Source organism: Marmota marmota, unplaced genomic scaffold, assembly GCF_001458135.2.
Source record: "Marmota marmota marmota unplaced genomic scaffold, marMar, whole genome shotgun sequence".
NCBI lineage: Eukaryota > Metazoa > Chordata > Mammalia > Rodentia > Sciuridae > Marmota > Marmota marmota.
The window spans coordinates 8,736,618-8,870,794 of NW_025999842.1; the positions used below are offsets into that span (position 1 = coordinate 8,736,618).

Genomic DNA, 134,177 nt, shown 5'->3' on the forward strand with positions numbered 1-134,177 from the left:
TCCCAGCGCGCGCTGCAGACTCTAGCCGCAGGGCGATTTGCTGAATAAGCAGTGTTACCCTCCGTGCGACAAACCTCTCGCGTTTGAGTCCCCGTAGCCGATCCTCGTGCGATGGAAATCCTTCCTCCAGGTTCCGGAGCACCCCACTATTGCTGGAAATTCCTAACAAGATATCCTTTAGCCGTCCTGACTTGTCATACTCCCACACAGTGAAGCAGCACACGGGGGCAATGCACTCCCCTAGCAGCCATCTTCCTTCTCCCTCTGCTTAAACTTTTAATAAAGGAATAAAATAATGAAAGAATTTAACAAAAAAAAGTGGGTGTCAAAAAAATGTTTCAAAATAAAGTTGAAAAAAGGAAAGAGTTGGAAGGTTCTGGAAATTAATTAATCAAGATGAACAAAACAGAGGATGCGCAGTCTCTGAAGATACCAGATACAGAATAGGGTAGAGTTGAGGGACAAGAATGAAACACAGTATAAGCTCCAAATTAATATGTTGAAACATTCATTTCCCCCATTGCCTTCCACACTCCAGATATAAAATCCTGGGCACTTCTTTTTATTCTTGAAAAGGTGAAGGAAAAAGATGATCTCTAAGACCATAGAATCTTCAAAGATAGTCAAGAAATATGGCATCCATAAAACAAGAATTAGGTGTTCATTATCCTAGCTAAAAGGAGTTCTGGAGGTAAAAAGAAGAACTGGAAGATGCAAATTTTCTGTGAAACAACACTATAGAAATTCCCAAAGATAATAAGCACAAGTCTCTAGAATTAAAAAAAAATCCCATGAGTGTCCAACATAATGAATAAAAATTTTTATATCTAAAGTGCTTAATTAAATATTTTGTAATTCCAAATTTGAATATGACGAATGATAAAATACAGGTTATCTACCAAAGAATAAGAATAACATAGGGATTCTTACCAACAAACCTGGATCATATTAGAGGACAGTAGACCACAGCCTTAAAAAATATATGGAAAAATAATTTTCAAGAAAATATTCTCTACTTTAGATAATTATCAGTCAAATGTGAGATAAGGATTCTTTGCAAATACATAAATTCTCCTCAGGTGCATCTTTTCTAAGGATTCTCCCTGAAAATATGCTCCAACAAAATAGAACTAATCAAGAAAAAAAGGATAAGGAAAACTGAAGTGGTTCAGTCTAAAAACAAAACAAAACAAAACTGATTAAGAAAATTCACAAAATGACAATTATATAAAAAGTCTGGAAAATAATCAGATCAACAATCAAGAGCAAAATGAAACATGACTCCAAATTCACTCCAAGGCCTTCAGATGTGTGGATGAAACTGGGCAAAACAGAAAATAATTCTTGGAAACACAAGAAAAATTTTTTGAACTGTATAATAAATACATATATATATATATATATATATATATATATATATATATATATATACCATATAATATCGTTTTGGAGTACTAAGGAATAAAGAAAAGATTCATGGATTCAAAAAGCCTTGGGTTAATTCCAGCTTATTTTCTTATCCATATTTTTCCTTTCATTTACTTTTAATCAATAGACATTCGTTTTGACCATCTCTCTGGTTTCAGGTACCATTCCAGGAGCTGAGGAATAGCAGTGATCAAAATCGAATTTCTTGTTTCATGGTGCTCATTCTGCTCTAAGGGGAACAGACATTATAACAACAAAATAGAGAAGAAGTCAGGGGGTGATAAGTTCTTAGGATGCAAAAGCATGGAGGTAAACCTAATTGTTTCATAATAAATGCTGAATTAATTAAGCATTTTTTGTAGTTTCCTACTTCTACCAACCTATTAGGATTTCCCAAACCTTAGAGTACAGCTAGTCTCACAGTTATTTTAAAATTAAAAGAATAAATCAATAATCATTTATATATTCTTCACTTAAAATCATTGATTCTTAATAATTTGATGCATTTGCTTCCTCTTACTCTCAGATAGACCTATAGATACATATATAAATACATAGATGTACACAGTAGATACCATCTACTGTGTATTTACAATGTAAAGTGTTTAACTTTTTACTGATCCATTTGAAAATAAGTTGTAAGCTTCATAACTTCATTTGTCTTCAGTATGTATCTCCTAAGAATAAAAATACACTCTTACCTAACCACTATCCTATTATTTCACCTAACAAAAAAAATGAGGTGTGTTGTTGGAGTATAATTGCTTCTGTGGCATTTTAGTGAAGAGAACAAGATATATAACACACATATATGTAGGTGTTAATATATATGAACACAAATATATATATATATATATATACACACACACACACACACACACACACATATATATAAGTAACTAGTTTATACCAATATCTACCATTAATTAAGTCCAATATCCCAAGATCTTCCTTAAATACTCTATTCCATATTTGTATCCAATTTCTCTTACAGTAAAAGTTTTTATATCCACCCGCCAAAAATTTATATATTCACTCATTTGATCTACTATACAAAATATTTTGAGAATTACAAGACCAATGTCATTAATAACAAACCTAATCAAAAGAGTTCAAAAGTGCTTTGGAGAAACAATAAAGAAAGTGAACAGAGCCTACAGAATGATAGAAAATCTTTACCACTAGCACTTCATATACAACATTAATATTAAGATATATGAAGAACTCAAAAAATTAAAACAAAAAAATAAACCAATCAATAAATGGGCTAAGGAACTGAAGAGGAACTTCACAGAAGAAGAAATATGAATGGTCAGAAAATATATGAAAAAAATGTTCAACATCTCTAGCAATTAAAGAAATGCAAATCAAAAGTACACTGAGGTTCCATCTCACCCCAATCAGAATGACAATTGTCAAGAATAGAAGTAACAATAAATGTGGGTGAGGATATGGGGAGAAAGGTTCACTTATACATTGCTGGTGGGACTTCAAATTTGTGCAACCACTCAAAAGTAGAATGGAGATTCCTTAGAAAACTTCTACTTACAGGAATCACACATCAACAAGACATAACAATTGTAAATATCTATGCTCCAAATAATGAGGCATCTTATATCAAATAAACCCTTCTCAACTTCAAGAATCAAATAGACCACAACACAACAATACTGGGTGACTTTAACACACTTCTCTTACCACTGGATAGATCTTCCAAACAAAAACTAAACAAAGAAACTATAGAATTCAATAAAACAATCAACAATTAGACTAACAGACATATATAGAACATTCCATCCATCAACGAGCAAATACACCTTTTTCTCAGCAACACATGGATCCTTCTTCAAAATAGAGCATATTACGTCACAAAGCTAGTCTTAGCAAATACAAAAAAATAGAGATACTACCCTGTGTTCTATCTGACCATATAAGAATGAAATTAGAAATCAATGATAAAATTAAAAATAGAAGCTACTCCAACACGTGAAGACAAAATAGTACGCTACTGAATGATGCATGGATAACAGAAGACATCAGGAAGAACATAAAAAAAATTTTTAAAGTAAATGAGAACTCCAATAGAACATATCAAAATCTCTGGGACACTATGAAGGCAGTGCTAAGAGGAAAGTTCATAGCATTTAGCTCATTCATTAAAAGAAGAAAAAGTCAACAAATAAACAACCTGACATTACATTTCAAAGCCCTAGAAAAAGAGGAAATAATTAAAGTTAGGGGAAAAATCAATGAAATTGAGACAAAAGAAACAATTTAAAAAAATTGACAAAACAAAAACTGGTTCTTTGAAAAATTAAATAAAATTGACAAACTCTTAGCCACCCTAACGAAAAGGAGAGAAAAAACTCAAATTAATAAAATTGTGATGAAAAAGGAAATATCATGACAGACACTATTGAAATACAGAAGACATTAGAAACTATTTTGAAAATTTATACTCCAGTAAAATAGAAAATCTCAAAGACACTGACAAATTTCTAAAGGCATATGATCTACACAAACTGAACTAGAAGAACATACACAACAATCACATCAATTTCAAGCAAGGAAATAGAAGACACCTTCAAAAACCTGCCAACCAAGAAATGCCCAGGACCAGACAGATTCTCAGCCAAGTTTAACAAGACCTACAAAGATCAATTAATACCAATACTCCTCAAATTCCATGAACTAGAAAAGGAGGGAATACTTTCAAACTCATTCTATGAGGCTAGTAACATCCTGATACCAAAACCAGACATAGAGACACAACAAAGAAAGAAACTTTCACACCAATTTCCCTGATGAACATAGATGCAAAAATTCTCAATAAAATTTTGGTAAATATCAACTTCAAGAATCAAATAGACCACATATTTTAAAAACTGTACCATGTTCAAGTGGGGTTCATTTCAGGGATGCAAGGTTGGTTCAACATACAGAAATCAATAAATGTAATTCATCACATCAATAGACTTAAAGATAAGAATCATATGATCATATCAATTGATGAAGATAAAGCATTTGATAAAATTCAGCACCCTTTCATGTTCAAAACACTAGAAAAACTAGAGATAGTAGAAACGTACCTCAACATTGTAAAAGTTATCTATGCTAAACCCAAGGCAAATATTCTAAATGGAGAAAATCTGAAGCATTCCCTCTAAAAAACTGAACAAGACAGAAATGCCCTCTTTCACTATTTCTATTCAACATAGTCTTTGAAACTCTAGCCACAACAATTAGACAGACAAAGTAAATTAAAGGGATACAAATAGGAAAAGAAGAACTCAAACTATTATTATTGACTGACAACATGATTCTATACTTAGAGGATTCAAAAAATTCAACCAGAAAACTTCTAGAATTAATAAATGAAGCAGCAAAGTAGCAGTTACAAAACCAATACCCATAAATCAAATGCATTTCTATGCATCAGTGATGTATCCTCTGAAAGAGAAATAGCCTCAAAAAAAATAAAATAAAATGCTTGGGAATCAATTTAACAAAAGAGGTGTGAGACCTCTATAAAGAAAGTTACAGAACACTAAAGAAAGAAATTGCAGAAGACCTTAGAAGATGGAAAGATCTCTCATGCACTTGGATAGGCACAGTTAATATTGTCAAAATGAAGATACTACCAAAACTGTTACACAGATTTAGTGCAATTCCTATTAAAATCCCAATGACATTCTTCACAGAAATAGAAAAAGCAATCATGAAATTCATTTGGAAAAATAAGAGACCCAGATTAACCAAAGTAATCCTTAGCAAGAAGAGTGAAGCAAGAGGCATCATAATACTAGACCTTAAACTATACTAAAAAGCTGTAGTAACAAAAACAGCATGGTATTGGCACAAAAATAGATATATAGAGCAGTGGCACAGAATAGAAGATAGAGACAAACCTACATAAATACAGTTATCTCATACTAGACAAAGGCACCAAAAACATACATTGGAGAAAAGATAGCCTCTTCAACAAATGGTGCTGGGAAAACTGGAAATCCATATGAAGCAAAATGAAATTAAATCCCTATCTCTCACCATGCACAAAACTCAATCAAAGTGGATCAAGGACCTAGGAATTAGATCAGAGACCCTGTGCCTAATAGAAATAAAAGTAGGCCCAAATCTTCATCATGTCGGATTAGGCCCCCACTTCCTTAACAAGACTCATAAAGTGCAAGAAATAAAATCAAGAATCAAGAAATTGGATGGATTCAAACTATAAAGCTTCTTCTCAGCAAAAGAAATAATCAATGAGGTGAAGAGAGAGCCTACATTTTGAGAGCAAATTTTTGCCACATGCGCATCAGAGAGACCACTAATCTCCAGGATATATAAAGAATTCAAAAAAACTTAAAACACACACACACACACACACACAAACCCAATCAATAAATGGACTAAGGAGCTGAACAGACACTTCTCAGAAGAAGCTATATAATCAATAAACAAATATATGAAAAAATGTTCAATATCTCTAGTAATTAAAGAAAGGCGAATCAAAACTAATGTTTCATCTTGCTCCAGTCAGAATGGCAGTCATCAAGAATACAAGAACAATAAGTGTTGGCAAGGATGTGGGGGAAAAGGCACACTGATACATTGCTTGTGGGACCGCAAATTGGTACAACCAATCTGGAAAGCAGTATGAAGATTCCTTAGAATTCTTGGAATAAAACTATTGTTTGACCCCACTATCCCATTCCTCAGTCTATATAAAGCACTTAAAAACAGATAACTACAGTGGCACAGCCATTTCAATGTTTATAGCAGCACAATTCACAATTGCTAAACTGTGGAACCAATCTGTATGTCCTTCAATAGATGAATGGATAAAGAAATTGTGGTACATATACACAATGGAATATTAATCAGCATTAAAAGAAAATAAAGTTTTGGCATTTGCAGGTAAATGGATGGAGTTGAAGACATAATACCAAGCAAAATAGGCCAATCCCAAAACACCAGGGATCGAATTTTTTCTCTGATAAGTGGATGATAATCCATAATGGGGGAGGGAGCATGGGATAAGTGGAGGAACCTTGAATGGGGCAAAGAGGAGGGGGTTAGAGGGTAAGGGATAGGAAAGATGGTGGAATGAGATGGACATCATTACCCTAGGTACATGTATGGTTGCACAAATGGTATGACTCTATGTACAACCAGAGAAGTGAAAAATTCTGCTTTATTTGTGTACAGTGAATCAAAGAACTTTCTACTGTCATGTATGACTGAATAGAACTAATTAAAATAAAGAAAAGTAATGGAGGATATCAAATTCTTTTATATTAAAATTAATTAAACCATTGAAATAATAATAATAATAATAAAAACCTGGAATGGAACCACAATTTAACCCAATTATCCCACACCTCAGTTTACACCCAAAGGACTTAAAATTAGCATCCTGCAGTGACACAGCCACTTCAATGTTTATAGCAGCTCAATTCACAATAGCCAATCTATGGAACCAACCTAGGTGCCCTACAACAGATGAATGAATAAAGAAAATGTGATATATGTATATGTCTACACATACATGTATATATGTATATAGAGACTCGTATATATATATAAATATATATAACATACATATATAATAAGTATTATATATATGTATATAATATATATGTCAGCCATAAAGAAGAATATTGCTCAGCCATAAAGAATAATGAAATTATGGCATTTGTCAATAAATGGGTAGAACTGGATAATAGCATGCAAAGTGAAATAAGCCAGTCGCAAGAAATCAAATGCATAATGTTCTTTCTGATATGTGGATGCTAACCCACAACAAGGGAGGGGAAGGTTAAAATTTCACTGGATTAGATAAAGGGGAATGAAGAGAAGAGAGTGTTGATGGGAATAGGAAAGACAGTAGAATGAATCAGACATAATTTTCCTACTCTTACGATGAATACAAAACCAATGTAACTCCACATCATGTACAACCACAATAATGGGATCCTAAATGGAACAAGTTATACTTATTCTACATATGTATACTATGTCAAAATATACTCTAGTCTCATATATATCTAGAAAGAACAGATAAATAAATAATTTAAAAGTGCTTTGCAATTCTATGTCCTTGGAAGAGATTTCTCTAAGCATATGTGAACAAAATACTGTATACAAACATTATCTGAATTAATTCCCTTTTCTGTGTAATTCTAATATAAATTTTAAATATAGTAAAATTGTTTGCATTTGGATTCAGTTTTAATGTTTTCTTTTTATTTCATTCTTTTTAAAAGTTTATTTTTGAATACATAAAATACTCACATGACTACATAAAATATTACAGAAGTCAAAACTATTTAAAAATATATTTGGGGACTGGGGTTGTGGCTTAGTGGTAGAGCACTTGCCTAGCATGTGTGAGGCACTGGGTTCAATCCCCAGCCGCCATAAAGTAAACAAATAAATAAATAAAACAAATAAAATTGTAAAAGTAAATAAATAAAAGTATATTTGGAGAAGACTAATTCCCAGCCCCATTCCTTCCCTCAGTTCTTGCCTCTCTGAATGTAACCACATTCGTTGGTTTCTAGTTTATCATTCCTGTGTATCTTTTATGAGTAATTTAAGAACCCTGTGTGTGAGTGCATACACTTATTGCCCTTCTTTATTACCTAAAAGTTAGTGCTCCACATACCTTTTCTTTCTTTAACAATGTATCTTGAAAATCATTCCATGTAGTTTCACAAAGACCTTCCTCATTATTTTGTAGTGGCAAATTACTACATTTGTGGCCATTCATTTAATTTTCTAAAAGTGGGTGTTAGGTTGTTTTCAATATTTTATTAAAATAAATCATTTTTCCATTAGTAGTTTTGTGACTTTTCATTTTATATTTGTAAGTTGTATCTTCAGCAAACAGTATTTTTAATATTGAACCTAAGAGATGCCTAAATCCTAGAAAATGATTATGATAGTGTCATGGTCATCCTTCTGATATCTAATTTCTTCTACCTACTATTTAATCCTGGTTTAATTGCCAACTGGAAAAACCATATTCCCAACCTACTCTTGAGAAGGCAGACTCCATGGGACAGGGATCCTCTTGCCTGCCCTCTGTTCTCTGTATTCTTTTTGTCTAAACTTGAACAAATTATCTGGAACTCCAGCTGCTATTTTAGGTCATGAGATAAACTCAACACTAGAATCTAAGGAGAAAAAACAAATGGCATAGCAGATAAAGAGAAGACTGAGTTCTGGCTCCAATTTATCTATCTCTAGACTTCTTTTATATAAAAGAGAAACAAACTCTTATATTGCTTGAGTTATTCATTTGGATTTTTCTTATTAACAGTCAAATAAAATCTTTGCTTATAAGAGACTGGAACAGAGAGCAGAGTATTACCAAGAACTTAAGCCAGAATGTGCCTTGGTTCAGTGGAGGCAAACAAGCTGGAAAGCCGCTGACCTTTAACAGTGGAGTAGCAAGTATGGGTCAAATTCTTGCCTCTGTACTTGGGATGAATGTCTATCAGCTAATAGACTCCAATGTTAGGGGAACTGTTTGTATATTATTTGTAATAATATAAAATGATCCATTTATTTGCCCTCTCTCACTTTTAGTAAAACATTCAAGGAAGAAATAAACTTAGACCAAAGCTCTTTAGTCCAAAAAGTGAGATTAAAGGGGACACAGCTTTTAAGATGTTCTCTGCCAGAGGTTGGCTATTGAAGTTGAGTAAGAGACCCATTTTAAAGCCTCCAAACTATAGGAGCAACCACTACTTCCATACTTTCAACCAAACCAGTAATAAGAGGTGCCTATAAAACTGCAGGCTTAAAGATTTAAAAGGGACGGTGAGCTTGCTGGCAATGACCAGACCGGGAGTGTGACTTCCCACTGGAATCATTATTTTAAATGTCCTTAAGGCATCCATCCTGGAGTTGCAATAAAGTATTGAAGAGAATGCCAAAACCATAATTAAAAATGAGACTCTTCAAGTTTTAGAGTTATGGACCTATGGGAGAGCCAAGGTAGTGTCATCCTCTTTGAAATGTACACAATGCCACTGCTGCAGCCCAGAACTGTGACTTTGAAAAATATCTCTGCCTCCTTGACTTATGTCTTACAGAGTTTGGAAGTTGGCTTCCTGTCACTGTAGCAAAATACCTGAAAATAACAACTTAAAAGGAAGAAATATTCATTTTTTCAATGATTTCAGAGTCCATCGTCACTTGGCTAGATTGTTTCTGTGTCTGTAGGAGGCAGAACATCAAGGCAGGGAGGACAAAGTAGAACAAAAGTGCTCACCTCATGGTAGCCAGGAAGCAGGAGTGGAACTTGAAGGATGGGTAGAACTTAACGGCAAATCATTTCAAGCAGAATAAAGAGCATACACAAAGAACTAAGAGAGAAAAAGTCTCAGGTTTGCCCATAGAACTACGGACTGGTTTGGCTGAGCTTTGAGCACAGTGGAGGGATACATTTGAAGGGCCATGGATGCAAAGCTGAGAAATTTTAACTCTGTCCTATAGGTAACAAGAGTTCTTACAAAACAAGGGGCACTGTTTACAAGCCCTGCTTTAGTAACAGTTTTTACAATGCTCAGAACCTAATCTTGTCGTCAGGAGGGCCCAAAAGAAAATAGCAAAATGGAGTCACTCATAGCTAAACTATCAAGCCTGTCAGTAGTACTCACCAGCATTCAGTAATAGCTGGGTTTAAATTCCTATTGTTAGTTTAAAATTTCCATCTGTATTTCTACAGAATGAGACTAGCACCCATTTGGGGACTGAGGTGGCATACAACGGATTATCCTTGGCACTTGAGAACTTTTAAAATCTTGCCTTTTTTCCTTCCTTATCATCTGTCTATATTAAAACGTGTTCACATGCCTGGCTAAATAATTATGAAAGTGTTGGAAGTGTCAAAAAAATATGCAAAGACAGAGGCTCTTCTAGGTTTATTAAGCAATTTTTGAATATTTTGTATCCATTTTTCTATTCTCTATTAAGACTTAAGAGAGGACATGAAACGCTGTCTTTAGTCTCATCTAACCCCATTGGTTTGTGTTACCTCACACCCGGCAATGTACTAGGACTTCTCTGAGTTTTAGACAGTGTGATCCTGAAATGTGGTGTAACCTCAGGTGATTTAGTGAACAGTCCTTATATTTGTGTCAGTGCAGACATCTCAGCCTCTAAACCATCAACTCTGGATTGCAAGTTTGATCTACCAGTTAGTAAAGCTTGGTCAAACAAAGAACATCAGAACTTTCTTTGAAAAGGGATTAGAAGGCCCTCTGCTCATGAGTGCCAACCTGCAGCAAGTGGCAGAACTGGAACTTCCCTCAAGCCTTTTGCAGAACACATAATGCACTCAATGAAATTTAAATTTCACTTACATAATAAGCAATCAAGAATGTAGATATATAGAGCCCATATTCTAGAGTTATGCTGTTTAGATTTGGAAGCTGTCTCCTCTACTTACTAGCAATATGGTCTTGGGAAATTTATTACTCTTTTTTGGCCCTAGTTTCCTCTTCTATAAAACGAAGATAATAAGAATTTTCTCTGGAGTGCTTGGGAAGATTAAATAAAATATATTCCACATAAAGTAGTGCACACACTTAGAATGCAAGTATTAATTGCTTTGGTTGATACATCTTTTACCTTCTCTAAGCATTAAGTAATAAGAATATGCCTCTCATGACTAATGATATTGCCAACCTCTCGCAATGCCAAGCTCTACCTTCTTATGAGCATCATACTTACAAATTTTACTGGCTCATCATTTTCCCTTTAACAAAGTTGCTTGGAGACTACAAGATCTTAGAGAGGTAAAGATAATCATGATATGTTTCAATTATTATTTTTCCTAAATCAAATATAGATGTATATATATTTATTTAGAATTTTATACTAGAAAACAGACTGCCTGAAGGCCTCTGAGCCTTATCAAACAAACACAAATGATGACTGGAAAATATAAGATAAGAATAATTCATATCAGTTGAACAACTGAACAGTTGCTTTCTTAGTCAGCTGAGAACAACGACTACTATATTTTAATTGTAAATTATCTTTAGTTTTATCCAGATGCAAAATTTGCATTAATCCAACCAAAATTCTCATCAAATGTCTATAATGCAACAAAAACTAATGTTTTTTTAAATTACTATATTAAATTCATTTTGGTTCCTCACTTATTGGGGATGATCAGTCTCACCAGCATTGAGTTATTTGCAAAGAAAAGGATTGTATTTCACAGCCTAACTTTACTTCCCATCTCATTATTAAAATGCAACACACACACACATATGCATACACACAAATATGAAGCAGCTGATTCTCTTGAAACACAAATTCAAGAATTCCATTAGATCATGAAAGCATTTGAGATTTTTTAGATCACAGCTTATAATTAAATGTCATAAATGTCAGTGAATGTTTTTAACCAAGCACAATATAAAACATCAGTATAAAATCCATTTCAACAAATATTGCTCTTTTTTGTTAAATGATTAGAGAATTAAAAGGTGACTCATTAGCTAAATGGGAACAAAATTACAACCTGTTCTTACCTACATAAACCTGTACCACACATTTAATAATTAAAGAGAGAGGGGGCTACAGCTATTAACCCACATACATAATACACAATCAATAAATAAGAGGAAGATATCTGAAAGAATAGTCCTTAACTTCTGTTTCAATTTGGCAGTTCCTGGGAGTGTTTAGGAGGGATTCCCCCGTAGTACTCAAAGGCCTGAAAGCTTTCCCCAGGCTTGGCAGGCTGAGGGGTTCTCCATTTAGAGCTTTAAGGCACTTCAAAAGGCCAATCTTCCCCTCAGGAAGTCAACCATCCATTTTACCTCTTCTCACTCTTCTCCCCTCCCCTCCACCCTAGAATCCATTCACCTCCTGTCACTTACCAGTTGCACTCAGGCCAAATTTCTCTCCCTCTTCTTAGATTTCCAAGCAGGTTTGGCTCATCTGGAGATCCTGGGTTGGGGAAATGAGGCAGAGAAGATCTCCCATTAGGGCCTAGCCCAGATTGGATTTTGTACACACTGTTAAAGCAGAACTTCTCCTGACAACTCCCTGTTTGCTTTCGTGCTACCAAACAAAAGGAAGCCTCTGTCCCTTTTCCAGCACCTTTTAAGTTGCATTTAAAAGGCCCCATTTGTTGGAGGTATAGCTCAATGGTAGAGCACTTCTCCAGCATGTGTGAGGCCCTGGGTTCAATCTCCAGCACTGAGAAAAAGAAAAAGACAGTATGAATATAAGTTACCTACACGTTAGCTTATTTCAAGCTCCTAGAAATGGGGGTAAGCAGGAGGCAGGAGAACACAATCCTGCTCCATGTATATTATGATTATTATTAAAAAGAAATCATAAGACAATCTTTAATTATATGCTAATTTAAAATGAAATATTTCTACCTGAATTCAAAAAGGATTAATTCCTAAACAAATTATAAAAGTATATTAAAACTACGTGAACTGATTCAAGAATCAAAAGATTCGTCATAACTAATCATGTTGAGTGTAACTTTTTCTGATGAGGTGCAATCAAGGAAAGGCTTGAGGCTAGCATCACAAGTTTTGAATTTCAGTTCCTGTTCTGTTACTTGTTAGCCATGTGATGTGTGTGAAATGTATCATTTTAAAGATTTGTATAAACGTAGGACATGAATCTAAGAGTTGTAGGAACACTCCCATGATAGCTGGATCCTTGTATGTTCCCCCACATAAAGGAAATGTGTGGAACAAAATATGTCAAAATAATTGGACTATTCCCAGAAGGGCTAGTTACTAGGCCTACTTTGATGTGTCCTACTGTCACAGCAGAGACCTGTGGAGCCATTCCAAAGCAGTCAAGGGAGTTCAAAACGACCAGTTCTTGCAATCCTGCAGGAAATATTTCAAGTGAAGCTTGCAAAGTGTAGATCGGAGTTTATTAGAAAAATGAGAAATAAGGATAATGTCTAGAATAGGCTCTGCACTGATGGCCTCTGGAGAGAGCAGCATGGCCCTTACAGAATCTGGTGCTTTCAAGGATTTTACGTCCCTTTGTTTTTGTCCTGTTCTCACTTACCTCCTTACACAGTTTATTGTTCTATTTATCCCTTAATGAATTTTTTTTTTTTTTTTGGTGAGGTTCTGTGATGACCTTTTCACAAGGTATGAGTATGACATAGTTTAGGTGGTGATTTGGTCACAAAAGAGAGGGTGTGATGACCTAGTCACAGGGGTGTGACATGAACTTAAAATGAAAGTTACTTGAAGGGGTTATAATACCTATGACTGGGAGAAGTTTGGCACAACAATTCCCATTTTCCAGATGTTAATTTTGATAAGGTCCCCTGAGTTCCCTCTCCTATGACCTATGAACTCTCTGATGTATCTGCCAGTAAAGCTACCACCTTTGCCACTCCTCTCCCACCCACTTGTTCATGGCTGAGTAGCTCTAACACTATCAAAATGTATCACTTCATATTTTTTAAAGACCTTTGTTTTTCAATGTCTTTTATTTCCCCTTTGCAAATTTTAAAACAGTACTGAGAAAGTAGGCAAAGTGCTGCTAATTGTAATGAAGAGAAACTAGAAAACACTCTCTGTATGCATGTGTTGGTGTGGTTGACAATCCCACTCGTTGACAGTAAGATTGGCTTTGGGAGGTCACTGCTCTAGACAGAATTGTGTTCCCCCCAAATTAATATGTTGAAGCCTTAATCCCCATGTGATTGTATAGGAGATGGGGCCTTTCTGGGGGTGATGAAGGTTACATGAAAACACAAAGGAACAGCCCTGTTCCAATAGAACTGGCTAATTATAATTCCTTATAACAAAGGAAGCCACAACCGACATCTCTCTCTGCCATGTGAGGATACAACCAGAAGGCAGCCGTCCTCACCAGAAATCAAAGCTGCTGAAATCTTGATCTTGAACTGTGAGAAAATAAATTTCTTTAGTTGAAGCCATTCAGCCTGTGGTATTTTGTTATGGCAGCCTCAGCAGATTAGGACAAACATTAAATATCTGAGAGGGCAAAAGCAGGGCTGCAAAAACTTTTGAGCAAGCTTCAAAAAATACAAATCCCTAAGCTACAGCCTCAGAGACTTTGATTAGGTAGGTCTAGAACAAGGTCTGATCTTGCTTTATTTTGTTTTGTTTTGCATTCCCCCAGATGATTTTGATGCCCAGCCAGTTTAGAAATCACTGCTCCAGGGTATTCCGAATTAATAGGGAGAATAAATGTAATCCTCTCCTCCTGCTCCCAAGCCTGTCTATCTCCCACCTACCCATTTCTTACAAGTAAAGTGGGTTTAAATATCAAGCTGTTGAATTAGAATGTAGAGATTTTCTGATGAAGAACAAGAAACTCTTACCCTCGAATCCAAATGTCAAATGGACCAGAGAAAGTTAAAAACCCTAGGAAACCACATCAATTCTGTCTGCTCACAGGTTCATAATAGCTCTCTAGGTGCTGGAATGTCCTTCTGGATTGGTCTATTTACTTCCTTTTCACCTTTGCTTTGAAAACAACCACACTTGTCATGAATAACTCAAAGCTCTGAATGGTATGGGAAGGTCAAAATCAAGCCTTAGATTTGTTCCTCTGGAGCTGGGATGTACAGCAAATAGCCTGACAGAGCTGTGCCTTGGAAAGGTCAATTCTGAGTCTTTGTCTCCTTCACCAAGCAGCACACCCCAGAGGAGAAGGCCTGAACCATCTCCCAAGAGAGGAACCATTTAAGTGGAATACCAAGGACCCTTTCCCACAAGAAGAAAGAAGGAGTTGCAAATTCACTGAGAGGTAAAATATTGCAGCATTCTACAAACAGCATTGGGATTGTGATATGTGAAATTCCTAGAACTGAAATTTTAAGAGAAACTCATTTGATCTATTTTCCCTCCAGGGACTCATTTTGGAAAGTACTTGTTGATAATAGGTTCCAAAACCTAATGTAGGTAAATGTCAAAAACATTTTTTTTAAACAGCCACCAATTCTGAAAACACTGCAGCAAATTTCCTCTCTACAGATAAACAATATACATGGAATTCCCATGCTGGACCACCCACCTCTGAATTCAGGACTGAAGAAGGTTTGAGAATCTGTCAGACCTAAATTCTTTGCACCCCAAACTGAAAGAAAATCAAAGATGTCTCCTTCATGCTTTTACTTCCTACTTCAGTATGTAACAAGGACTTAGACTCTCTACTTACCAAAAGTCCAATGGGTAACTAAAAGCAAAATTAAAAACATGGCACCTCCATTTTTTTATCTGTCTCCCTTGCTCTGAGTCAGTCACCTTGGATTCCAGAAACAACATCTCGTGATGAGTCCAAACTATACACCAAGCAACAGCCACTTTCTGATTGCCAACAAGATCCCCTAACCATCCTGAGTTAATAATCAGCCACACCACAGCTTGACCAAAACTGCTTGACTGTGCATACTTCTGGTCCCCTTCCTCTATATAATATGGAAGCTCATGTCAATACCTCACATACTCCACTCTTTACTGCCAAGACAGGGCTGAAAACACTGGGACCCTTTGTCTTCCTAGGATAACTATATTGACTAAAGTTCCTTTCCTGCTTTCATCATTACTTTTACATTTTATGGTTTGGATTGGGTGGCCAGACCTGATTTACTGAGACCTTCTACCAACCCATCCCTGAGTCAGGCCTCTGGCTTAGAATTCCAGTAACTGGTATCCTTTCCAACAATAAAAGCTCAACTTTTTCTTTCTCCTAGGATCCTAATGTCCCCTTCACATCTGGCTTTGTATAAATATTTAAGGAGAAAGCTAATCAGAAATGTACCAGTTTTGAAGTCAGGAGAACTGGGATCTAATTCAGACCCTACAATTGACCAGATTGTGATTTTTGGAAAAGGTCATATATATCTTTCTTCTCCAAGCCAATATCCTCATCTATACATAAATAAGGGCACTACATATTAATGTCTATGGCATCTAATTTCTCTAAAGTTTTCTGAGATCTGGTAAATAAAGTTAGAGAGAAAAAGATTCACTTCAAATCATTGCTTATCTTCTTTAGGCTTCAATACTAGAAAAGCAATGCCTGGTTTCATACCTCTCTTTGGTAACTCATTGGCTTCAGAATTTGGAGGAGGGACCTTTTTGAAACAGTCTGCCAGTCTAAAATACAAGGATAATAATTCTTTCCTCAAAAGGCTACATAAGGATTAAGTGAGTTAATATTCATATTTAAAGCAGTGTGACACATGATAAGAGCTCAGTAAATGTCACATTCTATTATTCTTATCATCATTATAAAGCACCTGCCTTGACTTCTCCCCATGATTCATGAGGATCAATTAAAGTCATGTATACCAGAATGATATGCAAACTACAAACATTATTTAAAATTAAGGAATAATTTTAACTGGATAAAAAGTGGCATATCCATACAGTGGAAACAGTTCAGCAATTGAAAAGAAGGAACTACTGGTAGAAGGTACATTTGGATGGATCCAAAGACTTTTTGCTAAGTAAAATAAGCTGAACAAAAAAATAAAGAATGAATATTTGTATGAAATGTCAAAAAAAAGGAAATTTGTAGAGCCAGAAAGCAGACCAACAGTTGTCTAGGACCGTTGGTGGGCATCAGAGTTGACTGCATATGGGATGATGGCCTTTAGGATAATGGAGACATTCTGAAAAATTTACTAAATCATTAACTTTGTACACTCACAATGGGTGAATTTTATGTTACAGAGGGCATACCTCAATAAAGCTAATAAAACAAAACAGCAAATAAATATACAGTGTTATCACTTATACATTATTTTATAAATACTTAAAATGTGATTTGAAATTGCTGGATCTTGTAAAAAGAGTAGAATTTCTTTGAAAATTGTGAATTTCTAAATATACTAAAATATCATTCATAAAAATAAATATTAAGCACATTTTAAGGCACTCTGTGATTAATCTACCCCTACACATACCCACCCTGACAGCTATTCCTAGGTCAGGAATCCCCTGCTTAATTGTCTTGACTACTTCCTTCTCCACACCCAGCCCACTCATTCCCACAATTAAACTTTTCTTAGAGCTCTATCAGCCCATCTTTGGAGCATACTGACACTAACTGGAAAAGAATAGACTTTAGAGTCAGGCAGTCACAGGTTCAAACCTCAGCTCACCACATACTACTCATGTGATCTGAGCCCCTCCTTTTCCCTGACTGTAAATTGGAGAAAATAATGTCTATTTCCTAAATTTATTTTGATTGTGATGAGATAATTTATAAAAGGACCTAGAATACACTCAATATGTTTTTCTGCTGTGGAAAAATTTTTACCATTTTTAATTAATAATTTAATATTCATTGTGTATCAATGTGATGAGGAAATTTAAAGAAATGGAGTTTTAATAATCCTTCAGCAGAAACCAAGTCTGGTGGATGGCAGGTGTTTTTCCTTGGCTTTTGCAAGAAAATGCACAGCACATGGTTATTACAGCTTTTAAACTCTGGAGCCTAAACAGGCCGGCCCATGGAGCAGGGTCTTTGCAATGCCAAAGTAATCCTTTTTCATACAAGAGGAAAAGCTCCCAAGGTTGAGAAAAAGAGTTGGAATCTTCCTTCCTCATGAAGGTCACTTAGAGAAAGCTGCCAGGGAATATAGATCAAAGGGATGTTTTTCTTTCTCTCAGTTATGGATAGCCTTGGGTGAGTAATAAATGAAAGAAAAAAGATTTAAAGGAAAGCAAAGTCTAACAGGAAAAATTCTAAAAATCTTAGAGAAAAATAAAGCTCCAGGAGATGAATAAAAGAATATCCTAGGACAAGTATGCTGATATACAAATACAGTTTGAGGAAATGGCCAACAAGATGTACATACACATCAATTCTTACTGACCCCCAAAATGTTATCTCCAGCTCCAGGTACTAAAAAGATAGTATGCCAATGGCTTATAGCATGCTCAAATATAACAGGCCCCAAACTTAACTCTAGTACTTTTTTCTTCTATCCAATTCCCTAAACAGGAAATTATTCTTACCCTTTTTTTCTCAGCTCCCAAATGCTGCTCTCCAACATTTCATGAATAAAACAATAAGCTAAAGAATAATGCTGACGAGCCAATTTCTTTTTTTTATTAGTATTATTGATGTTACTCTTTTTTTTTAGAGAGAGAGAGAATTTTTTTAATATTTATTTTTTAGTTTTTGGCATACACAACATCTTTGTTTATATGTGGTGCTGAGGATCGAACCCGGGCCGCACGCATGCCAGGCGAGCGCGCTACCGCTTGAGCCGCATCCCCAGCCCTGAAGAGCCAATTTCTAAAGAAAATTACTTTAAATTATAATTGAAAATTTCTCATTCACTAAACATTGATTAAGCACCTACTGTATACCAAGCACTCTGTCAAGTAGTAAAGGCTATAAAATAATGTAGTTCATTAGCACATATGAATGAAAGGAAAAGTTGGAGGTGATGATGAATAGTATGTTGAGGCTGAGAAGAAACTCTAGAGTGAGGGTCCAGAAGAGTAAGGTGATGCTTAGAGCATGAGAGGGCTGGCACTTCCTACTCTGCCGTCATTGGGAGATGGACACCAATACAGATACACTAGAGCTTTGGAGGAAGGACTTCAGACTTGTATAATGGAATAGAAGATTCTGATGTGCTTTGGCTTGAGCTGATGATGAGCACAATTAAAATTCTACAGCTCTGTGTGCTAAGGAAAGATAATTACCTAATCCAAATGCCCTTAAACACCAAGTCCAGTGTTTAAAATTCCTTCATTATTCAAATATCAGAGAATACTACCTAAATGTTTCTCTTTCATTGTCCTATATTATTTACATTTAACTATTTAACTTCTTTTGAATTTATTTTGCTTTATAATATGATGCAAGGGTTTCAAATTATTTTCACCCCACTGGTAGGTCAATGCTATCAATATTTTTTACTTAATAATGTGCGATGCTTTTCTACCATGCGTTAAGTTTATACATATTCAAGGTCCCTAGTGGTGCCATCTTATCTATCCTTTTTAATTGTATTTGTTATAGTAGTATTCTCTTTAAAAATAATTTTAGCTTTAAAAAGGCTATGCTTAAATTTTATGTACATATATGAATATATCACAGTGAATTTTACCTTTATGTGTATTAATAAAGCAGTAAATTTTAAAATGCTAAATAAATAGTAGAAAGACAGGGGAAGATAAGAGAAGAGGAAAAAGGGAAGTACTGGGTACTGAAGTCAAGCAAATTATATTCCACGCTTGCACGATTATACCAAAATGAACCTAAATATTATGTATAACTATAATGAAATAATAAAAATAATCAGCATGCATTCTTTTTTAAAAAAAAAAAAAGACTATACCACTTCACCTAAGATGATTATCCTCTAGGTGTTTCCTTTTTCAAAGTTTTCTTTGTTTTTCCACTAAGTTTACAATTTCAGAGAAACATTATAATCTTCTACAAATTCTCACCGTTTAAAAAGAATACCTTAGTTTTCTCATCCAGGTACGTAAGTATGTCTCCACTAACTCAAGTTTTCATTTTATCCATTGATAGCATTTGTTGGGCCTTAGCAATTTTCAGCATTAGGGGTCCTAAGTATAAAGACCAATACCTAAAGGACACTCAAAGAAAGAAAGGGAAGGTAGGGCTGGGGCTGGGGCTCAGTGGTAGACCACTTGCCTAGCACATGTGAGGCACTGGATTCAATCCTCAGCACCACGTAAAAATAATTAAAGATATTGTGTTCATCTACAACTAAAAAAAATTTAAAAAAAAAAAAGAAAGAAAGGGAAGGCAATTTAGACAAAATGGTTCAATGGTTTGGGGATACAGCTCAGTTGATAGTGTACTTGCCTTGCATGCACAAAGTCCTAGATTCTAATCCCCAGCACCACATACACACAAAAAAAATAGACATAATGATTCAAAAACTAGAAATACCAAGAGAGAGATGTGTTCAAAAGCCCAAGGGCAGAGAAAAAGGAAGACTTGTAGTTAACAATGCTAAAACTGATAAAGGGGATAAGAATTAAAAGGCAGCCTCCAAATTTGGTCATTCAAAGTCATTGATGATTTATAACAAAGTCCCATTCCAGGGATGTGAAAACTGAAATAACTGTAAATTAAGAAGTTGGTTAAAGGTCAATCTACTTTAATGGATGAAATGGATTCTGAATACTGAAGTATAATAGAGCTCAAATGATTGACACTTACGTCTAAATGTTATCAAGCAGGATGGTGAAAAAAAGGAGGGAGCTGCCATAACATGGGATGACTCATCTCCCAAATCATCAAAGTATTCCTATGATCATAGAACAAAGGCTGCCTGCTTTGTCTAGGACTCAGGAGTCGCAGATACAAATGAATTCTCCATTACAAGAATGCCCGACATGGAAAAATCTATGTATACAAATCAGTTTTACAGGTAGCCACTCTCCCTCATACTAACTTTAAAATTTCACTCTGCATATTGAACAGGTCTGTTCATGTGCCTTCATAATTTCCACTCGTAAGTTATTTATTGGATAATACAAGGGCAAAGGAACATAACTGTTCAGAACACACAGTCAGAGCATATCACTGCTGTTCCATATAAAGAGGATCAGGATGGTGTTTTAGTTAGTTTTTTTTTTCTACTGTGACTAAAAGGACCCAACCAGAACAAACTTAGAAAAGAGAAAGTTTATTTGAGGACTCACAGTTTCAGAGGTTTCAGTCCATAGAAGGCCAGCTCCATTCCTCGGGGCTCAAGGTGAGGCAGAACATCATGGTGGAAGAGTGTGGCTGAGGGAAACAGCTCACATGATGATCAGAAAGCAAAGAGACTCCACTTGCCAGATATAAATATTTACCCCAAAGCCACACTCCCAATGTCCCACCTACTCCAACCACACTTCACCAGCCTTCAGTTACCACTAAATTAATCCCATCAGGTGATTGATTTACTGATTCAGTAAAGGGTCTCATAACCCTATCATTTTTTCTCTTAACCTTCTTGCATTGTCTCACACATGAGCCTTTGGGGGACACCTTACATACAAACCCATAACAGGATGGTGAGTTTCCATCTATTGACAAGTCCCTTAAGTCCAAAGAAGCAGGCCATGAAGTCAGGAAGAGAGAAAGATTAGCCCTGCAGCTAGTGGACCTCCTTTTACTCTAAATACTTTCCAAATCTAGCTTAGCACCAATTCCTCCACAGAGGTTGCTCTGCTTTTTCAGCTTTTTCATATAGTAATCCATGTAAATGTCTTGTCTACCATGGTCTTTGAGTTCTTGAAGGCAGGGACCAAATCTTACTTATCTCTTTAAACTTCCAAGTTGAAAGTGTTCAAAGCATATTTATGGACAATATGTCAATTATTTTTATTTATCAGTGAATGATCTTCTTATCAGGATGACTTTTGATGAAAAAATTGTGTTGATCATGAGCCACCATCAAAATCACTAAAGTTTGAAGTTTGTCCCACCTAATCTGTCTTACTTGTTTCCTCATAGGAACAAATATAAATATATGCCAGCATGGAGAAAGAGTCAGTTTATGGCCAGAAAATGGGGCATTTTATGAATGCAAGACCAACTTGCCAACTCCTCCCTCTGCAATTTAGACCCAGATGACAACTTTTAATCAATTAAGCTAGTCTACCCAGAGTCATTATTTTGCCCCCTGTATACTGAAGTTGATGAATACAGTTAGCAAATAAGTGTCAAACAAATAAAGAGAAAATTCTCTCTCTAAAACATTGCAGGAGACTGTTGTCAATTTCATAATTTGTTCACAATATTTTGTCACTCTCAGGTCCATCTCTACCAAGCGCCTTGGAATTCTTTCTAGAGGAGGAAGCCTACTTTTTACCCAGTTGGCATCAAGCTTACCTGACTTGGGTAGACTTGATTTCACAAATGAAATGTGAGCAGAAGTGATTTATCTTACAATTAGGCAAATGCATTAAAAGCCATTGTGATATTCCACCATTACTCTTCCCTATACTATAAGAAAGGCCTGACTCCATCTGCTTGGGTCCTAGAATATGTAGAGTGGAGCTGAAGCCAATCCATGGTTGTGGAGTGAGATTTTAAAAAAGAAAGAAAGAAAAAAATAACTTGGCTGTAGTAAGCCACAGAGATTTGTTACCATAGTATAACTTAAAGAAAGCTCACAAATGAAAAAACCTACCTGGAAACATTTCATACTCTCCCTCTGGCCTTTGTCACTCCCCAGACACAGAGTACAGCTTGAAGCTCAGGCTTTGAAATCAATAGTAAAATGAGATAAGAACTATGACATAGGGCTTTTGGGATTGTTTAGCAGAAGAATGTTTTGAGCTCCACAAAGTGAGCTCCCTCTCCACCCTATCTACTTCCTTTCCTGGTTTATTCCCACTTTCACAGTGGAAGAAGAAAACTACAGGGTCTTGATTCTTCCCTCTACTCGTGTGATGAACAAATCAAGAACAAGGCTTGTAATCTGACTCCTAGAAAGAAAATGCAGAGTGTGCAGGTTTGCTCCCTCATGTGAGTGAGCTTCCAGCACCCAAGTGGAAAGCAAACTAATGTGATCTGAATGAATATTGGGGATTCAGGTGAGCCACTGTTCATCATTTTCCCCACTCCCCACCACTACCCAAAACCCCTCCTTCCATATGTGCACAACCACCATCATCATTTATGGCTATTATTCTCTGATTCTAGATTCTAAGTCTGGATTAGATTGCCCTCCTTTGTGCACACTGCATTTGCCCCTTCTCCCAGCTATTACTCTGGATCAGATTTACTAGGTTGTGAATCAGTCTTTCCACAGAACTCTAGGATCTGTGAGATAAAAAACTGTATCTCCCTTAGAAGCTGACTCATGCTTGAAAGATGGCTGATATTTATCAACATCTAACTTTCAGTGAATGAATTTGGTAAAATAATTCCTTCATGAGCTGATGAATGTATTATGCCAGTTTCCCAGAGCCCCACTCCTTACAGTTAGTCTTTTTTGTTGTTTTGTATGTGTATACATTGTGCTGAGTATCAAACCCAGGGCCTCACACATGCCAGGAAATCACTGTACACTGAAATATGCCCCCAGCCCTTTTTATTTTATTTCCAGATAGAGTCTCAATAAGCTGCCCAAGCTGGCTTCAAACTTGCTATCCTCCTGCCTCAGCCTTCAGGGTAGCTAGGATTAAAAGTATGCATCACCATAGCTGGCAAAGATAAGTTTTTAACTGATAAGGAATTCTCCATTATGAAATGGGAATGTGACATAGTCCTACCCACAATCTTAAAGCACTCATAGAGACCATTAGATATTCATTGAGTAATTCACAAATTGAATTTTCAGCTCCTGGTTAAGTAAATGCTAACTTATTACCCCTAGTAAAGTGTATCCCAGATGTATATTGATAGCTTGAGAATAACCATGAACTTCATAAAGCTGAAATCTACCAAAATAGAGTATTCTGAGATATATTCAAGATAGTTTCCAAGTGTCTAATACACATTTTCATAGATGTTTACATTGTAATAACCAAATACTAGGTAAGATAATTTCTTTTAAAAAAACGAATTAATTTAAATTTCTTTCATCTCTTGGAAGGACTCCAAGGTTTCCAGGGTAGAACAATATATTCAATAATACTCACTCTTGGGATACCTAAAAAAAACACAGTCCTATGAAATCCTTTTTTTTTTTTTAATGAAGAATGTTTCTTTTTCTGTTTATTTTTACCTAACACCTTTATCATCAAGCAAATTTCAAGATGTACCAAATCTCTGGTAAGGGAAACATCCTTCCACCCTTATCCTTTTGCTATACTTTAATATACTTTAGCCAGTTCTCTTGCTTTAATGGGCTTAACAGAAGCAAATCACAATTTAAAACTATAGTTCACCAGGCTTCCTTTCTCTGTTCAGTGAAATTCCCCTCATTCAGCCCCTGCTGGTCTTGAGAAACACTCCCAAAGGCAGGAAAGGTACACATGGCTTGCTTATTTAATTGAAGAAGAGTTTCATTTTAGAATTGTCAAAATGAAAAAAAAATTAATAGCTCTTCAATTCAAACATATGACCACACGGGAGAAGCAAGTATGAGGCTAGTGTTTGGAGACGCTATGCAAGTTATCTATATGGGTTCCCAGGTCCTTTCAACTCTAAGATTGCATTCGGCTGTCTGTAAATCATATTGGCTACATGAGTGTTTCTAACTCATTTTATGGCTCCTCGCCTTTCAGAGTTCTACATCAAATAATCTGATTTCTTTTCACAATGTCAGGGAATCAACCTATGAAAAGCTTCAAGGTTTCAGTTACTCAAGTTCGAAACAGAATACAGCTAACCAGCCCTAAGGAAGAAGCTTCCTTTAGGAAGCCAGAATTCTGGGAGACAGGGACAAGTTTAACTTCTCTGGCCTTGCAACACAGCCAAGAGCTCTTAGAAGGCTAGGAAGAAAGCCCTCTGCCAACATGAAATGTCAGCCCTTCAGGGGAAAGTTCCCGCCAGAAAAATAGCTGCATATCAGCAGGTCCTCTCAGGTCCAACCACCCCAACCCCAACCCATCCTCTTTTCTCTGCTTTCCCCACCTCTTTGCCTCACTTTCACTTTGACCCACCCCAATTTCTTCCACTTCTCCCTCCCCAACTTCTCAACCTCTCCTTAATGCATTCCTTCCTTAGTGTGTTTTCCTCTGAGGAAATGTATTTCACCTCCAGAAGGTTTGCTGAAAGGAGCCACAGAGAGGCAGCGTCCAAACCCATCAACTACTCCCTCTTTTCCACTCCTTCCTTCCTTCCACAGAAGTTAGGAATAGGGTCTGCCTATTTTTGCACGAATTGACCCCTTCTCCGCCTGGGCTGCAGCCAGCAAAGGGCACAGGAAAGGAGAGGCTTGTCCACACCTACAACCCCATAGGCGAGGTTTATAGCGTGGACAGCGCTGCCCTCTAGCGTTTGCAACCGCGAGCCCTGAGGGCTCCACCAGCTCCAGAATTTCGCCTTCACAGCCTAAGCAAGCCCTGGAGCACCTCGGAGCTGCGACCCTAGTTCTCCTGCACCATCATCCCCTGCATTGCATCTCGCCCCACCTTTCCATCCTACCCACCCCCCTTACCAACTTAGTGTCCTGAGCGCCTACAACCCGCACGGCTGATTTAATAGACTACCCTCTGTTCCTGTAACTCCTCCTCTTGCCCACTCTGCCTCTCGCCTCCTCTTCCAGTCCGGACGCCTAGACTCCAGGAAGCGCAGCTCTGCCAACCCGCGGGGCAGCCCGGTGCGCAGCACTCCCGGGTCGGTCTAGCCGAAAACCTAGGGTGCACTGGCACCGGCAAGGACGCTGAAGCGGAGGACGCCCAGAGACTAAGCACACCCGAGAGCCGGTCCGCTCTTTGATAAAGCTCCAGTGCAAGAGAAGCGGATTCCGAGTGAGACTTCTGGAGCCAGCAGGACACCCCAGTTCTCCCAGTACGACGCGGCTGCACGCATCGTCCACAAGGTGAGGGGTGCACACCTTTAGGGGGGGGGCTTCCCTTTCGCCCCCACCTCAGGACATGGCCTTAAGCTTGGGCTTGGGGAATTTTGCCCCTCTGAGGTGCAAAAGTAGCTGGAGTTGAGTCTTGGGGTGTGGGGAAAAAGACCGTAGCGGGTCGACCCGCCTGAGCACTGTGCGTGCCCCCTGGACTTAGTACGGATTGCATTTCTCCTCCAAACAGTCCCGCAAATGTGTGGACCCGAGTATGACATTGTGCATAACTGTGCTTTAAGAATGTTAGACTGCATCCTTGCAAAAGGATTCAAGGCAGCTTAAAAATTAAATGAATCTGCAAAGAATGGTGCCGGGTGGGAGACGTTGAGTAGAAACCCCACAGAAATGGTGTGCCCTGGGGACCGCAGATGGGTAGACAGGTAATTTCAAAGCCAACAATAATTGAAAAACCTTTGATTCCAAAGAACTACGCGGTTGGTTAGCCCTCAGAAAATGCCCGTGTATCAATTCTGATGAACAAAATTCCAGGTGGGGTATTTTACAAAATAAAGCTGGGAAGTGGGAGTGAAGGTGGGAAGTTTGGTCTTAAGCTATTTCCATCCAACACTGTAAGGTGAGACGCCAGGTCCCCACATGGAAAAAAAATGAAGATACTATCACAGTATCATACATGGTTTTGAACTGTTAAAATGAATGTACTTTGACACGTTTCTGCCTGTGTCCAGTTTCAGAAAGGACCCAACACTGCTTGTCCTTGAGTTGGAAGGATGGAGCAGAAGGTATCGGCATCCCAGGATGCTCTTTCCCACCCTTCCTCATTGTCCTTCCCTGCCTCCTGCGCCAAACCTCTCAGGGAGGGAGGGGGCCTGTAAGGAAATAATAAATGATCAAATGAATTGGGGGAGGGATTTTTTCCCAAATAATCCAAGATTCTTTTATCATTCCTCCTACATCTTCCCACAAAATGCCAAGCAGAGCATATACCTGAACTTGAAATTGCTTCAGAATATGTATTTGCCATAGTTACACGCTCAGACATGATATTTATCATCTTAAACACCCAGGGTGGACTTGCAAGTCAGGGACTTCTCTGACTTAACCCTGTGCAAGAGGGAAAAAGCAGGCACGTGGGTCTGGCTCCCTGGGGAGACCCTTTCATAGGGAAGATATATATACCTTTGAAATACAAAGACGAGATTATGAAACAGTCTTTCTTCTCTTACTGGTGCACTTGTTTTCCTGCTGAATTAAATGAGATGACCCTGTTTTCAACAATTAAATGAACAGAGGCATTTGAGGCCCACTTAGCAAATGTACAAAATATATCTGCCGGCTTTTTTCCTCCCTTCAGAATTTTAGCCTCCAGGCCACAGCTGTGATGATGGAGTTGACCTCCAAAGTAGAACTCAGCTCAGTGTTTTATCATGTTTAAAATAAAATGCATTGCTTATTCCTAAAATTGTATAGCACCTTACCCTTTACCATTTTGCTGCACAGAAGTGAGAGAAGTACTTTTGTCCAGGTTATTTCATCACTGAGAGAGCTGTAAAGAGAAAGTTGTTCAAATCCTAATGCATCATTATTGATAGAACTTAACTATTATGTCATCATCACTTGATAAGCACTGTGGAAGCCCTAAGGACTACTACAGATCTCTGTATACATTGAGACTTTTAATGACAGAGCTGGACAGTAGCTTGTAAAATGTAGCCATGACTAGGGGATATGCATGCTGAAATATTCCTTTAGGTAGTTGTTCTTTTCAAGAAGATTTCCAGAGGTGTATACTTCACAGATCTTTTTTTTATAATAGAAGTGTTCAAATTAACAGTGTGTATCCACCAGCTAAGAAATTTTAAGTTCTGCAGAAATCAACAACCCAAACATAGCACATTCAACTTCCTATTCTTTTCTCATTGCCTGCCAATGGTGACTTCACCCAAGGACATATTTCCAGACCAAGTGCTACTGGGTATCTTCCTTAGCTTGCCATTTCCTTGGGAAGTATTGAGCCGTAATACAGCCTCCCTGGCAACTCTGAGAGGCTGGATGTCACATTTGTTAGCTATTCTGGCATCCATTCAAAATATTTGCTTCCCATTTCTTCTTCTGTATGCCTGGTCAGCAGCAATCGTGTAAATAAATTTGTATTCTTTTGATAGAAATAACCAAATCAGGTATTCTCATGGGTGGTATCTTGGAAGAGACAAAAATCCAAGACACATCTCTATTCCAAGTGATATTGTAATATGTTCCTTTCCCCGTATGTAATGGAATTGATATTAGAAATGGAAGTAAGACATGTCATTAGCAGCACCTTGTTGCAACCTGGCTCAGCAACTTCCCCATCAGCATACTACCCCACCACCACCACCACCATCACTAAGATATCAAAGGTTCAAATGGAAGGAGCATCACTTTGCAAAAAACCTCAGCCCCTGAGCTTTCAGGGCATCTTCTCATCACTCAAGCATCCAGTTCCTTACCCTTCACCTTTTTACACAGGGTGGTTTTTTGGTTTGGGGTTTTTTTATTTTATTATTTTTTCATGTTTTTAATCGACTTTTTTGGAATTTTTACTATCCTTTAAAAGTAAAAGTTCTAAATCTAATGTTTTAATGTAGGAAAGCCTTGCTTCTATTTCTGATAAAATAAGCTAGAAACTAGAGCAGAATCTCACTCAAATTGGAATTTATTGTTCACACCATCTGTATGTTATCAAGACCATCTCAGGGCAGATACAAGACTGGCATCTCATGTTTTACGTGTCTTTCTTTTCTACCTACCACATTTTTATATGTGTGAAACTAGATGAACATTAGCTTCAGGAAAACAGTGACATATGCTACATGGGTAAGAAGGGAGACAGAAGAGCAAACAGGGAACAGAAAAAGAGGAAGGATTTGGTTTGGGCTGGGGCAGCACCTCTTCAGTGTGGCTGAATTCTTTGTTTTTGTCTTTGTTTTGTTTATTTTCTGTATCATGGTCCCTAAAACTTGTGGACCAGGTCAGTCAACTTACCAACATCTGTCTTCCAAGGATAAAAGGATTTCATCAACATCACATCTATTTTTCATAATTTAGTATTTGTTCTCATATTTTGTGGATTAAGAAACTGAGAACCAGAATTAATAGAGATTATTCAGTCAATAACTTGGTATATTCCTGGATCATAACAAATAAGTAAAATACTTGAGAACTCCAGCCTTATCACAGTTTGGTTTTACAGTAGTTTCCCACCACCCCATCCCCACTTATATGTTCTCAGACCCTCAGTGGATGCACAAAGCCACAGCTAGTACTAAACCCTATATATACCATGTTTTTCTCCTATAGGTCCTACAGCATTTCTACAGAGTACCAGAGTTAATCTCTCCTCCCACATTTTATGCCTTTGGAATCTCTACATTTGAATTTGGGTGACATTATTGAGTGAAATGGTATTAATTAAATGAAGGCACTATAATACCATAACAGTAGATCTGGTGACCAAGAGGGTTGCTGATGACTGAAGGGCAGGTAACATATACATGGTTACATGACTGTGCTGGACAAAGGGATGTGCTTCTGTCTTGGGTAGGATGGAGCAGGTTGGCATGAGATTTCATCACACTACTCAGAATGACACATAATTTAAAATTCATGAATTGTTCATTTCTGGAATTATCCATGTAATGTTTTGGACCATAGTTAGCCACAAATAACAGAAACTGTAGAAAGCAAACCTGTGGATAAGGAGGAGGTGTTGCTGAATTTTTATTTTTTATTTCTAGTTCCTTATCTTGTTTCACTCATTGAGGGTTATCTGGCTTACTGTGGTCTTGTTCTGATAGATTTCAGTGCTTTTATTTCCTGGCTGTATTCCCCTAAACATGTCAAATGAAAAATGCACCCAGCAGTGAAACACTCTAACAGGTTTATTGTCAGAACTCTCTCCTGTTGATCAGTTCTAAACATGTGCAATTATAGGATTAGGAAGTCAAAATCCTTTGGAAGAAGCTGAAAAACCCAATCCTTCTACATCTGGACCATTTTAAACTACAAGTTGTAAGAGGAATGGGCATCTTAAGATCCTAGTTATCAGTACAGACCAGATGGAAGGTCTTTAAGAAATTTAGCCTGAGAAGGAACACATTTTTATAGCAAGAAGGTAATATTTTGAGAAATAACAACCAGCACCAACAGCAGCTTGCAATTCCCAAACTATCAGGTCTTTCTAATGACCTCATCTACTTCAAGTGTCCAAATAAAGTAAAAGCAGACCCCATGAAATGTTTTTCCTTAGATGCAGCTGTTCTTTATCCCCTCATCAGATAATGGACATATGGTGATATTTCCAAAGGATTTAGGGTGGATCTGATTTGAACATTGAAAGTATGGGTTTTGTTAGGACAGCTTAACCAAAAAAGTCTAATTTCTGTCAATATTAGCATCCTTGAAAATTGAAAGCAATCCAGTCTTTTTAAAATAATTTCCACCAAAGGGCTAATAAAGTTGATAGGCAATACCTCCCCAAAATAATTTCACTTTTTTTAATAGCCTAATAACATTCAAAGCTATACATTTCATCCATCTACTCTGGTGGGAAGAAGGAAAGGAAAAAGAAGTTAACTTATGCTGAGTGACTGCTATGTTTCAGGAACTGTGCTAAAAGCTAAACATATACTCTTTTATTTAATACTCAAGGAAACCACTGCAAGGTTAGTATTATCAAATTCATTGGTCACTTATTGTTAAAAAAAAAAAAACTGTCCTTATAGGATGGGGCTGTAGCTCAATGGCAGAGCACTTGACTCTCTTGTCTGAGACCCCTGGATTCAATCCCCAGCACCACAGAGAGAGAGAGGAAAAAAACTGTATTTATCATCAAACTATTTGATTTGATGTCCTTTTCAAAGAAGCACAATGAATTCAGAGTGAGTTAAGTTAAAGCAACTTTACCCATAAGCATGGGGAAATCATTATAGGGTTTTAAAGGTATTTATAAAGAATAATATACATATAGAAAAGAAAAAAATCATAGATGTAAAGCTCCTTGACTTTTCTCAAAGTGAACAAACCTATGTAACTAAGCCCCTTCAGCATAAGAAATGGAACATCAACACCACACAAATTCCCTCTGGTCCCACCTATTCATTACTTCACCCCCCTGCCTAATGTATCACTACCTGATTTCCAACATAATAAATTATTTTAAGATTCACAAGTATATACTCATATATATATAAATGATTCATATATGTATAAATGATATAGAATGATTTCTTTTGTAATTGGGCTTAGTATTATACTCATGAAATTCAGTTTTGTGGATGGTTATACCAGAGGTTTGTTTATTTTTATTATTGTTGTATAGTATTATGTTGTATGAATATGCCACAATTTAATTATCCACTCTAATATTCATGGGTATTTGGGTTGTTTCCATGTTTTTGCTATGAAATAAAGTGTTTTATCAAGGTATTTTAAGCTCTTTACCAAGATCTTTAGTTTTGTGTTCTAGAGAGCTCATTCTGGCTGCAATAAGGAGCTGAAGGGAATGGGTCTGGCACAGACATTTGCCACAACAAGAGCCTGAACCAAAGCAGTTGCAGTAGACATGGAAAAGAGAAGCAGAATCCAGCCGAATTCAGGATGAGGGACAGAGGAAAATGGCAATGTGTAGAGTAAATGGACATGAGGAGGAAAGGAAGTATGGGATGTAAGCAACACCCACAATTCTAAACCTGATGGATGATGTTTCCTTTCACCAAGAGAGTGATCAATAACATAATTATTGAATCTCAGAAAGGCAAAAGAATTGCCCATGGTGATTCCAAATCTGTGTGCTATTACAAAGCACTGCTTTCCCCTACCTGGCTCCCACCATGCCTGTGCTCCCTTCTCCAACAACAGTCCCCCACTCTACCTCAAATGGTAATGGGTAGTCACCTAAAAAAGGCATGAACTACTCCATACTTTCTGAACTGTTGATCCATGAATCATTTGCTCTTCCCTTAGTTTTGTCTCCTTTTAGCAGCACAATTACCAAAATGAGGGAGATGGTGATGAATCAGCTAAAATTTTGCTTTACCTTTTAGACTACAAGACAGAATTCAGAGTGAGTGAGTAGAGATAAAAGAAGAAGAATGTGGAGGCGCTGGTCATGATCCCAGTGGCTCAGGAGGACAGACATGGTTAAAAAAAAATGTACAGAAGGTCAGATTCCAACATTTCATGGAAAAAAAATTCTAACACTGTCTGAAAATACAGTGAGACTGCCTATGAGGTGTATAGTATGAGTCCTTGGGAAATGATTCAGCGATGTGTTTGGGAGCATGTGACAGGCGGGTTTCTCTAAGATGCAGACTCTGAGATAGGGTTTAGTATGCAGGACATTTATTAGTAAATACCCTTCAGAACCACACCAGAGGAAGGAAAGGAATCAAGATTGGCAGAGGGACAAGGTGAGCTGTAAAATGGGCCCAGCACCAATCTTGGTTGGCCTCACAGGAAGCTCTGAGCAAAAGTGATCCATCAAAGTTGTCCCAAACTGGGTCAAAATGGTTGGGCTTTCCAACCCTTTCCTCTTTCAGTCATTGGATGTAATCTGCCCCAGAAAGGGCACCACCTGGGGTGAGGCAGCTGTCTGCAGCTGAGGATATTCCTGAAGGAGCTGAGAGCCAAAGACTATTCTGACAGCTATCCCAGCAGCCAAACTTCAGGTCTTTCCTTGAAGGAGGGATATGAGTATGTTTCTCTGTCCATCCTCACTCAAGCTAGGCATGTGCTCTGTACCACTAATCTATAGCCCCAGGCCTCAGGATTTCTTTTTTTAACATGGATTTCAACCATAGAGGATTAGACTAAATACTGTTCCAGGCTACACCCAATTCTGAGATTTGTCTTTATTTATTTCATCATATCCAAGTTTCTGAGCCACTTAAGTATTTATAAATTATTGTAAATAACATGCCATTTCATTTTTAATCTGTCCTCCCTCCCATTTCAGCCAGTAAATAAATCACTTGAGCCACTCAGTTGATGAGAGGCAGAAATTCCTATAAACTTCCACGGCCCCTTCATGAATAATTTCTATTCAGAAGGAAGAGAGCATACTTGTTTAATGCAAACTTTCTTCAGTAGAGACTTTTTGGATGATTGTAAAGGAACTGTGTGTTTGTGTATGTGTGTTATGTGACACTCATATTTGAAATATATTTTATTATAACTGCTTTTATGTGACTAGACCTGTATGACAACTGAAATATAACAGAAAAACTGCTCATGAAAACCTCTCCTTCCTATCTCTGCCTATGCAACTCTGTAACACAGTGTCTTGCACAGAGATTTTATACTGTGTGCTTTTGGAAAGAAGCTGATTGATACCAGGGGGGCACTACTGGAAGGTGGTGGAACTTTAACAGGTCAGGCCTAACAGGGAGTCCTTAGGTCATTGGAGACAGGCCCATGAAGGGGATTGTAAGAACCCATCCTCTTCCTCTTTTCCTTTTCTTCCTGGCTTATGAGGTGAGTGGTTTGCTTTCTCTCAGAGCACAGTGCTGGAGAAAAGCCTTCCTCATATCAGATGCTGCAGCCCCTTACCTGGAGGTGATACCTCTGACCTCATGGTTTATTCTGTCTTTGCTCTTAGGGCTGGCACTGCTGCTTCTGGCTTCCCACCAATTGTATTTAGTGAATTTCTACCAAGAGTCACACCACAAAGTTCTTATGGCTAGAAAGAGCAGAATTACACTTCCTTTTTGTGCATTCAGCCCAATTCTAATCCTGAGTGTGATTTGTTTTCTCCCTTACTTTGGCATCCTCTCAAAAATACTTCTGGTGTCTGCAAAAGCATCAGTATACATGATTTTAGGAAAATGTTAATGGATATTTGACCTTTATTCCATTAATTTTCTCTAATGTTCTTATTCCAATTCTCCAGTTTGATTCTCTTGGTTGTAATTTGATAGTCCTCTTCACTTTGATATTATCATGAGCTAAAATAAGTTCTTTTGACCATTCTGTGCCTCAGTTGTCCCTTCTCTATGGCAACTCCTATCTTAATAGACCTATTGGCAGTCAAGGAAAGACGGTGCTTCATGTGCTGTGAAGAAATGGTAGGTATTCTTACAGCTACGAATTTCCTTATTATTTCGGTGAGGGGAGTTGTAGAAATAATCCTCACTTAAATTAGGGTGAATTGTATGGTGTTGACCCTGTAGAACATAAAGGGAGATGGACCCTGGCTGAGTTCTACAACCCTGAACCCTGTTGACATGAATTTGTTCTCTCTTAAAAATTTTGCCTCATATAGGTATAGCTTATGCCCAGAGAATGCCCTTAGCACTACCATCTTCAACAACTGAATCCCTAAACTTCGAATCCACTGCAGGTTTGAATTCCTGAAAAGAGATCAGTCCCAGGATGTGATTCTGAGGTTCCATTTGTAGTTGCTCAGACCCAGAGAGTCACATGATTTGTGTATGATCTGTAGAGATGTCTCTCAGGCCACAGTGTGCGAAACAATGGAAAGTGCATTAAAACTCAGAATTCCCCACCTTCATCTGTAAACCTTCTAATCAGCAGTGGGATAAGGCCAAAAATTTTCATTTCTAAGAAACTCCCAAGTCATGTTGATGCAGCCGGCATGTAGACTGCACATTCATATAGCAAGGGTCTACATGGTTCAGGGTAATGTACACAAAGAAATGCATTTGTCACAGCAAATGAAAAGGAAAAATATAGACTCAAACTTACTCTCAAAGAACTATTGCAGATAAGAAATCTTCAAGCAAAAAAAAATCATGCTACTGTCATGTTGCCAATATTTTATTACCAGACTTTTCCTTATGAAGAAATCAAACTGCCTTTTATAATGAGCAAGAATTTCACACCAATAAACCAATAGCCATTTCAGAATTGACCACAAGTTTATAAAATTTAACACTTATTCATAATAAAAAAAAAACTCTCGGTAAACTAAAAAATAGAAAAGAATAGTTTTTTCACAGTAAAGACACTTTGTCAAACAATAACCAACAGGATGTTATTGTTAAAACACAATAGGGATATGAGAATGTCTGCTTTTACCATCATTTGACATTTATCTGAATGTTCTAACCAATGTGATGAAGGGAAGAAGGAATGAAGAAGGGGAAGGAAGAAGAGATTTTATAAATATTGGTCAGAAAGAAGTTATATTGCTATTTACAAATGGCACGATTACTAAAAAAAAATTCAAGTGAATAAATTTAAATGCCTTTAGAAGGAACAAGAGAATTAACTAAGAAGGCTACCTACAAAATGTACAAAGTCCAATAGCTTGCTGTTTATCAGCAATTTAATACTAGGGATTTATAATGAAGCTGCAAAATAGTGGGCAGAAAACATGCCTAAAAGTTAAAATGTCATTGAAGTCCAAGAACAATGAGAAATGCCAAAACTTATCCTTCTTAATTCAATAGTATTTATCACCCCACAATTTCTGACAACAAAGTTTGTTATTGTAATTAATTGTCTTCTGTATTATTATAGATGAACAAGAATTATATACTTAGGTAACATCCATCTTAAACTTTATTACACAGTACAGATTCTAATGTTGAACGTGGCCCTACTCAAAGAAATATTTGTCACCTGGCACAAGAATTTGAAGTGGAGTTAATCCATAAATACAATCCTACCATACAGTTTAGCACAACTAAAGAAGACCTTGAGGAAAAGCTAAGAGTGAGAGACTCCAAAATGGAAATCACTGTCTTTTCATTATCTAATCTCAGAAGTGACATCCCATCACTTCTGCTCTATTCCAATCACTGGAAACAAGTCACTAGTTCCAGCCCATAATCAAGGAGCAGGTATTACACAATGAATCTGGGGAGGACCCAGATCATTGAGGGCCATCTTAGAGGTTGTCAGCCACAATAAATTCATGTGTGAAAAGCTGTTTGATAAGGACTCAATTCTCACAATTCTCTCAATTCTTACAATCTCCCAATAATGCTCTTACACATAAATAATCTATGTAAAAGAATCTATAAAATATACACCTCCATGCAAAGTCAAGATTTTATTAGTTCTATTAATGTTATTAGTTTTATTAATGTAGTTCCATATTTCAGATAGAAGAACTGGTGATATGAGAACAGCAAACAAAGAATTAGGAGCCCTGAATTCTACACCTTGCTCTATATCTGACCTTGGAAAAAAATATTTTATTTGTTTTATTCCTAATCTTCTCAATAGGAGTAATGATAATAACAGACTTACCAGGATAAAATTATATATATATATATGTAAAATTATGCTGAAATCTAAAGGCATAAAATGATGAAGATGATTACATATTTCAACTGTTGCTCCTTGATCCTTTGTTGACAATTAAACTAAACAGATGTGATTTTTATCAGTTATGTTTTAAGCATATGTATCAAATCCAGATACTTCCAATTTCCACAATAATTTTATATGGTTTAATTTTATCTTGCTTGGCATATTAGATATCCTCCCCTGAAAATTGGCATGCAAATCACATTTGGGAGAACTGAGCCATACTTAAAATGCACAGTGAGGGTTTCCATATATCTAGCAGGATTTTGCAATGAACATGTGATATTGGAATATAATTGCTATTTTTGTAATATAATTATCCTTATCTTATTAGCCTGAATTTTCTGACATTATATCAAGTGTTCTTAAATTGGGTGCACCGGTATAAATATTCTTCTAGCATATAATAAAGCCTTATGTTATAAAATAAAGAACTTGCAAAGCAGCATTTTGAAATTGGCAAATATAACCAACTCTTGGTTATTTCAAAGAGTGCTTTTTGTTTGATTCTTGCACTATCTACATTTCTTCTCTCACTTTAAATTGACACAAGTTTAGGGGATATGAAACAGGTAAAGTTCAAAGTCCTTTATTCAACTACTTTATCAAACTACTGTAAGACTTTTTTTCCTTAGAAATATATTACATATCCATTGCAGAAAATTTGGAAATGCAGGAAAGAATATAGCATAGGAGTAAAGTTACTCATATTGCTACCACCAAAGACTATCCATTATTGAAAATTTTGTTGAATTTCTGTCCCAGTGCTTTTATTCTATAAAGATAGAAAACAGATGTTTGTTTTTCAATAAAATCAAGAGCATACTATGTTTTTTCTCATGTATTTTTCTAACAATATAGCTTTAGTGTGATTAAATATGCTTTGAAACATCATTTCTAACAGTACACAGTAATTTTGTCACACTGATATACTATAACTTATTTTACCAATCATTAATATTGGACTTTCAGGTTGTTGCTATTTTTAAAAACTACTGCAAAATTACAGCATGAAAAGAAAACTTTTACATAAATTTTTGTCCTTCATTATTCTAGTCATCTTAGTTCTGTAGCAAAGGAGTCCTTGAAGTCCCTAGGGAAGAATGAAGTTTGGTAATTTAAATGTAGGCAGGATTTATATACACACCATAATCTTTTCTTCTCCCTTCTCTACCACTGCCTCCCACCCCGCCCCCATTAGCAGAAATTTATAGGAAATTAATGCTGGAAATCGTTGAATTAACAATCTAATTGAGGTGGCCACCTGCCATCTTATTGCCAGCCCAGCTGGTAGTAGTACCCTGATTTTCCTTACTCACACGGTTCAGGTCCAACCGAATGTATTCTTGGCTCCAAGGGATACACGTGACCCAGGCCAATCAGAACATCTCATTCTCCTGGCCACTGTGATGGGTTCAGGGATGGGCCAATGATCCAGGACACACCAATCAGAATAGGTGAGACTTAGAGATTTACAGGCTGAGGAGATTTGACCTCGAATTGCTGGGGTCCAACCTAGGGGAGAGCCTCCTAAGGATAACCTCAAAATAGAAGAAAGAAAAACTGAGAAATGGGGAAAGATTCTGTATTATACTGAGCAAATAAATTTTCCGATTGCTTATACCAATTTAAGAATATTTCTATTCTTTGTCTTTCACGTACAACCAGAGAAGCGAAAAATTCTGCTCTATTTGTGTACAATGAATCAAAGAGCTTTCTACTGTCATGTATAACTGATCAAACTGATTAGAACTATTTAAAAAAAAATGAAAGGAAGAAAAGGTCTCTATCAGTCCCGAGATCCTAAACTAGCAATTGATGAACATGAGTTGTGGTTAAGACTATTTAAACATATAGAATAAACACATACATCACTACTTTGTGAGTTGTGATTAAAACAGATTCTAGTTCATCACTCACAGTGTAACTGAGGCAAACTTTCAAGTCAGTTTCCTTACCTATAAAATTAAGATAATGCTAATACTTAACTCAGAGGATTTTTGAAGATTGAAAAAAGTTAACATGAAAAGTTGTTAAAACTGTTCAGGGCATATCCTAAGTGCTAAGTGTGTCCTGCTGCTGCTATTGTTATTTTTGAAGGTAGAAGGTGAAGCACATAAGGGTACATGAAGCATTTCATGTGGTCCGCACATTTGGCCAAGCTAAAATGCAAACCGGTCTTCTCTCTTCTCTGCTCAGTGTTCCTTCTCAAGAGTTAAACATATCATCATCTTTATAACAGATTAGAACATTAAGCTTTCAAAGAATTTCTGTCCGCACATGAATATTTCTGTCAAAGTGAGAAAGGTCTGGAATCCATAAAATAGGTTTCCATCGCTAGCCATTGTTAGGACTGTAGGTTATAATAACCTGTGATTGAAAAAAAATGTGATATCTCTTATAATAAACAATTAAATTTATTTTAATTAATTTATTTTATTTTAATTAAGATTAAAACGTTTTATTGTAATTTCTATTATAACAATAACTGAAAAAGAAATACTCATTACTTTTCATAGTTTTTGAATAAAATATATCTTCCTGCTAAACTAGTTGCTTTATGTTTGAATCATTCAGCTCTCAGTGGGTTCCCATTCCCTACACTAGTGCTGAGTGATTGTGTTTGCTGGAGGAGGCAGCTGGTCTCTCCCAAATGTAAATCAGATTTCATCATGTCTGGCTCGGAGAGAACATGGCATATGGCAAATGAATACACAGCTGTCTGGTGAATTTTTCCATCGAGAATTAGTCTAATACCTAAATGCACAGTGAATAAAATATTCTCCAAATAAGAATTTATGTTCAAATTTATATTTATTGTTAAATATTAAGAGTTGGGTCATTCCCTTGAATTATAACAAAATCCCACTATCCTACTTGAGAAAGTTACTTAGTATTTAATGCCATACTGTTACTTAGTACTTAATGCCATACTGTTCAAATCAAGCATGCCTTTTAAATTCTATTATCAAAGAATATCTTCACAGAACTATATTGCCTGTTGTTAAAATACAAACTATTCTTTGGCTGGAGAACTTTTCTGTGAGGGCTTAACAAAGTTTGGATTAGAGATGGAGTGCATAGAAAAATGATGGTGAGGTGGGATTATCCATGGCCTGGGGGTGTGGGTGGGAACCGAGGCTTTGAATAGTCAGGTCATAATGCAAACATAGCTGCCACTTCCAGGCTGCAAAGCATTGAGCAAGGTATTTAACTACTTGTTGCCTTATTTTTTCAATGGTAAAATGATAATAATATTGAGTAATGGTAATGCAAACCTCATAGGATTGTCAGGCTCAAAAGAGAGAAAATGCTTTTAGCATAGTACCTACTGTATGATGAGCACTCAAAAAGACCTGCTCTGTTATTGGTTCTAAAGTTTTGCCAAATTAACTTTGTAATGCTGGGCAGGTTATCAGAACTTTGTGGGCCTCAGTTTTTCTATCTTCTAAATGAGTCAGTTGGAGCAGCTTTTTATTGCTAGCAGGTTTAAAATGTTATGACAATGCCAATAGGTGTTGGGAATAAGTTGAAAATTTACAACAGGGTTGAAACCTGGAAGAACTTTTCAAACCCGTTTTACCACATTGAAATTAAGCTGAATCCATTCTGCAAGGGCAATCATCTCCTCGGGTAATCCAGCAAGATTCATCTTTTCATGACTTTTCATTTATTTCGAGGAAATTTTACCTATTTGGGGAGGAGTGTTCAATAGTTCATTCAGAACCTTCCTTGTGAAGGCAATTTTAATAATAATATTGTCATTCTTCAGATTTCTTAGTGAATCTTTGTCATAATCAAAGAATTCATGATGTTGATAACAGACAAAAGTAATCAATTCAGGTATTGCCTTGGTTACTAAGGACCATCACTTCTTCTTGATCGATTTGGTGGGGTGCATTACTTGGTTGGGTGCATTATCTAGTTGTCACCACTAATCAAGACAACCTGGAAATCGCCTTATCAGCCTTTAACTATGACTTTACCAACAAGGCCTGTGAAGTATTTATGTTTTACTTTTCATAAAGATGTTTTTATTAATTATTTGTCTAGACTCCACCATAAGAAATTAGTTTAAATAGCATACTTTCAGATTAGATCTCTGAAAGCCTCCATATATCATACATCGTTAAATCTAAATTGATAATTTTTTTAAAATGCAACGTTTCCATTTCCTGTGTGAATAACTGTGACTATTGATTTACAAACTCTAGGAAGAATTACTACTGAAGAAAAAGACAGGATAGAGGAACTTTGGATGTTAAGCAGACATAAACTTTTAAACTTATGGTAATACTCTTCTTACATCACATTTGTGTTAACTGATATTTATATTCATTTTTGAAAAATGAATTATAGATTAATGAAGAATATATTCAAAACTCAGCTCACAGGAGAAAAAAAATGGATATATCTACCTAAGTATTCCCTGAGAAATTTTTAAAAATGTTTTTGTTTCATAAGATAAATGAAATAATGCAAATAAGGATGTCACCCAAATTTTAAGTGGCACTCAATATTTTAGGTCCCCAGATTGACTGCCGGCATCAGTACCATAAAATTAACCAGAAACCAGACACAGGCAAATCATGTTATTGTTAAGAAACTCCTAGTAACTGCCTCTCCATTGATGTGATTTTTTTTTTCTATTTGAAGCTCTCTTGATTACAAGTAACAGATTCCCACTTCAAATTAGCTTAGTCATTAAAGGAATTTATTATAAGATGCCAGAATATTTGGTGGAACTCAAGAGCCAGAAGTAGCTACTGGGAAATTATGGGGAACATGTACATGCATCTCTTTCCTTCCCTTCCCTGCCTTTCTCCTTTTGTCTTTTTCCCCCTCCCCAGTTCCTGTATGCATGTGACCAAATGCAGGTGTTTCATAGTACCCTAGTTTATATGTCCTGATTCAGATCACTCATAGAAAAACCAAGCATCTCTCACTCACAGTTCCAAATTCCTAGAAAATAGACATACTGGCTCAGTTAGAATTGAATATCTTTAATGGCCAGATGGGGAGGTTATGTAGTACATACTTGGTTGCTTGCAATTTAATTCTCTCAGGAGGGAAAATAATATGCAGAAAAAGGAGAAGCTGTGAGGAATAGGTATCCCCAGAAATTGTGTATTCTTCCTTTTGGTAGACAAATGCACACACACATGTACATCCACATTCATGTCCCTACGTTTCTTCCCATTTATTAAAATATGTCCCTGCCATGCATGATTTAAGCATTTTACATTGAACTACACCTTCATTCTCCCTCTTCCTAAAGGGAGATAATCCAATCAGTTTTCTCTAACAACTGGGTCTAAAGTGTCACGAATGGGATTATCTTCGTTAGTGAATGATTCCCAGATTAGTCCAATTTTCCTTAGATTAGGCTCCATTTTACGCAGACAGAATTTCTTTCTATTCAGCAACTCTATAATTAAATTGCAAGGTTAGAGAGCTATTAGTAGAACTACAAACACTTCCACTCAGAGGAAAAAAAAAAAAACAAGCAAAAATCTTTGTTGCAACACCACAGACTGGTTACCAGATCAGAGAACGTGTTGCAACCTGTGGAAAAAGGATTACAAGGTCAAAGATAGGAGAAATATTTTATAACATCCATTGGTGTTTGGATGGGTTTCTTGCTTAATCAAGTGCTTCACTACAACAAAATATAAATGAAATCAATCTTTCTGCATGTTGTCCTGACTGACTCAGCTAACCAATTTCATATTCTCTCCATCAGTCTGTTAATTTTAGCCCTGTCTTATTGATGGGATTTCTCTTAGTTGATGATCTTTAGTTACAAGTGAAAACATACAGAGACACAAAATTTCATGCTTCAAATACGCTCAGGGAAAATAATAAGTTGGAAGGAGTTTATTGGAAGGGAACAAGGATATATCAGTTTGCTTTTACTTCATAACAAATTACTTTAAAACTTAATGGCATAAAACAGCACCCTTAATTTAACTCAATTTTAGATTGGCTGTGTAGTTTTTCTGGTCTGTTCCTGCTCATCTGGTGTCTGGTGAGATTGCACATGCATCTCACATAGCTGGCAGGTCAGTTACAAGCCAGATAATCTGGTGTGTTCTCACTTAAACCACTTCTGGGGGCTAGCAGACTGTCAACTGGTGCAAAGGAAGCCAGCAGTAGGGAGGGATTGGACCATGGGGCTCTAGGCATCCTCACTTAGTAGTCACAGGGCTCATTAACAACAACAACAACAAAAAAAAGATCTTGAGACCTAAACCAAAATTCAACAATTTCATTTATGTCACATTCTGACAGTCAAAATAATTCCTAAAGTCAGCTTAGATTCAAGGAACAAACACCCTCCTCTTTCCTCACTGCAAAATATTATGGACATTATTTCAATCTATAACAAGGGACTATTTCAAAGAAGTCAAAGATGATGCTAGCCAGATACCACAAAGAGTGCCATGGAAAACGGGAAGCTGGCAGAGCCTAGATGTTACCTTTTGTTTAGTCTGTCTGTCTTTCCTATGGCCTCTGGCTCTGCTTCTCTCACTAAGTTAACTAACTTTATTCTATGGTTTTATTTTCTTTGGTATATATGTATACAAGAGCAAAGAGGACTGCCCCCCAGTTCCCCCACGTGCCCATCTTCAGTTTAAGTGATCTACCTCAACCAGTTCCCAGTTCCCAGGACAAAGAATCTGATTGTCCCAGCTTTGGGGCAGAGATTCACCCAGCCCTTCTGCTATGTCTGGATGGAAGTTCACAGACTAGTCATGTGATTGCTGGGAGCCCTCCCTGTAGAAGAAGGTGATGTGGAATCCTTCTAATAGGATGAGAGACCCAGGAGACACTTTCTCTCACAACGTGTAATGACAGCCTCTGTGCCACGAAAAAACCAGCTCTCCATATGAAATAAGCACTCAATTTTCAAGTCAGTAGCAGGTAAATGCAATGAACATTTAAAACAAGCTTGTCACTTTTTTTTTTATTCCTTCTGAGTCCAAAGCACCTGTAAATACTCTTTGTTCTTTTAGAAGGTTTATAAGCAATGTTTAATGGAAGTCAAATTTGGTCTGCATCAGATTTCTTTCTTTCTTTTTTTTTTTTTTTCATTTGATTTTACCCCCTTATCTTGGGAACATTCCCCAATGAGAAATATTTCAAAGCACATCATAGGATGCATCTGGGAAATGAACACAGCATACCTCAGACCAAATGGACTGTCTACTCCCTGGCAGTTTGGTTTTCAGCAGCTTCCCTGATCCTGTGTCTCATGGCTTCACCATGCTTTCCCACACTTCCTAGAGATCCAGTATCCAGGTCCACTCCTGGTCTTGTCAGGACAGTGTCTTGCTGGCTCTATTGCTTCATCTCTGCGCAGCGATCAAGAGGGAACATGAGTCTTATTCAGGTTATTTTCCCATCTGCACTTACCAATCATGGAAACTTAAGCAGGTCTGCCTATCAATTTGTTTCCTGAAAAAATTCAGATTTTAAGTATTAGCTCTTATTGCTCTTCAGTATGTTTGTTATCAAGATCAAATGAGACCACATCTGCCATGTGGTAACACCTTAAAAACAGTAGAATACTCTGTACTGGTAAAGCAGTGGAATTACTCTCACAGATACTTGGTAGTGAGATAAATTGCTATGGGACAATTTATGCCTACGGTCATAGTTCAGACATAAAATTCAACCTCAGAAATGTAGATGACTACGTGTAGAATTTTAACTCCCCCACCCATAAGACCCTATGCAGAACATTTAGCCAAGTTGTGATTGTATTCCTCATCCTCAAAAACTGTGATATAATAAGGACATGCTATAAGTGCTAAATTTGTGGTAATCTGTTACACAGCAATAGATAACCAATGCAGCATTCAATCTTAAATCTTAATTAGGCTGAATGAGAGAACGTGACAGAACATGAGTATTAAAAATGAAACATCCTAGAATGAAATACATTTTAAAACATATTCTTTAAGTCTTAAAGATCTGGGATTCTACTTTCTTGTCATGTGAACTTGTACATACTATTTACAATGTTTTTGTTGGTATTTCATTTGTTTTCTTTTTTAAATAGAATAATTCCACAAACTGTGAAGACCTATGAGAATAAAATGATAAAGGTATTTAAAAATACTTAGCATATTAGTTTGGCCATTGCTAGCAGACTGCAATGTTGGATTCTACTTATTTGTTCGTTTGATTCTTTTTTGGTCTTCACTGAGTTGAGTGACTGAGTTCTATTTTATACCAACCTTGTTGCTCAGTATGTAAAACAATGTGGGAGTTGGCACCATCGTTAGAACAGTCTATCTCCAGAATCCCAGTATGCCTATGGCACGAAGCATAGAAACGAAGACTGCTCAGTACAATCTACCCAACTAAGTTTAAGAAGCCTTGGAAGCAGATGTTTGGGGGCATTCCTAAACAACTGGAGGTACCAGCTCAAATTTTGCTGAGGTAGAGCTGGCATTAAAGGACTTTTTAATAAAACAATAAGCAGTCAATATTTTTAAAGCTAATTATTTCCTGCCTTCTGAGGTGACTGCTTTAGAAACATATTTCAAATAATTTGACTCTAAGAAGTATTTATTTACTTATTTATTTATTTTAACCTATTAAAAAGTCAATAAAGGAAAGGATTTTTTTCTCTCTTAATAGTTATATAGAATGACCTCTATTAGGACATTTGGAAATTTATTATGATAGATGCTGACCAAAATCATATGTGTTTTGGTGAAATGTTGTTAGAATTAACTCTCAGAATTTAGAATGAGTTTTGCCTTACACTGTCATTTTTCACCCTACTTCCTAACTATTAAAAGACTCTCCATGGGTACCTTAGACTCACCAACTCAGTCATGTGGCACTGGAAAAAGAGCACAATGGAGCATATCTCCTGAGTCAATTCATCTGAATGTTTTAATATTTTCATTTGCTTTACAATTTCCTACAAAGTAAATTATCTTCCCAATGGGGAAAAAAAGAAAAATTATATGTATTTGCATGGAAATATTTCAAAGATATATTTTTATATATATTTTTATTTTTTATTAGAATACGTTATTCAATGGAAAAATCATGTAGTGGAATGCAGATCTTGGAATGCAGATTTTGTATTAATAAAAATGCTTGGGTAAGGGTGTGCAGAATGCTTAACGGTTAGCACTAGAAGTTCATGGAAGGAGTGTGGAATGTGAAGGCAGAGGAAGCTCACATAGTGTTTGATTTTTAAATTGTTTTTTAGTGGAGGGAGCAATAGAGACAATTTCATTTACAAGCCCATTGGGTTATACTTAAAAATCACCTCATCAGAACCCTGACTATTCTATGTAAAGCACCCCTTTCCTCCAATCTGTCCTTTTTTTCTCCTCATAACACTTGCCACTATCTAAAACTAATTTATATAAATGTATATTCACCTCTCCCCCCAACTAGAATGCAGACTTTGCAATGACAGAAATCTCATCAGTCTTGTTCAATTTTGATTCCCCAATGTCTAGAAGAGAATCCAGCATAGAGTCGATGGTTAATAAATATCCAAATGAATGAAACAGATGCCCTTATACCATTATGAAAATTTTCCAAATATTTAAGTTCTGCTTTCCTTTTGATATAAATTTTGTCTTTAAATCACTTCCCTTTTCTCATACTTACAATAATCAGTTAAGATAAGCCACACAGCATCATAAATGCTTTGCTGATTAGATATCTCTTCCACCAATATCCTAGTTCATCACTTCCAAATTCTGCCTTCCATTCACTCTCAAGTCCTAGGACATGGACACAATTCAACCAAGTCCATTGCCACTTTGTAACAGATATGGCCTTTCCTCTGGTGTCCAATATCTTGTTTCTAATTCCTCATTTCTCTCTGAGACCTCATCATTCTTCACTGACACAACCACTACAGCAATCTATAAGAAGAACACGGCCTTCTCTACAACTCTTCTCTTCTTCTGAGTCCTCTCCAGATCACCCTTTGTGCTCCATTATATGGCAACACATTTTTTCCCCAGAGTTCACTTCAAACCTGATCCAGCCCCAACCCATAACCCATTTCTAGAACTGCTTCCGTATCTTTAGGTATTGCAACACCCCACTTCTCTTGTACCAATTTTTGTCTAGATCCATTTCATAATTATAGATAAATGCCATAGGTAATTTATAAGGAATAGAAATTTGTTTTTCACAGTTCTGGAGCCTGGGAAGTCTCAGGTGCTAGCATCTGGTGACTGGTAAGGGCCTTCTTGCCACATACTCACATGACAGAAAAGCAGAAGAGAGAAAACTCACTCTCACAAGCCATTTTTTAATTTTAAATAATTGTTTTTATTTGATTCTGATGTAAAAATTAGACATGACAGTGATATAGGTCTCTCCAACATTAAGTTTTATAAACTACAATAGAAAAGTCAAGCACTCAAAGCCAAAGCCATAGCCATTTATTTCTTCATGAAATATGAAAAATAAAAACAACTGTTATGCTGGAGTATGTGAGGTTCCCTGTGGGGATGTGGAGGGTGGTTTATGTATGTGTGCATGGTTGAGGCACTAATGATAAACCTGGCTACTGGACATAGAATAAATGGCTTTTTTGGTCACTTTCTAGGCAAGAGGTCTGTCCAAAGCCAAGACTACAGATGAAATGATCCAACCCAAAGTAGGCAAACTGAAACCCAAAGTGACAGAAGTGAACAACATAAGATGGGTCCAGTGTAGAGTGGGGTGGGGGAGTTCCTGATGCCCTGCTTTGTAGTTCCCAAAGCAGAAGGTAAACAGGGTGTGAAGGAGAAGGGCAGACCCAAGGCTTTTTTTTAATATAGTTGTAACAATTTTATTTATTTAACATCTTTGAAATTTTGTGACATTCAGAGAAAAAATTTGGTTGGGTTTACCAAAACAAGATCACAAACTGATATTAATATTAAACAGTAAGCAATCTGAATTTCAGAACAAATTTGTAACTCATGGAAATTGAATTAGGTGTTAGGTAAGGAGTTTGCTTAAACAGTGAAATGTTTACCCTTCCAGAAGGATTGTGTAATCTTCTGAGACATCTGAAGCCTAAATATATACACATACATTTTAACTTTATAGTTATTTAACAATGCATTGTGTTCTATAAGAGTGATGTTTATGGAGGATATTTCTAAAAATTTCCTTTTAAGTGTCTATAAAGATTTGAAGAACAATGGCATCATAGCTCTCCCTGCCATTGTTTTAGACAAAATTCTATAAAATATACATAAATTGGATTCTAACAGCCTAATTACACTTCTTTAAATACTTAACATTTGCATAGGACATTGATGAAATTTAATATTAAAAATACACTTTTTAAAGTTTTTTAAATATAAATGTTCACTCTGAGAATACTTTCTTCAAAACTTGTCTCCTGAGAAAATCAAAATGGACAGTTAGTAAGGAGCTGTGAAAACAGGAGTATCATAGAATATCAACCACAAATATATTTATTTGTAGACAGTAGCTTATTGGTAATTTAATTCTAGAACTGCAGCTGCTACTGGTCCAAACATTATGGAGAAGCTGCAGAGGAGGTAAATAAAAAAAAAAAGAGCTAAAGAGCTGCCAGGAATTATGGAGGTATTGCTGTCATTCCCATATTACTGTTAAACTAAAGGATCTCTACTTTCCCTGCTTTGCTAAAAGTTTGCTAAAGGCTTAAAAATCCCCTGAGAATTGCTGCATTCAGACCACACTGCTTTGCTAAAGATAACAGTTACAGTCAACATAAAGAAATCAATTCACAACCAAGTCATGATAAAAACACACACGAAAGACCAAAGCACTGTACAGGATTCCACTGACAAAACAGAATCACTGTGAACACATTTAGAATTATCCTGTTTAAGGCAAATAATTAGATAATTAAACTGTAATTAGAACTTTTCTTTTGTTCATCTTTCATCTAACCATGTGTATTTCATCCTAATCTTGAACTTCATCTTGAAATTGTAGGGGATAGAGAAATAGCTAACTAAAAGTTTCTAAGTAAGACGCATGGTAAATTCCTTTTCTTATTTATTTAACTTGTTATAAATGACAGAAGGATGTATTTCAATTCATAATATACATATAAAGCATAATTTTTCATATCTCTGTTGTACACAACATAAAGTCATACCATTCATGGCATCATACACGTACTTAGACTAATGATGTCCATCTCATTCCATCTTCTTTCCTACCTTCATGCCACCTCCCTTCCCCTCCCTCCCCTTTGCCCTATCTAGAGTTCATCTGTTCCTCCCATGCCCCCCCCCAAACCAATTATGAATCAGCATCCTTAAACATTCTGCATTTGATTTTTTGGGATTGGCTTACTTCACTTAGCATTATATTCTCCAACTCCATCCATTTACCTGCAAATACCATGATTTTATTCTTTTTTAATGCTGAGTATTAAAAAATGCCCATTGTGTATGTATACTATAGTTTCTTTATCCATTCATCTATTGAAGGGCATCTAGCTTGTTTCCACAGTTTAGCTATTGTGAATTGAGCGGCTATGAACATTGATGTGTCTGTGTTACTGTAGTATGCTGATTTTAAGTTCTTTGGGTATAGACTGAGGAGTGGGATAGCTGGGTCAAATGGTGGTTCCATTCCAAGTTTTCTGAGGAATCTCCATACTGCTTTCCATAGTAGTTGCACCAATTTGCAGTGCCACCAGCAATGTATGAGTTTGCGTTTTCCCCCACATCCTCACCAACATTAATTGTAGTCTGTATCCTTGATAACTGTCATTCTGACAGGCTTGAAATCTTAAGAGTAGTTTTGATTTGCAGTTCTCTAATTACTAGAGATGCTGAACATTTTTTCATATATTTGTTGATCGAATGTATATCAACTGCTGAGAAGTGTCTGTTCAGTTCCTTAGCCCATTTATTGATTGGGTTGTTTTTTTGTTTTGTTTTGTTTTTTTGCTTTTGTTTGTTTTTTAGTGTTAAGTTTTTTGAGTTCTTTATATATTGTAGAGATTAGTGCTCTATCTGATGTGTGTGTGGCAAAAATTTGCTGCCAAAATGTAGGCTCTCTCTTTACCTCATTGATTGTTTCTTTTGCTGAGAAGAAGCTTTTTAGTTTGAGTCTATCCCATTTATTAATTCTTGATTTTATTTCTTGTGCTTTAGGAGTCTTGTTAAGGAAGTCAGGGCTTAATCCAACACAATGAAGATTTAGGCCTACTTTTTCCTCTATTAAGGGCAGGGTCTCTGGACTAATTCCTAGGTCTTTGATCCACTTTGAGTGTTTTGTGCATGGTGAGAGATAGGGGTTTATTTTCATTTTGCCACATATGGATTTCCAGTTCTCCCAGCACCATTTGTCAAATAGGCTATCTTTTCTCCACTGTGTTTTTCATGCCTTTGTCTAATATGAGATAACTGTATTTATGTGGGTTTGTCTCTGTGTCTTCTATATTGTACCATTGGTCTACATGTCTATTTTGGTGCCAATACCATGCCATTTTGTTACCATAGCTTTGTAATACAGTTTAAGGTCTGGTATTTGATGCTTCACTCTTCTTGCTAAGGATTGTTTTGGCTATTCTGGGTCTCTTATTTTTCCAAGTGAATTTCATGCTTGCTTTTTCTATTTCTATAAGAAATGACATTGGGATTTTAATTGGGATTGCATTGAATCTGTATAGCATTTTGGGTCCAAGGCTATTTTAAATTCCCACAAGCCATTTTTATAGAGGCATTAAGCCATTCATGAAGGCAAAGCCCTCATGACCTAAACACCTCTCAAAAGGCCCCACCTCCCAATACTGTTACAGTGCTGCATTCAGTTTCCAGCACATGGTTGGCAAGACCATTCAAGTCATAGGAGAAGTAAGTTTGAAAGTTTATATTCTGCATTCACATTGTTCCAGATAGTAAATGTAATTTAGGTTCTCTTTAGAACTCAGATACTTCTTATCATAGGTATCTGTTTTAAGTTCCATTGTGGTGCAGGTCAAGGGAGGGGAGAGAAGCCAAGGGACAACCACTCAAAGAAATGAAGGGTGAATGGAAGAAAGGCCAGGACAGATATCAGAGAACTGGAAACTGGAGGAATTCTAGTATATTTTAACATGTCTCTTGGTAATTTGGAACAAGTCTTTAAACTTTAAACCTCAATTTCTTCTGATTTTTCCCCAGACATTTAATTTCATAGGATTCCTAATCTCAGGAACTCTCCTGGCAATAATGGCCTCAGAACCCTCTCCTAATGCCTACTGTGTGTTAGCTCTATATGCCTTTGATTATCTGCTCCTGCTATTATTGATTTTTTGTGTGTCTCTTAAGAAATGAAAAACTCATATTAAAATGCATTTATTTTCCCCACAATGATGAGTTAGACTACAGCTTCTGAACTGCTTTACATATAGACTGTATGTTTATCTAATTATAAATAGAAAATAATACTGTGCCAGTGATAAAAATAAAGCAGAAACTATCAAAAAGCCTGGTCCTATTTCCAAATACCATTATCGTCTTTAATATTTTGGTTTTAAATCAGTTTCCAAGAATTTGGGGAGTCTGTTTTTCTTTTTAATATTCGTGCTGCTCAGCTGACTCAGAAAATCTCTTGTTGCTATGGAAGTCGGATGGATTTCTTTCATCCTCTTTAAAATTGTATCTTCATGCCTTTACAATTAAAAGTCATACCTAATTATAATGCTAAACTACAGAATGTGAGATCATGTATAAAATAAAAGGGAATTTTTTCCTAAGCTTATTATTTGACTAGACTTTTAACTCTTTCCCATTCTTTCACATTCCATTTGAATAAAACTAAAGCGTGACTGAAATCAATTATGTGAGTTTAATTTGCCCAGATTTGGGGGTAAATTTTTATTACTCCTTTCCTGAGCATCTGGTTATTCTAATTAATCTTCTCCTCCTTATCAGTGGATTTAATGATTCACTTCCATGCCCTTCTTTTGCCAAGTGCGTCAGCACAGTATTGTTAGCCAGAGGTGTCTCCATGGCTATTAAGAAGCTCTGACTCTGAATGAAGAAACAGAAGCAGTGTGGTGAGCAGAAGAGGGATGAGGTCATGCCTTTGACAACCTTTATTTTGCTCTTGGATTTTGGAATGCACACACATGCACACTTACAGATATATGACTAGTTTTGTGCATCCTTATATTGGAAATGAGGAGAAAGTGAGGATCAGAGCAGATTCCACATTTTAACCTCATCTAAATTCAACTCCTAAAAAATAAATAAATAAATAAATAAATTCAACTCCTTTGCAGAACTTCATCTGAATCACCCCTTTTAATACATGCTCTCTAATTACTCCAAACTCTCTTAGTACTTGGTTACTTATATGCCTCTGCTGTCACAGTAGAGTCTCAGCCTGACATCACAGCAGGGAAGATAAGTAACAAATGCATGAACTTGTGGCACAAGCTCTGGGCATATAAGCTCTTGAATGGCATTGAGGAAATTGTTAAACCTGCTTTAAAAAAAAAAAAGAGTATGATTGGAAGCCTAGAATTAAAAGTGGAGATGGTAAACCAAGATGGTATACATGACAACTGTCTATTGAAATGGCAGACAATGTCTCAGGTACACTGCAGTTCCTTGGTAGATTAATATTACTTAAATTAACAGAGCTGCAAATAAAGGAACTTTCCACGGGATTCCTAGCATCATGACAACCGAGGCCCTGTGGTGTGATGAAAAATGTGCAGGGCCTGAGCTAAAATGGACCTGTTGAATATCATCTCTACCTCTTTCTAAGTCTGGATTCTTTGGCAAGTGTGGGAGGTTTTCCAAGATTCCTATAACCTCTTATTACAAATACTTTTTTTACGATGCGAGATTAAATCTCCTCCCACTGAGAGGTAGGCTCTATGTTTCCATCCCTTATCAGGGAGGGCCTTTGACTTAGTGGACCTGGCACTACACAACTTCTGAAAGTAAGTCATGAGAAGCAAGACAGATTTTCTTGATCCTCTTGGATTTCCCCCTTTGGAATCCCAGCCATCATGATGTGAAGATGCTTAGAGGTCATATGTAGGTATTTGGGCCAATTGTTTCAACTGAAGCTCCAGCTGACCATCAGCATTCACTCTTGAGTAAGCCTTGAAATGCTTCCAGGCATTCCCAGCCCCAAATCATTTCAGCAGAAGCCCTAGACATCATGGAGCAGAAATAAAGTATACCACTGTGTTGTTTCTCAATTCCTGACCTCCAGAATAGAAAGAAAGTGGTCATTCTTTTACACCATGTGTAAGGTATGTTGTCATAGCAACAGATAATTGGCCACTAAAATTAGTTCCATCATCTTCCTTGTAAAGTTGTTGAATATTAGAAATGATGTGCCTAATTTACCTGGCACAAAATAGGTGCTCAGTAAATTATGTTGATTCATGATGATGGTCCTCATACATTTTTATTAACTATTGTCTCTTTGAGACCTGACCTCTTCCACCCTCCATATTTTGTCCTTCATGGTTGAAGATGCATGAAAATATGAACCCAAAGCTCTGTATAATCTATTCTCTTTCACAGCTGGCCATGGAAGAACCAGTCCTTTGGTTGAAAGTGGTACCAATGATTTGCCCAACCACTCAATTATAGACAAGGTTACTTTTTAGACTTATATTCCTCTATGAAATTTAAAAAGTATTCATTAATCAAAGCACTATACATGATGACATGGAAGATAGAATCCCTGCTGAAAGGAGATAATTAAGAAATCAAAGTCATCAGAGAGACCCAGGAGGATTTCTAACATATTCATTCATTTTAGTCTTGAAGGAACTGAAATCTGGAAACGTAGGCCAGTTTCTCAGGGACACACATCATTGACAGCAGAACCAAGCCCAAGCTCCAGACTCCTTACTTTTAATCTTTCATTCACTCATTGCTTCAGGAAATATTTGTTGAGCACATGCTATCTTTCAGCCATCTTAATTAAAGGTGAATATGAAACATGCTTTCTGGAAAGGACCACACAGTCTGATTGGGAGACACCGTCACAAAAGCAGAGAAGAAGAGCCCAGAAAAAGTGCTGCAGGACTGTGAGATGGGTGGGATCCTGGAAGAGAACAGCTGACTCTGCTCTGTTAGGGAAGGTCTCAGAGGGAGGTGAACATGGAAGTTTCCAGGCAAAGAAAGAGCATTCCAGGTAAGCTTAAGCAACATATGTGAAGCGCAGAGATACAAATATGCATTTTCATCACACCAGGATTCCTGAAGCTCAGCTCCATGGATATATTCTTAAAGCACCTAGAGAATTTTCAAATAATTTCTTAAACAGACATAATTCTTCATAACCAAAGACAATGCAAGGCATATAAAATGTACATATTCCCTTAAGAAATATAGAGCTTCTGAGTTGGAGGAGACCTGAGAGATCATTTATCTCAACCCCCACATACCCATGTAAAATGGCTGAGGAGTGAGATAGTATAATGAGCAGGAAGACTGTGAAACCAGAGACATTGCTAAAGAACAAGAGCAATTAAAGGTTAAAATTAGGTTATTATTCCTTTGATGCCCTTCCCCCATGGCACATCACAAAATATAAAAGCTAGGGGAAGGAAATAAAAAACAGAAAATGGGAAGACTATCCCCTCTAGCCAGCCCATCACAATTATAATGAGGTATTTGAAAGAAGAAAAGACACCTCAAAAGGGCACCATTATTAATGCCACTAAAAAGGAATTGGAAAGTTGCAGTTTAAATCATTGGTTTTGTGCCAGTTCTCTTTTTTATATAAATATCAATTCTCACAGTGAGTTATTGCACCTTAATTTAGTTAGGAATATATTTTTAAAATGGCTTGCTAAGAGGTGTAATTCAATGAAGAGAAAGTATTACCAAGTTGTGCAACGATCCATATATAGCTATTATTATTATTTAACATTCACTAAACACCCACAGTGAGCTAAGCACGGTACTAAACTTTGGAAAGATGTGGTTCCCACTCTGGCAAGGAAAGATTAAATGCTCAAATAAGAGGAAAGCCTAAGTCTACTTGACATCAAGGAAATTTATTTTTCTACTCCAACCTTTCCTTGCTTCTCTTGTCAAATTAACATAATTCAAGATATTAGACTGGTACTAATAATAGTGATTCCTTACTTGTGTTCAGTACTTTATACTTTACAAAGGGTTTTATATACCCATCTTATTAGATAACTTGGCATATAATCTCTGGAAGATGCAAGCATAAGAGAGGTGGTTTCATTTCAAGAGCAGAATCAGCTGGCTTGTACTTTGGGGAGGAGAATGATCCTTTGAATAGGCAATCTATGCACAAAAATTTGTGCCACCTACCTCTACCGTACAGTAGTCACCAGTTTCCATCCCAGGAGGCAGTCACTAACAAATTTCTCCTATGTGTCATTCCAGAGATATTAAAGGATAACACAGGCGCACAGTTTATACATGTAAAATCATATTGTTATGCACTGCAATTTTTTCTCTTATATTTTATTATATTTATATAATATATTTATATTATATTTTTTCTTATATTTATAAGGGTCTTTATTAATACAAGATTATTTTTTTAAAGAAAGTCCAAAGTTCTCATCCAGCACTATGAATTTTTATGTAAATTATTGATGACTTCGGTATTTATTCTGATTATTTCATACTGCATTATTATTTTCAATAGCTGTATCATATTCCAGATATAAGTACACCATGATTTATTTAACTAGTGTGCTATTTACTAAGGGATTTTTGTTTTGTTTATTTATATAAACTTCTGCTATTACAAATTATACTTCAATATGTGAATTCAATATGTGATTTTGATAGCTATTGCCAAATTTTCTCCAGAAAATATATATTGATTAAAATTCTCAGCAGCAATGTAAGAGCATCTTTCCCCCTCACACATACTACTATCGATATATTGTGTTATCAAAATTTGGGATCTTTGATAATCTGATAAGTAAAAAAATAGAATCCCATGGTGGCATCATTTCTACTCCTTCTGATTTTAAGACTATTTGAGCATACATTCATGTTTTTTAAAAACATTAGTATTTTCTTTTCTCTGAATGCTATTGATATCTTCTATTAGTTTTTCTTATGAAAAAGAAAGTGGTTCTTTTTCTGATTTTTAATATTAATGAAACTATCTCTAGGTAAATAATCTTCATTGCAATATTGTTTCTAGTATGGAATTTGTCTTTTAGCTCTGTTAATAGTACTTTCACCTTGCAGAATTATCTATTTTTAGTAAATTGGTGTATTAGTCATTTTTTTCTTTGTGGCTCTAGATTTTGTTTCATATTTATAAGGGTCTTTATTAATATAAGATTATTTTTTAAAGAAAGTCCAAAGTTCTCATCCAGCACTATGAATTTCTATGTAAATTATTGATTCCTTTGGTATTTATTCTGGTAGAAAGAAGGGACCTTTTATTTTTATTTTTGATGACTACTAAGCAGTCCAAATCTACTCATGGGTAATCTACCCCCACACACAATTTGAAATGCTACTTCTGTCATACACAGTTGCCCTCAGTACCGAAGAAAGACGAGTTCTAGGAACCCCCACATATCCTAAAATCTTCACCTACTCAAATTCCTTGTGTTAAGTGGTGTAGTATTGACATATCATCTGTGCACATCTTCCCATACACTTCAAATCATCTCTAGATTACTTACAAAAACATAATACAATGTAAAAACTATGTAAATAGCTGTTATGTGTGTTATTTAGGCAATAATGACAAGAGAAGAAGTCTGTACATGTTCACCACAGATGCAATTTTTTGTCCACCGAAAACTAAAAAAATAAATATTAAAAAAAAATTCTTGGGCTGGGGATATGGCTCAAGCAGTAACGCGCTCCCCTGGCATACGCGGGGTGCTGGGTTCGATCCTTAGCACCACATAAAATAAAATAAAGATGTTGTGTACACCGAAAACTGAAAAACAAATATTAAAAAATTCTCTCTCTTTGTCTCTTCTCTTTCTCTCTTTAAAAAATATTCTCTCTCTCTCTCTCTCTCTCTCTCTCTCTCTTAAAAAAAAAAAGAATAATGCTTTGTTTAGGCTGCTATTATTTAGTTTACAGATCTAGAAATTCCCCTGAGTCACTTCTCCAGAGTTAATTTTTGGTAAAACTACTAAATCCAAGTAGATATGTATAGTAAGGAATACCAAAAAAAAAAATAAATAAGATGCAGGAAACAAACAGAGTGCCTTGCTGGAATTGGAAGAGCAAATAGGAACAAAGTTAGGATAAAAATATAAGACCCCACAACTGATTCTTTAATGATGCAGAAGGTAATGGAAGGACATTTATTCCAGTTCCCTTGTGGTAAAATCTAAGATCCATCACATGAGCCCCAGGACACTTCTGATCTTGACTGTGCTTACCTCTCTGGTCCAGTATAGAGCTCTTACCACTTCTCTTTCAGGTTTGTGCTTGAACAGAATGTCCCCAAGGCTACTTCCTTGACCTGGCCAACACTGAGTCAAGCACTCCTCTTGTCTCTGCAGCCTTCTGTACATTGACTGTACAGTCTAATACTCCAGTCTCTTGATGTTTTCACCTCTCTGATGGACATTATAATTTGCCCCCAAATCCTATTCATCTTTCTCCCAGTGACTAAATTTCTGCTTTAATGCCCTTTATCTTACACTAAGCACAGGTGATTTGATGACACTGACTTACCCAGGACAGAGGATCTACACCTGACCTAGGGCAAAGCCACTTAGCACAAGTCATACCTCAAGTCCCAGTGATTTGTTCAGTGAGAGGTGTGTGCCCAAGAAGAACTAATGCAACACATGAAACTTGGGCTGAGGAACCTGAACAGGGACTCATATCAGAGGCATCTTATACCAGGAGTTCGCAGAATGGACCAGAAATGAAAAAGTAGAATCAAAAAATGGAGAAAGAGAAAATTGTTTAAAGCCCTAGCTCAAACCAGAAACCAGTCTTGTCCCTGGACTATTTAATTATGTAAGTTAATACCTTCTCTATTTTACCTCAAGTCATTTTAAATTAGGTTTTCTCTCACTCCCAGATCAACCTTCATAAGACCTCCTAAAGGTGAAGTTTCTTAAGGGCAGAAACTGTGTATTAATGCTATTGTAATCTAGAGCTCCATGCCTGCAGTACAGGAGCATTCAATAAACATACAGGGGGAAAAAAAGAAAGAGAGAATCTAAGTTTTTTTAAATCCTAACGTGGTAATGCTTCCAAATATAGATAGACCACTTGCAAGAGATCACTGAGTAACTGGCGACAGAGTCTAGATACAAACCTGGGAATACCCAATCAAAATCTTTGGTTTTCTTGTCTATAAAATTATAATGACAATCAATACCTGCTTTGAGGTCTGACATTAAAAATAATGATGGTGGTAATTATACATATACAATACTATTGTCTGTTAGGACTAATTATTTCACCTTTTTTCTCCTATAAGCTCATTGTTCTTCAAAATCTTTATGGGTTATAAATAATACATGGAACTCCCTAAACTTTAAAAGGAAAGCATCATGGGTAAAACGATTACTTTGATTTTTTTTAAAAAAAAATGTTTTATTCAGTTTCCAATTATCTCTCCTATGAGAGAATGCAAAATAGTGGATACTCAAAAGTCATTAATATATGTTTGGGGACCTTGGTCTATGATGGATACTGCAGTAAATTTTCCTTCCTAATTGCATTTTGCCTTCAGTGGCATCAAAATGAGCTTGGATTGTCTGATCATATGTTGACCAGATGGTAAAGAAGGAAATTATTGTGCTGTACAGGAATAGAAACCATCTTTAAATGTTTTTTAAAATGCTTCCGGTAACCCATAAAGCAGATAATCCATAAAGAAGATAACTGAATGGCATATGTCAATAGAGTATGAGAAAGTGTTTTGTACTATTGTGTCATTACAATTTTAACATAGCATTATATTTTTTATTTTGCAATAAATAAAAGTAATCTTATCTATTTTAGTTAGTGGAACTAACTGTAAAATTTTATACCTCTGGAATATTCTCCTCTTTCAATTACCTTCTTAAAATAGCATAAATGTTGGCTGAAGCATTATTAATTCTATTCATAAGTCAATGCTGCTGAAATTCTGTTAGTGAAATGTATTAAAAATTCTTTATGTATCTTATCACCCTCCATATTCTTAGTAACATGAAAGTTAAAGGCCACACAGAATATTTGAGGATATACTTTGGGTATTCTCAGGAAAAAGTTAACTGGGTGAAGCAATCAACTTTTACAAGATTCTGGTAGCCTTTTCATTATAATTGGCAATTCTGTACCTTGATATATTACTTCTGGAGGGAAGTTTTCCAATTTTTATTTTTTAAAAAACACCTGAAACATTTACATTTGACTTGATTGCACTTTTAAGAATTATTTGACCTCCCTAGTAGCTGGGATTACAGGCATATATTACCCCTCCTGGCTTAAAAAAAAATAGAGACACATACAAAAAAAAGATAAATGTCATTATAGTACTATTTATTATAAGAAAAAATATGTAAATTTCTAAATGGCATATCTGTACTTTTAAAAATCATGTTTTCTGGGTTGGTGTTGTGGCTCAATGGTAGAATACTTACCTAGCATGCATAAGGCACTGGGTTCAATCCCCAGCACCACATACAAAAAGATAAAATAAACAAAATAAAGGTATTTTTTAAAATAAATAAATAAAAATCATGTTTTCTAATGTTATTTCATAGCCATACAAGATGAATACAATATAATTATTACTAATTCTTTTAAAAGGCAGAAGACTGGGAGTAGATCTCAGTGGTAAAGTGCTTGCCCAGCATGCATGAGGTCCTGGGTTCCATCCCCCACACCCACCCCAACTCCCCCCAAAAAGCAGAGAATTGCCCAGATATCTACATGGATTGTTTGTAAGGGAAGACTATGGAAGGGCATTTGCCAGTGATAATTGGAGTTATAGGGTAGTAGATAATTTTTACTTCTAATTTTCAACTTGCTGTACCAACATGAATTTCTATGTATGACTTTTACAATAGTGTATTTTGTTTTAATAGCTAGATCCTAGTTCCAAAGCAGATAGATGAGGTAAACATTTCTCTTTAAGATGGTTTCTAAAAACAGCCTTGAAGTTGGGAGCTAGTTTTACAACTCCTGTTTCCTAATTAGCTAGTTCTTTATCATAGTTGTACTTCACAGGTTGGTCTCTGGAATAGAAATTCTCTAACAAAGTTGGGTATCTCCTTACTGTCAGTAGGAAGATTTACTTTCCTATAGAAAAGTTATATTCCATCCTACCTTTTACCTTCTCATCTTAAACCCTTTGCTTTAAACCACACATAGGTTCTATTTTCCTTGTCTGGAAGCAGAATTACATATTAGGAGGCTATTGTACTAATATGAGCAGAAAATAAGAAGATAAAACCATAGCAGTAGCTCAAGGGCAGGGGACTCGATGGGAGATTCAAAAGTCCACACAGCTCAAGCATGTTCTCTGCCTGGAATGATTTCCCTTCATCTCTGATCAGATCCTCCCATCCTTCAAATTTCCATTCAAATACCTTCTTCTCACAAAAAAAAAAAAAAAAGAAAGAAAGAAAGAAATCTTCTTGTCCCCACAGCTATAAATAATTTTCCCATTTTTGATTTTCAGTTTGTACCTAATTTTGTACAAATAGATAGATAGATAGATAAGTGTTTTATTGTAAAACAGAAAAAAAAAGTAGATACCTACAAAGAACTTTTTCCTTAAATCATTTGAGAGGAAGTTGTCATTCTAATGTGCCATCGACCATAAATTTATATTTCCTACCAAAAAAAAGAGACATCTTTCACATAACAACACTATAATTATCAAAATCAGAAAATTAATAGTGAAACAATGATGCCATCTATTCCTCAGCCTGATAATTGTATTTATAGCAAAAGGATCCTGTTCAAAATTAAGTGTTACATTTAATTATCATGTCCTTAATTTAGTTCAATTAGGAGTTATGTCTCATCCCTAACTTTCATGATCTTGACACTTTAGACAATTACAACTAGAATATCCATTAATTTGGGTTTGTCTAGTGTTTCTTCACAATTAAATTCAGGTTATGCATCTTCAGTAGAAGTATCACGGAAGTGTCATGTTCCTGTTGAATAGTATATTATGGTGATTTCTTCTATTATAGGTTATGTTCACTTCGATTGTTTAAGATGATTTCTACCAATTTTCTCAAATATGAAGTTACTCTTTCCTTCTATGTAATTAATAATATTTTTGTGTGGACATACTTTGAAACTTTTAATTTATTCATTCATCCGTTTTTCATCAGTAGACTCACCATTCATTTTATTCTATGAGCTAAAATTCATTACTACCATTATTTATTTGGAAGCTCAAATTGATGAGATTTGGCCACTGGGAACTCTTCAAAGTAGTCCCTGTGTCCTTTGGTATATTCTCATCCTTCTTTGAGCATTTCCTTGCTTTTTTATTTTTTTCATTTTCTTTATTTATTTGGTACTGGAGATGAAATCCAGGGCACTCTACCACTGAGTCACATCCCTAGTCCTTAGTCTTTTTAGTTTGTTATTTTGACACAGGCTCTCACAGAAGTCCAGGCTGGCCTTGAACTTGCAACCCTCCTGCTTCAGTCTTAGATGTTCAAAGCTTGTTTGTACTTTCATTTCCCCAGACCTGAAATCATCCATCACTATAAGAATTCCACACTCCCTTAAGAATGACATTTAGAAGCCAAGGTCTGAGTCCTTGGAGTTCTTACTCCACTAAGGGTTTCACTGTTCCCAAGACCACTCAGTGGACAGAGCTTAGGAGTCTTGGAATACATGTATCTGTATATACATATGAATTTCCATACATTTACATCTATAGTTATTAAGACATCTACCTACATCTATTGGAGACTGTCATTCATGGCTAAATATTTCAACTCCACTGGGTTTATTCCCCTTCTGTATTTTCAATTCATTTTTCCAGCAGTGAAACTTGCTTCCCATTAACCTTAATATAATTTCTGGCTTAAACACTTACCCTACATGAAACTACTACTTCCCTCACAAAGATTTCCTCTTTATTTCACTCAGGATGCAACCATACAAGAATGTCCTACCCCCAGCCATTCTCTGAAAACCCCATGTGAGACTCCTCACCCCCATGTGAATTCCCTCCTCACTTGCTTGGACTCTGATACCCACTTCAGGCCACCTTATGTGTGTACCCTCCTCACCCCACCAGGCTGCCCCATAAGTGGACACCCTCTCAACTCTAATTACACATGATCAAATTTTTAATTGAAGCAAAAAGAGGGGCTGGTAAAATTTTTAGTCAGGTGCATCCTAATACCTTAAAGTCCTTGGTCAAACTATTAATTTGTTAATATACTTGAAATGTACTGTTTTCAATACAGCAGACCAGTCATTAATATGATTATTTAAAAGAGAAAATGTATATTTTTAATTATTAAATATTACACATAAACACGTTCTCCTTCCTCTTCAGGTCAATAATTGGCAAAAAAAAAATCAAATTATTAATATTTTAATGCAAAATTTTGCCTATCATCACATTCTGGAAAGATTTTTCTGATGAGAAGGATGATGGTAGTAATGAAGGGAAAACAAGGAATGAACAAAAAGGGAGAGCAATGAGAAAAATCAGAAAGAGAAAAGGTGGGAATGAGAAAGGTGGCAAGGGGGGTATGGAGAGGGCATGTCCAACAGAGAAAAGGCCTAAGAGGGACACTAATAGAGAAAAGTGCATAGTGAGTGGCCTTCAGGAGAGTCTGATTCAGCCACCAAACCCTATCATCAGCACTAAGCAGTACTCTGTCAAAATGAAAAAAAAAAAAAAATGTCATCTACTCCAGAATCCCTAGCAAATCTAAGCAAGTAAAGGAGAAACTGCCACTTCATATATTTTTTTTTTCAACACACAAAGGAGTGAAACTGAGATGGAGAAACTTGGTGCAGTCAACTTTAGGGTTTTATCTATATATTTGCTTACGGGCATGTTTTAAAAAATGCTATTTTGAGAATCACCTTTAGAAACTACTCATCAACAGCTTCAAAATGGTGCAAGGGATATCAGTGGGTGAAAACTTTGATGAGGAAAAATATTAATATTGTATGTATAAAGAGAATGCCTGCAATATTTAATATTGCATCGGCTTTGCTGTGTTAAGAAACTACATATCCTATCTGTAACTCGTGACGTCAGTGAGTCTGACTCAGATCTCTGCAAAACATCCCAAAAAACATCCTGTCTAGTGCTGGGGTCTTATCGGAGCCATTGCCTTTTTAACAGTCTTGGTTCAAAAGAGTATAACAGAGAGGCCAGTGTAATAGAGGAAGAGGATTGAAGGGGGAAAGGGAGGAATGATGAAATGATCAAACTATCCTATGTACATATATAAATATACCACAGTGAGTGGTGAATTTCACCTTTATGTGTATCTATAAAGCACCAATTAAGAAAAGCTATAAATAAAAAGAAGGAAGACCAGTAAAGAGAACCAGGGGGAAGAAGAAGAAAGGGAAGGGGAAGTCCTGGGGCCTGAATTGAAACAAATTATATTAAATGCTTTATAGTTATGTCAAAATGAACCCCAATATTATGTATAACTATAATGCACTAATAAAAAAGAATAATTCATTGATGATTTAAAAAATAGTATAACAGAATATGAATTTATTCGCTATTACACCTAAGTTTGCTGAATCTCCAAAAAAGTAATTCTTTAAACAGAATAGAACTAAAGGAAAAGTTTTGCTTCTGGAAGAGTATCTGAGCCAGGTGCAATGGCACACACCTGTAACTTCAGCTACTCCAGAGTCTGAGGTGAGAGAATCTCAAGTTCCACGTCAGCCCCATATAGCAACTTATGTCTCAAAATAAAAAGGGCTGAGAATGTGCCTCAGCAGTGGAGTACCCCTGGGCTTATTCCCTAATACTGAAAAAAAAAGAAAGAAAAGAAAAGAATATTTATTCATAAACCAACAGAGTTTGGCTTAATTAGCAAATAATTGTAGCTGAGATAAATCATTTTATATGTTTCCTACAGGTGTTATTTAGAGACTACTAAAATATCAGTAAGGAACATTAATAACTTTCAGAAAACCCACTTTTCTTTCTTCCTAATACAGTCTTGATTTTGTTTAGATATTCCCTCTCCACCCACAAATGATTGAAAAAAATAGATCTAGTGTCAAATTTTCCTGTTTTATTGAAGCCAGCAACACATGGCATTGCTCTGGCTACTGTCATAGAAGAGAAGTCATATAACCACATTGCCTACAATGCTCCAGTCACAGTTGAGGGGGAAAAGGCATACTCTTAGATCATGAGCAAGAATATATATCACATCAGGTGCTCATGGTAGGTATTTTTCAATCATAAAAGGACCAGTCTGAATTTCAAGCTGTCTAGAGTAACAGAGCAGAAATATGGGAGGAATTTAGATCCCTGGTGACATCATTGAATCAGAGTCACCAACCTGACCAAAGCTGAACTCTCATGAGAGATAATAGACTTTACTATACAATTCTTCACTGAATCAGGCTTTTACATTTGCAGCCAGGAGCATCCTACTGATTAAACCTATTTAAGTTCAAGGCCAAAAGCCAAAATTGCAAGTAGACATCCCTGACAACCTGGCAATGCTGAGAAAATTTCTACAGATTAAGTCAAGAATTAACAAGTTTCCTTAGCTTTTCTGCAGAAAAAAAAAAATCTGAAAATGACTGGAAATCTTGCAAAGTTTCTCTTGCAGATTCCTTCTGTTCAGACAACTTCAAAACTAAAACATGGCCTTGGGATCCTTTCTTTTCTGTTTTAGAATCAGTAATGACAGCTTTGCAAAAGTAACTTCATTGAATTGAGGACAAAGGAAATGACGCCTTGTAAATTCAACCCAAAACAGTCTTAGAGAATTCTTTGACAGCTACCAAACTCTGAATCAATTTTTAGCCCAGCTGCCATCAAAATAAAAGTGTCAAAATCACTTATATTCCTGGGATATCTTTCATGCTGCTATATAAACCTCTTTTTCAAGTTTAAGATCAGAAGACTTAATTTGGGGCAAAGTTAATGTTTACCTTAGGGATTCTTTTTTGTACAATTAAGATTTGTCTCAATTATTTCCAGAAAGTCTCCACAAAATTTACATGTTTCTTCCATGCACAAAATATTCTGTGATCAAAATCAAGTTTCAATTTAATAAAATTAGTTACTTAATCACAGACTCTCTTATCCAGAAACACGTTTTTCCTTCTTTTAAATCCATACCTAGAACCTTTTAATTTCTCTTTCCCATCTGTTAACCCCATCTTTATTCACATTTTGAAACAATCCTTGTAAATTTCATGAAAACATAAACCGTGTTTAATTATATAGAATTATATACTGTTGTAGGGACAGTTAAGGAAAGGCACCAAAGATAGGGAAACAGCTTTATTTGGTTGCAGCCAGATTCAGAGGGCACAGCTTCTGCTGTAATCAATTAATCCCCTGAACCCCGAGTTTAGGTAGTTTCAGAATTTTGTACCCAGCATGGAAGGGGAGGGGCTCAGAAGTTCACAGTCTTCAGAAGTTCACATAAAAGAAGTTTTTTTTTCCCTTTGTTCTGGGCAAGTTAACCCTTCAAGGACAACACCTGAGAAGGGGAAAGTTTCTTTCCCTTTTCTTTCCTCCCCCTGATAGCTGTTACCATGGAGCCAAATTGGTACTTATCTTAGAAATGTAGACAACACTGTGAAGCTCCAGCTCAAAGCCAGAGGCCTTGTTTACATATTTCTACAAACTACTATACTGGATGAATGTATGTGAAAAACTAGTAAGGGGGTCTCCAGCACCTGGAGTGCTGATTTTTCCCAGCCATTGGCCAAGTAAAACAGGGCAACAGGAAAATAGGAAGTTTATCTACATTGAACTCTTTTGTAGAGACTCTTTGCTGACAGTCCTAAAATCAGCCATGGTGAATATTGCTGAAGAACATCAGTTAAGACTTTTCTGTGGGCCTGGATAGGGAGGGGGAAGACGGGAATGTAGGGCTGAGAGCAGCCCAGGTGGATCTGAGAATGAGAAAGGAAATGTAAAGGAATAATGGGAAAGGGGGTTGGGATTTTCCCTAGCAAGGAAAACTTGAGCAGTAGAACAGGTAGAACAGAGGGGAAGATGGGAGTGAATATCCCAAGAAGCCTGTAAGGGACTTTAAATTTTTAGTAACCTGTTTTCAGTGATGACAAAGCAACTTTAAAGGCCATTTTCACCAGATTTTGGATAGGGGTCTAAGGGTCCTCCTCAGCTCGTTTGAGTTTTGGGTTAGCTAGTAAGAGGGCCTGGTGGGACCGGGTGTGGGCACTGACAGGAGAAGAGAGAAGTGAGTGGGTAGAGGGATACCTTCAGTACCTGCTACCTCAGCAAAGGGGTAATGGTCTGAGGAAGGGCAGTGGTGTAGGTTTTTGATCTAGTAATTGGAGGGGAGAAAGCAGGTTGTTGAGGTGGAGGTGACGGTGGAAGGGCTCAGGCAGAAGGTTGAGGATGAGGACCTATTTGAGCTGGACAATAGGGTGGGGATTCATCAGCAGAATCAAAAGTAATGGATGAGTCCGAAGGAGGAGAAGGTTGGGGATCGGTGGTTGAGGGGTTGGTTTGCAAGCTAGAAGAATTTGTAGAGTTTTGCAAGAGGTGCAGAGGTGCAGAGAGCAGGATTGGATCAAACCAAGGAAAATGTTTGAATGTAGGAGATCTTTATCCATTTTTTTGAATGCTCACAGTAGTTGTAGAGACCCCTTAGAATAGAGGGATCCAGAGACCCAAAAGGGGGTCATTTATTTTGGCTGTCTAGGAGATAAGTGAGCCAATCTTGGGTGCTATATTTGATCAATTTGGGGGGTTTAATATCTGGTGTCAAGGAGAGGGTTTGAGGTTTTCTAAAAGGCATTGTAAGGGAGAGTCAACGGGCAGAGAGGATACATTACCCATGTCGCAAATGTAGTATAAAGGGAGAGGGAAGGGGACACAAAGGTAGTATAGGGGAAAAGGAAGGAGACACAAATGTAGTATAAGGGAGGGGGAAGGAACTGACTTTTTGGCAAAAGGGGCATTCCCACTAGAGCCAAAAATCAGGAGTGCCAAGTGGCAGGTTGGAGCTGCAGAGATTGGTGGTCACTGAATCCTAACAGTCGAGGCTGCCATCCTGGGCAGGGCTGGAGCCATGGGAGACCTTGGACAAGGCTTTTCGGGACCCCTCCTGGAGGGACCAGAGACTTCTGGGGCCAGAAAGAGAAAAGAGAGGCAGGGGAAGAGAGAGGAAGGGGAGGGTAAGAGTATCTATAGCAGTCGAGTCTTAAAGATGAGAGGACTAGGACTTTATGAGAGCCACCGAAACCGTGAAGGTCTGGGTGGGGTGTGATTTTTAGTTCCCGGAGGTTACACAGTCCTTTGAGGGTGACCTATAAAGCCTATGCTGGGGAAGGGGAAGGGAAATAAATTTGAACCTAAGAGTCAAATCTGCCCAAGGAAGGAGTCCCTGAGGGCCACCGTGGCCTTGAAGTCTGTGGTGGGGTGTTTTCCTCACCGCAGGTGGGCAAAGAGGTCTGCAGGATGATCAAATCCTCCTGACAGCACCATTGGGTTTAGGACTTCAGGAAGGGGAAACTCACCAATCGAAGGCCGGTGGTGGATGGAGTTCTGGCGATTGAGAAAATGGGTTCAGGCTGTCTAGTGAGTGGCACTTCCAAAGGAAGAAGGACCCAAAAGTGGGTTATAACCCTCTTCCCTGGTTTCAGCACCAGATGAAAGAAAAGTGAACACAACACTCGGAGAGACCAAGAGATCTTCATTGCAGCAGTGAGAAAGAGGAGAAAAGAGAGGGAGAGAAAGAGCAGGGAAAGAGATAAGAAAGGGAGGGGAGAGCAAAGAGATAGGAGAGGAGAAGAGAGACTGAGAGAGAGTGAAAGCGAGAGAAGAAAGAGAGCAAGAGAGGGGGCCCGGCAGGAGAGAGTTTTTATAGCCAAAATCTAATGGGGTCCCTGGGTCTGCAAGCTACCTTGTTGATTGGATCATACAGTAGTTGCTAAGGATGTCATCTTCTGCCTTCAGGCAGATGGAGCAGGGGTCAGATGTGGGTTTCCATTGCACCAGACAGGTGGGGGTCGAGTGTTCATCCTTGAGTAGGGTTGAGTGTTCAGACTTAAGGCAAACAAGCAATAAGGAACCAGACGGGTGAGGATGAGGGTCGAGTGTTCAGCCCACCCTGCAGCTAAAATTTGTTTAGCCTGCTCCACAACTAACAGTTGCTACTTCTATGCCCAAATGTGAAAAGGAGGTAGTTTCCCCAGAAGGTAGCCTGGGAGAGTCACAGGTATAGGAGAAGGGCACCTGACTGGAGTTATGGCCCTGAGGAGAGAAATACAAAAACTGCCAACCTACAACTCAACAATAAAGGGGACAGGGAAATAAATACCTAAACTCACTCTCTTCCCATCCTTTGACCTCTCATTCACCAAATCCATACAAAGTTGAAAGACCTGAATTGCCCTGCTCAGGGGGGTCACTCCTCAATGCCTGGAAGAGGTCAAAGGTGAAGAGAGACCTAATAGAGCAAACAGACATCCACAACACAGACTGTACACAAATAATAGTACAGATGGGACTTTAAGAAATTAAGGCATTTATGGGCTGGGGATATGACTCAATGGTAGAGTACTTGACTAGTATTATAAAGCCTTGGGTTCAATACCCAGAACCAGGAAAGAAGGGGGAAAAAAAGGAAGAAAGAGAGAAAGGGAGGGGGAGGGAGGAAGAGAAGAAAGAAAGAGAGAAGGGGGAAGGGAAGGGAAGGAGAGGTGGAGGGAGGGAGGAATGGAGGGAGGGGAGGGAAGAAAGAAAAGAAAGAGGGGAGGGGAGGGGTAGGGAGGGAGAGGAGAGAGGAAGGAAGGGAGGGAGGAAGGGAAGAAGGGAAGGAGGAAGGAAATAGAGATATCTGCTTCCACAATAACTCTGGTACACATTTTTGGCAAAGATATTTATTTAAGAATCCTTTCCATTTTGTTGATGCTAGTTTTTAGTCATCATACTTCACATTAACAACTTTATGAATATGAACAAATGCATATTTTATAATTATTAACTTTCTAACGGTAAAGTCAATCCTTTTCCCTCAAGCATAAATACTCTTCCAGTTCCATAGCCTTAGTAGTTCTTTATTACTGTTAAACAGTAGCGTTTATACAAACTTGTGACAATTGCTTTAATTCTATCTCCAAACCATACTATTTTATATTAGATTTGCATTTCTCTTTTGAATTGTCTTGAACATAAATTTTGTCTGGCATGTCAGTATATAGTATAATTAATAGGACCAATGGATTGAGAGTCCAACTGTTGAGGCAATATGAAATGACATCACTAGCCTGTTATGTCTGTCTTTGCAGTAACAGATGGTGTAAGCTATGGTTCAATGGAAAGAGTCATGGACTTTTGGTCTGGAGACAATAGTTCAGAGCTATCTTTTTCATTAAAAAGCTGTAGGACTTAGCCATTCCCTTCACCCATCCAACTGCTCTTCTGTGGACTAAGGGGCCAGGACCAGAGAGGTGCTTCAGTGACTTCCAGCATTACAGTTCTTTGATTCTCCTGCATGTGCCTGGTTTTCATACCATATAGGAACCATAATTTACTGTTTAATGGCTGCACTAATTTGAAAAGGGCTTTTTTAAACTGACATAGCAAATGCTAGATACTCTATTTTAGATAAAGAAACAGCAAATGACATTAAAATACAGCAAATCCTCAGTGACTTTTTGTGGGTCTAATAGGTGTAGCCTCACATGAATCTCAGACTCTCCCTGAATTGCATAAAGTATGCTTACCATTTCACAGTAAATATTTACATGCCTAAGTAATGACTTCACAAAGCTTTGAGACATGAAGAGGATAATTCATGCCCTAGAGTTAATCTGCACTCACAGAAGTCAAGTAATTTAACCAAAGATAATAACTAGTAAGGGAGTGAGCAGATTTTTTTTTCAACTGGGAATTGAACCCAAGGGCACTTAACCACTAATATATAACAGTCTTATACACACATACACACACACACACACACACACACACACATACACACACACACACACACACACACATACACATATATACCCACACATTTTATTTAGAGACAGGGTCTCACTGAGTTGCTTAGGGCCTCACTAATTTGCTGAGAGGCTGGTTTTGAACTTGTGATCCCTTGCCTTAGTCTCCCAAGATGCTGAAATTGCAGCTATGCACCCCCATGCCCAGCAATGAGCTAGAATTTGAACCTAAGACTCAAGCCTGTGTCTCTCTCCATCCTTGTTACCCCAGTACCTCCAGAAACTCTGACCAGACAAATCCTTCATTTGTTTTTCATAGAAAATGAAACTTTTCACTTAACTTTGATTTATCCCTTGAGTAGTTTCTGTGCCCTCGGAGCCCCTCCCTTCTTCTCTAGCACTGTCTACACTCCCTGGGGCACAAGAACCAGGTCCGATTGACCAAATCTCAAATGTCAGTGTTCTCCAGCACTATAACAGGAACAAGTGACATATTGATGTGGCTTGAATGTTAGGCATTAACAGCCCTACATCTTGTCTCTATTCCTAATTACAAACCAAATTTTTCCATAGTATTTACCTCCTCTTTCCTTCCACCAAAATTACACAGTTGTCTGAATAACCTGCTCCCTGCTTCAATTCTCTCTGGAAAACATCCACTTAACATTGTGGATTGTGAATTATTCTGCTATAAGCATTGAGGTGGCTGTGTTGCTATAGTGTGTAGTGGTAGATAGCAAGACATTGTCTTAGAAAATTTAAAATCTTTACTAAGAAATGAAGAAAAATGGGAGGCACTCCCCTAATGCATTCCCTTTCTGTCTTGAATTGGGTATCTTAGAAATAGACTCTGGGATGAAGAATTGTGTTCAGAAGATTGGTTGGAGAGTGTTCTTAGGAGTGACACCTGAGCAAAGAAAGACATAGAGGCGGAGAGGACCCAGGGATGGTTCAGCACTGAAGCAGGTATGGGCTGAGCACCACTGTATACACTGCAACATTTCAGACTGTGGACCCAAGTCCACCTGTGTCCTCAGTTTAATTACTCCTTCCTCTTCTAGACAAAAGATTTCTAAGATTCCAAGGACCATTCTGGAATCTTACTATGAAGAATTTAAAAGAATCCTGAACTCTCCAGGGAAACTAAATGGAATAAAGAGAGATTATAAAATAGGAAAATTCTAAAAATAATAGAATGGAACTGGGTAATTTGAATGAAAGCCAGTCAGATCTACAAGGAGTATAGCATCTTATTGATTCATTATCAACCCAAATAATTTAATTATATTCCATTACCATGTGTTTTCACATCCTGAACCATACAATGTGAAGTCTGTGTTATCAGATTAGAGAAAGATGAAAGATAAGAAGTGAGTGGGGAAGGGTGGGTGACAGAGAAACACTCCTCAAACCAAGCCAAAAAGTGCTTAGGTAAGAATGATAGAATGCATTGTAAATTAAGACACAGCTTTAAGATGTTAAAGAAAATATGTAAATTCATCTTTTGTTTTAAGTAAGCCAACTATGACTATCCTAAACTATTAATAGAAATATCCTTCTCTTTCATTTTTCTAAACTTGAGCCATTTATAATCTGTAACACAAGAAATAATTTTAGATCTAATTTAACATGTAACTCTTCATTATTTCAATTGAATTTAACAAATCCCAGAAAGAAAAGTCTTCCCCAAAAGAATAATGTCTCTGAAAAGGCCCAGTGGCCCACGGCTGAACAGAGCTTCCAATCACTCCTGCAAGGTAGGCGGGCCTGCGACCCACCGGCAGAAGAGGAGCAGCGGCCTGCTGAGAGGCAGATCCACCCCCTCCCCCCGCGCCTGCAAGGTAGACGGAACTGTGACCACCATCAGAACAGGCCAGACCTGCAACCGATATACAGAACAGGCCCAGTGGCCTGAGGAAGGGTAGAGCCGCCCCCCCCCCGCGCCTGCAAGGTAGGCGGACCTGCGACACACTGGCAGAACAGCCCCAGAGGCCTGCAGAGGGGCAGTGCCACTGCCTGTGCCTGCAAAGTAGGCAGAACTGCGACCACCGACAGAACAAGCCTAGTGGCTCGCAGAGGGACAGAGCCGCCGCCCATGCCTGCAAGGTAGGCGGACCTGCTACCTACCGGCAGAGCAGGCCCAGCGGCCTNGATGCAAAACTCTCAGAACATATGGCTCCCTTATTTTTCTCTTGTTACCTTCCACGTTTTATTTAAATTTTGTCAAAAACTCTAATAAAATGTTTGATTAATTAAAAAACATTAATTGAATTACATTTATAACCTTACAAATTGAATAGTAAAGGTTGATTTCATTGTTTTTAAATTGCTTCATATATGGAAAAAAAACATTTATAATCAACTGTTATGTTTTACCTCTGGAAAATCAAAGTTTTTCTCTGCAATTAATAAGGGACATCTGTAATATTGTAACTACTTAGCCTATTTAAATATCAAATCTGATTTATCATTCAGGGTTTAATAAATTGATCTTTGTGACAAATTTATTCAATTATGCTGGGAACATATTGTTAATTAAATAGGTTAAAAATTCTAAAAATTAAGTATATGAGTACCTAGTTAGTTTTATTTTTAATTAATTGTTCTGAATTATATGTGCACATGAAAACACAAATACATATATTCACACAAACACAAATATTTTTTTCATACTTTAACCCATGTAAATTAACTAATGAGTTAACTATGGGGATGAGGAAATTATTTTCTACTTATAATTAGTTTTTGGAAGAACTTTAAACACTTGGATTTTACAAGTGAAAATTTTAATGATACAGTGTTGTCAGAGAGTGCGGCAGTGTATTTGATGATTTTTTTTTAGCCCCAAGAGGCAGAAACATTTATTTGTTTAAATGTAACTTTTTTTTTTTTTTGGAAGACTTTTGGCTTCTCTCTTTGTCTTTTATCTTTATTTGTGAGTGCTTGCATAATATATTCAGTAAGTGTATTTTCTGGAAGTAAAACTATTTTCAACAGATGCAATCCTTAATTTTATTGCTCTATATTTACAGTAGAGTTTAGCATGTTTGCCTGAATGCTTGGCAGATTAACTTCTCTTTGTTTAGTTTTATGATTTTTGTTTTTAAGTACTGGAGAAGTCTGTCATTGACAAAACTGAAATAATGTCAATGATATTATTTTCCAGATTTTTTGTGACATTGAAAATTTGGCAAAATATGCACACATATAAATTAGATGATAAAGGGAGAAGCTGAAGCTGCACATATAGAATTTCTCAGTGTACTTTTTTAGGGGAAAATTTCAAATCATTATTCCATGTTCTTTTTATAATTTATTGGTATTTCAACTACTCTTTACTATATTTATTTTCAATTCTTTGGTTCTTTTAATGAGAAAATTGGCCTCTTTAAGTTATTCAACATTAAAATTAAATTCTATTTCAACATTCGTTTAGTTAGGAAGCGAAAGCATTTCTAAGTATTTAATTAATTCAGTTGTATAAGGGTTAAAAGTTGGGTGTATATCCAGGTCATCTAAAGCATACAATTGTCAGATTGTTGCTAGGCAACAGATATCAGGTTTGGCTGATGTGTGTTTCTAGGTAAAGCTTAAAGTGTGAAAAGAAGAACAAATTACGTGATGGATACCTGCATTTTTGTTATTATGCTTTTGGAAAATAAAGTTGTATTTGCATAAAAAAGTCTTGACATTTATTATGCACATCATCTTTCTTCTAAATGTCAGAACTATATCATTTGATAGTTAAGTGATAAGGGTACAGTAAATTAAAATGACAGATGACATTTTATTTCTTATGTGGTCTCATATGGACCTTTCACATAATCTCATTTTTATATCTTGTCCACAACTTAATTAATTTTCTAAATTCATTTTGATTGAAAAGAAGCCACAAATCAAAATTAATTGAAATGTGATTAAATTAAAATATATGCATTTCAGTGCTAAATATATATAAAATGAAATCAACTTATATTACATGACTGTGGCACAACACTGCAACATATTATCAGTGATATAAATAAACGATGTTGAGAGGCTATATATTAGAAATCTAGATGAAGCTCTTTCTTTACAAATTATTTTAAAACACTATTGTTCCATATTGCTAGATGAATTTCTATTTTTGTTGTCTGTTAAAATACTGGAGCATTGATATGATAAGAAATAAAGCATCTTACATAATGCCCATGACATGGTTATAACCTAAAATCTTGTTGGTACTTTCTCCCTGGTTTTAATCATTCTTAACGATTGACATACAGAGAGTTAGTGAAAATTTTGTTAAAGGTTGTGCAAAGCAGATGAACCCATGATAAAATAACCAGAGCAATCCAATAGATGGCTATAAAACAAAAATATTACTTGAAAATTAAATTTTCAAACTTTTTGAAGTAGAATTGTTAGCTGCTTCTTAGAGAATAAAAATCAGATATCTGTGGCAAGCCATTCAACTTCTTTCTTTTAATTTAGATTTTATTAAAAAACTTTAAATCAAAATTTAGCAAAACCAATTTTGCATTTTTGTGAAATTAGGCGTGATATTTCATAAATTAAGAGACTTTTAAGTGAATATTCACTATTTGTGATTGATAAAAATAGAAGGTATATATTCAAATTCAACAGTTTTACAAAAGGGAATTTGGTCAAATATGTATCTGTAATTATGATTCTGATGCCTCTCTCTGATTTCTAATAAAAAATAGAACCTAAAATAATTCAATTGAAATGAATATGTATGAAAGATGAACTGGATACAAGCATACAGTGACAATGACTTAACAAGAAAACTAAAAAATGACATCAAAAAAGCTTCTATTCTAATTTAGACAAAACATTCTGTTTACATATGTTTGAATTTTAGATTCATGTCACAGAGCAGACATCTGCTTTGTTAGTGTAGATTTTGAAAATTAAGACCATGGTTTATGTTATCTCTTGGTAAAACCATCCAATAATGCTACCTTATACTCTTCCTGTATTAAGAATGCCAGACCCCACATGGGCTTGTTAGTGTAAGCATATACCAAAAACAACAAGGAAATAAAAGTAGTGTAAATTATGAAGTGTTAGATCATTTATGAATATGTCTGACATAAAGAGAGATTGTAGTTTTGCTTATTATATGTCTCATATGTACTTCAAAGTATTTTACCTTGTTCTATCATTTTCTGAAATACAGAATATACTCAAATAAATATTGTTACCAGATGTTAAAAAAAAAAAAAAAAAACAAGAATAATGTCTGCAAAATGATTATTTAAGAGCTGATAACTTAGCAAGTACATATCACTACTGCTGGACTCTTCTTGTCAAAATTTAAAGATTTTTTCCAGGAAAAAAACACCTCAAATTCTAGAATAAGAAGGCTTTAGTGACTGAAAAATACTGGGGAAAATGTAAAGCTTTTATTTGAAAGTATCAAGACCCTACTATCCCACTCCTGGGTGTTTTCCCAAAGGATCTAAAACAGGTATACTACAGCAACACAGCTACCTCAATGTTTATAGCAGCACAATTCACAATAACCTAATTATGGAATCAACTCAGATGCCTGTCTATAGATGAATGGATTAAGAAATTGTGAGATACACACACACACACACACACACACACACAATGAAGTTCTACTCAATCATAAAAAAGAATGAAATGATGGCATTTGCCAATAAATGAATAGAAATGGAGAATATCATGCTAAGTGAAATTAGCCAAACTCAAACTCACAGGTCAAATGTTTTCTCTCATATGAGGGAGCTATAGTAAAATAAAGGAAAAGGGACAGAAGGATGAGATTACATAAAGAACCAATCAAATACAAATTAAAAGACAAGTAGAAGGAAAGGAGAATGGGCGAGGGAAGGGAGGATGGGAGGAAAGAAGGAAGACCATGAACTGAAATTGATTTCCATGCATATTTGAGTTTATCGGGATGAACCCAATTACTATGTAGAACCATAAAGCTCTACTAATAAAAAAAGTATCAAGGCAAACTCAGTGGCATTGTCGGTGCTGAAAACAATTACTTTTATCATAATGCATTATACAATAAATATACAAATAATGCTATTATGTTAATCTGACCAAATAAATTAATAACTCAATAAACACTCTAAATTTTGGGGTGTATCATTATAAAAATAAGAAGGTATTATTTAATCACTTAAAATATTTCTCATAAGTTATAGTTTCCCAGCAATCATACAAAATGCAATCTTAAGTCTGTCTCCAATATTTTATTTATTTATAAAATTAATATTTTTATATTAAATAAACTATGCTGTGAACAGGTATAAGCTTGCAGAAGGCAAGGTTTATGGTCTGCTTTATGTAAAATATATTCCCAACAGCTGGAACACTAACTGGCACAATGGAGGCACTCAATAAATGTCTGTTAAATCAATAAATAAGTTCAAGGTCAGTGAGGACTATAAGACAGCATTAAGAACAGGAAATGCCCCTGCCATTTAATGAATAAATTTTATCTTAGAAAGAGAAGTAGCAGTAAGTAAAGCAGAGTAGTTCAATTCAGATTTGGGTTAACACTAAAACACTCCATTGACATCAATTCAAATTCTATTTACAATCTTGGATTCCTACATAAGTGTTCTGAAATCTTTTAGAATGGCACAACAGGCATAAGCCCAGAACCACAACAGCTTTGTTTCAGTAAAGAGTGAAGAGATAGCTTGTTCATAAAATTTCTTTGCCATGAATTATTCATGCTAGGAACCTGAAAAATGCTCACCAATTCAACTATAATGTTCTTACTTGACCAAGAGATTGAATTGGTCTTTGAAAACAAGGAGAGACAAGAGAATTGGGCAAGAAATAGCTCACATAGAGTCAACGATCATTCCATGAAGATCCTAAATATCATATCATCATCACCATTATATCATGTGCTGTACAGTTCACAAAGTTCATTGATATCTAATGTAGCATCTAATTTGATTCTCACAACAACCTGTGAATCAGGAAATACTATTGAATCATGTTGGGTGTCGGAGAGTACTAATCACAGCTTTAAAGATCTAACCAGTTGAAAAATAACAAATAGGGGCTGGGGTTGTGGCTCAATAGTAGAGCGCTTGCCTGGCACATGTGAGGCACTGGGTTGGATCCTCAGCACCACATAAAAATAAGCAAATAAAATAAAGGTATTATGTCCATCTACAACTAAAAAAAAATTAAATAACAAAAATCACCACCATGGGTGAAGGGAGAATAGATGTTCACTGAGTTAGACAAAGAGAAATGAAGAGAGGGATGGGGGATAGGAATAGGAAGGACAGTGGAATTAATCTAACATTATTTTCCTGTGTACATATGTGAATATACTACAGTGAATTTCCACATCATGTACATTCACAAGACTTGGATCCTAATTAGAATAAGATATACTTCATGTTTGTATAAATATGCCAAAATTGACTCTACTGTCATGTATAACTAAAAAGAACAAATAAACAAATAAAATTTAAAAACCACAATCATAATAATGAGCTATCCTCTAAATGGCACTTATTATGTATCAAGTATTATTTACATGCTTTATATCTGTTAAGTCATTTACTCCTCAAAATAACAAGTTTCCAAAAAGGGATCATGACATCAGCTTTTTCAAAGGTGCTAGGCAAATTTACCACACCTGATATAAAAATTGCACTTTTTGCCATTCTCTTCTATTGTGAAGATAATCGGGGAATGACCACCCTGACTTTTCCTCCAAAAGTCACACTATAAAGCTGAAACAGAGAGAATTGAGAACCAAGTGGGCCAGGTTTACCTGACCTGGTGGCTGCTTGCCAATGGAGCCTGAAAATGTAGGCCTCAGCCTCATATGGGCCCAGGCATCTCTGAGCTGATGAGAAGGTCAGGGAGAGTCAAAGTCAGGCTTTCCCCAATCTCCCCAATCTCTCACAAGTTTTTTGCAATGGGTGGAAAATTGTCCTCAAAATGCTGCTGATCTCTCTTGGGAAGTAAAGCAGGTCTCTCCATTCCTCTATGGAGAAACTGCAAGGAAGAAAATTCTACCCCAAAAATCTTCAACAGGGAAACTGAAAAACAGGTAGGCTTACTACTTCCTTGAAAGTCAAATAATTCAAGGTAGTAAAGATAGGCCTTGAGCCCCATAGTCTGATGGCAGAATTCATACAGTGTTCACTCCACATAGCACTGAAAACTTTCAACTCAGACAAGTTCAACAAAAAGCTTCAAGGCAAACATTCTAAAACCAACATTCTTTACACTCTTCCAGAAATGTTTTCATGGCTTTAGTGTATTCTCTTTTTCCCTTAATTTCTTGTCACATATTTTGAAAACATCAAATCATTTCTTTCTGAGCCTAGCTAACTGATAAAATGAGCAACATAAAAAAATCTGTTATTGTACTTCATCTCACATCAAGATATTAAAATTTGATGCAGTTTAACTTTGGTTTATTTCTTTTGGTTCAACAAATACTCCTTATATTGACTAACAGGCTAATACATATTTGATTCATAGAGTTAACCAGTGTATCAAAAGCATTAGTGTTTTGCTTTGGGTGACTATCAGACTCAGGAGCAGGTGCTACATTATCCTCTTGTTTGTATTTCTACTAGTCTTCATTCAACAAATAACCCAATATGAAACTGCTTATTAGTTTATTTTCCATTAAATGTATACACATAATTAATATTTGCTGATTCATGTAGTATTTACCTTACTGTTTATTAACAGATGCAAATTTCAAAGTATGAATAAATTTGACAGCATATTTCCACCAAATAGTTTCATCAATCTAATGCAATTAGAAGTGGTCTTTAATTCATTTGTGGCAGGGATTGTGAATGACTAGCTTGAATGATTTATTGTACTCCTAAATTTTTTTTTAAGAATTCCATTATAGGAATTAAGACTTTGGTAATTATCCTCTCATGCAGCTTCTGGTCTCTTGAACTATTCTTCCACCAATAAATCTCTGCTTGCAATTATAGTAAGAGTAGAATTTTTGGAATCAGGTGGAATGAAAATTAAGATTCCATATGAGCCCACCAGTCTTGGCTGTTGTTATTATATATACAGGAACAGAGTATTTTTGCTTCTGCTGTAATGTTTCTTAATCAAATAAAAAAATTAATGTTAAGTAACTTTAAGACCTTAAAAATAATGAAAAAAATCACTGTAACTTTGAATAAGTCAGTAATTATTTAAGATAATGACATATTTCTCCTCTGTTTTCTACTCCCTATGGGTAGACTTTCATATATACCACATAAAATGTATCCCATTTTTTTTCCTGATCATTTGTTCAGGAGCAAAATTTATCCAATTTTTCTTTTTAAAAGTCAGTGAAATCTATCAGAATGGCAGCTATCAAGAATACAAACAACAGTAAATGTTGGCGAGGATGTGGGGGGAAAGTCACACTTATACATTGCTGGTGGGACTGCAAATTGGTGCAGCCAATCTGGAAAGCAGTATGGAGAATCCTTGGAACATTTGGAATGGAACCACCATTTGACCCAACTATCCCACTCCTTGGTTTATACCCAAAGGACTTAAAAACAGCATACTACAGGGACACAGCCACATCAATGTTTATAGCAGCACATTTCACAATAGATAAATTGTGGAACCAACCCAGATGCCCTTCAGTAGATGAACAGATAGGGAAACTTTGGTAAATATACACAATGGAATATTATTCCGCATTAAAAGAGAATAAAATCATAGCATTTGTAGGTAAATGGATGGAGTTAGTAATATAATGCTAAGTGAAGTAAGCCAATCCCAAAAAACCAAAGGCCAAATGTTTTCTTTGATATGAGGATGCTGACTCATAATGGCAATGGAGGGCGGGGGAACATGGGAGGAATGGAGGAACTTTAGATAGGGTAAAGGGGAGGGAGGGGAAGGGAAGGGGCAAGGGGGTAGGGATGATGGTGGAATGAGTTAGACATCATTACTCTAAGTATATGTATGAATGGTGTAAAAATACTTGTGTACAAACAGTGACTTGGAAAATTGTGCTCTATATGTGTAATGTGAGATGAATTGCATTCTGCCATCATATGTAACAAATTACAATAAATAATTTAATTAAAAAATCAATGAATCTGTCCCCACTAAGCCTCCTAGAGACAGAGCATCTTAATTTCAGCTAATACACCTTAATTTTGTTTCTCAATGTTGGGGTAACTTTACAATTGTATCCATTACTTATAGTTTTTAATATCAGTGCCCATTAAAATGTAACCAGAGCATAGTAAAATCTTAATAATCATCAAAAATGCATTTCATTACTTTCAAAATATTTCAAATCAAAATTTTTCTCTAACCAATGCAAGAGTGATTCACCAATAAGAGAAAACAGGGACTCTAACTTTTAAAATTTAGTTATAATTCTTTATTGACTACAATCCTGAGTACCATAACAAATAAACCCTGAAATGTTAGTGGCTTGACACAGCAAAAGTGTATTTCTTGCTGGAGATAATGATTCAAACTGGAACTCATTATTGGGAGGCAGTTTTTCTCTACACGGTGATTTAGAACATAAGCTCCTTCTATCTTATAGTCCCACCATTCAGGACCTCATGGTTTTCTGTGTTCAGTCAGTTGAAGAAAAACACAAAGAAATAATCCTGCTTCTTAGAAGCTGTCATCCAGAAGTAACGCAAATCACTTTTGTTCATGTCACTGATGTGAAATAATTACAAAATCAAACCTAGATGAATATTGGGATGAGTGCAGAAAATAGCTAAACCTAGATTATGGAATGGGGAGCACAGGTTTTGATGTCCAGCTCACCATCACAACCACAAACATCATCAAACAAGAATTTATCAGTAACTATTTTGGATATGGTATTCATAAAAATAGTATATGCCACGTGACAACAAAGAACTAAGATTCATTCACTCATCGTTCAGCAAATACATATAGAACAACTGCTGCCCTTGGCTGGGCTGTGAATGGAGGAAACAAAGATAGTACTCCCAATCCAATGTAAGAGACAAGCATGAATACTGCAGACTACCCCAAAGCAGGTCAAGTACATTTTAAGGATTTCATGGAGAAGCACCAAAAATAGAGATGAGGCAGAACAAAGCAAAGCTTTTGAAACAATTTGATTCTTCCTGTGTCCTTAAGAGGTATTAAAATAGTCATCCAAATTAAAGTACAAAGTTTATGGAACTTCCTTGTACTTAAAACTGTTCAGTATTTTAAAATTATACATAGAATTCCTGAGTTTTTCAAGTCTCAACTTGGTCCTGAATATTCAAACTAATAACTATAAAGGAATGTCTGAAAAGACCTCACAAACAGGCTGGGATTTAGGTACCTTGGAACAGAAATAGGGTTCAAATAAGTAGAAGAGTGGAGGGAAGGGTTTTCCAGATCAAAAGGAACTGGGGGCCCTCTTATCAGTTGAGCTCAGCTCAGATCCATCTTCCCCATTGGATTGTGGACACCTCAAGAGCAAGGACCACAGTCATCCTTTAGCCCCAGGAGTATCTGTCCAGTTACAGGGATCTACCCAGGTTGGGAGAACTGAACAAGATTGAATGTGTGCATTTACTTGCTTCATATGAACTCTATAGTACACATTACAACAAAGGGGACTTTAAAACCAAATCTTGACTCTAAAAGCCGTGCATTACCAAGTCAGACTGGAATGTGTGTAATGCCGTTGTCTACCAAGTATTGGAATGCTTTTGACTTTCCTCACAAACCAAATTTACTAGAAACTTTTTTTCTCTGTACATTTCTCCTTCTATAATCCCCTCTTACTTTGTGCATGAGGTTAATTTTCTACATATAATCTTCACCTCAGAAAACTGCCACTACCAGTTCTATCAGTCCTAAACATGTGACGAGTTGGTAAAACTGTTAGTTTAAAGTTCTTGGTGGCATATTTCATACTTTGTAAAACAAAATATGATAATTTCTCATGGATGCTATTTATTATTTATGCTATTTTGGAAAGGGAAAATTTTATATCACTACCTTGGTGGGCTTCTTATACTCATTAAAAATAAGTATGAAGTATTACAATTCTATCAGCTTTCTCACAGAAGCTTGAATTCGTAAGTGTGATGGTTGGAAGAATTTGCTTTCCTCTAAGAAGAGTTGGTATTGAAATTAAAGTGAACAAGGTAACAGTCCTCATAGCTTAACATGGGGGTACACACCTATAATTCCAGCTACTCAGGAGACAAGGCAAGAGGACCTTAAGTTCAAGATCAGTTTCAGCAACTTAGCAAGACTCTGTCAAATTTCTTAAAAAATTAAGAGCTTTGAACAACCAATAAAAAAAATGGGATAATGGGAAAAAAAATTAAAAATAAATAATTAATTAATTAATTAATTAAGAGCTGGTTCTATAGCTCAATGGTAGAACATCCCTAGGTTCAATCCCCAATACCTTTAAAAAATGATCTTCAAGACCTTTGCTACCATTTGGAAGGACAATATTTTTAATTTTAGGGAAAAAATACTTAATTTTTTAGATACCAGTCTAGTCTATTACCAGTGATTTTCATTAATCAGTCATAACCATTTCACTTAGTCTAGATATAACCTCTGAATCCTCAACCCAGTACCCATGAGTTGGAGTGTATATGAGGTGAACTATTTGCCCTTCCTAGCATAGCTGAAAAACTTCACTTGTAGCAGTTTAAGAAGAAAAGCTAATTATGATCATAAATATTTACAGAGATATCAGTGCTCTTTCAAAATCTGATTAGTGCTACTAATCCCTACAGACTCTTTCAACACTTTGCTGAGAAATAGAGAAATTCAATTAACTATATTCTAGAAGCAACTGTGGCTAATAATAGCTTAGCTACTGAGAAGATTCATCATGGGTAAATAGAAGCATAACAAAATCCTCTTGGTCCCCTAAATAATCATAATATTGAGGAAGGGAAAAAAAGGGAGGCAAAATTTTAACAAAGTCATTATTATAAATGTGGGAGTCAGACAATATAAAAATGTCTACACAAAAGGAAGGCAAAATGCATTAGCTTTTTGTGGCAAGGTAGTCAAATATAAACTAAGCAAATAAACATAGGACAAAAATGTTCCTAGTTCTCCCCACACTTATGGCAACATCACTCATGAGTTCATAGCAGTTCTCATGCTGAGCCCATATGCAACTCAAAGCAACCCAAGCTCAATGCATCAGCAGGTGCAGTCACTAATGCATGAGATAATGCTTGGTTATCATTCCCAGTCTTGTTCCTGTAGCCAAACTCCCCATTAGTTTTACTGTATATATTAAGCTAAGGCTCTCCATAGCACACAGGAATCATAAAACTTGCCACAAGTTAGGAGTAAATCAGATAAATTGATCTCATCCAACCACACAATAACAAAAGAACAAGAAAATTGTCTAATAGTCCTATAATATTCCATAATATATAGAGAGCTTTCCCATCAATGTCCAATAGAATTTTGAGTAATTATTCAAATATCATTACCTGTCCCATCTAATATGGTAGCCACTAATTGTGTGTGCTCAGTGAACATTTGAAAAGTGGCACTGATACAACTGAACAACTGATTTTCAACATAATCTAATTTAAATGTAAATACCCATGTGTCTTAATCCGTTTTGTGCTGCTACAACAAAACACCTAACTGGGTAATTTATAAAGAACAGAAATTTCTTTTATTATAGTTCTGAAATGAAGTCCAAGATGGGGTTCAGTTGTCTACTGAAGGCTGCATCCCCCAGAGAACAGAAATGCTATGTCCTTACATAATAGAAGACAGAGTAGCAAGCTCATCAAACATGTGAAGCCCTTATATAAGGCTTTAATACCATTTATGAGGTAGTGGCCCTCATGGCCCTACCACTTCTTAGAAGCCTCACCTTTACTATTATCACATTGGCAATTCTGAATGGAGTACATTTAAACCATAGCACAGTGCATAACTGCCACATTAGATAACATGGGTATATATTATATTGTTTGAGCTTCATAATAATATTGCCTAAAAGGGTTTCTCCATTTTAAAAACGAAGGAAAAGAGGAATGGAGATATTGCCAATATCACAGAAGCTGAAAGATGACCCAATATGTACTTGAATCCAGTTCTTTTAAAATAAAAGCTCTCAGTTCTTTCTCTGGTACCATATCAAGCTCAAGGCAAAAATGAATCATATGAAGACCATCTTCTATAACAAGTGCTTTTTGACAGTCCACTAGGAGTTCACACTGGGCAGTACACTACAAAAAACTAACCATGAGAATCTGAGATTTTCCCCTATTTGTAAGCTAACATATTAAGCATGGTAATATGTTATTTAAAAACATATTAAAACCACAAAAACATAAGAAACACCTAGATTGGATACTATTACTCAGAGCAATAACATAACCACAATATCAGCATTTTCTTGCTTCAATTTCCCAAGCCTAAATACCCACAGAGGGAGACAAAGACCAGATGACTTTTGTACATGCGGTGGGTTCCCAGGTTACATATTGAGTTTAGAGAAACTAAATGTTTTATAAAAGGTAGTAAGCATGTCAACCCCTTACTCCAAGAGTGTAAAGAAGCATTATTTTTGTCATAGCAGACATTAAGAATGCTACCCCTTCCCCATCTCTGACTTCCAAGGATGCTCTGTATACAAACATCCTTGAAGAGATAGTCTGAAACAAGGCAGACCCAAGAAAGGCATTAACATGAGAGAGCCCATACCACCAAGGACAAGTAACAAACCAAGAGAAAACAAACTATAAAAGAGAGATATGGCTAATGTGAGAGTCAAAGTTTGGGTATAAATGTGCATGTTTTTGATAGAAAGACTATATGTTCCCAGTTAAAACCATTAATTTAATGTGAAAGTGAATCTGAAAAATAATAATACTATGTGAGTGTAAGGAATCACTGACATTTTTATTGGACACCAACAACATATTTTACAAAGAAATCTTCCACAAATTAGAGGCTACTTAACCCTTTAGAACTGATCATATACACCTACCACTCTTCCAGTCACTGTTCAAGGTAGCTCTCTGGTCTGAGGATGTTCCAGGACCATGCTCTGATACCACAATGCCTCCCAGATGTCACTTCCTAAAACCAGTTCCAGATCCTCTTTTCCCAATGAACTGTTCTCTTTGTCTGTCTTCCAGATACCATCACTAAAATCACCAAATTCTTTCTTGAACATTTTGAATAAGAATTTTCACTGCCTTACATCCTGATGAGAAATCATTTTAGCTGATGTTTCTTGTCCCAACTTGAGAAGCTATCACCATATCATCTCAAATATTTATCTGTTTTTCATGGTAAAATAATTCAAACTCCTTTCTTCTTGCCCTTTAAAATATATACATTATCATCATCTGTAGTCATCTATTGTGCAATGACACACCAAAATTTCTTTTTCCTATCTAACTATAACTTAATATTCATTTATCCGTCTTAAAAAGCAGTGACTTCTAATCATTTTCTTCCTAAACTATTGACTATAACTTTATAGACGTTATCAACCATGAGAATAAATCACCATCATTCTCTAGGATGTTAGACCTGAAAGATGCTCAGAAATAATGAAATCCTAATTTTATAGATAGAAAAAGGTATAAGGTATCTTTTTCAGGATCATACAAACCAATCATCAATAGATGTGAGACAGTTGCAGAAGGACTTTGTTTTGACCCCTTCATGTCTACACAACACACTGTCTTCTTCTTCTCAACCTGAAGTAGGTTAAGCCAAAGCGAGATGTATGCAAACTTCACCTCATAAACTGTGGCCTTGGAGGCAGGTGGGGGACAGAACTAAGTGGTCTAAGAAGCAGTGCTTCCTCAGGTGGGAACCTGTAGGAAACCTCAGCCCTGCAAGCAGGCAGCTATCGTCTCATTAATTTGCCACAAAGGCACACTATACTACGAAAGAGTCAAAATGAAAATGTGTGCCCAGTACAGGAAAGAACCCATATCTTCTGTGGAGAATACAGTACTTCAGCAGTGTCATTAAACTGGGTCAAAAAAAAGTCATTTCATATTTTTTTTAAAATGCTAATACAACCTCAAGTACCAGCTAGCTTAAATGACAGGCACTTCATTTTTATTATTCTCAGCTGAAAAGTAAACAACACTCCTACAGCTGTCCTTCATATTAAGACTTTATTTGCCTGCAATAGAGACTTTATTGACTAAAACCTTATCTATATTTCACAAGACAGATCATTTTTCCCCATCAGCTTTCAAAGAGATGTTGTTGCCAGCCCATATAACAAAGGAAAATTCTGATAAAAATAGGAAACGACATAGGAGCTGACAGAGCTCCCAATGGCCAAAGATAAAACACTATGAACAATAAAATGTTGTTGATTATAACCCACAGAATAAAATAAATACCCATGAGTTCATAGTTGCATAAATAAATGTAAACAGGCATCAATAGCACATCTATAAAAGTAATTTCCCCTAACCTAGAGGCTACTGCCCCTGGGACAGAATTTTTTATACATATATACATACATACACACATACATACATGTGACATCAATATAAATGACTGAATAAATAAAGTAGGGAAAAGAGATAAATCTTCCTTACAGAAGAATTCCAAACAGCATATATATATATGGTATATATACCATGTCAGTACTCCCCCTCTCCAGGAGTGGAGTCTAATTCCCCACCTCTGAGGGTGAGCTACACTCACCGACCAACTTCTGAAAAATAGGGCAAAGGAAAAAATAGCAACTTTATGGCCGAGAGTCCTGGCAAACTCTATAGAACCAAGTGATGATGGTGAATATCATGTTCTCTGCTATCATGAAAAGGGCACTTTACCTGTATGATATGCTTTACAAAATCTATAACCTCAGTCTAATCATGAGAAACTCATCAGACAAATCAAGATCAGGAGAACTTCATTTTACAGAATACCTGGCCAGCACTCCTCAAGATTGTCAAGGTCTTGAAAAACAAGCAAAAATTAAATGCTGTCCAATTTAATTCTATTTATAAATATGTAAGGTAGATATAATTATGCTCATTTTTCAATGATAAAAATTAGGTTTACAAGGGTTAAATAATTTACCCAAGGATAAATTATTTGATGTGTTAAGGTAAATGATATTACTTCCAAAATATCAGTGGCTTAACACAATAAAATGTTTTCTTTTTCACTTATATCATCATCCCATGCAAATCTATGGTAGTCATCTCATATTCTACCCTACTTGACTATTCAGGGGCCCGGGAAACTTCCATCTCATGGTTATGCCATCCTCTGTGCCTCTGTGCCTAGGGACCTCTCCATAAAGCTAGATGGAGACTGAGAGTAAGGATAACACTTTAAAGGTTTACGTGGGCAAATATTAGAAGTGGCATATGCTATGTCTGCCCAAATTCCACTCCCCAAGAGAGGCACCAGAAAGGGGACAGCTTAGCAATAAAGAAAACTTTAAGACACTAAACACTATATTCCAAGTAAACACACACAAACCACACATACAGAAGTGTAACTCTATCCCTTCTCCTTCTAGAAAAGGTCAAATTTGTAGCCTTCCACACATACCTGCCAGTAATTAGACAGTAAGTAGGTAACACTCCTCTTCTCTCTGAGAGCAGCATCAGAGAAGGGTGCTATAACATAATATTTAAAGAAAGATGCAGAATCTCATAATATAACACTATCCAAAATGGTAAGGTGGTAATTAAAAGTCACTTATCATATTAAAAATCAGGAAAGTATCAATTTGAATAGAAAAAAATCCACATTTGACAAGGATTATTTTAAACGTAGTAAAACAATATACTTTCCTGAGCATTATGATCATACTCAAAAAAATGAATTAATATAAAGTCTTGGCAAAGGAATAAAAGATATGAAGAAGAACAAAGTAAAAAGTATAGAATGGAACAATTACTGAAAGTATAGGGCTCATTAGCAGAACAGAGAACACAAAAAGAGGTCAGTGGACTCAAAGGTAGAACAACAGCAATCTAACAACATAAAACATAAATCACAATCCAACAATATAAAATCTTGCAGATAAAATGGAAAAAGTGAGCAGAGCTTTGGGAATTTATTGGAAGGTAATAAAAGAACTAACATTCAAGTCATTAAAATCAACATACTATGGTAATGCAGCCACAGCAATATTTACAGAAGCTCAATTCACAATAGCTAAGGTCTGGAACCAATCTAGATGCCCATCAACAGATGAAGGGATAAAGAAAATGTGGTATATGTACACAATGGAATATTTCTCGGCCATAAAGAAGAATGACTTTATAACATGCTCCGGTAATGGAGAGATATGGAAACTATCATGCTAAGTGAAATAAGCTAATTCCAAAAAAAAAAAAAAAAGATCAATGTTTTCTCTGATGTGTAAATACTAACCCACTAAACAGTGGGATATGGCAGAAGAATACAAGTTCAGTATATTAGACAAAGGGGAATGATATAGAAATAGAAAAGACAGTGGAATGAGTCTGACATAACTTTCCTATGTACATATATGAATATACCACAGTGAATCTCACCATCTTGTGCATCCACAAGACTTGGGTTTATGTTTATATAAATATGTCAAAATATATTCTGCCAATAAAAAAGAAAAAAAAAGAGGGGAGAGCTTTAAAAACAAAAAACTATTCAAAGAAATAATGACTAAAAGCTTCCATTTTGCCAAAAGATAAAAATAGATCCAAGGAGTTGAGCAAACCAGAAGCATGAAAACCCCAAAGAAATCCTTACCAAGAAACATCACAGTCAGACATCTAAAAATTAACAGCAAACGAAAAAAATCTTGCAGCAGCAAAAGAGCAAGAAACCATACATACAAGGAAAGAAAATCTGAATGATGGTGGATTTCTCATCAGAAACCATGGAGACCAAAAAGAAGTGGCACATTTTTCAACTGCTGGAAGAAAAGAACTGTCAGCAAAAGATTCTATATTCAATGAACATGCCCTTCAAGAATGAAGAAAGGGTCAAGATGCTCTCAGGTGCAAGGAAATTAAGAACATGTGTCAGCAGATCTACCCTAAAAGAACAGTTAAAGCAAGTTCTCTAAATAGAAGCAAAATGACAAAAGAGGGAATCTGAGAACATCAAGAAGGAAGAAAGAACAGTGCAGAGAGCAAAAACACAAGTAAATAAAATATACCCTCATTTTTCCTCTTGTTTTCTATATAATATTTCATTGTTGAAGCAAAATTATAACAGAGTCTAATGTGGTTCTCAATGAATTAAGAAGAAATATTTCAGACACTTTTATTTAAATGGGAGAACATAAAGTTATGTGAAGGAAAGTCAACTTTCTGTAGTTGATGTTATCTGGAAAATGGCAACAAAAATAGACTGGGAGGAGTTATGTATACAAAATGTAAAACCTAGAGCAACCACTAAGCGTTACAAAGCGATGAAATCCAAAACCCTGTAGATAAATCAAAATTAATTTTTTGCAAATGTTCAAGTAACCCATAGGAAGGCAGGAAAATAAAGAAGAAAATGCAAATAGAATAAAGAAAAACAAAAAATAAAATGGCAGAATTAAAGACTAGCATATCAATAATTGCATTCAATATTCAAAGTTCTAAGAGATTAGCAGAATGGATAATAAAAACAATACCCAACTATATGCAGCCCACAAAAAAAAAATCCAAAAATAACTATATGAGTAGGTGGGAAAAGACATACCATGAAGAGATCAATCAAAGAAAGCAGAAGTGTCTATATTAATATCAGATAAAGTGGACTTCAGAACAAAGAAAATGACCAGAGGCAGAGAGTGATATTATGTAACAATAAAAGGATCAATTGATTCACAATAGCAAGACTGTGGAACCAACCTAGATGCCCTTCAATAGACGAATGGATAAAAAAAAAAATGTGGCATTTATACACAATGGAGTATTACTCTGCATTAAAAAATGACAAAATCATAGAATTTGCAGGGAAATGGATGGCATTAGAGCAGATTATGCTAAGTGAAGCTAGCCAATCCCTAAAAAACAAATGCCAAATGTCTTCTTTGATATAAGGAGAGTAACTAAGAACAGAGTAGGGTCGAAGAGCATGAGAAGAAGATTAACATTAAACAGGGATGAGAGGTGGGAGGGAAAGGGAGAGAGAAGGGAAATTGCATGGAAATGGAAGGAGACCCTCAGAGTTATACAAAAGTACATACAAGAGGAAGTGAGGGGAAAGGGAAAAATAATACAAGGGGGACAAATGAATGTCAGTAGAGGGGGCAGAGAGAGAAGAGGGGAGGGGAGGGGAGGGGAGGGGGGATAGTAGAGGATAGGAAAGGCAGCAGAACACAACAGACACTAGTATGGCAATATGTAAATCAATGGATATGTAACTGATGTGATTCTGCAATCTGTATATGGGGTAAAAATGGGAGCTCATAACCCACTTGAATCAAAGTGTGAAATATGATATATCAAGAACTATGTAATGTTTTGAACAACCAACAATAAAAAAAAAGGATCAATTGACCAAGAAGACAGTGATTCAAAATAAATAAGCAGCTACAAATAAGCAAAGAAAATTTCATGGAACTAAAGAGATAAATGAACAAATCCATAACTACAGTTGGATACATCAAAACCCCCTCAACAATGGATAGGAAAAAAATTGCAAAAAAAAAAAATCAGCAAGCCTGTAGAAAAAATCAGTAATTATCATCAAGCAACAATATCTAATCAATGTTTATAGAATGCTCCAAACAATAACAGGATAATCATTCTTTTCATGATTGAACTTTCCTTAAGCCATAAAAAAGACCTCAATAAACTTAACTAAAATCATACCAAGTATGTTCTCTGACCACAATGGTACTCAAATAACAGAAAACAAAATGTTAAAAACAGAATCTTCACACACCTAGAAATTAAAGAGCACATTTCTGAAAAATCTATAGGTCAGAGATGGAGCTCAGGAGAAATTTTAAAATACATTGTACCAAATTTAAAAGAAAATATAGCATTAGGATGTACAGCTAAAGCAGTGCTGAGACACAGCATTAAAATGCTTATGTTAAAATGAACAAAAAACTCTCAAATCAATAATCTAACCTCCTATCTCATGAAACTAAAAAAAGAAATGATAAAATAAAGCCAATGCAAGGTGAAGGAAGGAAATAACAAAGATAAAAGTGAAAGCCAAAGAGATCAAAATCAGAAAAACAATAGAAAAATGAAACAAAAGTTCTTTGAAAAGTTCAATAAAATTCATAGGCTTCATAATCATCAAAGGAAGAAGCAAAAGAAAAGACACAAATTACCGATGTCATTAATTAAACAGGTAATATCATTATAGTTCTGAAGATTTTAAAGTGAGCCGGGGTGTGGTGATTGCATGCCTGTAATTCCAGCATCTCTGGAGGCTGAGGTAGGAGAATAGCAAGTTCAAGACAAGCCTCAGCAATTTAGCAAGGTAGTGAGACCTTGTCTTAAAATAAAAAATAAAAAGGGGCCTGCACTGCTACCACCATTGCTGCTGCCTCTGTTTCTTCTGGTGCCAGCCTGAGGTCATCTGGAGGTCTTCTTTCTGAGTGCTGCTGCCACAGAAGAAACCACTGCCCCAGATGCAACTGAAGCCAACACTGCTGCTCATCCCCCACCCCTTCCCCAGAAATCACCTAGTGATGCTGCCCCCACAGCTACAGTTGCAACTGCAGATGCAGCCACCAATACTACTGACCTGCTGCCTGCTGCCAACAACCACGGCCACTACTGCTGCTACTATGGCCTAGAGGACTGCTTTGGGGGAAACTCCAGGTTTGGCTGCTCGTGGCTGCACCCATTTTGGGACACCAGCCAGGGCCTGGGGCCTGGGTACCAGCAGGTTTATCACCACAAGAGCCTCTGTCTGGGGACTCCATTTGGGCCTTGCAGATCTACTGTGGGGGTGCCTGCAGGTTTGGAGGAGCCTGGTGTCTTCCAGCTGGAAGTGCTGGTGGCCTTTGTCTTGCTACTGCATCTCAGGGTTGCTCCTTTGCATAAGTGTATCCCTAGTAGTCTCTCTGCAAGTAGGAGCAGAGTTGAGATCCTGGGACTGCAGCGTGGCAGAGCCTGAGGTATCTGAAGCTCAGATCAGTGGGATAGAGACTGGGTTTACAAGGGCTGATCTGCGTTTGGTGATCCCAAGGGATGTCAGAGACAGGGCTGAGAAACTGTTGAATACTAACAGAGACTGTTTGATTTTCCAGAAAGATTTATTTTATTTTATTTTTTGATTCACTAATCTCTCTACCATATTTGGAACAGGATGTTTTTTATGCATCAATGTGTGGAGGACAATGATATATGAATGGTGTTTTGCATTTTTTATGTCTTTAATTTTTTTCTCTTTGTTCATATTCTTCCTCTCTCTTGTCTATTTTCTTGGATAATTTTCCCCAACTTTTCTCCAACCAACAGCCAATCTCTGTCAGCTCCCCTTCTACTCTTCCTGTGAATTTTTACTTCTAGCTTTTCTCTTCCTCCCTCACGAATATTGCATACTACACTACCTCTGTTCTCTCACCCACCATTTGAAATTGTAAATAGTTTTGACAGATATTCTGTTTGTACTATAGATAGTTATTGAACTCATCATTTTTGTTTAATGCGAGAAAGCAATAGACGCCTCAGTGAGAGCTATTAGGTTTAAGGCTATATACTGTGTATACTGGGTACTGTTGATATTGGTCTCACCAGTAAAGGTGAAGGGCTGGAAACCTTCAGGGACACTATAGGTCTACAGGGTAGAATTTATCCTACCTTAGATCCATACTTTTAGGTGGGAAAACACACTAACAACATAAAAAACAAGGGAACAAAGTACCCCAAACAAACCAAGATGCTTCAACAACAGAAACCACTGATAACACAGTAGAAGAAATGTCCAAGAAGGAGTTCATATTGTATATAGTTAAACTGATATGTGAAGTAAAGAGTAGTATACGGAGTGAAATCAAAGAAAAAATAAAGGAAGTAAAAGACCACTTCAATAAAGAGATAGAGATCATGAAGGAAAAAAAAGCAGAAATCCTCAAAATGAAGGAATCAATAAACCAAATTATAAATTCAATAGAAAGCATCACCAACAGACTAGACCACTTGGAAGATAGAACCTCAGACAATGAAGAAAAAAATATATAATCTTGAAAGTAGAGTTGAACACACAGATAAGATGGTAAGAAACCATGAACAGAACATTCAAGAAGTATGGGATAACATACAAAGACCAAATTTAAGAGTTATCAGAATAGATGAAGGAGCAGAGAAAAATATCAAAGAAATACACAATCTTTTCAATGATATAATAGCAGTAAATTTCCCAAACCTAAAGAATGGAATGGAAAATCAAATATAAGAGGCTTACAGGACCCCAAATGTACAAAATTACAGCAGACCCTCACCAAGACACATTATAATGAGAATGACTAACACAGAGAATAACAATAAAATCTTAAAGACTATAAGAAAAAAAATCAAATCAATTCAGATCTCAACTGATTTCTCAACCCAGACCCTCAAAGTTAGGAGGTCTTGGAATAATATATTTCATCAAGCTCTGAAATAAAAATGGATGTCAACCAAGAGTTTTATATCCAGCAAAATTAAGTTTCAGATTTGAAGATGAAATTAAAACATTCCATGATAAACAAAACTAAAAGAATTCACAACTAGAAAGCCTACACTACAGAGCATTCTCAACAAAATATTCCATGAGGATCAAGTGAAATAATAAAGTGAAAACTAGCAAAGGAGGATCTACACTAAAGGGACATTCAACTAAATGAGAAACTAAGACAAATCAAAAACCAGAAATAAATCAAATTGACAGGGAATACAAATCATATCTCAATAATAACCTTGAATGTTCACGGCCTAAACTCATCAATTAAAAGACATAGACTGGCAGATTGGATTAAGAAGCAAGACCCAACAATATGCTGTCTTCAAGAGACTCACCTCATAGGCAAAGACATCCACAGGCTGAAGGTGAAAGGATGGGAAAAAACTTATCACTCATATGGATTGCATAAACAAGCAGGGGTTTCCATTCTCATTTGAGATAAAGTAGACTTCAAACCAAAGTTAGTCAGAAGAGACAAAGAAGGACATTTCATACTTCTTAAGGGAAGTATATATAAGCAGGTCATAACAATTATAAATATTTATGCCCCAAACTATGGAGCATCTATGTACATCAAACAAACCCTTCTAAATTTCAAGAGTCAAATAGACCACAATATAATAACACATCTTTCACTCTCTAGGGAATAACTTGAATAGCCCTATTACTGTTAAGAAAATTGAATTCATAATTTTAAAACTCCTAAAAAATTAATCTTCAGGCCCACATGGTTTTACTGAAGAATTATACCAAAGGGGTAAAGAAGTAACACTAGGTCTATACAGTCTCTTCCAGAGAACATAAAGGAACACTTCCCAATTTGTTTTATAAAGTCAGTATGCCCTGATATCAAAACCAAAACAAGATAGTACAAAAACATTACAGACCAGTATCCTTCATGAATACAGATACATAAATCCTTAGCAAAATATAACCAAATAGAAGTCAGTGAAATATAAAGTGAATTACATGCCACAAATAGTGAGATTTATTCCAGGAACATAAGGCTGTATAATCTAACAGATTAACAAAGGGTAGAAGAAAATAAAATTATGGGTATCAATTAATGCAAAAAAATCAGTCTAGGTGTCCATCAACAGGTGAATGGATAAAGAAATGTGGTATGTATACACAACTGAGCATTATTCAGGCACAAAGAAAAATGAAATCGTGCCATTTGCAGAAAAATGGATAAAATGGAAGGACATCCCTCATGTTAAGTGAAATAAATGAGATACAGAAAGATAAGTGTCAATCAAATGTGGAAACTAAAAGAGAAAAAGGAAAAAAAGTCAACATGAAAGTGGAAGAGGGATTACTAGGAATTGAGACATCACCAGAAGCCATGTCCCAATCATAACCATCTCCGTCTCCTCCAAAAATAATCACTGTCCTGACATTTAGCTTTTCTTTAAATTATAGCATCCACGAGTATAACACTAATAACAGTAATCTAGTTTTTGCATATTTTTATGTTTATGTCTTTTAAGTTCCTTTTAATCTACATGCCACACTTTCTATTCCTTTTTTCTCTGCAATTTATTTTTTTTTTAATTTAAGAAATTGTGGATTTTCCTATAGGTTACATTTTGATGACTGCAGTCGTAATAGTAACATAATTAAACACATTTCTTGGTCCTCTGTCAGTCCTTCAAATTAGTGATGGGTATAACAGGCTTAAAATGGAATGCACTGATTTGGACAGTTTCAACTGCTTTTGCAATAGCTACTAGGTGACCTTGGATTTCTAGAAAGCAATACAGGAAGGCATCAAATCTCAACCTATCATGTAAAACCAGGAAAAGCAGCTAAGAGAGAGACAGGCACAATTGGAGGAGTTGAGGGCAGTATTCCTGTCTGGATGTAAGAGCTGTGTGCAAAAACAGAAAAAAAAAATGGAGCAGCAGAGAATGAATTACCAACAGGAAGTGGCATCTGCAGAATGTTTAGGAGGACATAGAAGTCAGGATTCACAAAGGCCCACTGGGTAAATGCTGGGATCTAAATAGGGAAAAGTAAGTATAGCTGAGGTATATTTCAAACCTGGTCCTTTGAAAATACCCTCTCAACAATGGTACTTCTGTGTAGAGTACACGAGTTGATCAGGAATGCTCAGGACTACCACCAATTTATACTGGGCAGAGACTGGAGATGGACACAGCAAAAGTCCCAAGCATGAGAAGTGACTAGCTTAGAGGTAGAAATTAAGTTGCATTATAAAAAATATAGACCTCTAGAGGGAGATTGGGGGAGGGATGAAGAATGGGGAAAGACAATTGTGAAATAAAATTGACCAAATTATGCTATATACATAAGCGAATATACCACAGTGAATTCCACATTTAGCTACAGCTATAAAGGATCAATTTAAAAAACAGTAACTAAATAGAAGGAAGACCAACCGAGTAGAGGAAGGGGAACAGGGCAAGGGAGGAGGGGAGGGAAAGAGGAAGCCCTGGGGACTGAATTGGAGCAAGTTATATTCCATGCATGTATAATTATGTCAGAATGAAGCCAACTATTATGTATATAATGAACTAATACAAGCATTTTTTAAAGAAATAAGTGGGAACAAGAAACACTAAGTTCCTGACGGCTGACTCTCAATGAATTTAGTAAGGGCACTAAATAATGTATGCTTTAAAAAATAAGAAGTGTTTTTACCATATACTTCACATTGTACAGTATGGAGTACAATTAATTCTGTATTAAATAAAGAAACCAAAAAGTCCCCTAGTGAAAATAATAGAGAAACCTCTCCTTATATATGAGTGTTTGTGGAGTGGAATATATCTATCACCCAATGCAAAATTCCCTGGGAAAAAATCATATAACAAATGATGCCAAATACTCATATACCACTTTCAATGTGCTGGTCATTGTTCTAAGCATTTTACAAGTAGCATAAAATGTTCTAAGCATTTTACAAATGGGATCTTTTGACCTTCAAATTACCCTAACCTTCATGAGAAATGTTTCATTATCCTCAGTTCAAAGAGGATAAATCAGTTAAGGAAACAGGAGAAGGCTAAAGAGCTTGCTTAGAATTACACCACAGCCGAGGGGTGGCAGAGCCAGGATTCAGACTCTGTGTGTACAGCTGCTACTCTGAGCTTCTTCTCCAACACTTCTGACCCAGTCACACTGTAGAGAACAAAGTAAAACAGAATTTATGAAGTGAATTTTCTTTTCTAATGGGGGAACTTGATCCAAAATATAAAATCTTCTCTAAGAGAATGTTAAGGTAAGCAGGTGCCAGCCAACTTATCCTTCTAAACAACACTAGATGCTTTAGATACTCCTCCTGAATGAGAAAGATGGTCTTGTCCCTCTCCCTCTATTTGCAAAGGCAGATGCCCCTGAAGAACAGCCTGACAAATCCTACTTAACACCTCGTTTCCTATGAATTCATCCCCTAGTGCTCTGAATTTCCCTGGGATGGCATAAACCCCAGGTTCCAGAGTATTCCAGTTAGCAGGAAGCCGTGTACACTAATCAATTTGATTTAGAATGATTCTTTTTGTTCATAATTTTAATGAAAAAAAAAACCACTTCGATATTGGACTGCACAAGTGTTTTCCATGTTATACTTACAGCAGAAACTGAAAGTTACAAATTCCCAAGAAATTCCTGCATCAATTTTTGAATCGCATGTATTTGTTTTTAGCTATGATTATTGCAGTTAACTTTCCCTTCCAGTGGACTAATAAATGCTTGGTGTAGTAACATAAGCATTTGGATCAGTTCTGCAGAGCATATTTTGAGTTAAGTGTTATCATAGCCCCTCCTACACCACTGTGTAAAAAAACTAAAGAGACTTAAGAGATTTCCAGGTGGTATTTAGCCAGCACTGTTCTAATTAGAAATCACAAGGCCTACTAAGAAAGTGGTAGAGGTGATAAAATCATGTGTGATTTTCTTAAGAAGGTAAAGGGAACATAAGGCAATTGAGATTGAATCATTTCCTGAGCGGGCCTGTTATCTTTGACCTCTTCACAGTCCCTAAAATAATCTAAATTGCTAAGGATCTCTACCTACCTGGTGCTCCTAGACAACACTGATGGACTCTCATCAGCCTCCTCCCTTACTGCTTTTCTTCTTCCTCTGTTATATGTCACTTGCTCCAAAAACACTGTCTCAATAGGAGGGGTATAAAGTGTGGCAGCAAAAAAAAAAAAAAATTGTAATCAGCCTAGTTATAAGACAATCTCTCATCTTAGAAAACCACCACCACCACCACATTCCCCCACCACAGCTATGACCTAATTTCTGTATTCCTTTTTTCAGCAAAACTCTTGAAATAAGTGTTCTTATTCACTGTCTCTACTTCCTCTCCTCCCCTTCTTTCTTGAAATCACTACATTCAGCCTTTCATTTCCATCAGTTCACCAAGCTGTTCTTGTCAAGATCACTGACATCATCATACTGCCCAGTCCAGTGCTCAAGTCCCTATCACTGTTGGCAGCATGGACACAGTTGATCACTCTGGCTTTCTTCACATGGTCTTGAAATAAAATCTCCTCTCATCGGTCTCTTTCACCTCAGTAGCTGTGCTTCACTCTCTGCTTTGCTGGTTCCTCAACAGTGAAGAGCTCAGGGCCCATTTCCAACACCTGTTCAATCTACAGTCAGCCCCCAGTTGTCTTCCTGGACCCAATCTCACCTAGCCATTCCCAAGAACGTGTTCTATATGTTGCTGTGGAGCGAACGTCAAGATACAGGAATAAAGGGAAAAAATAAAAGATGGCAAGCTGGATGTGTGCAGGACTTGAGGGTGACTGAAAATACAAAGTCACAAAATTTAACTCCTACTCCAAAAGACCTGGGCACAAAATAAACCAGAAATTCACAATGGAGAGGTAAGAATGGAGATCCCCAACCTGTAATTTTTTGATAATTTAATTAGAAATAGATAAAGAGATACATTGGGCATCTAGGGGATAAAAATTGATAGCCTGCTGGGGGCAAGGAAAAATAGTTACAAACCAAGAGAGAAAATGATGTCATCAGAGAAATGACAATTGGGAGATAAGGGAGTTCAGTGAAGAGAGCAGAGTTTGAAAGCTCTATAAAGCTGAATTACTTCTGATATGTTTAACAGCCTGCTTTCAAAATAACTGTCTTTCCTAATTGCTTCTACTATAAACTGACATTTATAAAGTTTTCTGTCCCTGCTCCATATGTCTCTCTATACTCTGAATCTTACCATTAATGAAAAAGCTTTTTTGTTGAGAACTACTTTAACCAACAAATCTCCAAAACCCAAGAAAACATAACCGAGGATTAATAAACACAGACTAAAAAAAAAGAAAGAAAAGAAAACTCATTTCATTTTGTTAAAGAAATAGACATCAAAATGAAGAACTAAACACTTGGGACACTGAGAAAAATGCAGAGAGGTTGACCCAAGCAGATAAATCAGTGGCCCAGTTGGAATCTGAAGCAGATCTGTCTGAGTCCAGAGCTTATCCTCCTTCAATTCTACAGTCTGACTCAAATACAAGTTTAAGAAAAGGAGAGAAATATAACAGTGTAGGAAAAAACATTCAAAAGAGCAAGGGGTTGGTGGCGCAGCAAACCCCCCATGGAAGAACTAAAGAAACATCTTAAAGCAGGTACATCCACAGAAACATTGTGAAAGCAAATGAAAAAGACAGGCAGAAAGTATATCATTTAGTGGCAGAAAGACACAGACCACCTTAAAACAATTGTCCCCTTTATAGTCTTTAGTGAAATCATTGTTATTTCATTTTATTTTCTATATTTGAAGGGTAAATGGCTCCCATCTTCCTCTCCTACAGGTTTTGAGAGTTTTGTTGTTTTGGTTTGGTTTTTGTTTGTTTTGTGTTTTGTTCTGTTTAATTTTTGTTTGTTTGTTTTGGTTTGGTTTGGTTTGGGTCTTTTAGTTGCTGATGGACCTTTATTTTTTTAATTTATATGCGATGTTGAGAATCACACCCAGTGCCTCACCCAGGCTAGGCAAGCACTCTACCACTGAGCCACAACCTAGCCCGCTTGGTTTTGGTTTTTTGTTGCTATTGTTTTTGTTTTTTTGTGTGTGAATTCTGTGAGTAGGAGAAATTATATCCAGGGATAGACTTCACCCACAGCCTGGAGATTTTTATTCCTACTTCCTGACTTGGGGTTCCTAATCCTTCAAATCCCATTTGTCCCCAGCTGGCAACTAAAAAAAACACACAAACACAGATATACCTTTCTGGGGAGTCAAGTACAGCTCTAAGACCTCAGGTGTCAGCTCCCATGCTGGAAGACAAGGGGAGCAAGGGAGGCTAGAGGCAAGAGAGAAAGCACACCTGAAACCCCCCTATTTATTGGGGATAAGCCATTCATAGAATATGCCACCCAAATAAGGCAAGGGATTGAGTTTCAAAGGGTGGAGTCTTGCTTGGTGAAGCCTTGCGGTCAGCAGGTTGATTGACATCTTGGAAAGACACACCCATCTCAGGTACTGTATGGGCTCACAGGCAGAGCGAGAGAAAAGGCATACACACTGTCACACAGCCCAATCAGGCAGCAACATCAATCAGGACAGTCTCCTCATAAACTCAAATGCGCATAGCTCACACAGAGATTTGCTGGCTTCCTCTGGGTGATCTAGATCATTGTCAAAGGGAGAGATCCTAAAGGAAAACACAGCTTATGGATGGCTCATGACACCCATTCATATTCACTCCCTGTTTTAACATATGCCTCACTGCTCCTGCCACCATCTTTGCCAAAATTATTTTCTGTTAATTCTGATACATATCCATCGATGTCCCTTCTTAAAACTGGTATAATACCCATTTTTCTTCAAATCTTCCTGAACCTAATTCCATGGACTCAAATCAGAGAATGTGATGAGCTTTCTACCCAGCAGCCTTCAGCTGTGAATATTCCCATACAGATCTTGATTGCCAAGTTCACATGAGCACACATCTATATTTGACTTTAGCTTTCTTTTAAAATGTTACTATCTCACTGACTGACCTGCTTTATCGCAGTTCTCTGGGAGATAGATACATATGTACATACATAAGTATATACATAGAACATAAATGTTAACTGAAACTAAACACTCTTTAAATTTCTCGTCATATATGTATTTTCATTTATTTAATCATTATTTAATTTTATTATTAACATATTAATTGAACATATCAATTGAAAGGAAAGTGAGAAAGCAAGAGATGGGCGAGCGAGAAATGAAGGATGGAGACCAGTCAGAGATCCACACAAAGGTTTATTTGTCAAAGCTGACAAATAAAGGCCATCCCTCTATAGAGTGGAGAGAGGCCCCGGAGATGTTTGGGTGTTCAGCTTTTGTGGGGTAGGGGTTTGGAGGTGTAGCTGTGGCGCTATGGGATAGGCTCAGGGGTGCTTGCCTCAGAGGTATGCAGGTGGGGAATAACGTGGGATTGGCTTAGGTCAATGGCACCATGGGGCTTTCAGGAGTCAAGGGGTCATGTCCTTCTGGGATTGGCTTAGGGTTATAGTATCATGGGGTAGGTCACTAATGGGGGTGGAGGGAGTTCGGATAAGAGGAAGTACAGACAATCGATACTTATCTCATAAGATGGCAGTTAACATTTAAGATGGCTGTTTAGATGTTAAATCAAGACCCTATGTCAATGAAGTTCAGTGTGATAATTCCATACCTGCAAACAGCGTGCATTCATTATACCCAATCACACTTTTCCCATCTTCCTCACCCACAGTGAATTCAAGTTTCTGTTTATTTTTGGTTTGCATTGAATTTTTGTTTGGGGGAGTTATTTGTTTTGATTTGTCTTGTTTGTAGTGCTGGAGATTGAACCCAGGACCTCATGTATGCTAGGCAAGCACTGAACAACATCCTACTCCCAATAACTGAGCTTGGTGATTGGTGCTGTTTCATAGCTGACTTACTGTATTACTCTGAGAACAATTTGCCACAAATATTAAAGTTATATTATATGCTTTTCTCTCTCTTTTCTCCAACGAAATGCACAATGGGATATGTAAAATGTCAGAAGTAATTAGACAAAAGTGTACAATCTCATTGTGACCCTGATGTACTGTTGGAGTTGAATATTGCTGCAAAAGTTTAAAATGTGGTTTGAAGCCTATTCATTATAAACAGTACAATTTTTTTCTTTAAAGAAATGGCACCAGAATTTTTAAAGTCTTTGATAATATGACTATATCCTTTTGAATATTAAAAAACCCTTTTTAACTTGAAATATAAATAAGAAACTAATTTAGGTGGCAAAATAGACATATAATTTGTAATCTGTTCATCAGAAAGAGTTTGAGGATTTAACTGTAAAAAAGCATTCTTTGAGAAATAATGTGAAGATGGACTCAAAGAGAGGATTAAAAAAAATATATGTAAAATGTGTGGTATTTTATGAAATCCAAAATATTATCATGTTTTCTAGGAAAAATGTGGCTTTTTCATTCATTAACCAGTAACATTTTATTTTTCAGGAACTTTCCATTCAGAAGAAATGCTGTGGCCCTTCTCTTGACCCACAGTAAACGGTGCACAATAAACTGCGTAGCTGAAGAAATTAAAGACTCCTCACAAATGAGAGACATTCGAGGCTGCATAGTCTCCAGCTGAAGGAAAATAACTAATAGCTTCTCCGCAGTGTAGATTGGAAGAAGGGGAAGATGAACCTCACAAACTGTACCACAGAAGCCAGCACCACTGTAAGACCCAAGACCATCACAGAGAAGATGTTTATTTGCCTGACTCTGGTGATTATCACCACCCTGACCATGTTGCTGAACTCGGCTGTGATTGTGGCCATCTGCACCACCAAGAAACTCCATCAGCCTGCAAACTATCTAATCTGCTCTCTGGCGGTGACAGACCTCCTGGTGGCAGTGCTGGTCATGCCCCTGAGCATCATGTACATTGTCATGGACAGCTGGAAGCTTGGGTACTTCGTCTGTGAGGTGTGGCTGAGTGTGGACATGACCTGCTGCACCTGCTCCATCCTCCATCTCTGTGTGATTGCCCTGGACAGGTACTGGGCCATCACCAATGCTATTGAATATGCCAGGAAGAGGACAGCCAAGCGGGCTGGACTGATGATCCTCACCGTCTGGACCATCTCTATCTTCATCTCCATGCCCCCTCTGTTTTGGAGGAGCCACCGCCAACTCAGCCCACCCCCCAGTCAGTGCACCATCCAGCATGACCATGTCATCTACACCATTTACTCCACACTTGGGGCATTTTATATCCCCTTGACTTTGATCCTGATTCTCTATTACCGCATTTACCATGCGGCCAAGAGTCTTTACCAGAAAAGGGGATCGAGCCGGCACTTAAGCAACAGAAGCACAGACAGTCAGAATTCTTTTGCAAGTTGTAAACTTACACAGACTTTCTGCGTGTCTGACTTCTCCACCTCAGACCCTACCACAGAGTTTGAAAAGATCCACACCTCCATCAGGATCCCTCCCTTCGACAATGATCTAGATCACCCAGGGGAACGCCAGCAAATCTCTAGCACCAGAGAACGCAAGGCAGCTCGCATCCTGGGACTGATTTTGGGTGCATTCATTTTGTCTTGGCTGCCATTCTTCATCAAAGAGTTGATTGTAGGTCTGAGCATCTACAGTGTGTCTTCCGAAGTGGCTGATTTTTTGACATGGCTTGGCTATGTTAATTCTCTGATCAACCCTCTGTTGTACACGAGTTTTAATGAAGACTTTAAGCTGGCTTTTAAAAAGCTCATTAGGTGCCGAGAGCATACTTAGATTGTAAAAAACCCAAAGGTGTGACTTTTACCAGAGCCTCATGAGTGAACGGGGGTACGGGGTACAGCTTACTAATTCTTGAACATACTTGGTTCAGGAGAGTTTGTAAGTATATGTGGTCTTGTTTGTTTGGTTTCTTTTTCTTTTTTTCTTTTGTTATTTGGTGTGCTGTTTTCTACCTCTGGTCTTATATGTGGTACCTCATTTCAAATAAACATTATCATATAAAAACAGAAATTATATAGAAATAATAATAAAGTGAAATAGTAAGTACTTTTTGTATATTTTCTCTAGCCATTTCAGTTAATCCTGCAATTAAAGAATGCCCCCATAAATTTATTTGCAGAATTTCTTACTGCTTGTAAATCAAATGTCTGATAACTTGCCCTCATGTGGCATTAAATCTGAGGTTATGGCTCTATGTGCATACATATTCCAGCAAGAATTTCATGAATACATAAAGAATAAAAAGAAAGTGGCATTTTGTCATCTGTTCTTGGAGACCTGAGCTAAAATCATTTACTGTGACTACATAGCCTACTCTTTCCAGGCACAAATAGTACATCTGGCATGTTCTCTTTGGTTCATAATTAAATAGGTTTTCTTGTTCTCTAAAAAAGAACAGGCAATGATTGCACTTGCACTTTCTTAACCCCTTTACTATGAATATGAAACATAAGCAAATAAGAAATCATCTAAATCTACTTTGGTCAATGCATTGCAGACAGACAAATTAGGCCTTCTCCCATTCCAAAATGTATTCCAGGTGAGCCTCCCATACACCCTCTCACTCTAGCATGATTTAGGTACATGTCAAGTTTGGGGAACTTTTGGAGAAGCTTAACGCAGTGATGAAATGAGAGAATATATTATTTGAAGAATTTTGTTGGAGAATGTTACTCCAAATTTAAATTACTCAATTGAGCACTCGGAAAGAGATAAAAAGTTGAAAATCTGTTTACAGCAAAGGCCACCAATTAGGAAATGAGCAAAAATTTTGTCTCCCAGAATCTATGTGGCTTCCACAAGAGACTGCACCCTAGGACCAGGAAGGTGCAGGTGGACCTGAAGCCACAGACAGAGACAGAGTGGGCTGCCTCAGCCCCCCTGAGCTAGAATGACTGTTCTAGTCCTGTGGAGGAACTCACCACTACAAGGTCAAGAGTGATGACAGGAGGACAGAAAACCTGCACATTCTTGTGTACTGCTCCTTGCCTCTCACCCAGGGCCTCCCCCATTTCTTCACTCTTCTGAATTACTGAGAAGGCATGGATTTGCCTCCTCACCACTTCCATTTAGCCCTTAAATCTATCCCCTCTCAACTTTTCTGGAATCTTGCTCCTTTCCATTCCCCTGTTCTCCCTCCCCCGTCCTCTCCCATCCCACCCTTTTCTTCTGCCACTCTTTTTTATTGTCATCTATTAACTTTGCTTAAGTCTTTTGATATGAATATCAACTTTCTCTGGCCCTTCATCCCCATCAATCTCCGGCTTCATCCCTCCCCTAACTCTTTCGCTTGGGTTTCTTTGATCATTGATCCACTTATGCCTCTTCTTCTCACCTTCCACTGACTTTTCCATCCTTTGCCATCTGAATGCACCCACCCAGTTCCCCTCAATCTGATCCCAATGTCACCAGTGACTTGCCAATAGGCAAATCCCATGGCTTTCCCTCTCTCCTTTTCTATCTATCATTCTTTCATCAATTGAAACATCCCATTCCTCTTTCAACCCCTGCCTTCTAGAATATTTTGCTCTCCTAGTTACCCAATTTTCTTCTTACCTCCTCATTCTTTGTCTCCTAATCCTTCATCCTGGGGCTTTGTCCTTGGCCATCACTTCCTGTATCTTCATATTCCATCCCAAATTCCACTATTTTTAACTATTAGATTCATGTAACTTTAATTCTGATCTCTCCTTCTCAAACTCCAGACCTGTGAGTTATGTCTGGTGAGCACCTCCCTATGAATATTTTACTGGTACCTCAAATGCAGCCATTCTAAACTAATGCATGATCATTTTCCCACACACAAGACTCCTGATTCCATTTTATGCCTCAGTCTCAGATAACAGAATTACTATAATTTTTGTCATTCATATGAGGGAAATGTGATTCTCTCTCTATGTCACAAGCAGGTCTCCACACTCAAATAGTCTTAATGTTTTGTCTATTTGCCTCTATAAAATTTGACATTTGTATATGCCACCTTCTTCTCCAATACTTTTGTCCTTTTCTTATCAGATTAATCTGCCTCTGGACTCCTCCACCTGCAATTCTTTCCCCATATACCTGCCAGAAACATTTTCCTATAGCAGTGTGAGGTTCTCAGAGAGCTATCTCCAGACAAGCAGCATTAACATCACCTGGGAACTTGACTAAAAAATGCTCAGTCCAGAGCCTCACTCAAGACCCACTGAATCAGAAATTCTGAGAAATTAGTCCATAAATCTTTATTTTTATAAAACCTCCATGAGATTCTAATACACACTAAAGTTTGAGAGTCACTATCTTAAAGTGTACTGTTGATTTTAAATTGCAAAACTTAAAATTCTCTACTCTTTCCCCATCAGTAAAAAGTTAAGGTCTCTAGGATAACATCCAAGGCCCTTTCACTAGGTGACCTCAAACTACCTTCCTAGAGTTCTATCTCATCTCTTCTTCCCATGCACCTCATACTCCATACTCCAGAAAGTTCTGAATATTACATGTGCTTCCTAAGCTCCCCTAGCTTCATTTCTGAGCCCACAACTCCCATGTTTTCTCCACCAATACTTCAACATGCTCAAATTCAATATCTTGTCTAAAAGTCTTCCTGAGTACCTCCTCCTTCTTTCCCTGTCCCTAAGGAAGTCCTCTCTCACAGCTCTATGCTCCACAGAACCTCACTTGTACCTTTATGATTATATGCATCCTATCTTCCAATGTACTTGTTTGTGTTGTGTACTGTCTTCTCTGGTAGATTGTGAGCTCTGTGAGAGCAGAAACTGTGCCTACTTCCTCTGTGTATCCCTATGGACTCTTATAGTGTTTTACACACAGTAGGCATTCAATAAATGTCTGTTAATGTGAATGAAATTAAGTTCAGAAAAGAAAATGTAAATGTGCTGACTTCTCTCATTAAGGAGATCAAACTTCTAAATCTCATGGTGCAATACTGACATCCTTCATCCCCAAAACGTAACCCTACTATCCTAGTTTGCTCCAAAAAAAAATGGGGATGACTTATATATGGAAAGAAAATGGATTTCTCACTGAATATAAGTGAATATCTTTTATTGGTTAGAACTCCAGCTAAGCTGCTCATGTGCTCGTGCCCCCCCCCCGTCTCTCTCTCTCTCTCTCTCTCTCTCTCAAAAAGCCTTCCAAATATAATGGCTTAAAAAAGCAGAAGCTTCTTTCTCTCACCCATGACAGTCAAGAGATAGAAGGGCATCTTAGAACAAGTGCTCCATAAGGTTATCCACAGGGACTGAGGTTCCTTCCATCTTGTGGCTCTGCCTTCCCCATGGGGCTGATCTTCATCTGCATGGTCAAAGCTGACTCTACATCACACCCATGTTCCTGTTCACAAGAAAGAAGAGAAAGAAATGGACAACAGATGATTTTCTTCTCTGGAAGTTGTGTGGAAATTGTGCACATCACTTCTGCTTATATCCCATTGGTTATTTCTTGGTCACATGGTCACACCAAGTCAGAAGAAGGGCAAGCAAGGAAATTATCTAGCTGTGCAGGCATAAACTTTGCTAAAAATAAGCAATTGGACTTTAGAATTAAAGAAGGAAGTTTAGAATGAAAACAAGTAGACAATGAGCAGCCTCTGCCATGAGGAGATATTGGTTTCTACAAGAACAGCTCAAATAGTACTAAGCAAGTCACATGGCTGCCCAGCTAGTGGTGATCTATGTACAGGGATGCGGATATTCAATTCTAGATGATTTAACCTAGATTATGCATATGCTGAAAATCCAATATTTATCATGTCTATTAATATCTAGGAAGTATATAAGCAAATCACAGTGCTTTCATATCATCCTTGAAAATCTTGACAATTATAAGAGTTTAAAACTTTTAAGAATCTAAATAAATAAAAAGCAAAAAGCAGATGCATAACTGATTTCACTTGCTCATTTTCACTTATTTCCAAATTACTTATTTCAATCACAAGTATTTCTGCCCTTACTAAAGAAATAACTGCCATGTATTTCCTAATATAAAAAACTTGCTGGGGAAAAAAATGTTATTTGGTTTGCTCATTTAACCAATAGTGCCATTTGCTATTGATGACTATTTCCCTTTAAATTAAAAGCCTAAATGAAGTTAACAGTACCTTCTAGTATGGTAAGTTTTCATAGTGCAAATATTAATCTGTTAAAAGTAAGCCCCAGGGGTGACAGATATGTCAATTGCCACCATTAGAAATTAGAACTCTGTGTGTGTGTGTTCATGGGTGTGTGTGCATGTTTTTTTTTAATTTTTTTTAGTTGTCAATGGACTTTTATTTATTTATATGCGGTGCCAAGAATCAAACCCAGTGCCTCACCTATGCTAGGCAAACGCTCTACCACTGAGCCACAACCCCAACCCCATGTGTATGCATGTTTTAAGACACAGTCTGTGTTGCCCAGGCGGGCCGCAAATTCCTAGAGTTAAATGATCCTCCTGCTCAGCCTCCCAAGTAGCTAGTACTACAGGTACATATCACTTTACCCAGCTCAGTTTTAGGATGTAAATTACTCCCAGATAGAACTGGCATATTCTTTAGTTACATCTGGTTGCATTAAGAACTCCTGTTTGCATTACTACCACTGTTTGCTTTGGGTAGTAGTGTAGGTTTTCTATACTTATGGACTTTGGTGTGCAAACTTTGCTAATGACATATGAGGTAAGTTCCCAAACAAGATTCAGCAACTGAGCTGGCTACCAGCATGAGGCATAAAGATTCAACCATCACATTGGTCTTATTCTACTAAGGTGTGTTTGCTGTCTTTGCTTAGTTTTTAAGGTTTTCTACATACTACTTTTATCTCCATTATATACTGCATTTGCAAAAACAGTGAGAACATCAGGGAAGTCAGTAAAGAGAAGCATGTGACTCTAAGAGAAATACAAGGCAACTTCTGAAGTAAAAGTACAGGAAAAATAACAACCATTGCATGGGCAACCTGAATCCATCATTTTTCAGTTTTCATGGGTCAATTCACTTACAATGTGAAAGTCATTGTGCCTAAATTATCAACTGTAATCAATGGGAAAGAAGAAAAATTGATTAATGAGATGGGAAAATGTCTGAGCACCACACAGTTGTTTTAAAAGGTTTTAGGTGTTGTATGAAGCATTTTAGTTATCTCCTATAGAAAATAGTAATGACATTTTATGTTGATTCAAGGAGGCTAAATCCTGCAATGTGAAGGCAGTCTCAATAAAGAATTGCCCCATCCAAAATATTGATATCCCCACCTGCTGAGAAACTTAGAAGTATCAGCATCAACACAAGATGTCCAGAAACTTGACATTAATTCAGGAGTTAGGGAGCGGTTATTTCAGAACTTAAAGATTAAAAATTATACACATACACACACACGTTGCTTATGAAGTTCTATTGCACACCATGAAAGGTTTCAAATGTCAATTTGAATTTTCCCAACATCAAAGTGAAAGTCCAGCAAACAAATACAGACCACATCAGTTAGTTTCCCCCGACATTGGCAAATATAATTAAAAGAGATAAAATAAAATAGCTATCAACAAAAATAAATATATGCATGATATTAATGCTTCCAAAGACTGACTCTCATCCTTATTTGTTGGAAAATCTTCCAAAAACTGAATAGGAACTCAACAAAGTGACTCACACTTGGAATCAAAGGGGAATTATGGATACCTTTTCAGACCTTAAATAGTTTGTAAACTGAAGAGTTTTCCTTAAATTGAAGAGGAAGCAAGAATTCTATTTACTCAAAAATTCTCAAATAATGATGTTCTAAAGTGGAATCTCACACACCTGTCAATAGAAAGAGACATTTCAAATGGTAGAAAGAAAGACATTGGATATTACTGGGACTCTTCAGTTAACCAGAGGACTTCCTGTCTCCCCATGAACCACACCCCAAATAATATACAACAGGCTTCAGCCTATCAATTTAAAAAGTTTCAAATTATTTCCTTCAGTGTAGGAATCACTCTGAGGAAAGAATTGCTTCAGAAAAAATTATCTACTTGTTCCCTGAAAGTACCTAGCACAGAGCATGTTGTGTAGTGGCATTCAACTTATATATGTTTGTTGACTCTAATTGAAATGGATACATTGATTATAAACCAAAAAAATTAGAAGTAGAACTACATAATAGATAAGGAAGGTACCTTCTCATATGGAAGCAGAGTTTTCAACATTTTTTAAAGAAAGGGGAACATCAAGACAATTATAATGATACAAAAGAAACAGCAATGGGAGGATTTGGGAGATGTTATCAGCAGTGATTTAGGTAATCAAAATACACTGAGCATCTGCTTTAAGTAAACTATAAAATGTTTTAATTGAAAAAGAAAAAGAGGCATGAGAGCAATGATATAAACAAAGCAAGAATTTAGCAATCGAAAGAGCAGTGGTTGGAAGATAATATCAATCTGGTTTGGGTCCACAAACATTAATTCAATATCTTACAGGAGTTCAGCATCATACTAGGTACTGTGACCTCAGTATGGTGGGTAGGGGGAAAAGAGGGCAGATAATCCAGGCATTTAACTATGAAACTCAGATCTAAGGAACATATTTTTAGAAGATTATATGTATATTTATTAATATTATATTTATATTTATTTGAATAAAACAGGATTCAGAGAAAAGTATAAACATTGCCTTTGCTTAAGAAGAAGAAAGGAGGCACAGGAGAGCATCTTAGGGGAAATGAAGGCAATACCAAAATTCACAGAGAATGGTTAAGAGAAGGTACAGTTCTTCAAAGAAAATGTAAAAACAAGGATATGCATAAGCAAAAATACATATTCTTGTATTGTTAGGCACAAAAAATAAGATCGCATGAGCTATTACATTTTTCCAGTTTTACAGCATTCAACAATGACAACATAAGACACAATTTAAGAAATGTTAACTTATGAAGGCATTCAAAGGAAAGATGCTGGAATCAAGCCTGAGTTACAATTTGATTGACAAAGGATAATAACAGCAATATTACAAAATAATTTATGTAAGTTAGCAAGAAATATGCTAATCAAACATGCATTCAGAGGTTCAAAGTAGCCACATAGACCGACTAAGTCTGAAAACCTTTCACCATCCTTTCTTCCTGTATTTTGGCAGGTAAGGGTGATGTTTTATAGAGAACACTAAGAAAAACCAAAATATAAATGGTGTTGACAAATACAATAAAAATTTTGAAGCAGCATGTAGGCGTTCACCTGAAAACTTTACCTGATTTTTCTTATTTATCATTTTTCCACTAATGAAAAATTAAGGCCTAATAGGGGAGGAGGGACCAAAAACAATGTCCTCAACCTCAGTAAGAAAAGCAAAAGTAAATCTGATATAGACAGGTGTCATTGACTGAATGGTTAGAAGAGTCCATTTAGAATGTAATGTTGAAGCATAGTGTCAGGTGTACTATGTATGTATATGTTGTTTCATGTATGATTGTTAGACGCTATACAAACTGAAAATAGGAGGATATGAAGTTCTCAAACTCATTACTAATTCTGGGAATCATAATTAGTTTAATTTCCAAAATATGTCTATTTTTTAAAAGATCTTAACTTAAAATGACTGCTCTGACAACAAATGGTTACCAGGTACAGCCTCTTATGAACCAGTTCCTTTAACAAAAACCACCATGTGGCATCATGTGACCTCTCCAACCCCTCCTGCAGCTGCTTGGCTCGGAACAGTTGGGCTGGCCATGCAACATGAGGTGGTCTGGTACTAAAGCTCCCCACAGATAAAAGTTGATTAATTATAATGATGGCATTATTATTCTCTCAAGAATTTGAACTAAAAATATGTAAGTACGTGACATGGATGCACACATCTATAGTTCAGCAACGTGGGAGGCGGAGGCAGGAGGATTGCAACATCCTAAATAAAGAGGGCTGGGGATGTAACTTAGTGGTAGAGCACCCCTGGTAGAATCCCCAGTACAGCAAAAATGTGTGTGTGTGTGTGTGTGTGTGTGTACATAAAGAGACATCCCATGTCCTTGGAAGCAAAAGAAGATAAATAAGCAAACAGAGCCTGAACCAAAACAAAGCAGTGGACTCACATCTAAGGTAGAGCACACAAATGGAGCTCAATTCCTGCTGCTTGATAAACCAGCAATCTCACTAGTCTACTAGAGATGCCTCTTCTAATCCCAAACAACCTTCCTGTTCCTAATCTATGCTCCAAATCTTTGAGGTTTAGATGTAAGAATATTCCAGAGATCACTTTTCTCTTACTGTAATAGTTACCCTTACAAAAACACCATTATTTGAGATAATATACATTTTTCTCTTTCTTCTAACCAAAGAAGCCCTGACACAGAGCTCCAAGGTCTCCTAACCATGAACTTCTATGGCAGGGATACTAGTTCCATTTGAACAACAAGTGCATTTGGACCAATATTGACTTTTCCATTATGGAAATGTACATAGCTTCTGTTACTCTGTGAAACTGAATTTTTCCACTTACTTTTTAACTACATGAATCTCAATTCTATTCATCAGAGAATTTATTATTAATATTTTTTGGTGGGGTCTTCCTTGGCTAAAGTGATCTGCCCTTTCCCCAAAGAGCAAATGATCTTGATTTTCCCTAAGTATTGGCCTTGGAAATGGGAAGAAATGGTAGAAGACAGGAGGGAGGAGCAGAGGGCAGAGAGATGAAAATACTAACAGGTATCTGTAAAGGGTTTGTGGACTAGGCTTTGTCTGCCCCATTTGCATTCTATGTGGGTTTTTCAAGGGCTTTGGGGAGCAAAATCATAACATTAATAATCGCCATGTGTTCACATGAGCTTAGCTCAGTCATAATTATGCTGAGGGATAGGATCACCTCCCTTAATCTTATTTTTAAAATTGTAGTCAATCTGAATGTACTCCAGCATAAAAACGGGTATTTTTTCTAGTGAGGGAAGTCCCTTTTCTAATGAAAAATAACCAAGAAAAGTTACTAAAAATCAATAAAGGTAGATAGAGAGGGAGAATTAGACTACTAAAATTTAACTTCAAGATAAAGTTCATTCAATCAGCAGACATTTATTAATATCTGTATGCCAAGCTTTGCAATATATTGTATTGTGAATAAGACACAGCCCTGACCCTCAAGGAAAATATGGTCTGTTGGAAGAGAAAGCTAAGTGAACAAGTAAGTGACTGCAATGAAGTGTGATCTATTCATAATAGAACTGTGTGCAATGTGCCATGTGAGCACAGAAGAAATAAACAATTCCTGGGAGATAGGGAAGAAGAGCCTGAAATAGTCACATTCTAAACTAGAAAATTATATAAGAGCTCACTAGCCTGACAATTTCTTCAGATAAACAGCACAAACAGAGTTAGAAATGGAGAATGAGAAGTGGCCTGTGGTGGCCAGAGTGTATGGCAGGAAGGAAAACAGTAGGAGAAGCAGCCAGTCAGACAATCACATCCACAAGGATCCACAAAATAGCTTGCTAAGGGCATTGGATCTAATCCTTCCAGCAGCAGAAAAACACCCAATGTTTTTAACCAAAAGAGAACATGATTAGACCTGAAGGTCTTAAAGCATTCTTGAATGGGAGACAGAGAATGAAGACTGAAGCCCAGGTAGATAGGTGTTGAGAAAAGCCAGAAAGATAAGGGGGAGTCTATACTAAAAAGGAGGAAGTAAAGAAGAGAATGGAGAGATGCTAGAGATTTCAGAAATTAAACTGGAAGACAGATATATAGGTAGATTTAACTAGAATATGACCTTTTTAAATGGAAAGAGAATAAAATTTTAGACTACAAAAGATACTATGTAGTAATTTCAGCAACAGAACATAAATTTGAGGATAGGGAGAAGAAGACTAATGGCCTTCTTTCCTAAGTAGGCCAATACTTGTCCCACTTTGGAGATTGTCTACCCTTATTTAATCAGTCAATGGGGCAGAAGATCTCTTCTAGGAATTAACAATAGCATCAGAGGTATTAATTATACACCTCATTTGTCTCCACTGTTAGCACTATTGTCTCATTGAGCCCTTATAAACCATTAACAATTCGCTTAAGCAAACAGCCCTCACTCCAACAGTTATTCATTTATCTTTCAACAAACATTTACTAAGAACCCACTATGTGCCAGGAATTATGCTAGGTCCTGATATCCAGTGAGGTACTAGGCAATACAAATTCCTTCTCTGTCTGAGATCTTAGTCTAAATGAAAGAATGAAATAATTTAAATCGTGTTTTCAATACAGTGCCTCAAAGTTTAGTAAAGAGAAATGTTTCTCATATTTCTGATTCTGTGTGTCTGGAGTAGGACCTAAGACTGTACATTTCTAACAAAAACCCAGGTAATTTTGTTTTTGGCCCAAAGATCATCCTTTGAATGGTACAGACTCACAGTCTGGCTCAGTCTAGAACATTCTCACTAAGAGTCATTTGATCAAAAATTGAAAAAGAATGAAATCCCCTACATTTTCTATATTTCAAGATTTCAGCAATAACAATGAAGGAAAAAAAAAAGAAAGAAAGAACAAGTACACTTTAGGCATAGTTGCAGAATTCTGATTAGACCTAAAGCAGAAACTCTGTAATGACCTTTGATCGAGCTGGGACAAAAAGATAGTGGGGATAAGAGTGTCCGCCCTTGGGCTTTGAGCAGACATGTAGAACCAGGACCATGAAAGAAGAGAACAAGGACCAGGACAAAGCACTCACCTCATCATTAATTTTGCCCATAGTCCAATACTAATGGATTAGTTTTTAACACCTGACCAAAAATTATTATACTGATGCTTTTAAAATAACTTGCTCAAGTGGCTGGGTTGTGGCTCAGTGATAGAGCACTTACCTACCATGTGTGAGAAACTGGGTTTGATTCTCAACACCACAAATAAATAAATAATATAAAAGTTGATCAACAACTAATAAAAATATTTTTTAAAAAAAAACTTGTTCTATGCAATAACACTTAAATTAATTATTCTATAAATAAATATATTTTATCTCATGGGTTCATGTCTTCACAACTAGTTTATTGATTGTCCTAATCAAATCCCTAGATCTTAAAGTTTTTCTTTAAGTAGGATTAAAAAGAGTAACTTCACACCATGTACAACCACAAGAAGGGGAAGTTATACTCTATATGTATCAATAATATGTCAAAATACATTCTACTGTCATGTAAAACTGGAAAGAATGAATAAAAAAGTTTTTTAAAAATTAAAATAAAATAAAAGAGAGTAACTAAAGTAGGAGAATTTAACTGACTAGGGTCTTGAGTTTATGTAACTTTTCTTTTTAAAAGAAACAAAAAGGCCAAAATAAATGGAAAGAATATGGAAAAGGGAGGAAGTTGCTCCTATTTAAAGTTACTATCTTTCTCACCTGACTGAATTGGACATTGCAAACCCAGAATCCTCACAGATGCAATAGCAAGACAGAGAACCATAAAACCCACAATATGGAACCATCAATCAAATACCTTTTCCCAGGGAATGCTCTTTACTTTGCTTTTAATACAACATAAACAATCTAAAATGTGTGCTTAATTTCCAAGACATATGCTTACACAACTAACAGAAGACATTTAAATGTACACTTAAATTTGCATGTAAAAAATGGATAGATCAAATTTTGGGAGCTTTATAGTTCACTGCCCTCCAGGATCCTATAATTTTCAGTCCTTGTTGTCTTGGCAAAGCTTCAGAGAGTGACCACAGATGAGGAAGTACTCCATACCTCCTCATTTGGAGGATAGGTCCTATACTATCAAGGAAAGTCACAGATTATAATTTTCCATTCCTTAGCTTTCATTACATTAGTAACCAAAAAATGTCTTACAGGACATATCTGAAGGTTAACTCTTACTATGATTTTATTCTTTAGGCCTTTTTCCCACTTGTTCTTAATTTTATTCAGCCAAGGCTGGCCCCCAATAAAGGACTTCCATAAGTGAAATATGCTTTCTGTGTTTTTTTACTCTTTTGATAACCATTGATCAGCAGGGCCTTCCTTTTGCCCCTGACTGCCCACAGATCTTCCCTGTAGAGCTTCCCCTGAGCCAAAAGCCCATGCTCAGAAAACACTTTTTTCCTCTGTTCCTCTGGAAAGAGGTCCCTCAAAATCTTAGAAAAATTTCCCCTGTCCCCATTTCATATAGCATGTAGTCTCGAAGAGACTTTCAACCACAAAATCCCACCTCTAGCAATGAATGGGCATGTGACTATGGCCTGGCCAATCAAAATCCTCCCTGGGATTACACATGGTGCCTGGGATTTGTAACTGTGGAAGCCCAGAGCTGCCGGTAGCCACATTCTCTGCTATTTGAAGGGCCTAAACTAATAAAACCAACACAGAGGCAGATGATTAAACAAGAGTTGGAAATAACAGCATTTTTGTTAATGAGGAATTGGGGCAGCAAATTGCTTCCATCTTTCTAAAATCCTAGAATTCTTTTTTGTTTGGTTGGTTGGGTTTGGTACTAGAGATTGAATCCAGAGGTGCTTAACCACGGAGCCACATCCCCAGCACTTTTTATTTTTTATTTTGAGACAGGGTCTTGCTAAATTGCTTAGGACCTCACTTAGTTGCTGAGGCTGGCCTTGAACTTGTGATCTTCCTTGCCTCAGCCTACCAAGCCACTGGGAATATAGGTGTGCACCACCAAGCCTAGGAAAATCTTAGAATTCTTTAAAATGTTGCTAGTTTAATAAGTGACTTCTCTCAAGGAACATTTGGAATTAAATTGAGGCTTAGTCTGGTAGAATGAAAAGAATACTGGACAGAGTAGGACAATACATATTTAAATCTTCATTCCAAAATTATTAGCTTAGTGTTATCAGGAAACATGTTTGATCTCTCAGACCCTCAGTTCCTTCATCTAGAAAATTAAGGTAGAGCTGGGGATTTAGCTGAGTGGTAGAGCACTTACCTAGCATTTATGATGACCTGGGTTCCAACCCGAGCACCACACACGCAAATACACAAAAGGCAAAAATACTGACTCTCCAGATTTCAGGAGTTTTAAATTACATAATATTCAATAAGATGTTTGGTGAATTACAAAGCCAGAGAGAGAGGAAAAAAACTGACAAGATGGAAAGTAAAATTAGAAAACCTCTGAAACTGCCTAAGATCATGCAATGCTGTTCAAAGTGCTCTATTTTGATAAATAATACTAAGAAATGGGACAGCCAATATCCATCCAGAAACTGCATGGTACTTTTAATCCAAGTTCAGAATTGATAAAGAGAGCCCTCCAGAGTTTGATATAGGATTAGCAGTGGCATTCCCAGAAGAAAGGATAAGGAATTATTTCTTGCATTATGACTAGGAAAGGTGTTGGAGAGAATTTATTTGATCTCCCGTATTGAAGACATAAGGAAGCAGAGGCACCAAAACTAGGTAAATATTTCAAAAGTCAGAAGTCATAGCTTTTATTTTGAAATTTAACACTTTATATTTTCCTAAGAGTGTCACTATTTAGCAATTACCATTTTCATATAAATAAGATTAACTCTTATTTAAGATATATAACTAAAACACATCTGTATTGATCAAGACCCAAACAACATTTACATTGTAGAATGATTTTAATACAGATGCTTTGGCTGAAATTGTCTTGCAACTACAACATCAGTTTTTTAATCTTATCAAAATCTCTATTTGTGACAATTCCTTGATGCCCTCTACTGGCCATGATGTTGTGTACAATAAACATTGTTTCTGCCCAGCCTTCTGATCTACTTTACCACATGCCTGAACACAAGTTTAACTTGGAGGATAAAAGAAATAAATAAAAGAACAAAGGAATATACAACATCAAATACATTTGAAAGCATCAAAGACATTTAAGCAATGAAATAAACCCAAAACAAATCATTACTGGGTAAATTTTCTAATGTTCAACAATTGTGACATTTACTAGTTTCACCTAATATTTATTTTACCAAATACAATAACTATGCTGTGAATTTTTCTTAAAATCAGATTCTATAATGATTGTCTTTTAAGGAATATAGGAGACATAAAAATAGGAATAAATGCACTGACCTCTCAGATAACCTTATGACCAAAACAGGTTCAATTAATATATATTTCTGGTTCTCATACAATTTAAAACACACACATGCATGTGCACACACGTGCATCTCCCTTACAGCTTAAAGTCACACTTTTGACCCAAAGAAAAATCACAACATTTCCTAAAATGAACCAAGTTATCATCAGCCTAAGACCATAGCCAATCAAATCATGATGGCTCCCCAAGACCTACTCACAATACTGCTGACATGCTCCCTTTGGGGCTTCTGCTCCCCTGGTCTCTCAGAGGTAAACCTGTTGATTCCCCAGTGAAGACCCAGCAATCTCTACTGACCATCTAGTCATTTCAATACCTCAGTGGGGCTCTGTTCCCTTTTTCAACCTTGCCATCAGTCAGACCTGAAGACTATGCTCCCTGTATCACATCTCTTTTTGTCCCAAGGCACCCCAGATTCTCATCTCAGACTTTGCTTTTAATTCCTACTCCCTTCCTCTTTATTCCACTTGTCCTTTATGTCCCAGACCAATGTCTGTATTGACTTGCTAAGGCTTCCATAATGATATATCACAGATTGGGTAGCTTAAATAACAGCAATTTATTTATCACAGTTCTAAAGCTCAGAAGACCAAGATCAAGGTGTCATTGAGTTTGATCTCTCCTGAGATTTCTCCTTGGCTTACAGGTGGCTGCCCTCTCATTGTGTCCTCACCTGGTCTTTCCTCTGTGTGCAAATATCCCTAGTGTCTCCTATATGTCCAAATTTATTCTTCTTAAAAGGTCACCAGTCGATTGAATTGAGATTAGAACCCTTCCTAACAACCTTATTTTGACTTAAATATCTTATCTACAAATGCAATACTGAAGTTTATAGTTTCAACATATGAATTTCCAGTGAACACAATGTACCCCATCACACTAATGAATACCTAATACACAGACATCAAAGCATATGACCTCATTTCCATGTGATGATAAAGGATCACATGTTCTGCCCATAGGTTGGAGCCGTTTCTATCTTCCTACATAAGCTAAGCTTCTGACTATTGCTTGATTCTACTCAAAGTTTCTTCTCCCCTGACACAGAATCTTATTAGCCTTATGAAGCTCTTCACAGTTCACATTAACCAATATATCCATTCCTCTGGTCTACTGGGTGAAGCTTGGGCTGAATCATAGTTCATCTGTTTCTTTACCTACCCCATGTTGACGACATATTACCGATACTGCTACTACTTATAAAGATAATAGTTAAAAAGTTTATGATTGGACATCATTATCCAAAGCACATGTATGAAGAATTGAATTGGGTATCAACATATTTTATATATAAACAGAGATATGAAAAATTGTGGTATATTTGTGTAATAAGAATTGTAATGCAAAAAAGTACATGTATAAAGGCATGAATTGGTGTGAACATACTATATATACAAAGATATGGAAATTGTACTCTATATGTGTAATAAGAATTGTAATGCATTCTGCTGTCATATATTTTAAAAAAATAAAATCAATAAAGCTAAAAAAAGAAAAAAGAAAAGAAACAGCAACAGGGGTGTACACGAGCTGTTGCTCACAGCAACAACAACAACAAAAAAGTTTATGGAGCTGATGACATGATTCCATACTTAGAAGATCCAAAAAACTCCACCAGAAAACTTCCAGAATTAATTAATGAATTCAGCAAAGTAACGGGATATAAAATCAATACCCATAAATCGAATGAATTTCTACACATCAGTGATGAATCCACTGAAACAGAAATTAGGAAAACTACCCCATTAACAATAGCCTCAAAAAAAAAAAACTTGGGAATCAACTTAACAAAAGAGGCGAAAGACCTCTACAATGAAAACTACAAAACACTAAAGAAAGAAATTGAAGAGGACCTTAGGAGATGGAAAGATCTCCCATACTCTTGGATATGCAAAATTAATATTGCCAAAATGGCCATACTACCCAAAGCACTATACAGATTCAAAGCTATTCCAATTAAAATCCCATCATCATTTATTAATAGAAATAGAAAAAGCAATCAATAATGAAATTCATTTGGAAAAATAAGAGACCCAGAATAACCAAAGCAATTCTTAGCAAGAAGAGTAAAGCAGGAGGCTTCACAATACCAGACCTTAAACTATATTACAAAGCTATAGTAACAAAAACAGGATGGTACCAAAATAGACATGTAGACCAATGGTACAGAATGGAAGACACAGAGACAAACCCACAGAAATACAGTTATCTCATACTAGACAAAGATGCCAAAAACATACTTTGGAGAAAAGATAGATAGTCTCTTCAACAAATAGTGCTGGGAGAACTGGAAATCCATATGCAGCAAATTGAAACTAAACCCCTATCTATCTCTCACCATGCACAAAACTCAACTCAAAGTGGATCAGAATTAGACCAGAGACTCTGTGCCTAATAGAGGAAAAAGTAGTCCCAAATCTTCATCATGTCAGCTTCGGCCCCAACTTCCTCAACAAGACCCCTAAAGCACAAGAAATAAAATCAGGAATTAATAAATGGGATGGACTCAACTACAAAAGCTTCTTCTCAGCAAAAAAAACAATCAATGAGGTGAAGAGAGTGCCTATGGTTTGGGAGCAAATTTTTGCCACATACACTTCAGATAAAGCACTAATCTTTAGGATATATAAAGAACTCAAAAAACTTAACACCAAAAAAACAAACAACCCAATCAATAAATGGGCTAAGGAGCTGAACAGAAACTTCTCAGAAGAATAAATACATTTGATCAACAAATATATGAAAAAAATGTTCAGCATCTCTAGTAATTAGAGAAAGGCAAATCAAAACTACTCTAAGATTTCATCTCACGCCAGTCAGAATGGCAGTTATCAAGAATACACGCATCAGTAAGTGTTGGCAAGGATATGGGAAAAAAGGCACACTCATACATTGCTGGTGGGACTGCAAATTGGTACAACCAATCTGGAAAGCAGTATGGAGATTCCTTAGAAAACCTGGAATGGAATCACCATTTGACCCAGCTATCCCACTCCTGGGTCTATACCCAAAGGACTTAAAATCAGGATACTATAGTAATGCAGCTACATCAATGTACATACCAGCTCAATTCACAATAGCTAAACTGTGGAAGCAACCTAGATGCCCTTCAATAGATGAATGGATAAAGAAACTGTAGTATATATATATACACAATGATATATTACTGAGCATTAAAAGAGAATAAATTATGGCATTTTCAGATAAATGAATGGAGTTGGGAATATCATGCTAAGTGAAATAAGCCAATCCCAAAAAACCAAAAGACAAAAGTTCTCTCTGAAAAGTGGATGCTGATCCATAATGGAGGGACATGGGAAAAATGGAGGAATTTTGGTGTAGCAAAGGGGAGGCAGTGGCAAGGAGGGGGCATGGTGGTAGGAAAGATGGTGGAATGACATGGATATCATTACCCTAGGTACAGGTATAACTGCACTTATGGTGTGATGCTACATTGTGTACAACTATAGAAGTATAAAGTTGTGCTATAATTGTGTACAACGAATCAAAATGCATTCTGTTGTCATATATACCTAATTAAAATTTTTTAAAAGTTTTATGGAGTTCTAACCATGTCCCAGGCATTGTGACAGTACTTATCATGCACAATTCTCATTATAACTCTGTAAAGTTGGTATATAATAGATGCTCAATAGTTATATGAGTAAATTAATGAGTGACTATCTTCATTTTATAGATGAGACAATGAAAACTTATAAAAATTAAGTAGCTTTCTCATGATCACAAAACCAGTAAGCAGCAGAGCAGGCACAAAGAGCTTCCTAACTCCAAAGCCCACGCTCTTAGCCAACTCATGCACTGACACGCCTTGTGCACACCCCCAAGCCATCTGCTTCTCTGTCTCTCTAAGGGCTCAACCTTGAATGTTAGCTCATGATTCAAAGAGATAGGACAAGTGAAAAATATTCTATGACATTTAAAATCGAAATTCAACTACTAGATAGGTACATTACATAAAGTTTAAAAAGATATTCAAGACTGAATCACTTTATTGCTTGTGGAAATTTTAAAGCATACTCTTCAAACTGCATGATACTACTCTAATCTCAGGATGAGGTCTATGTCCCCTTACTGTCAAGCTAGATGGGTTTATGACTACCTAGGCCAATAGAGTAGGACAAAATTATACTCTGATAGCCGAGTCTAGATCAGAAAAGAATCACCAGTTTTTTCCCTAATCCTCTTGGAATACTTGCCTTGTAAAAGGTCTACCTACCGTAAGAGCACCATGCTGGAAAATACAAGTGTAAATGTTCTGATGGACAGCCCCAGATAAGCTCCCAGGTGACAACCAGTATCTACTGCCATAAGCCCATTCAAATAAGGCCTTCAGAAGACTGCAGCTTCAACTTCTGATAGAAAGTGTGTGATACATCTCAAGCAAAAACTGCCTGCCAAGGCTGTTCTTAAAATGTTTGCCCACAAAATTGTAAGCCAATAAATGGTTGTTATAAATGCATATGTTCTGGAGTAATTTCTTATGGGTCAATTGTAAACAGAATATCACTCCACCATGTTTTAATTCCTCTTGTTACTTCAAGCTGCTAACCTTGTCCCAGTTTCCTCAATACCAGAAAGCTCCAACAATAACATCCAACTATCATTTAGAAGTCTGTAGGATAAATTTCCAAATAAAGCAACTCTAAAAGATAAGAAACTCACAAAACTGAAACAGAAGAATATAGATATATTTCTGAAATTTAGGTAGATTGATTTTTACTTTTTGAAAAGGAATAAATGACACATTGTTTGGAATAAACATACAGAGGAGCATAAGTGGACTCAAGTCTTATGTACTCCATAGGAAAAAGGCTCCTTCTCAAACCATTCTCCTTCCCAAACATATGTCCCATTTGAAGGTATCTTATTCCATTGTCACTATATTTCCCCAAACTCAGCTGTGAAAATTTCTCCTGAGGTACCCAAGGACCACATCCTTAAGAAGGTACCCACACAGATGCCCATCCAAGGATATTCCAACTTTAGGGCGGTACACACAAGTAGGACACAGGACTCCACACACTGGAAATAGCCATCTTTTTACCCTCCCAGTCTCAGGAAATCCAACTTTTGAAGGTTAGAACACAACCTATTTCTCAAAGCAAAAGTTTTCATCCCAATCAAGAAAAAATGTATCCTAATTTCCTTGGAGATTCTCTTGAAAACATGAAACCTCTCTTGGATTGTGTTCTCCAGGTGCCACGTTGATGGAAATGTCTTCATTGATCTCTGACCCACAGACAGACTAATATGTGCAACCCACAACTATTAATTGGTTACTCCCTTCCTGATGGCATGGAAATTCCAAAATTTAAAAATATAACAAGTCCCCAGTAACAATGTGAACATCAGTGCCCAGATATTGGTTTCTAACATCATTCCCCAACAAAAAGAATGGGTGCTCCTTAGAAAAATGGCTCATTCTAGAACTGGGGTAGAAAGTATATGAGATTAGTCTAAAGTATATTGCAGTTCCAGAAAACAAAGATGTACTCATAAAACCACAATGGGCATATATCAAAATAACACAGGAATTAACTAATAGAGCTCCCGATGGCCAAAGCCAGAATGATTTGAACAACAAAGTATATAATAAAGTATTGTATTAGAGCCCAAAACATAAAGTAAATATCCACAAATCTATAATGATATAAATAAATAATGAAATAAATAAGTAGGGTTTAAGGGGAAATTTTTCATACAGAATTCCAAATAATCTATGTGGATACTCCCCCCTCAAAGACTCCCCACCTCTTCAGTGACTTTATTCCAAAGAGTACAGTATGGAAGTGGGAGAAAAGAGTAAACATGAAAAAACCTAATAAATACCACCTCAGCCAGGCAATCAAGGTTAATGTCAATAGTGATAAGTCATGGTGACAGCATGTAGCTTTAATATGATGTGCTGAGAATAGTGTTCTTTGTCTCTATGGTATTCCTCCCAAAAAACCATACCCCCCACCCAATCATGAGAAAAATTCAAAAAGTTTGGATTATATGCTACAAAGTACTTGACCAGTACTCCCCAAACTGTCAAGGTCATCATAAACAAAGTCTGAGAAACTGTCACAGTCTAGAGGAGACTAAGGGGACCTGACGACCAAATGTAATATAGTAAACTGAATGGGATCCTGGGACAAAAAAACAAATATCAGGCTGAAAAGCAAGCAGATTTTAAAAAGAACAAATTGAAATTGAGGAAATCTAAATAAAATGTTCACGTTAGTTAATAGTTATATATCATTACTGCCATACACATTATATATACATTAGTTATGACAAATTTATGGTGCTGATATAAGATGAAAACAATAGAAAGTATTGGGTATGGTGTTCATGGGAACTATCTGTACTATAGTTGCACTGTTTTGTAAATCTAAAACTATTCTAAAATTAAAATTTATTTAGAAAGAATAAAATTTATTTGCCATTCTACCAATTTTTCACAATTATTTAAAATAATTTATTTCATTATTCACTTATATATTTAACTATAAACTCAGTTAACATATCATTATTCTTAGATATGATACTTAATTTAACCCAAGAATCAAGTGCTGCACTATTGATTGAACACTGGGTTAATGTGTATTGTGTAATGTTTCTTGTACTTTGTCATCCTGTATACATACCCTATAATGAGCTCTCATAATAAAACAGGTGCCCCAAGATAGCATTTGGTGTACTTATTATCTCTGCCTAACTGTCCCCAGTATCTCATACTGCAATGCTTACAGTTATAAAGCATGTTTTCTATCTTAATTATAAGTTATTGATGGCTTAAATTTATTTTCATTTTGATAAATCCTATAACATTTCCCTCTCCTTCTTGATTCCAGTCATTCTTCTTATAATAAAATGCTAAATGGGACATTTCCTAAACTCAGTTAAAATGAATAAGAAAAGATGTCCCCATGTGGCAAAAAACAGAACTGGTTAAGAATCATCCAAGAAATCAAAACTGCAATCCGTAGCACATCACCAGGAAGGAGAGAAAGCTAATAAATCACTTAAGGTTACTGGAGAATCCTCGAACAAAATGGTCAGATATTATGCTTTCAAACCCCAATCCATATCAGCAGAAACCCATCCCCAGCACTAGGCCAAAAACAGGGCTTTCAAAGAGCAGTGATGTGTACAATGAAATGAGGAGTCCCCAGTTGAATGCTTGCTGAGCAGCAGATGTATGTTAGTCTTCCCTGGTACAGCCATAGGAGTTTAACCTGTGTCCTCCAGACTTGGAACATACACATCCTGGGGACTGCCTCTTATCTGGAAAAACTTAACATGAGAGGCTGGCTAGAATGGCCTTTGACAACAAGGAACTTCACAAACTTCAAGGGAATGTTGATAGCTTCAGCCAGGGAAGGGGACTTGGTTTCTCTTAAAGGTCTTTAAAATGGGAGAGGAGGGGAGGTGGGGATAGAAGGGCAGCACAATACAATAGACACTAGTATGGTCCTATGTATAAACATGGCTGTATAACCAATGCGATCCTGCAATCTGTACATGTGGAAAAATAAGATTACGTACCCCATTTGAATCAAATGTATGATATGCCAAGATCATTGTAATGTTTTGAGCAACTAATAAAAAAATTTAAAAAAAGGTCTATAAAATGTTCCATAAGGAAAATAAAAATATGAGCACTTGGGCAGGAGCCATACAGAGAGCACCAATTCCAAATTATAAGCCCACCAAGTGAAGCAGGATCACTCTGTTATAAACGACCAGAGTTGATCTTGAAACTACAGAAACTATCCTACCAAAATAGATATTTTTTTAAGTCTGAAAACAAAATATCTTAATAGATCCTGTTTGAATTAATATTAATAGTTTTCTTAAGGCAAAGAAATTAAAAACACATAGCATTTTAAAATAAAAAGAAGAAGGGAATGTTATTATCATTATTATTATGCATCCTGCAACACAAAATGGTTTCTGGAAGACCAACTTTAACCTTAGAATCATACAAATTGATTTTTAAGGGAATGGAAATCATAAAAGTGTTTTAGAAAAAAGGTAGAAATCACCTTTTAAAATCATATTACTTCTTCCTGGAAACCAACTATTATACAAATATAAATTATAACACAAATTTATTCAGGAAAAAGAGCTCATTAGTATAGATCAAACAATGTCCATCAACCAAATAATTTGCTTACTATGCAAATAAATGGGTCAGTCTGTGCCATTGTATATACATCAGTCATTCATAAACTTCAGAGAGAGCCCATGAATCAATACCCTATTGACTTGCCCAGGAACAAAATTTACAATAGTCCTTGCCAAGATATTACCAAGGAACTATCCCCCAGAAACTTGGGAACTGTATGTACACCACAACGGCAAAGTCAAGATCTGGGATCCCACACCTTTTAAAGTAATTGCACTAGAAATCTGCAAACTCCTACACCTAGAATTCAGTTGTAAACAAGATACACTAAGTATATGAAAGCCACAGCCCATGTGCTCTAATGTCTTTCATTTTGATGGTCACTACCTGAATTAGTCTGCTCAGGCTACAGAACAAAATACCACAGACTGAAACAACAGAAATTCATTTTCTCAGATTTCAAAGCCTAAAAGTCCAAGATCAAGATGCTGGAAAATTCTGTTTCTGCTTAGGGCTCTCTACCTGGCTTGTTGACAACCAACTTTTCATTTAGTCTTCAGATAGCCCTTCCTCTGTGCTTAAATGAAGGGAGAGAGACAGAATTCTGATGTCTCTTTCTCTTTTTTTAAAGACATTAGTCTTTTTTTTAATTGGTTGTTCAAAACATTACAAAGCTCTTGACATATCATATTTCATACATTAGATTCAAGTGTCTTATCAGATTAGAGACCCACCCTTATAATCTCATATAACCATGCAACTGCTTGGTTACTGAAGCTGTTTTGCATCTGATATTTTTTACAGATGAATCATATTATCTTTCTCCCAAAATTCATGGATTGGAAACAATCCTCAATGCAACAGTTGGGAGCTGGGGTTTAGTAAGAGATGATTAGGTCATGAGGGTTGTGCCTTCATGAATGGATTAACCTCATTATCATGGGAGTGAATTAGTTACAGCAATGTTTGTTATAAATGTGAGTTTAGCTCCCCTCTCTTGCTCACTCTCGTGTGCACTCTTTTGCTCTTCTGCATTTCACCATGGGATGATGTGACAAGTAGATTCTTATCAGATGTAGCCCCCCAGCCTTGGGCTTCCCAGCCTCTAGATCTATAAGAAATAAATCTCTGTTCTTTATAAATTAATCAGCCCCAGGTATTCTGTTAGAACAACACAAAACTGACTTAGACATACACCTTTCCAAAAATGAGGTATGAGGGTATTATGGTTTGAATCTATCTCCCAAGGCTCATGTGTTGAAGATTTGTTTTCCAAAGCAGCAATACTCAAAGATGGGGATTTTAGGAAGTGATTGGATCTTAACACTCTGACCTCATCAGTGAATTAATCCATTAAGGGATTCAAAGCTGAATTGATTATTGGGAGGTAGAAACTATAGGAGGTAGTGTGCAGTTGGAGAAAGTGGATCCTTGGGGGCATGCCCTTGGGAACTACATTATGTCTCTTCCCCACATACACTGCATTCTGGCTACCATGAGCTGCACAGCTTTCCACTACCATAACCTTCTGCCATCATATTTTGCTTCACCTCAGGCCCAAAGCAATGGAGCCAGCCAACCATGGGCTGAAACAACGAGCCAAAGGAAATCTTTCCTCTTCTAAGATGTTTTTCATGTATTTTCTCACAGCAATGAAAAGATAACTAAACTGACAGAGGATCATACTCTGGCCTTACTCTAATATTAGGCAATGCTGAAAACTTTCCTTTCAGTTCTGTGAATTAACAATTCCCAACTCTATGGAATGCAATATCTTATTCCAACTTGCTTTTACAACTACCACTCCGTTAAAAGTCATCTATGGTATAACTTTAGACACAGAAGGAGAGACAGTTTGCCCTGAATCGCCTAAGGTAACCATACTTGAATCTAGACAGTGGCTCTTAGCACTTTCCAATCTGGACTAGAATAACAAAGCAGAAAGGCTGAATAGACCCTCTGAACTCCATAAAGTCTAATAATCCAAACAGCATTCCCCAAAGTGACTCAATACAGTATTAATTTTAGTAGAAGATAACTATAATTTGCCATTGAGCCTTTCTTGGAGACAACTCTAAAATTTTAAAAACAATAATAAGTTTTGGGTTGTGGCAAAATTATACAACCAAGTATCCCCTGCTCAATTCAACGGTGATCTTAATAGACCATAAGCAGTAAGTTGAAAAATGACTATGTAGGCTTACTTTCCTTATATGTATATCCTCCTTGTCACGTAGGTTTCAGTGACCTCAAACTTGACTCTGAAATTGGTCATGTGACAGGTTTTGACCAATTAGATGTTAGTAAACAAGATACCAATGTGTTTTGTTTGTTTTGTAGTGCTGGGGATGAAGCCCAGAGCTTTGTGCCCACTAGGCAAGCACTCTCCCATTGAACTATATCCCCCAAAAAACAATGTCTGGCAAGCACTTGTCCATTTACATTGCCTCTCTGACATTGGTAGACTACTACTACCACCACTACAACCAGAGGCCTGAACTTGTCTACTAGATGGTAAAGGGTCAGTCCTACCATGCAAGCCAAGAGCCACCAGACCCCTTTGAATCAAAGCTGACCAATAGTTGACATGAAATCCAGCCAAAATCAGAAAAATCATGCAGAGCACATCTCAGTCCAAACTGCTGATGCAACAAATTTTGAGCTAAATAAATGACTGTTGTTTAAAACCACAACATTTTGCAGAAGTTTGTTATTCATTAAAAACTAACCAACACATCATGAGAATTCAAATAATAGCAAATCATTTCCCCCACCCCTTGACTTTAACATCTGTGATTTCTGGTATAAATTGGTCATCTCTAGGTCTTTGTTTTTCCTAAATTACATGGGATTATAGGACGGCAATCTGGAAACCAATTTAGAAATTTAAGAGACTGTCCCATAAGTGGGATCACAAGAGAATAATTAGTTTTCACCATATGGGTTTTACTAATATTCAGCTTTCCTAGCTCTGTAACATATTCCGAATAGCTGGTATATAAGCACCAAGGTCAAGCATCTTTTGCTTGCAAAGTCTTTTGAAATCCAGACAACAATAATTTTTTTAGCAGAGTAAGAGTTTTTCTTTGTTCTAATTGTTTTAATACATCAGGCAGGTGGGCATACTATATCCACAAAAAAGAACATTCAAATTTCAATCCAGCTCAATGGAAATATGTTGGACACTTACTTTGCTTAATCATGCACTAAAGTCACCAAATAACTCTAAATTTTGCACTAGAGATTCCAAAATTGATCTAAGGGGGAATCATAAAACTAAGTGTAGAACATCCAAAATAAACATCCACTTATGTCACTGATGAAGTCATTATGTTTTAATGCTATTACAGATATAATTATTATTTGCTTTTTCTGTCTTATCACACAACATAATATTTTTGAATTTTTAATACTTCATAAATATTCTTGCTCAACTTTAAGGACACTTAAATAGATTTCTCAAAAAATTTTCCTGGCTGGAATCCATCTTCATAGCAAAAATTATACTGAGTGATTTTTCTCATCATCCAATGAAGATGCAAAAACTGACAATGTAAGTAGAGACTCATCAAACAAATATGCCGGGAAGGATCATTGTAGCATTTTCAAAGTTAAAATTCAGGCTGTATTAGTTTTTGAGTTTTATTTTCTGCCATTTTATGCTTGTTTCTTCCGGGGGAGGGGGGTACGTTAAAAGAGAGAGCTTTAGTATTCTCAGTGGATTCTGAACTGAGATCCTGGACAGCTCCTTCTTGAAGAATGCATTTTCACCAGCATTTCAGGAACTCTAGTCATGTAACACCAAAATGTAAGGAAGTAAGAAATGTCCCCTTTCAAACATAGGGGTCTGAAAAAAATAAATAAATAAAGCATAGGGATAGATAAGTGTCTTAGCTTGCCAGTAAGGTTTACTTTGGTTCACAGATCTAGAGATTTCAATCCAAGATTGGTTAGACCTGTGTCACTTTGGGCCTACAGCAGCACATATGGTGGAAGCACATGGCAAAGCAAAACCTCATGACTGGGATGCAAAAAAGAAGAAAAAAAAAGAGGTCAGGTCCCACAGTTCCCTTCAAGGGCACACCCCCAATGACCTAACACCTCCCACTAGGCCCCACCTCTTAAAGTCTCCACCACATCCCAACCGTGTCAAACCTCAGATCAAGCAAGCCCTTCACACATGGGCCTCTGGGGAACATTCCAGATCCAAATGATAGACAGGTCACTAAAAGGTGGTAGGTTTCTAATTACAAGCCAGTCATTTGGTTTTTCAAAACCTAGAAACTTGATGGAATAAAGACAAAATTTATAATCTCAAGTCAAATTGATCCAAAACTTTATATTAAAACAGTAATCATTTTACTGTGTGCTGAATGAGAAGGAGGCACTAAGGGAAGAAAACAGAGAATATTTAAGGACATATACTTAATGAAAAATGAAAATTGAATTCCTCTCTCCCTATCATCTAATCATTAGATATTATTTAACAGCTTATTAAATTCTGGGAGGAAATAAAGTAAGACTAATTCATATTAGAAAATTATACCGACAAGCCTAAGAGAACATTGTGAAAAGTGCATTCCAACTGATCTGCAGTTAAAATGCAGTAACTTCCTGTTGCTTCTATAGTAAGCTGGTCCTACCTGGTCACAGATTTGAGATCATATTATACAGATAACCCAATGAATATCAACTCATGAGAGCATCTTTCAGAGCTGGTGGTAAAAGAGGCCTGGTCTGTTCAACCTGGAATTTCCATGGTTTCATATTATATATGGCTCTGCAATATTACATATTGCAACCTCAATCCCTCAGGATATTTAAGAGTGAATAATTATAACCATTTTATTCATAATCCAGTAATTAGGTAGATGGAAAACAACTCAGTGGGACTTTTTGGTGGGTGTGAATTTATTACAGAAGATATAACCTCTTCTCAACTCTTAATAACCACCAATCATGTGCTCTGCATGCCTTATCTCAATTCTCACAAACAATCCTATGAGGTAGATGAGCCATTGAGGATAGGGATTGAAAATTACTCACCCATGGTCACACAGATTATAAGTAATTGAACTGGGATTTAAGATGAAAAGAAATTTTGCCAACTACTACATTCTAACCAGTATCTTTCTCTTAATAAAAGAAGTAGTAATGAGGAAACTAGAAGACCTTTGATTTTGTAGTTGTAACTCACAGTTAGATAATTTGCTTTAGAAAAGACAATTTTTTAAAAAAAAGTAGTTGACTTGCACTACAAATAAACTCCTGTGTGATATTAGAGTTGATCCCTAGAGATATTTTCCTATGTCCTCAGTCACCAAGCTTTGATGCTACTAATCAATGGAACCATATGTCAGCTGGGTTTATGGCATATGAAAACTACCCAAGAACAAACAGGAGAAATAATATGGTGTTTCCAGGAGCAAGTGAGAGATTATTGATCATCATGCATGAGAGTTCACACACCTGCTTTGCTGTAGGTGAGTAGGTAGGAGAAAAGAAAAACAGGTTGGTAAAACAAAGCTCATGTAAGGAGGTGGCCACTCTCCATGCTTTGGGCAAACTCAATTTATGAGTATAAATTTGTGCCACAGAGCTTGCCACCTAGCAACTGTACAAAACCATCTGTACTTACCTAGTAACTGCCCAGAATAACTGAATTCTTCTGTTTTCAGAGTTAATAATATGAGATGACACTAAAGGAAAATATAGGAGAAATTGCAATGAGATAGAAACTTTACTAATGCTGGACTTAGCATTCTGGCAAAGCTTACTCTAATTAGACAAAATCGTACCTCTAGTATATTTTCCAGGATATTTTTGAATTTACTATTATTTTTAATAATCACCACTTATAACTCCATTAAGCAAAGAAGCTGAAATTGGCCCTACTTATGGGATTGTGTACAGTCTTTACGGCAATATTCTATTGTAACTGCCCCTTCTCAGAGTTCTTCACTGGCTCCTCTAATTCTTCCCCGTTGAACAATTGGAATTCTCAAAGAACCTGTCCTTTACCCACCTTTCCTTTCCTGTTCCCCTGTTCTCTTGATTTCAATCATCACATCTCAGGATCAATTCTGAGTCTGTGCTGCCAGCTCAAATATCTCTCTTGGGCTCCAGGCAGCTATTTCCATCAGTGTGTTAGACATCTTCAGTTACTAACATGCATACTTACTTATTTTCAAAGTTATTAAAATTGCCTAGACTAACATGCCAGGAATAATCCCACTGCCAGGCCTTTGTATCTGCTGTTTCCTCTGTCTGAAGCACCATTTCTCTGTATGTGCATGGTTCCCTCCCTGGACTCCTTCACATCTTTATCTAATATCAGTGAGTTCGTCCCAATCTCTGCCTTCCTCTTCTCCATAATACTTACCACTTCCAAAACATGTATTTTGCTGATTTGTTTTGTTTATTGTCTATCTCTCCATGCAAGCTCCATGATATCAGACTTAGTTTTTGTCTGTTTTGCTCAAGACTATATCCTTGGTGCCAAAAACAGTAACCGATCAAAAAAAAAAAAATAGGCATCCTATTAAGTGGAATGAATGAATGAACAGACAACTGCCTATCTTCACCTCACATAAAACTCGTTCTTTGCCTCAAATCTGCTCCCCCTCCTTCCCATATTTTTTAGTAGTATCTGCCTTCTCCCATTCATCCAGACCAAAAATCTCAATCACTTTCAATAATCCCTCACTTTATCCCTTTATTCAATAAAGTGTCAAATTATTCTAAGTGTTTCTAAATCTCCCTCACCTATTACTTCCCACCTATTCCATTCTGCTTTTTAGCCCTTGACCCCTGACCTCAGATTCCTGTCACAGGCAGGCTGTATAACTGCAAGCTTTCCTTACCTCCAACTCAGTCTCTGTTCTTCAATTCATCCCACACACTGACCTAGGCCAAGGTTTCTAGAATGCACATTAGGCTGTGTTAGACCTCTGTTCTAAATCTTTAGCATGGAATCTAAGGCTGTTCATAATCTAGTCTCAAACAGCCCCACAGTGCTCACCTGTCCATGTGCTCTGGGCCAGTCACATTGTACAACACGTATCCCAACATATCCCAAAGGCACCGTGCACCACTGTAACTCCACTGCTGTGTTGTTCCCTCAGCCATCCTGGCCAGCTCCCTTGTCACTTCTAAAAGTGTTCCCAGATATTTTCCCACTCACCATGTTGATATGTCTTCTCTAATACTTACTCGTTTAATCCTAAATGCTAAATGCTTGTCTCTCAAGCCAAAATCTCCTTCAGAGCTGGGAGCAGCCATCATTCACTTTTATATGACACATAGTGCCTAGTCTAGCGTTTTGTATATGGTAGGTAATAAGGAAGTATGTACTGATCTGCTGAATGAGACTTGAGTACACACTGAAAATTCCAGATCATGTGATCAGATAGGATTCTCAAAAAGGACTCAGAAAAGAGGCACAGGTTTAATTAGGACACAGCAAGGATTAATTTCTGCTCACTGTTCAAATCAGATTATAGGACATCACGAAGGAAAGTCTGCCTCTAGATCAGCATGGCCTGTGCTTTTTTCAAACACTTGTCAAGATTATATGGGCTGAACGAGGCCCCCCAGCCTCATTCATAGTATTGCACCTATCCACTCTCATTCTGACTTGGGCAACTACAAAGCTATGAAAGGAGGTGCTACTCACATAAGCAAACGGAAATAAAGAAAAGAGGCAGGAAATTGGTGTAAAGAGCTCAGGGGATGCAGGAGGGATATTTCCATACAGTCCATCAGATTTTATTTTATCTTTTTTATTTCATCTTATTTCATTTGTTACAGGTAAATATATAAAATAGTGTGTAAATGCAGAATGTAATTATATCAACAAGGCTTTTTTTCTTCTTAGTGTTTTCCTTCTTTGCCTGGCTCCCCCTCCCTCTACTACTCTTTTTGCCCTAAGTAGCACATGCTACTAGCCTAGTATTGAGATCTACCATAATTTTCTTTTTTCTCAAAAAATCATGTGAATTAACTATTAATAATACACACACAGTGGTTTGTGTCTGTTTTATAAAAACTGGATTACTTAATAAGCATCTTTGCTTACATGCTTCAAAGCAATTGGAAGGGATCTAGCTCATGCTTTTCAGTGGCTGTATAAAGTTCCATCATCTGGCTGCTGCATGGTGGGTATTCACTTCAGCTCTAGATTTCTCTATTATAAACGATATTATGATAAACATGATGATATATATATTAGTATAAAGGCTATAACAATGAATATTTTTACCTCTGTTAATGAGAGCACCCTTCATTCTGTGTCTCCACCAGCACTGGGTGTTAATGAGCTTTTCCATTTCCATCTGTCTAAGAGTTGTAAAAATGACATCTTGGTACTACTTTAACTTGTGTCTCTGGATGGTTAGTGAGTTTGAGAATCTTTTCATATATTTGCTACCTATATGACTTTTCTGTGGATTGCTAGTTTATACTTTTTTCTCTCTTTCTATAGGAGACTTTTGGCAACTTCCTTCAATTGGTAAAAGCTCTTTAAGTTATATATCTCCCCTCTAAATGCCCTCTATTGCAACAAAAATATTGTAAATATTTTCCTAGGGCCTTCATTTGCATTTAACCTAATAGTATGATTTGCCATATTTATATAACCAAACAGTCTATCTTTTCTCTAACAGTGTCTAGGCGTCCTGTTAAAGTTAAGATATCTCCAGATTTTCTTAAAAAATATTAGTATTTTTATATTAAATTATAAATCCATTTAAAATTCTTTGCTGACTAATATGGAGATAAAAGTGAGAATGGAATTTTTCTTTTTCCATATTAAAAATTAGTTGGTTGAAGCTGGGGATATAGCTCAGTTGGTAGAGTGTTTGCCTCAGATGCACAAGGTCCTGGGTTCTATTCCCAGCACCACCAAAAAAAAAAATTAGTTGGTCTGGTACCATTTATTAAATAATAAGTAATTTGTCCTTTCTGAATAAATTTGACATTTCTATCATTTTTTCATTTATTTAATTTTCACTTATAATGAGATGTAGTTTCCATTCTGATTCATTCTGTCCCATGAATATGTTTGTATTTTTCTAGATCAATAGCATTTTATATCCATTAAAGTAAGTCCTCTGGCAAGGTAGAGGGAACTGTGACCATCCACAGAGCAGGCCCAGCGGCCTGCTGAG

At 36.6% G+C, this 134,177-nt stretch overlaps 1 protein-coding gene and 1 non-coding gene across 2 annotated transcripts; both read left to right on the forward strand.

Annotated features, from left to right (window-relative positions):
* Positions 1 to 25,407: 25,407 nt before the first annotated feature.
* On the forward strand, positions 25,408 to 106,842 carry Htr1e (5-hydroxytryptamine receptor 1E). The gene is made up of 2 exons (XM_015498098.2): positions 25,408 to 25,900; positions 101,338 to 106,842. Exon 2 carries the CDS (start codon positions 101,524 to 101,526, stop codon positions 102,619 to 102,621), a length of 1,098 nt encoding a protein of 365 aa, XP_015353584.1. The 5' UTR covers positions 25,408 to 25,900; positions 101,338 to 101,523; the 3' UTR covers positions 102,622 to 106,842.
* Positions 106,843 to 133,841: 26,999 nt separating this feature from the next.
* Trnal-cag lies at positions 133,842 to 133,914 on the forward strand. Its single transcript has one exon. It is a non-coding gene; the product is annotated as a tRNA-Leu (tRNA).
* Positions 133,915 to 134,177: the final 263 nt, after the last annotated feature.

Excerpts from the sequence above, each read along its gene's own strand:
- Htr1e (XM_015498098.2), top strand. The coding sequence starts at position 101,524 with ATGAACCTCACAAACTGTACCACAGAAGCCAGCACCACTGTAAGACCC.